The following is a 144,179-nucleotide window of genomic DNA, read 5'->3' on the forward strand; positions in this document are numbered from 1 at the left end:
AATCATTGATTGGCCATCAAAACTTTCTAAATAAAGTCCTTTTCTCTTTTCCAATTTTCCTGTAGTTTAAAAAAAAAAATCAATGTAATTCGCCCACGGAGCTTAAGGAGAAAAGAAACCAGATAATTACTTAAAGGGGAGAAATAAAATATTCCCTTCCCTCTTTAATAGAAAGCCCTCTCTGTTCCTTGGGTGACTGAAGTAGGACCCATGCCTTGTGGAAATAGGGGTGCTGGCCTCTACACTGCCATTCAGAGATCATTTGAGTTGTGGTGGGGACATTGGTTTGATTGTGGTGAAGCTGTAAGTGCTCAATAAAAATTTACTGAATGAATGAGCCAAATGAATGATTCTAATTTGAATAAATGAGGCCAGTTTTGAAAGCATTTTTTATTCTTAAGAATTCTGTGATTAAATTTTAGCAGACTCTTTTGAATGAATTGTAACTTCTCCCCTAAATATGGCCTAAGTTTAACAGCAAAAGGATTAGGAAATGGAATGAACTTTTACTGAGTGCCTGACATACGCCAGATATTTTGCTGATGTTTGTATATTTATTTAAGCTTTGTAACCATTTTGCAGTGGAGGAAATTAGAGTTCAGGGCTTAAGTAACTTGTCAGTGGCTTTAAGGGGAGCAAGTGGCAGAGCTGGGATTCAGGTCCAGGTTTATGTGTCCAGGGTCCATTCTCTGACTCTCTAACTTGGCATTTGACCTTTTCTTGCCAGCAAATGTGAAAGACACATGAAACAGACTTTAGCTAGAGGTAGGAAGGATTCTAAAGAAGGGGGTGTGGTATGGCACAGGCATACTGCTTGTCCCTCAGTAGTATGTGATTTGGGGTCTTGAATTACCCATCTCTAAGATTGGAGGGTTGGAGTCGATGACATCTGAGTGGGGTGACCACATAGCCCAGTTTGCCAGGGAAGCCCTGATATATACCTGTTGTACCAAGGCAACTATTACTAGTACCCCCTTCCACTTTTCTAAAGTGTTCCACTGTGGATCGTAAATTCTAAGACTGCCCTATATATGACATTCTTCCCAAGTCTTAATTTCTATGATTTCAAGTTGAATCTCATAATTTCTTTGATTACTGAAGCAACAGGGATTTTCATTTTCCAGGCCTGTGAGCTATAACGGACTAATAGCACACAAAGTGACCTCTGTCTAGAGTTTGTTTTGCATTTCTGATACAGATTTTTTTCTGCCATTGTCTCTTTCCTTTAAAGGTACACTAGTTAATCCCCTTCTGGTTAACTTGGTTCCAGTTAATTTGAGGTCATTATATAAACATTTGTTTCTACTAATAGTGGTTACCACTTAAATTGAGTGCTTAGAATAAGTCAGGCTAAGTGCTGAGTGCATTATCTCATTTAATGCACTTATTAATACTATAAGATAGTCTCTCACGTTCTAGATAAGGAAACTGAGGCACAGAGTAATTAAGTGACTTCCAAGGAAGAGATGAAAGCAGGTCTTCCTAATCTCTTAACCATTCTACTATATTAAGATATGTATACACACACATACAGAGCAGATAATTTTTTAAAAGTATCAGGCCTCCTAAATTCCCACTGACCTTTCCTATATTTATCAGTGTCAGTCATAATCTTTGTAAATTATGTCTTCCTTTGCTTCCACCATCCATCTTTTACCTCAGAGTAGAAGCATTTGCCTCAAGTAAACTGACAACAGATTTTGACTACGATGCAAGTTCTCAGGAAAAACAAGAAAGAATACTTACTTATTCCATGGACCTCCTTCTTCTTTTTTTTTTTTTTTAATTTGTCTTTCTTTACCAGAGTATAAAGCAGAAAACAGACACTTGCTTTTTCATTTATATTTACACAGATGATACTTAGAATAAAAACCACCAGTTGACACTCTTACCGTTCTGCTCTTATTTATTGTCTGGCTAACTTTCAAAAGACACAGATGTCTAGGGTAGACCCTATCCCACCATTTAAACCATCCTGATGACATAAGTACCAAAATGTGCATGTTTACATAGTGCAGTGGTATGAAAAACATTTTCTTCCTTTACAGTCCCTGACTATAAACAGGGAAAATCAATTTCATGCCAAAAATTTTTGGGCACTTTAACAGTCATCACATTTCTGCTAATAAAATAACAAAATTGGTATTACAAGTTAAAATGTAAAGGCCTAACAGTTTTTACAAATACGCAAATAATCTGCTACTTAGACATAAAAAGTCAAGTTCTTTCATATCACCAAGTAAGGCACCATTGGATTAAACATTTTTCTTGGTTTTTACTAAGTAAAATGCATATTGAAATAAATACTGAACACTGAATTTTAATACTGTAATACATTTCAATAAAAAGTGATATGTGAATATTAAAATACTGTATTGCATCTTGAATACATTTGTCTGAAGTTTTTATGGGGAAGAAAACATGTAAGCTCTGGTTTCAGGAAAGAAAATATTAATTTTTGTGATATGCCACAGTTGATTTTAGCATACAACTTACTCACAGTTTTGGATGTGATTAGGTTTCTAACTTTCAAAAAAAAGGATGTACATGTATTAATGGAATATTCACTTTAAAAATGCATTCTAAAACACCTCTATCCTGGATGAACAGCAACTTTGAGCTGTGACCCTGTTTCAAACTTAGGATGGCACCTGCAAAGTTGGAATATACAAAGAAATTGGCCATTCTTACTAAACCTTACAAAAATTCAGACCCATTTTCTTCAGGCTAGACTATACTCTGCCATATTTGCTGGGAAAGCCCAACTCTCTCTTTTCTGAAGTGGGTCACTAGGCTTTATTTTATCGTAGGGGTTTTTATCAATTATTGATACCCAATCAAAGAATTCAAAATAAAATGATGCTGCTATATTGCCAAAATATTAGAGATTAAAAAATTTTTAAATACTTTGCCAAGCTTGTTACACCTTTTTATTTCTTGATTCTCTTTGTGTAAAGGGCACCAAGTGAATGTATGAAACACAAAGGGTAGGGGAGAGAGGGGAAAAAAACCCACATTCTCTAATGTAGTAATAATAAGCCTAGGAGTGTGGCAAGGAAAGTTATAAAAATACAATATATTCAAATGGGCAACTTCATAATTTATTAGACATCCCATTTATTAGAACTCTAAGTTCTTCTGCTTTTATATAAATGAAACAATTATTCTATAAATAGGAATGCTTCTTGCAAAATTTTCTTTGGACTGATTCTTGTTAGCGCCTACCAGTAATACTTGAATACACAGAAACCATGATACAAAGTTTAGGTAGATATACATATACATATATAGCCATGTGCTTTTAAAAAATAAGTAATGGTAATTTTAAACATAATCAACCATATAAAACATCTAAATGGAAATCTTTTTTTCTAACTCTATAGCTAGATTTAAAAGTCCCAATAAGGTTTTGTAAACAAAATCATACAAAAAAGGCAAGGCTGGCTCACCACTATGGTCCTTTGGGGGAGCTTTATTTTTTGCATAGCTCCAAGGCAAATGATTCTCCCAGGCAGATTCAAAACAAATTCCCTCCCATTTCCAGCAGCAATCTCTTTCTCTCTACCTCATAAGCATCAGATTTAGATTTTTAGCGTTTTTGCCCATCAACTCAAATCTGCTCCCTTCTTCCACGTATCTGGTTTGCTACCTTCCCCTGACTTCCCCCCACAACTATGGAGCCTATGAGCTTCTCCGCCCTAAGGAACAATATGGGCTAGAGAGGAATGAAGTCACTTCAAATGCATATGGCAGGAGGCCAACCGAGAGGTGAGCTCAGAGCAGCTGGTTCTGAGCCCCAGAGCCCGAATGGCTTTCAGTCTCTTTCCAATGGCTTTTATTCCACTTGGCTGTAAAGCCTATTAAAACCTGACCTTGGTACTGTGAAGCAACACTTGTATACAGATTTCAAGGGAAGAGGGGAAAATAAGGCAGCAAAATCCTAGGTCAAGCTGCCAAACAAGGTGTTGGGTCCTAACTTTATTTTTAGTTACCTCTTGAATTGCTAAAGCTTAACTTGCCTTTTTTGGTTTTTAAACAAGAAGTTTTTGCACTAGCCTCTATCTTCTAGACCTGCGCTGTCCAATATGGTAACCACCAACCACATGTAGCTACTGAGCACTTGAAATGTGATAAGCCCGAATGGAAATGTGTTCTAAGTGTAAAATACACACTGGATTTTGAAGACTTAGTACCAAAAAAAAAAAAGAATGTAAAATATTTCGTTAAAAATGTTATATTGATTGCAGGTTGAAATGATATTTTGGATGTTAGGGTTAAATAAAATATATTAAAATTAATTTCACCTATTTCTTTTCCTTTTTCAATGTGGCTGCTAGAAATTTATAAATTGTGTATGTGGCTCACATTATATTTCTATTGGACAGCTCTGTCCTAGAGCTTACCTCAGACCGCCAAGGACTGGACATCCTGTAACCGCAAACATTTTACGTGAGCAATTTGCTTAGGTGGTCTGTGGTTCAGGGAAACAGACAGGAGGCCAAGCATGCAAAAAAGGCATGGAAGCAAACAGCTCTCAGGAACTTTAATATTGTAGTCTGTAGCAAATAAGCAGTGAATGTTTGAATTTGGTTTGTTCAAAGTTGGGACACAATTTATTTCTGCCTACTTGCTACAAAAGCCTATAGACCCCCAAGAAGCCAACACCAGCAGGCTATAGCTAAAGCAAGCGAGAGCTTTGAGAATGTACACAATATAAAAAGCGAGGTGCATTTCTTTACTGCATTCCTACCCTGCACACACGTATTCCCATGTCACTTCCCTTATTCCCCAATGCCAGTGTGCAGGGGACTAGGGAAGACAAGGGGAGGAGGCTGTGCGCCTCTTGGACAGCAACAACAGAATAAGCTCTTGGGCTTGGGTGGAGAAGAGCAGGTGAGGATCACCTCGGGATGGGAGGAAGGGGTGGGGCACCCCTTTCTCTTCGGTTGGATCCACCTTGATGAAAAAAATAGACAAAACATAGATTTTAGTTAGAAAGTTTATGTTCTCACTGTAAAAATTCAAGGATGATTGCAAAAGTACCCACTACACCTTCCTGCCCCCACCATGACCAAGGCTATAAATAACTAGCACATGTGCATGAGAAATGGAGGGAAGAATCAAGTAAGGATCTGAACAAACTTTACGAGAGAAGATGACCCACCACTGGCTACTGAGTACTTGTGCAAAGTTAAGAAAGTTTTTAAAAAATTACTGTTTTCTCATCACAAACATAGTATCTGGTTATTATAGATAGAGAAAATATGTAGATAAGCAAAGCAAAACTTCACCAATGCTTGTCCCACCAGAGATAACCAATAACATAATGTGTACATTTTCCATTTATTTTCTGTATATAAACAGTTCTTTTTTCTTCCAAAAATAGGATCATACATTGTCCATTTCAACACTTTTCAAAGTCACTACTCTTTACAAATGTATTAATGATACATTGTGTTCTATTATATAAGTCTACTATAGTTTACTTATCTAATCAATCCCCTTTTGTTGGGCATTTGGGTATCTTCTAATTTCTAAACAATGCTTTTTTCGATAACAGCTATCCTAATAGGTATAAAGTGGTATTTCACTGTAGTTTTGTTTGCATTTTCCTAATGATCAGTGATGTCAAACATATTTTCATGTCCTTATTGGCCATCTGTATATCTTCTTCTGAGAAATGTCTATTTGAGTATTCAACTCATTTAAAAATTGGGTTATTTGTTTAGTTGTTGAATCATAGGAATTCTTTATATATTCTAGATACTAATCTTTTATCAGATATATAATTTGCAAATATTTTATCTCATTTCATAGGTTTTTCTCTTCACTCTGTTGATAAACACATGTTCTTTTAAAAACTATGTGTATTGGTGAGCTATCAGCACACCATAGCCAGGTTTAAAATCCATTCATAATTTTAAAATTCATTTGTCTCATGCCCATCTTTTGAGGATCTAACAGGTCGAAATGAAGCCAGGTGCTCAGATGCCACAAGCAGGTCTACCAGGGGCTTGTGTCAAGTGTCAATCGAGTAGGTCTGCCATGGCCACTGCTCTGAGACTCAGGAGGGCTGGCACTGACAGATTCCTCAGCAGGCAGCCGCTTCCCTGACCAAAGTAGCCCACTAAGGGATTTCCAAGATAGAACACATCTCTGAGCAAGGGGAGGAGTTAAGAGGAAAATACTGGCAGTCTTGTTACTTTGCCTCTTCCTTTTTTCATCCCAACCAAATCTTTTCTTGGACATGCACCCGGTTTACATCTGGATGTAAACCAGCCATATGTCATGGAGTCTTGACTATCAACTGACACACCACAAATGGTTAGCAGCCTTGTGCAAAGCTGCAATTAAGTGGCACTGTTCAGGGTTGTCTGGGTACAGGAACAAAATAAGACCACTCCATTGTATTTTAACCATTATCATTATAAAATGTTAAAGATGCCTAATGCTAGAAATATTTTTAAAATCTACAAAACCATTTTGGGGGGCAGTGGAAATTAATTCACCGATTTAAGAAATATTTTTAAATGCCTAGTATATTTTAAGCTCTGTGCCACTTGAAGAAGACACAACAGTGAGCAGGACACAGTTCAGTCCTCAGGTTGCAGACAGTCTTACAGGCAGGAGGCTGGGGGAGGGAATGTGTTCTGCTATTAAATTCAAAATCTAGAGAGGTTGGGAAGGATGGTCCTGTTACTGACTTAACCATACAAATAGCACAGAGAGGGTCGAGGGGCAGAGAGAGAACGCAAGGATATCAGTCCCATGTGAAGACTTACTTTTCACCAAAAAATTTCAACCACCAACTCCTGTATGATAACTTTATCACAGTTATGCCTCTTTTATTAGGCACCGTCTAGAATGCTGTATTTCACATAAATAAGTTTTTCTAGGAATTAAACTTTTCCTTTCAAGCAGTGATTATTGTTTACTTCTGGCATTTTTTTTTCAGGGAAATATTTTCTAATTCTTCAACAGCAGCACAAAGCACAATTTTACTTGTTCTTAATACTCCTACAGAAACATCTGGTATTGTCCAGTGCTGTCATACCTAGCACAACTCTGTGTCCCTGGCTCCTCCTTTGACCCAAGACTGCCATCTATCTCTTCTCCCTGAAGTCAGTGATTTTGCTTCCAACCAACCTTAACTTCAGCCGGTATTAATCTGCTCTAAAGGTGGGAACTAACCAGCCAAAAATCAAGACTTGTGTGGTGAGAAAGAGTCCGTAGGCTCAGAGTATGTGAAGGAACTCTGCTAGGGAGTGAGGACGTGGCTAGGGACATCGTGACAGTGGTCTGACATGCTCAAACACTTCTTCTCCACACCTCTCTGGCTTGGGAGTTTGGTTCTGAACCTAAGGCTGTTACAAGACCGAGCCTCATCAGTGATACATATACATTTTGTGCTAATTCTTTCTTAGTTCTATACATTTACTGTTGTGAAATATCAGTTTTTCTATTTCCTCCTCTTCACATTTTGCCCCCTACTGGGGGAAAAGTGATTCACTTCTTTATGGTAGCATTACATCTACAAGCAGAAAACCCAGAAACAATCCAAACGTCCAATAATGGCAAACTAAATTATCATATGCTGACTTGATAGAATCCTATAAAATAAAAACTATGTGATAAAATAGGGAAGTGTTTACTCAGCAATGTTATATAAACCTCACCACCAAAAAAACCCATACTCTATAATTATAACGATATAAATTAATCAGAATTAGACAGATAAAAATTAGAAGATAACTTGGTAAAATGAAAATATCTGTTATGTGGAGAGATTATGGGTTACTTAAAATTTTCATGTGATGCTCTGTAAAGCTGTAATTAAAAAGATCAAAGCAGTTACAGTGAGTTTTGTTCTAATTAATTAACAAGACATTTGCTAGTCTCAAAACTAGTAGGAATAGAAGATTTCTCTAATTGTACCATCTTAGGAAGATCAAAATGGGGAAACATTGTCCAAACAAGCAAAATAATAAAATGTACAAGCAAACTAAAGGTATTTTGAGCTTAAAATGACACATTAAGATAATAATTTCTCATACGTATTCTGGATGTTTCCATTTCCTTCACTGAGTGTAGAAGGGGAGTGTACTAGAATTCAGATAGCTCCAAATTCAGGAGTGATTTCTCTGAAATCTCTTCACTCCAGGCAAGCGGCCTGGATTTCCTATAAAACCCCTCAGCTGTGTATAATTCAGGCTCTCAAGTATGAAGCCACCCAAAGCCCTTGTAGAAATACTCACTCCGGCTTTCATTTCTTGCCAGTTTACTGGGATAACTTTTGGTTGTTGGTACATATGGCTCTGGAGGTGGCAAATCCGAAATGGGATGGAAGTAGAATCTGCTTTCCCACTCATCTGGGAGAGAGAAACAAACAGTACCTTCAGTAACAGACAACCTGCTCTGAAGATTTATGTACTGAAGGGCGCAGAATGAAATACAGAGAGAACTGCAGAGATCACTTCTAGTTTTATGCCCAGAAGTTTAGAGAGAAGCTGACAGTGCGACAAATGTTACTGATGAGCACGCTGATAAAACAGAGTGCTCTGCAAATCAAACCAAAGACAGATCCAAGTGATCTTAATTGGAGTGACTAGGACTCAGCCAGTCCCTCTCAGGAGCTGGAAGCTAAGATTTGGGACACCTTTCTTAATTATTCCTCCACCAGTGGAAGGAATAACTAGGACATTCTGACAACAATGGCAGAGATAAGCCAGTTAAATCTGCAAGCCACTGAGCTCTTACCTACAGCAAACTCTTCAGAAAAGTAGGTAATAAGAAAGTAAACTATAAAAATGGTTCTTTTCAGAATTCTGGAATCTCTGGAAAATTAACCAAAATGAGACTCAAACAAGGAACAGGGAAAAATGATCTGCTTTTTGGGGGAGTGGAGGAAGGGAGACTACTATTTTTCATTTGAAATCATGGTGGGCCCTGGAATGGTTAGATAGATTAGTGGTGTGCAGTATGATTAACAGTGAGGGTCATACAAACAAGAAATGTTAATACAAACAACAAACGCAAACATCTGCGATTCAGTTGTTGTCCTGTCATATAGCTTGCATGTTTCCAAGGGGCTGGGACCATACCGCACCTTCACATGAAGAGTCTTGGAAGCCATTTCTAATTGTGGATGGTGGAGGTGGGGGAGGCGCCCCAGCACCAGGCCTGTCAGGAGGAAGAGGAGGCCGGGGCCCACCTCGGGGACTATCTATTCCACTCCTGGACGGCAACTGAGGGGTGGCAGGCAGGGCCCGAGACGTGCTGCCATTTCTGTTTATTGGAGGAGGTGGTGGGAGAGGACCTGGAGCAAAAGAAAAATGAGGTTTAGTGCTGTAGCTTATATCCTACATTACTGTTATCACAGTCATCATCAACATGCAGTTAATGAGCGCCTGCTGGAGACATGCCCTTTTACTAGAGAATACAGAGAAATGGTGGAGACTTCCTAGGAGAGTTAGCCAAGAAACGAGAAGGCACATATAAACACAGAAAGGTACAGATGTACACACGTTGGATCAAGTGCACACTGATAGCTAAATGGCTGCTTGGCTTTGCATTGCATTAGTATTGACATTGGAGATGATACAGTTGAGAACAGGTAATCATCTATTTATACTGACTGTATACTTTAAAAAAAATTTAAATTCCTTTTAAATAGGTATTGAACTAATCACTGTGACATACTTATTAAGTAAATGCTTTTTTAAAAAAGAATTTTTAAAAAGAATAAGATAGTTATGAAGTTATTTTAGGTCTTCAGAGGGACTAAGTTCTTTAAATGCATAGTATTATTGCTAATTATACAAGCATGTTTCTGTGGTGCAGATGATCTATTTCCAGGCAGAAGCAGGATCAAGAACCCAAATATCAGCCATCCTGAGACCAGCAGGAGTTCCTTCTTGGTTCCTCCTCATTGGGGAGGCAGATTAGCACAAACAAACAGCTAATTGATGTGCCTGCTTATAAATGCTGGTGCAGGATCCTGGGCCCGAGCAAACTGGTTATCCTATGGAACTTGATTTCCTGTCTACAAAAGAGCACCTTTCTCACAGCACTGTTGCCAGAAATAATTAGTAAAAAAGCAAAATAAAGAATCCTATATAAGTATTTGGAACCATTTCATAAAAAAATGCAGTAGTGTGATATAATCAGAAAAGCTTAAGTTCTTAGAAAATTGAAGTAAATTATTCTTTTTGATAGTACAAAGGAACATATCTTGCTTTCCCCATCCTCCAAATGCAGAGGCTATTTGGATTATGAATACATTAAAAAGAAAAAAAGAACCTGAGCATTTCTCATACAAATCAAAATGGCCTTAGTAATTACCCCTGATCTTCAGCAGTGCGCTCCACTAGCAAGATGCTGACATTTTATGTATTTTATGTATATCTTATGGTGTTATAAATACCTCTTAGTAACTACAGATTCAGAATCCAACTAGAGGATCTCAACAACCCATCCAAGATATCCCTTCCTAGAAGTCTTTGCTCAGATCCTTGATGCAGGTGGGAAGCATGTCCAGCCCGGGTTCGTCTCTCAAGGAGTCTTTTGTACCTCAGCTGGTTGGGTTTATTTATTGCCCCATCTGCTTCTGATTGCTGGAGTCCCGGTCAGTATGAGTAGATTTATCAGAGGAAGAAGTGGCTCACATGCTGTGGGCCTAACGTCAGTGGTTGTACCACCACGTAACTGTCACTAACTGCCAACTAGACCTCCAATACTATGTAACCTGATCACTTGCTCTCTTTCAAAGTAACTGTTCATGTTCTGAACTCTCTCACCCTCTAGCCCCCTGCTCCAAACCTACGCAAACATAATAGAAAACAGACTTCTGTTTCCTGTTGGTGGCATGGTAATAAAAATGATCATTTACTGAATGCTGCTCCGTGCAGCGAAATAAGCTAACCATTATACACACTTGTCTCATTTAATTCTTACAACAACCCTGAGGAGTACAGGGACAGCAGGCAAGGTCTCAGAAGTGTTGGAAGGTTAAAGAGCCCCAAGTCAGGATGCTAATAAGTGGAAGAGTAGGATTTGACTCCAAATCTGTCAACTTCTAGAGCACTCCCCTAGTAATGAAGCCAAGCCACCTCTCAAAATACAGATGGCCCTTGATGACCTCTCACATGTTCCTTGTGGAACTGTAAATTGGTAGGAATTTTCTAGTGGCCAATTTGGCAGTATCTATGAAATCCGTAGTTTACTATGTACATCCATTGACTTAGAAATTCCAATTCTAGGAATTCATTCAAAGGAAATGCATAGAGATGTGCGTAGATATCTAGCTGAAGGGCTGTATCCCTCCATTATCTGCAACAGCAAATCTCTAGAGATGGCCTGTATGACCAAGTGACTTATAAATAAGCCAAGGTACTTTTGTAGGATTTAATGTTAAGCAACCAGGAAAAGTCAGGTTGTAAAAGAATAATCATATCAGAAAATTTTAATGAGATATTGTTAAATAAAAACCAAATTGCCAACAGTATATGTAATGTGATACTGATTTTGTGAACATGTATATATATGAATTTTTAAAAGACTGAAAGGGTATATATAAACAATGTTATATCTGGATGGTGGTGGTGAAAAGATTGTAAGTGATTTTTTTTCTTTATACTTTTCTGTATTTTCTATAATAAACAAGTGTGACTTATGTACTGTCAGAAACAACGACCATTTTAACTATATGTCACTGCCTGTCCTGTTTGGGGGAATAGTTAATCTGTTGATTCATACATTTGGTAGAGCCATGCAGACAGCTCCTCAGCCACTTTGGGGGAAAATCCACAGCTGTTGGATAAGAAGAAAATGTTGCATTTCATTCATCTGACTACTTGTTTTTATTTAAGAATACTTGATGACATGCCACAATGTCTAGGGGATTGCATTGAACTGACTGGTAACTTTTTATATTTGTAGCTGACTCTCCCTGGCAAAGCCATTTGAAGGAGTGGTTCTCAAACTTTGCCACACATTACAGTCACTGGGGAGCTTCTAATTATCCTGATGCCCAGTCTGCAACCCAGACCAGTGAAACCAGAAGCCTTGGGATAGGGACCCAGGCACTGCGGCCTTTAAAGCTCCCCAGGTGATTCAGTATGTGATCAAGTTTGAGGACTACTGGTTTTAAAAATGGTGTTCATTAGGTTCCTGAAGTCACAGGGTCAAAGGTCAGTTAGCTTTTCATACATCAAAAAATACCCCATTTCCAGACATCTTGTATGTATGATAAGGTTAAACTTGAAAAGTAGAGAGTTCTTCAGAATCCATCAACAACCAAAAAAAAAAAAAAAAAAAAAACCCGAAAAAGCGCCTAATACAAGTAGGAGAGAGAGTACAAGCTCCTTACGTTTCATTTCACAGGAAGAACTCTGAAAGTTCTTCCTTAGACCCACATTGCTCAGCCCTGAGTTGGGGCACAGATGGGCTCCAACAGGTCCTTCAATCCATGAAACAGCAGGCAAAATTTGAGCTTATGGTTATGAGCTTTTTTATGGAAAGGCCTTATACCTTTATCTGATTCGCTGAGGGAATCTATGGGCCAGAGATGTGAACAAACAGCAAGATGGACTCTACTATGTGTCTTAAACCAGCAGGGAAGTCGCCTCAAAGCATGACTGATGAAAAGAGAAGTACCGGAGACATTCACTAGCCCTAAATAACTGCCTTTCTGGTTGGAATAATGGGCCCTCCTGCAGGAGATGGGAAATTTAGTTCCCAGTTGAGACAGCAAAAGTTCACTTCAGGGACACAGAGGAGTGGAGTGATGAGATGGATGGTGAAAGTTCTAGCCTCTTCTTTATTAACGTGGCTAGGGATCTTTTAACCTTATTGGTTACTCAGTCTCCTCACCTCTGAAACATGGACAGAAAAACTGGTCCCTCTCTCCTCTGAGGTTCACGTGAGGTCAAGAGGAAATCTTAGGACTTATGTGTCATTTAAAAGATCAAAGCAGCCTCAGAGTTCCCTTAAAGCTTCGGTGGACTCGATTCACGTCACTGGTGACTCCGGGGCCGGCGGGGATGTAGGGGGACGGCCCACCGCACGCCCTGCCATACCTGATCTTCCCGGCGGGTCCCTCACCGGAGGAGGGGGTCTCTCACTGGGCGGGGGAGGAAGAGGGCCCGACCGTCCTGGTGAGGGCAAGGGAGGCGCGGACGACGAAGACGAGAGGGACAAATTGCGCTGCGGAAGCCTCGGGATTTCGTCGCCACCAGCGGAGCCCGGGGGCAGCGGGGGAGGGCCCGGCCTGCTGGGCGGCGGCGGCGGCGGCGGGGCCTGCGAGGCGGCGGGCGGCCGCGGGGTGGAGGGCACCGGCGGCTTGCTGTTCTGAGGGGGCGGCGGCGGGGCGGCCTCCCTGTGGATGGAGGGCCGGCTGCCCACCGGAGGGGGCGGAGGAGGGGGTTTGTCCTCCAAGGCCCGGCTCGGCGTGGGGGGTAGGGGCGGCCTGTTGGAGAAAGGCGAGGAGGAGCCTGAGGGGGTCTGACGTACGGAGCCTCCTCCGAAAGCAGCACCTCGGTTTCCGGGGAAAGGCGGGGGAGTCGGCCCAGGGCTGGGCTGCCTGGGGGCCCCGGGCACTGGGGGGGACCCCCGGTTGTGCAGACTCGACTGAATGGGTCTTGGCGTGTTGGGTACCGGAGGGGGAATGTTATCAGGCTTTGCGCCCACGTCGGGCCTAGGGGGAGGCATTCGGTTCCTCTGAGGCTCCAGGTGTCCGCTTCTGAGGCCCGGAGAAGGCACAGGGAACCTCCCTGGGCCACTTGGGGGTGAGAAAGGTTTGGCAGCCGTGGCTCTTCCTCCTGGTGGCAAAATTGGGGGTCGGCTTCCTCCAGAATCTGAAGAACAAGGGGGAAAAATCAGAAAATTAGGAGCCTCAAAGGAAATCAGAGAACTAGAGTATATTGCCAGCTACTGGAAGTCCTCTCTTGGATGCTATAAAGTATAGGTAACTATTATTTCTAGGAATTAGGTTTCGTGTGGTCCTTTCTGGAGACGGAGGAGTAGATCACAGCTCTCTGTTTCTCTTCTAGTCCCAGATTCTACAACCCACGAGCTTCCAAAGTGATTCTGGAGAGATCTCTTGGCATTATGTATGGACAAGAACCAGGATGAAGTTGGTAAGTTCTGGAGAGATCCCTGTTCATTACCAGAGGGCAAGAACAGGATGGCACTGGCACATGAGAGTTCTGCTAATGATTTTCTCTTCTCCGGGTCACCCTCTCTGTCCCCTCGCCCTGCACCTCTCAGGTTTGAAAAATAACTTAGCCATCTTAGGTGAAGAAATTAGTTATCCCAATATAACTTTATATATGGGAGGGCTTACCTAGTCCCTTTGAAGAGAAATTTCCAAGAGAAGATGAAAAAATATAATGGAAGAGTTATAATTGAAATAAGAAACTGTCAAAGGAAAAAGAAACTGTCAAAGTTTAAGTGAAAGAGTTGACATCAGTGGATGCTCTTGATCTGCAAACAAGTAGGCAGCTATACAACTTTTCTCCCTACTAAGCTCAGCTTCCACATCAATACTGACAGGACGGAACAATCCTACTACACACTTAATATTCAGTTGCTTTGGTTCAACAAAGGGAAGAACTAAAGAGGAATCAAAGTTAGGGAAAAACTGAAACCACCACCCCAGAATCTCTTAGAACCCAAGCTAATTCTCAAAAAATGCTTAGCTTGAAAACTAGTTCAACCATGAGCTAATTAATGTACCAAGTATTTATTGAGTACCTGCTATACTATGTATCAGCCATTCTAGATGTTCTTCGAGATGGAGGAGTAAACAAAATAGAAAAGATCCAGCTCTCTTGTAGTTTACATTCTAGTGGGGAAGATAAACAATAAACCAGGAAACATACAAACACTTTCAGATCATTGTAAGTACTAAAAAGAAACCAAAATAGGGTCAATGAAGAGTGCCCAGAGAGGCCAGGATAGCTGGGGTGGGTGTGGATGGCTCTTCTGAGGGTATGACATTTAAGCTGAGGCCAACCATTGAAAGAGGAGGAAAAGACGTGCTTTAGTCTGAGGGCCAGCAAGTGCAAAGGCCCTAAGGTGGAAATGAGCTTCGGGTTACAAGATCAAGGTTTACGTGCCTGGGGCACAGTGAGCATGGAGGAGAACCCTATGAAATGTAGCCTGAGTAGCCAGCAGGGGCCAGGTCATAAAGAGCCTTGTAGGCCAGAAGGAATTTAGATTTTATCCAGGGCACAATGAGAGACATTTGGCTGGATTTATACAGTGGAGTAACGTGAACTCTAGAGAGAATTTTTTATTTTGACGTTAGTACTAGAAAAAGCTGTAAGTTACTTGACTGTGCAGTATATTTCTATGTCATCCACTTGTGATGTTATATCTTCCAAGTTCGGATTAAAGGTACAGCAACTATCCACATATACATTACACAGACAGGATCTAGTAGGTGGATGCTATACTATGAACGCGTATACTTCTGGTACACCATTTTGTGTGCTAACTTAAATTCCATATGCATTTTATCATTTCATTTCCTGTTGCCTTTTGCCTGAATTTCTCCACCTATTGTTAAAGTACTGAACATATGCATTTGTCAGCTGCCTCAGATCCTTTTGGTTTTAAATAAATAAATAAATTTAAATTTAAATGCAGATCTGGCAAGATAGGATCCCTCATATTATTAAGTCTCTTCCTAGATTTTTGACCATCCAAAGTTAAAACAGTCAGAGCTAAATAATCCCTGAGGATTCAGTAACTTTATCTTCATATGAATATGAGAATTTTATACTTTCCCAGTGGACATTTTAAAAGACCATAGAATTAGAAATAAAATTCTTCTAACACAATAAACATTAAAAAATAAAGTTTCATGATAAAGTTTCTTGAGCTACTGTCACAGTCAGGGGAGAGAGCCTCATGCACTTCGTGAGGTTTTTCATTTAGGCATGACCAGGTTCAACTTTTCTCTGCCATCATGTTCACAAACAGTCCTGTAGGACTCCTTTCCATGGCTTTCTGCAGAGAATACTTAGAATCACTGGCCCCCAATTGCCAAATGTCTGTCATACAAAACACCTTTTTTAGATTTAGTGAGATATGTAATTCTATTCCATGTGACATGCTCCACCATGTGTTTGACAAGAGACTCACAAGTATTTACTATACTAGACAGCTGGGTCAGACTATCTCACAAAGAAAGCTGAATCTGCCAAGGCACCAGGCAGTTTCCAGGGGTGGCAAGGTCCATTTGCTCCTTCCTTTTCTTCCTACTCTATCTCACCCTTTAGAAAAGTACAAGTTACCCCAAGGACATTGGGCAAACATTTAATAGCTGGATGGAGCTGTCTGATCCTGATTTTAAAAAAAAAAAAGATGCTAAATAGAGTCCCTCTTATAAAACAGTGTTAACATTTCAAGAAATCTAAAATGTTTTAAAGGGTGCAGTGCCTTGGAGGAGGTGCCAGGCCTCAAAACCACCAGACTCCGCCTTGTCTTCAGTTCCTAAGACAGAAGGAAACTCTTCTTACCATTCTCCCTATTGGCTGTGGATCTCAACTTTGGCATTCCAGCCTGGAACAGTCCTCCCAAACCGGGTGGTCCACCCCCTCCAAAACTGCCACTGCCGCCACCACCACCACCGCTGCCACCTCCTCCACCAAAGCCGCCGCCGCCACCACCACCAGGTCCTTTAGGTTCTGTGGAAGGAAGAAAACACAATCATTTTATGATGGTGTATGAAGACACCACCAGAGAACATCACCAGTCCTCGCCCAAGTAAACAACAGTGACACAACGGGGAGCTGGCTGAGCCCAGGTCCATGGTGGCCAACTGGGATTTCATTAAAGTGCAGGATTTTAAGGATTCACCCCCAGTCAGAAAAGCAGGGGCTTCTTTCCACTTCAGGGCAGTCACAAACCCAGTGGTGGAAGAATCAGTAATAGATAATGACTTTGCCCTATTTGGCTAGCTGCCATATGAGTTAATATCTATTTTTTCTATATCATAAGGTTTGGCAAATAGATGTATCTTCAAAGAAGTCTCAAGGGAAGAGGAGATGCAATAAAAGGTGAGAAGAAAGGGAAGAGTAAAAATAAGGAGAAAAAAAAATCCTGTAATTTTGTTCCATGGAAATATCTATTGTTTTGATGTATTTTTCTCTGCCGATTTTTTTTTCATTTTATATATATTTTTCTTCAAATTAAGACCAAATTCACTACATAGTTTTTAGCCTGCTTTTTTCACCTAACACTTTATGGTTAGCATTTCCCATGTCATTAAATGTTCTTTGAAAACATGAGTTTAAAGGATTGCATTGTATTTTAGAACATGAACTTACTGTAATTTATTTAACCATCTACTTATCTGATGGCCTTTCAGGTTGATTTCAACTTTTTAAGATCGTAAAGCCCAACAGTAGACTTTAACATTAAAAAAACTCTTGTTTTATTTTGCATTTGTTGCTAGAAAATTGTGAAAGATTTTGAAATGGGCAAACAAGCAACAAAAAAAGAAAAGGAAGATGAAAAAGATTACTAAGCATCCAGCCTAGCCTTCTGGGTTATTTCGCATTGCTTTTGAGCTAGTTTACAACTCTGTAAGTTGTAAAAAACTGATAATATCACAAATGATATTTGTCCTTAAAAATGCAAATTGGTGTGTTCGGTGTAAGGCAATTGATTATTGACCCATTTTGCACCTATTTCTAAGTTCATTTCAACACTTACCTGCCTATATATGTGTGGTACTTTGAATTCTCCTTTGAATTGATATTATATTGATTCCCTCTAATAGCTAAATAAAATCTTTGATATGTTTATTTTATGTCTCTATGAAAGCCATGGTTATACTCTCTTTAAAAAAATGTCTCTTAACAATTTATGTGTGTATGTATTATGAGGTTAAAAATTATTTAAAATTCTACTCCTGGAAAACCTTGTTGAGTCTTTGATGAGTATTACATGAGATCTACAAATTAATCTGGGAGAACTGACACTTTTATGATATTTAGACTTTATAGAAACATGGTATATTTTCCCATATCTTCTGATTTATTCAGTAAAGTTTTGTAACTTTTATGATATGGGTCCACCTATGCTTCTTTAGGGTCACTTCAAATACATTTGTGCTTGTTGAAATTATAAAAGGGGTATTTTTCCTACTATATTTTGAATTTGGTTATTAATTGGCATCAGGAAATTTCACTTGCTATCTAATAAGTCACTTTGCTGTATTTTCTAAATTTTATTTTAAAAATTTTACCTTGGAATTTCTAGTAGACATACGGTCTGCAAATAATAAAGGTTTTACCCCGTCTTTATAATGTTTTATTAATTTAAAAAATTATTTTAAGTAATCATAAAGAATATATATACATTTATATATTTATTTTTTAAATTGTTATTAGTATTAACTTTAAAAATAAAGAAAATCATATTTTGATTTTAATGAGAATACCTCTGATGTTTCAAGTTATATATCAACTATTGGTTTGAAATCTTTTATTTTCTTCTTTCTAAATATTTGTGGTTAGCAAGGATCCTTCCACTTTGGGATTTTAAGACTTTCTTATGGCATGGAATTTTATCAAATGCTATATCAGGAGCTGCTAAGATCATTATATAGTTTTCCTTATTTAATATGTTGGATATATAGACTTCCTAACATTAAAAAATGGGATATTTAAAAAAAAAGGGATAAACCCTGGTCTTGGTAAAGCATTTTTTTTTAAATATACTATTGAATTAGAGTTTTTGTTTTTTTAGTTAGTATCTTCTCATCTGTGATCATAAGTCGTCTACAGTAGGGTTCTTAGCCTTGGAACTACTGACATTTTGAGTGAGATATTTCGTTGTTGTGGGAGGCTGTCTTGTTCTCTGTAGCATGTTTACAGCATCCCTCACCTCTGTTGGTTGATGTCAGTAGGAACCCCTCCCTCATCAAGCTGTGATAACTAAAAATGCCTCAGGCATTTCCACATGTCCTCTGAGACACTGATACACAAGCTTTCTTTTTGGATATAAGCTGCCTTTGTCATGTTTTGATATTATGATCATGCCAGTTTCATTACACCTATCAGATAGCTTTTCATGTCTTCCTATATGTAGGAATGATTTATACAGTGTTTGAATTAGCTGTTTCTTAAAATCTGAAATAATTTACTGATAAAATCATCTGGCTCTAAAGCTTTTTAGAGAAGAAGTCATTTGATAAGGTTTTCAACTTTTTCCTTGTTCATTGAGGTTTCATGAGTGAATTTTGGAAAATTTGGTAAATTAGTGCTTTTCTTAATTTCTTTAAGAGTTCAAAATGTTTTAGCATATAATTTTATTGTAGAATCCTTCATTTTTAAAGATTTGCTTTGAAGTTTTTATTTAATCTGCTTTCCAAGTTCTATTTTATTCATTTGTGTTTTCTTTTTTTCTGGGTTGGATTTATCATAAATCTGTCAGCTCTGTATCTTTTCTAGGTATGGAACTTTCTGGGATATTTATGGGAGCTCTGCTGATAGAAAAAACAATCTGACAATGAGCTCACAAGAATTACTCAACCTAATAAGATATATCAAATTAGAAAAACAATTTCTGGAAGTATATGCAAAATTGCTTCCATATAAAATTTAAAATTTTTACTAATTTTAATTATTGCCAATAATATTAGTAATGCCCTTGTCATTCCAATATTATTCATTGTTGAATGATACATTTTGGAATACTGCATTTCATAGGACACCTTTAGATGGTACTGAACATTAAAAGAGATAGATGTATCTATCAGACATCCATTAATTAGTGTTCTTGGAACATCTGTGTATCTTTCAGATGGAGAAGCTAAAGTAGTTGAGGATAGCTAACTGGCTCCAGGTCATTTTATTAGCAATTAAATTGCAGGACAAGGCTGACCTCAAGAGTTATATCATGCATAACCATGGTCAACATTTTGACAGAGTCAAGGGAGATTTCACCTGCAAATACAAAACCATGGATGGACTTTGCCACTCGAAAAGAGCCTGTGATAACAGTACTGGTGTCCAATGAAGTGCACGGACAGTAAGGGCATGCATTGGATTGTATCTTGCATCCACCAACCAAAGTGCATTCTTAAACATCACTGAACAGCTGGAAGGAAGAACTAACACTTATCTCCATTTAATGAGAGAAGTGTATCTTGAAGAATATAATGAATTTCCACTAGTGGACTCAGGACTAGGCCCCAGACTGTCCTTTCTCCTTCAACATCTAGGGAATTCACATCCACCTCTCCAGAGCCTAGGCTCCCTGTCATAGTGGAGAGAACTGCTGGGCTCTGTCCTAGAGGCAGGCAGTTTGTGGAGCTCCTCTGGCCCCATACCAGGTACCACACCTCAATGGTTGTTAAACCAAGGCTCCCCAGATACAAGTGAAATTGCTGGGCTCCCCTAGGGAGAATCTTGTGACACAGATCAGAAGGACTAAGGGATTCATTATACAAAAACCACATCGGTTTTGTGGGCATTCTGACCCAGAGGGAAGACTTTGTCAAGAATCAAAGACCCCATAGTTCCACTGCGGTGTGTGCATTCTCGTCTGCACCACCCTGCCTGGTAACAGAGCAACATTCAAAGGCCTTTGTCTTGGTTTTCCTCTTTTTCCATCTTCCTCCCACACCAACGTTCTCACCTAACTCTGATCTTCCTCTTCTACTCATTAGGTACTTTTCCTAGAAATTCCTAAGCACTTCTAACCCTCCACTTGGCTATAATCCTGCATCGTTATTTATTTGTCTACAAAGCTCCCTCTGGTGATTTAGGACAGTCAGTCTATTTCCCATTGAGTCCAAATGGGATCTGTGGTCTAGGATGAATTCTGGGGACATCTGACTGGCAGTGGAAATGTCTAGGAGTGGGAGGAGATAGTCTTGAGACCTGATTATTAACTTCCAGTAGATTCTAGTCATGTATAATGTTTCATTCTGTTGTAAATATTAGTAAGTAGCCCTGTATGTGAGTACTTGTTTGTTTATACATACCATGACTTGTTCCAGAAAGTACCTCAGATTTAAGATGGGCAGATAAGCAAAATTGTGATCTCATTTCCTCTTTCTCCCAGCTCCCAATAATCATATCTAACACTTGAATTACACATTCCAGACAACATAGGAGCATTGTCTCATTTGATGCACACAACAAACTTGTGAGGGCAATAGAACAGGTTTTTCCCCATTTTAGAAACGAAGACAAAGGGTTGGAGATGGTCAGGGCTCGAACCCACATTCTCTGATTCCAAGACTAGGGCTTTTTCCATATTTCATGCTGCCTTTTGATCTGTGGTAAGATAAGCAAAGGGTTAATTTCCAGAATGTGTTGTAAAGTGTTGTGAATAATTCAGAGAATCGCTGCTGTGTGTGTCTTGGACAAAGAATTATTATACTGGCTTCCCGCAGCATTAGAGGGAACCCAAGCCAGAGCCATGGTCTACAATGAGTGATACAGTCCCTTATTCTGCTAGCTTTGCAGCTGTTGTTAACAAAAAAAAAGAAAAAAGAAAAAAATTGGGGGGGGGGGGGTGGAAAGGATAGGGTTGATTGTTAGGCCATAAGCCATTTATCTCCATGGAAAATAACCTTTTTTCACTTACTGTCCAGTATCGGTGCACTTCTGTCATTGGTGACTGTCTTCTTTAGTTTCTTCCCTTTGTTGATGTCGGAGAGAAGAGCATTTCTCCCAGCCTGCTCTGACTTGTTCAAGGTAGGCTTTTCTGTATTGGCCTGAAAGGAAGCCATGCAAACTTGTATTCATCTTTTGAATTAAAATCGTGTACTACGACATTCAGTCGGGACAGCTAGAGTACGGGAAGCTTGTTATTAAGGTTCTTGGCGATAGGCTGTAAATTCTCCACAAGTTTTAGACCCGATGTCATTCTTTTTAAGACCCAGACATTTGGGAGCAGATGCAGCAATAAATCACATTCATTTTTAATGCAGGAGGAGTCAGTCCCTGATAAAAGTCACCGAAAATTCAGACCACAATCTGGCTGTAACTGAAAAAGCCAGGGTTGGATGGCTAGAAACGAGAAGGGAATTGTAAGTCTGAGAGGAATCTGCAGAATACTACGAGACTTCACTCTCTAGAATGTTCTCTAGAGAACAGCTTCTCTTTCCTGTCTTTTGGAGCTAATCTGGTGCAAGACGAAAACTATCTTTAGCAAAAAGGGTTGGCTGTATTTTTTTAAATCCACCAAAATTTTAGAAAATAATTCCCTCTGCTTACGTTGCCAAAGATTTTTTTCTTTTTACTTTAAGGCCAATTCAAAGTATAATTTACATATAGTAAAATCACCCTTTTAGTGTATAGTCTGATGAGTTTTGACAAACGTATACAGTCGTGCAGCCACCACCACAATCAAGATATACAACATTTCCATTATCCTCCAAACTCCTTTCACTCCCTCTGGTCTGAGGTGTTTCTGATGTTTAATCCTTTTGAAAGTTTAGCCCACAGAGACTGCACAGTGGACAAAAGTAATGCTTTCAAATCTCTGAGTATTTTCTATAATTTCAGAATTCCTGAGAAAGAGCCTTACTGTGCAGTTGGAATCTTGTTTCTTCAGAGTTACTTCGGGGAGTGGGGACACTAGGAGCCTGGCAGCTGGACTTGGAAGTAGGCACATGCCTGCGTCTGTCGCACTGGAAACCGGCTTGTCTGGCCCAGTCCCAGGGAGAGTCGTCTTCCCCAAGCCCAGAGGTGCTTCTGGTAGACATGAGAGTCCTTCTAGGCTGGCCTGGCCCTTCTGAAAGCCCTTCTGATTTCAGAGGTGCTGGTGAGGGCCACAGCGAGCAAACCTGGGCAGGCTCAACTGGATACTTGGCCCAGCTATTCATTAGAGGCAGAGGGAAAGCTAAGAAAAACCCGGAAGGAGGCTGCACAGAATCCATGTGTATTAAGCTGAAAGGGTCTTAAAATAATTAAATTATAAGCTAGTACTTGCTCACCACCACAGCAGCTAACATTCAGACAGCTTTTGCTATGATCAGGCACCATTTTCAGCATTTTATGTACATTAATTCATTTAGTCCTCATCAACCCTGAGTTATTATTTCCATTTTAGAGCCAAGGAAACTAAGGCACAGAGAAGTTAAATCATCACCCCAGTCAGCCAGCTACGGAGATGAGGAGCTCAGATTCAAGGCCTGGCAGTCTGACTCCAGGGCCTCCCCTATAACCTGGCAGAAGGACAAATGTGAGGTCTCGAATGCCCCTTCCCCGAATTGGGCAGATGTGGTTAAAGAGTACAGATCTGCAACTAAAAGATGAGTAAGTTCTGGAGATCCAATGACCAGCATAGTGACTATAGTTAACAATGTTTTATTATACACTTCAAAGTTGTTGAGAGACCAGAACTTAACTAATCTCACAAAAAGAAATGATCGTTATGTGATGTGACAGAGGTGTTAGCTAAAACTATGGTGGTAATTATATTGTAATATATAAATGTATCAAATCAGGATGCTATACACCTTAAACTTACAAAATGTTATATGTCAATTACATCTCAGTTGAAAAACTTAATACATAAAATGCCCCTTCCCCACTGGCCTCAACCCCTCTCTGAAACAAGCCCCTTAAGAGCCCCCTGGTAGTCAGTTCCAGAAAGGCTCTTTGCATATACAGTTGGCTTTTGCTAATGGGGCCCTCCTCTACTGCTCTAAAACTTGTTTTTATAACTTAACATGCCATGGGCATCTTGGAAAGAGCTTTTCAAATTACCTATTGTCTTCATTTTAAGGACAAAAAACCCTGAAGCCCAGCAAGGTTAAGTGACCTGTCCATATTGGTTCTCTTAATGGTTTGAGGTCAGCAACTGTCCCTGGCCTCCTGTTCCGCCTCAAAATTTATTTTGACATCTGACCCCCGCTGGGTGCTGACTTCTCTCACGTGGCCAGTACCCTTAGCTGGGCTGTTCCACTGGATGGTGTCCCTTGGTGGCCACCAACCTCCTTCCCCTTTCCTCACCTCTGTCTCCTATGTCTCTAGGGTCTTGCTTTTAGTCAGATAATAATGGACAGAAATGAGTTGATAGGATAAGCCAGGGTTTCCCAAACTTCAATCATTCTGGTATAATTTTCATGGTTTTTATCATCTTCTCGTGCTACCTGTGTTATTATTTAATATTTTTCATTAGGTCAGTTCACTATATTATTTACTACACTATTTCTCAGTGAATATTTTCTTTAAAATTAACTCGCTATTAAACCCTGGGTGTGTTATCACTTTTAGAATATACATTAAACACATGAGCATTAAAATTAAAAAAAATCAAGGTATGTGCCACCCAGCAGTGGTACACAACCTATACTTTTGGGGAAATATAAACTAATTCTACATTAGCCAGATCTGAGCTTTTCAAACTTATCTAAGTGAAGGACCAATTTCTAAGAAAAAAAATTTCCTATCCATTATGGACCAATATTTTGTAAAATAACAATGATTAGAAAAATGAGTTAGTTTAAAAAAGACACACAAGATACAATCTTCGAAACAACAGATGTAACACCACTATCAGATTGCTGTGTTTCTAAGTGCTTACTCTAAATTTCCATACTTATCTCTAACCAGGACTTGGAAGATCACACTTTGAAGAGCAATGAGCTAATCAGTGGTCTGTTCTTCCACCCAGGTCCAACCTTAGATGGGCTGTATAAATGTGTCCCATAGAAGCCCAGGCCAGACTTTTCCTCTCTGAGCTTCAGGTTCCCCAAGCGAAAAGTGAAGGGCCCATCACTGGGAGGCTCCTTAGCAGCGAAGGCTTCACATGCTGAGGGGGTTGGGGTGGGCTTTGCATTGGGGTGTGCCTGGGAGCTTTTCTGTACCACCATATGGAGGGCTGCCAGTTTCCTGGAAGGGGGTGCACTAAACTTCTGAGGACAGGTCTATCAGGGAGCCAGGATGAGCCAAGAGAAGAAATTCCTTCAGAAAGTAGACATGGACAAATTAAAAGGGGGAAGTAAGTATGTGGGAGAGGTGGGGGTGGGAGGCGGGGGATAGCTGTCAACAACATAGAGTGGGAAGAAATGGGGGGAAAGGCAGAGGGGGAAAAAACAGGAAAGAGTCTGGAGGACACTTTAATGGCTGCATTTTCAGACAGAGAGACTTGGGTTTTTGGACTATCCTGCCCAGAAGTTAAAGGCTAGAAGCTGAGTCCCTTTGAATGACAACAGTGCAGGCTGGGCAGAAATGCTCCTGTGAGCCTGTGTTGGGCCAGCACGTTTGAATGAACACGACATGTCTCCCTGGATGGACTCGGCGGAGGAAACCTAGTTAATCCACATCCCATGTGTGTTCTCTGTGTCACACAAGACCTTAGACTACAAAATGTTTTTGTGTTGTATCTTACTCCAGCACCTGGAAACCTTGCCATATCTCGTTTAAGCCACAATGCAAACACACTGAACACAAACAGGTGTTCTGGGTTCGAGGTGGTTGGGCTTGCTTCATGCATGGATCATGGACAGCGAGAGCCACTCACCAGAGCAAACGTGGGCGGCGGCGGGGGCGCTGGAGGGGGCGGGACGGGCATCCTGGGCACTTAGTTAGGCTTTCAACAGTCTGGCTGATAAATCTGTAAAAACAAAACAAAGAAACAAAACACGGTCATGGACTAGACCCTTTAGTAATACTCTGTCCTGATCTTTCCTTCTCTTTTCCCATCAAAGTGACAGCTATTCACATGGACCCACTTTTATAAGAGTGGAATTCCTTCACAACATGGCTAAGATGTTACTGTTCTTGAAGGACCCAGGCAGGGGAGGCTTCTCAGCCACATTGCCTGGAGATACTGGAAGCAAAATCCAGCACTTCACACCGCTCAATTCTACCACCCGCCAAAGCGGGTCAGGGGAAGGACCCTGCCCCATGGCCTGAGAAAGCTGGAAGGTTATCAGGAAACTGCTAGAAATGGGTCCCGGCCAAGTCCCATGTTCAAGTGGCAGTTCTGCCTCACTCATCTCCGCAACTGGATCCTTTCTCGCTCTCCCAGTCCCGCCCACTCCACGTCTGCTGCTGTACTTGTTGGTCAGAGATCCCCAACAGACATCCATTTGAGTCCCATAGCACCAGAGGAATGCAAAGATGAATCCCCTGTTCTTGCCCTCACCTTACAGTCCTCCAGGGAAAGGAGACAGGGATAAGGTGAGGTAGGTAAGACGGCCAAGGAGGCTGGATTCCTACCTTTGTGCTACTTGGCATTTCCTTACAAGATCCAAATGGGGAAAAAAGATGAGGTGGAATCAAACTTCTGACTCTGGGCTCTTTGCCAGAAGCAGGCTTCCTCAGGAAGGCTTTCTGCAGAGGGTGACTGTCTGGGGACAAAGTGGGGGCTGGACTCTGCGGCTGTGGGAGAGCACAGGGAAGCCCTAGTGGGCAGCAGCGGAGAAGGGGGCAGCCTGGCAAACATCAGGGGCTGAAGAAACGATGGTGAAGACGTGCCCCAGGAGTTATGTCAGCCACAAACGCCATCTCTCTTCCCCTAATCCTTGGAGTCCCATCCCTGGGTCTCAGCAGAAGCCCCAGGGCCCAGCCCCCACCCTCTTTCTCACCCCTAAGTCTCCAAGCTTCTCCCACCCAGACCTCGCTACTCCTGGATCAGCAGTGGTCTTGGATCAGCAGTGGGCATCATCCATGGCTGTTAGAAATGTCAAATCTCAGCCCCTCTGCCCACACTGAATTCCTTTCAGCGTTTTAACAAGACCCCTGGGAGATTCACATGCACCAAGGTCTGAGAAGCCTGGTTGTAGTCTGAGCCTTAAACCAAGTGAGCAGCCTGGGACACTGACCACCTGAAAAACACTGTTTCTATGGAACTTGTGTCCTGAATTTCAAACAGTAGAATTATCTTTAATTTTCAATAGTCTCTTAATTATAAAAAATAATTTCTTAGAAATCAAAGTATTAATTTAGTTCAACCACTAAAAGTTAATGTGGAAAACTTACACCTTGAAACACATACAACTGACCCTTGAACAACGGGTTTGAATTGCACAAGTCCACTTAGATGTGATGTTTTTTCAACAGTAAATATTACAGTACTACACTGTCCATGGTTGGTTGAATCCGGGGATGCGGAGCGGGATAGAGGGGTCCCGCAGTACAGAGGGCTGACTGTGTGCGGAGGGTCAGCACCCCTAACCCCCATGTTGTTCAGGGGTCAGCTGTACTTTCTACTAAAGTTTTGCTGGATGGCTGGGCTTCTGTGAACAGAAATGGAATGGAGACGCTAAGAGGACATGGCCAGACTCATCAAAGCTTCTGGAAGACAGGAATTAGGACAGTCTGGAACAGTTCTGTTCCAAGTGCCGTTCTAGAAAATGAAATTTGGAAAACTCAAGAGTGGCAACAGCTGCTCTCATTTATTGACAGTAAGTTAGATAATAAACGGTGCTTTCTTTCCGTCGTCTCTAACGCTTACGATGACACTGCAAACTAGCAATGATTCCACTCATTTTACAGAGGACACTGGGACGCAGAGAAATTAATAACTCACCCAGAGACCTGTGAGGGTCATTTACATCAAGTCCTTTTGATTCCTGCTCTTTTTAGATAAGCATTTCTAAGCAGATTAAGGGCTAACTAGTACTGCAGTTCACCTGTAAACTAGGTCAGAATTGGTTTTCAGTAAGAGTCTGTCTCAGAGAGAGACTCTTTTAAGATGTGTTCCTGACATGGCTCTTTTCTGCGTGACACCAATCAGTTGCCCGTGGGCCGTGTGAACAGTGCAAGCAGGGCTGGGGGCCTGTGTCTGGAGGCCTATGAAGGGGGTGCACCAGCTGCAGGGGCACCTTCAGGGGGCTCGGAGTTGCGTCCTAGCACCAGGAGAAAGGACGGGGTCGGAAACCAGATTCAGGCCCAACTGTCAAAGATGCTGCAGCCAAAGCAATGGTGTGAAGAGAGCTGGAGGACGGGGCTTACCTAGGAAGAGGGTGGCCGGGTCCGCCCAGAGCCCGAGGGACACGCTCTACAGGACAGATCATCCGCGTGCTTGGTGGACAGAAGGTTCCTTTAACGCTCTGATTCACTGTGTCGGATTCTAGGCTCACCAACTAACCTGCCATCCTGCTGTCCTAATACTGAGGAAGGAGTGGATTCTAATCAACTGCCAGGAACCTGTTTTGGGTTTGGTTCTCATGAGTCAGTCTCTGGTTGCAAACATTAAACTGAACTGTCCTGTACACTTTTGGGGCCAAGCTACGGAACAGGGATGCTTTGGGAGGACTGTCACTCCGCAAGTCCTCTTTAACTACTTTACAGTGTTCAGCTGTTGCTATTTCGGTCCTCTCTGGGCATCCATGGACTTACAAACAAACCTCCGGACCACAAAGGCTGGGCCTTCCTCAGATAAACAACAGGGAGAGGATGAGCGCATGAGTGCCCTCGCCTTCCCGAGGCTAAGTTCTCCTTTCTCTCCTCTGCTGCTGCTCCCCTGCCCCCTTCTCACTCTCCTCCAGATAAACTACTCCCACCCCCACCTCCATGCTGAAAGGTGATCCAGAGGCTTCGACAGCCTCTTGGCTCCTTGCTAGCGGAACAGCTGCTGGTCTGGACTTGTCCAGGCTAGGGCTTCGAGAAAGTTTGTGAGAAACCCCAGACTCCAACCCTGCCCCACGGGTCAAAGAAGACCAATCTCATGTTCCCCAGGCCAGGCCCCCACCAGGCCCCCTTCTTGGCTGTCTTCCCACCAGACAGTGAACTCACCAGGTCTCCCCAAGACCTGGCACAAAGCAGGGTTCTCACTAAGTGTGTGGGAGGGAAAGAGTGAGGTATCCCACAAACAAGCCACGTGCCGGCCACTGGAAGGGCTCCCAGCATCAGCCCTGTGCCTTCCGAGGCCTGGGTAAATAATCAGTCCTACATCAGAGGGGCTCGCTAGCTTTAGGTCTGGGCGCCTGCCTTCCTGACTTCGCCAGGGAAGTACAGCCCAAGGCCCTGGGAGAGCTGGGGCTCCCCTGTCTCCTGGAGGTGATGGCCTGTGTCAGAAGCAGGACCGAGCCTTCCTGAAGGGCCTCCAGAGATGCTGACGGACCAGGCCTCCCTGACTCGGACCTGCACGTCCACAGGGCCTGTGGACAGAGCTCAGGGCTTCATTAACTTGGAGGAAAAAAAGGACTTTTTATTTCCCTTAAACTCTTAACTACAATCTAGCATTTCCTTCAATTATGAATGTAGGCACAAGTCACACCTGAAACCTTTTCACCAGCAGTTTCCCGCATGCTACTTTCCCATCGTGTTCTCACATATTCTAATTGCTGCAGAATCTCTTTTGAAACTGTGGCAATGTTCAGATCTGCTGCTCCATCCTGTACTGATGTCACTCTAAATAGCTTCCCTGGTAATCCTGCATTTTGCTTTATGCATTTAACCACAGTTAGAGGAGGAGTCCTTTGGGTCTCATTAGACACCAGTGTGGTGAACAAATGAGGTTAGAATCCCTGTGGGGACATGAGACCTGAGTCAGGAGAATGTGATTTTGAACCTCTGTTCTGCTACCCAATAACCTAAGATAAGACTAAGCTCTCTGAGCACCCTCTTTCCCATCTGTTAAGTGGGGGTGCAGGGAGGATGAAAAGAAACGGTGCAGCAGGGCCGGGTAGGGTAAGCCATCAACAGACGGGTCCAGAGCTGTGGTCCCTGAGGCGAGCGTGGGTCCTGCTGGTGGGAGTGCCACTGGAGCAGCCAACAGTGGGCCACCCGGCCCAGCGACTGAGCTGAGGCCCTGGCTTTGCCCAGAGTCCTGTGTGGGCGGAGCTGCCTCTGACCGAGTGAGGCAGCCCGAGGGTTTGGCCTCCTGCCCTCAGTGCTTCCCTTGGGAGAGGGAGCAGCAGAGGAGGCAGCTCTGTTCCTGGGCGGGAGGGGCCTAGAAGAAGGGAAAGGATGACTAGGGCAGGGGCTCCCAAAGTGTGGGCTGTCACCTCCTGCATGGGACTCAGGCTCCCTGAAGCTGGAGTATCACAGCCCTGCCCATTTTCTGATCCCTGCCCTCCCACCCTGCCCCACCCCAGGCACCGCACCTCTAACAATATACACTCTTGAGAATTAACTTATTTTAGAGAATCATTTCACTTTTTAAATAACTTTCATCACAGAGAGAAAAGCCAGACTATACTAAAATGTTCACCTTGTGTGCTGAGTTTTACATGCACAAAGAAAACCACACGGATGGGAATGGGTTTTTTGTCTTCACACAAAGTGTTATGGGTTGAATTTATATGTTGAAGCTCTAACTCATATGACCTCAGAATGCGGCCTTTAAAGATGTGATTAAGTTAAAGTGAGGCCATTAGGGTGGGGCCCTAATCCAGTAGACAGGGTCCTTGTGAGAGACAGCAGGATGCACAAGCATGAAGAAAAGGCTGCGTGAGGACCCGGGAGAAGGCGGCGGTCCGTAAGCCAAAAAGAGAGGCCTTGGGAGAAACCAAACCTGCCCACACCGTGGTCTTGGACGTCCAGCCTCCAGAGACACTCTGCTGCTCGAGCCTCCCAGCCCGAGGTACTTTGTTAAGGCAGCCCCAGCAAACAGGTAATACATGTTGTCTCTCATGTCTGTTATCCATTGTGGAAATTACAAGTTAATGGCTTTTGGATGAAATAGCCATCAATTGATTTCTCACCCAAGCTATCTCTGGATGGTCAGACACTGAAGAAATTAAAAATCAATTTGAACCCTAGGGTATGTGAGTGATTACCAAAGTTTTACTTAATAACTGAGTCACTAAAAACTCAACAAATTTTAGGTGAAAACTGTTGAAGTGAGGGGAGGGATCTACCAAGAAACCTTTTATAAAGGAATTGATTCTCTGGATTAAGAGAACAGAGTAGAATATTTTGCATAAATGACTTAAAAAAATCCACTAATTGGCTCTTCTTTGTCTCCGACACATACACATACGTACATATATACACACAATATACATCAATACTTAGAAATTGTAGAGTTTCCTAGTTCTGTGAGAGGGATGGGTGACTCTGATGGTTTTTCTATAGTTCTACTAGGTCAGCATGATGGTTTAAACTCACAGTGGACAGCATCGCACACTGACCAGAGACCAACCAGGGAAGCTCGTGGTCCTGAGCCACTGGCTAAATGTGTAATATTCGTTATGAGGGACACCTTGTGAGAAAGAGAGAGTTTCTCCCCACCCTACAATGGACAAATCTCCCTAACAGCACAGGCAACTAGACACTTAACCAAAGCCCACAGTTCAGTCCAGCACTGCCCTAGGAAACGTATGCTCTCTTCTTCAATGTGCTCATCTAAGAAAGCAGAATTATCTCTGAATGTAAAATGATCCACCTCTTTAGGATCAAGAGAACTGGTGAGTTATTTAAATAAACTGTTTCTTAGAGCCAATTCAAAATTCATTCTCGATTATGCTGTGTGAGGCCCACACTACAGAATGACACGAAGAGGGGAGAGATTTCCAGCACTGTCCAATGAAAACATCTGATAATCTTCAGAAGGCCTGCCTCTAATCGTGAGGAGGGAGGGGAGTGAATCAGTCAAGTTCTAGTAGGGACGACAAGAAGCAGGTTTATCTAGTTATGTTTTATCACCATTTTGGACTATTCAACGATATAAAGGATTTTGCTATAAAAATCTTGCCAAAAGTCACTCTTAAATACTACTTTACCTAAAATGAATGGGAGAAGAGTAAACTTTTTTTCAAAAAGGTTGAATTCATTTGCTCTGTGTGTGGCGGGGGTCTGTGGGGGACAAGGAGTGGGTATAACAGAAATAATACAACTGAAAAGATCCAAAGGTCTGGATGCTCTCTTGCCCTCATTACTTTCTGTTCTGCATCTTATTTTTATTTACATTGATTGATATTTTACTCTCTATATAATGTTCTTAACTCATGTTCATGTATGTATTTCTTGTGTGCTCTTGGCTTCTTCAGGTTGGATTTTTTTGAGATTTTTTTTTCTGCTTCCAAAAGTAGCAAACATTTGTTAAGAAAACAATAGACAATACAAAAATACAAAGATGAAAATAAAACATGATTGTATTTAACCACTGAAGGAAGCATTTGATAATAATTAAATTTAATTGAAAAGGGGTCGATTAATACCCAGAGATATTCTTGTTAACATTTTGATGTGTATCTTTCCAGCTTTTATACACATACGCACACCTGTCTCTCTGTGTATATATATGTACACACAGGCAGAATTGTTTGACCAATAAATATTAACAGAAGGAAATTTATCATACATATAACTCAACAGTGCTTTAATAAGAAAAGGCCCTTAAATTCATAGTGAGCAATCAAAAAAAAATTGCAAAGGCAAAGGCATTCATTACAAAGGTAATGAATCCAGTCCAGGTTACACTATAAAAATAAAATCATTCAGCAAAATCTCAAATTGCGGCTACGGTCTGTAGTTTGGGGATTCCTGTGCGTGATTATTTTTGGTGCTATTCTTTACAGGCTCCTCCATGAGGCAAACTTAGTTGAATGTGTTCAAGATCTGAAAACCATTACAACTAATTAAGATGAAATTGGCTTTGTTCTTCAACTTCCTGTAAAAATGCTCAACAGGAAAATTGATGCTCACAGCAAACCACAGCCATCCTGTTTCTTTAGCACAATCTTTTCACAGCTGCAGTTACCAGTAGTTTCTATTTTATGACACCAGTCATGGTGCAAAAGCTGCGGGCCCCACCCCCAAGCCCAAAACGTCGTTTGGCCATTTTAGAAACTTTTAATAGCTTTGCATAAAGTTTGCTTCTATTATTGTGGCTCTTCCTCTCCTCAGGTCTGAGCTCAGAGCGCTGCAGGCAATGAGGCCGTCCGTACAAAAGAAGAAACAGAAAACACTTCTCAATCCAAAGGTAGAGGAGAGAAACAAGCTTTCTTTTATATAAGCAAAGCAGCAGCCTCACCTCGTGCATTATCACTGTTATTCTCAGTCTGAGCTGCATGTGAAACACAAGGCTGGCTACACACAGGGCCCCTCACTTCTCAAAATGTGCTTGCTCTTCTCTCAGTCCATCATCATTTATGGCGCTAGCTTAAGTGAATTCTGCCTAACAGCTCTCTTCTCAGTGGTAAGGGTTAATGTCTCTGCTGTTCTTTTAGGTAAGGAGTTGGAAAACTGGGGATTGGGGGAAGGCATTTTTCAGAGAAGACATTTTGAAGCATCTACGATGTCATTACAATTAGCTGGGAGCTTGGACACAAACTCAATTTTACTGTAAGAGTAACGGCTGGGGAAATAAAGGTTGCTATGAAGTGAAGTTATTTTTTTAATACACTGTCATACATGTTTAATTGAAAAATTAGTGCAGATTCATAGACATCTAAACCCTCTTAAAAGTGAGAAAATAAAGTTTAGCTGAATGACCCAACTACCTGTCCATGTTTAACTGCAGGAAAGGGAAGGGAACTCTTTTCTACTTTACCCACTTAACTGAAAAGTACTGGTTTTCCTCCCATGACTTCCCATCTCTAATAGGTATTCTCTTTCAGGGGCTCAAATCTCAAGGCTAAAGTTTCCTGAAATCCTCAGCACCACATTTAGTTTTACTACAGGATTAAGATCTGCCCCTCCCCGTTCCCCACTAAATACACACACACACACACACACACACTCACAGCATGTATGTCAACATACTCAACATATTTTATTCATTTAATCATTGAAAGTGTAGCTTTTCAATGAAATAAAAGCAGGCGTGTCACCAAATTCACGTCTGAAAAGGTCAAAAGACTTAGGAACTGGTCTTACTTGAGATTATTCACTTAAAGATATTTGCTGTTGTTGTGACATTTAAAACAAAGCATTTGCACAATCTCAGAGTCTCAGGACTGGAAAAGGGCATCTCCTGGCCTCTAAACCACACATAGAAAAAAGCTCTTGAGATTACATTTTATTGTTAGTGGCCTTGGGCAAACTGCTTGACCTCTCTAGGTCCACTTCCCACAATAAATGGGGAGAAGGGTACCTATTCAATAGGGTTATTTAAGAGGTAAATGAGGCAAGTGCTAAATGAGTATTAGCCATTTAAAAAAAATAAAATAAGCAAAAGTAAAGAGCCTCACATATAGTGAATGCTCTATAAATGATACTGTCTTTTCCTCTATTCAACCATGAGAAAGACAAACCGCAAACTGAATTAAACCCTAGCCCACATGTGCACACCCTTGCAGACTTCTGCATTACAAATGAATGGTAAAGGGAGGTGTGTATAGAGTACATTTTAAATTTCCCGGAAAAGAATATTAATTAAGGCATTCATTATTCCAGTATTTTTTTTCCAGTTTTAATTTTCAGGACTGAGGGTTGCAAAGTATTGACAGAGGTTATTTATGCTAGTCCAGAGGAAACGCTCTTTTCAACAGGAAGTAAATGTACAACAATTTGGACAAACAAAAATGAGCTAAACCTTAACTATATTCAATTCCTTGTAATAACATATAATGGGAAACAATCTGAAAAGAAAAAAGTATTTATGTATGTGTAACTGAATCACTTTGCTGTACATCTGAAACTAACATTGTAAATCAACTACACTTCAATAATTTTTTTTTAAATGAGTCAGACCTTAAAGTAGGAATGCATCACAATTTAAAAAGCCAGAAACTCCCAAGGTAAATGACGTGTTTATGAAATGTTAAACAGATTTCAAAAGAACATAAAACTTGAAAGGTCCAGGAATTAGGTAGCTCACTTCCTCTTACATGTTAGCTTAGGTTGCGGGAACTTCCAGCCTCTAGGGCAGATCTAGAATGTAATGTCTTCAATGATCAGAGTGAAACTGCTGCTGGACCCCAGGGGAAATTCTTCACCATGGGGAGTTCTCTGAAAGTTGCAGTTCATCCAGAGTATGTGTAATCCTTAAAAGTTTCCCTATTAGAGTAACTGAAGAGCTGTGAACAATTAACCAGTGAATGAACTTTTCAAAGAGCATTAGAAAACCTGACTGTGGTTTTAGATAAATCATGTAGCCTCTTTAAACTATAGAAGGGAGAATTTTGACTAGATGATGTTTCAGTTCAGATGCAACATAACTTTGTGAAGTTAACGCATAATACTTAGACCCACAATCCTGGTGAATAGTAAGGGTATGGCTTCCACACTAATCAACCTCAAAATCCTTTTCAGGCTTCTCATCTTCCTCTCTCATTATCCCGTCTTACTCCTTCTCCTGCTTTTCCACCTATCTTTCTCTCTACCAAGCTGTCCTATTTTTCTTAGCTAGAATCTTCCTGCAGCCTTTTCCTCATTTTACCACTTGTCTACTGTAGATGCTAGCTATGCCACAGAATTATTTTAAAAGAACTTTCGCTTATTGACCAAAGTCATATGTGCCCTCTTAATCTTTCAAAGCTTTATTTTATATTTCTCCAGGGGGTAAAAGGAATATAAGTCAAGTTGCTTTTTTATACATGACCCCCCCCAAAAACAACATTTTTTTTTTTGGATACAAAACTGTTCCCTTAATCCTGCTCTGGAGATCTCTGTGTACATGGCTTGAAATACGAAAATTACAATATTTTATGTTGAAATATTAATTATACTAAATGTAAATAGTTATAATGAACGCTGCAGACTTTGATCAGCAATAGTAGTTGTGCTCTGCACTGTTTGGAATGTTGAATGGAATGATTTTAAAAGACACGTGGTCTTTTTCCTAAAAGACTATGCTTAGAAATGGTTTGGGATTTTAACTTAAATAACATGTCTGCAGCAACAGGCTGACAAGAGCTTAGTTCCACGGTACTTTCCTTTGATGTTTCCAGTGACTCCTTTTGCTTTCAAAGCACTTACTGTTGGTGGCCGAAGCGCCCATACAAAGGCAGTCATGTGGACAACTGCTCCATCCACTGAAAGGATACCATCACTGACATAAACCCCCAAAAACTGGGAGGGAAAAAACTCCTGTGGACCCAAACATGTCCAGTGGTCAAGAAAAACTCTTACCGAAAATCTTGCTACATTTTGGTTCAAAACACAAGTTACCCACAAATCACCCACAATCACCACAGTGGTGAAACTAGCACCGTGTGCTCCAGGACTCAACCTACGGTCCTCCCCTGAACAATTAAACAGCTTTATCTCAACAGACAAGGATCCATTAAAAGCCATTCTGTCCTTCCCTCTAGCTGATAAAGGAAATACATTCAGTTTGAATATAATTTTTCTTACCGTTAATAGCAGGAAGGCATGATCAGAGACACAGGCAGACAGGGAGCAAGCGAGATACAAGAGAGAAAACTGTCCCTGAAAAAGACATCATCTTCTAACGCAAATGTGGGGTCGTTTTTGGGCAGCCATTTTGGACAAGCTCTGGCCTCTTGTTAAATGTGACATACTGAGTCAGAGGCAATGTCAGAGGCAGACGTCCTTCTGCGGTTATTCGCTTCCTGTCTGATTAATTTGTTGCTTGTTCCTTCCGCCTTTTCTGCAGAAGAAGAAGCTGGATTAGTTTTACTTAAGAAGCAAGCAAGAAAAAAAACCCTAAATTTTAAAAATTAAACGTTTCTCCTTCCCACCAGGTGTCACATACCTGTTTGGCACAGTGACAAGGAGAGATCTGCACCTCCATCTAGTTAACAGCCCAACTTTATTCGAGACACCTTCACAAATGATTGTTCAAAGGACCTGAGATTCCTTCAGGAAAATTCTGTTTTAAAGTATGCCCCTCAATACTGATGATAACATTTAGGATTAAGGAAAAGAGTCACTCAAGCATGAAAAGCTCTAAACTACACTAATAATTAAGGTAAATGATTCTTCCTCAGCTGCAGAGTATTCAAGTGTGTACGGAGTGAGTTGTAAACGCAGGAGAAGGGAGCTGGTCGGGTGTATGAAGGCAAATGAGTCTTGAGATATGACTCTGGTGCCCAAGTCAAGATAAAGGATGTGGAGGCAGCCCTCTCGTTTTACTGTGCTTCGCTTGGGTGTGCTTCACAGATACTGCTTTCCTTTCTTTCTTTTTTTTTTTTTTTTTACAAATTGAAGATCTGTGGCAACCCTGAGTTGAGCAAGCCAATCAGCACCATTTTTTCAACAGCATTTGCTCACCTGTGTCTCTGTGTCACGTTTTGATAACTCTCACAATATTTCAAACTCTTTCTTTATTATTATATTTGTTACGGTAATCTGCAGTCACTGACTTCTGAGGATACTACTATGACTCGCTGAAGGCTCAGATGATGGTTACCACTTTTTAGCAATAAAACTTTTTTTTAATTCAGGTATAGTTCATTTACAATGGCAATAAAGTAGTTTTAAACTAAGGTACGTACATTGTTTCTTTAGACATGATGCAGCTGCACACTTAACAGACCACAGAATAGTGTAAGCATAACTTTCATATGCACTGGGAAACCAAAGTCACGTGACTCGTTTTATGGCGATGTTCAGTTTACTGTGGTAACCTAGAACTGAATCCACCATATCTCTGAGATATGCCTGCACAGCTCACATCAGCTGAAGATCAGAGCTTTCTATGCCAATGTTTTGTTTCTCTCCTCCATACTTAATGGGATAACAATAACTCTCCCAGAAGATGAGTGCAGAAGGAGGAAAGTCAGATTCCTCAGTATGGAAGGACTCCAAGAGGTGGCTGGGCGATGGAATGTATGTCAAAGATATTTACACCAAAACTTTGAGAAGTGTATACAAAATGTGAAAATGCTCAGAATTTTTTTTTTTGATCCATCTGAAAGGTTCAGACTTTTATTTGCGACACACACCATGCATGTCAGGGATGTAACTCTGAGAAAACAATAGCAGTTTAAAGAATAAAAAACAGAAGCATGTTTCAGAAACGAATTTCATTGGAAAATTTGAACTTTGGGTCCTGATTCTGCTGGGTTCAGAGGAAAAAGGCATGAAAAGATCACAAGTTGCCTAGTATTCCCTTTCCAAGGGTTTAGTAACCGTGAGCCTGCTACTTCACCTGGTGCAGCTTGAAGGCACGGCCTTTGTTCTTCTTACCTAACGTGGGTGGGACGCTCAGTACAAAAATAGATACATGCAGGCCTGGGGCTGGACAAAGGTGAAGGCCTGCATTTATTATCTCCTTCCCCCTCCACTAACCCCAGGGAAAACAGAAAACTTGATCAACTACCAAGTAAATGCCTGAGTGACTCTGGGGAATTCTAATTATAGTTGGGTCTAAAAAGAACATGGTCAGTATGATGATTTCTCTATGTATTTACAGAACTATTTTGAAATTCTCTAAGGCTCCCCAAACACACACACAGACACACACACACACTCAGCAGACTACAGTTAGTTCACAGCTATTCCCATCCATTAGGGAAAACTCCGCTAGAAGAGGGTATGTCACTTAGCAGTCTGGAGCCCGTGAGACATGCAAGGACACAGTTGTCTAGAGTTTGGGTCTATTTCATCTTTAATGAGATCTTGTGAGCACGATCAACCTTGGACACACTTATGAGGTGTCTACTGTGCACCACAGGACATAAATCGGATAATGTTCCTCCCTGCTTAAAACTCTCCAATGGTTTCTCACTTCACTTTCAAAAAACCAAGCTCTCTCTGCCTAGGCCCACAAGGACCCACCAGATCTGCACCCCGCCCCCCTCAGCTCTCTGACCTCATGTCAGGTAAACTTTCTCAGCCCTTTCTGTTCCTTCAAAGCACCAAAGCTCATTTGCATCCTGAGCCATGACACTTGTAAGCCTTCTCCCTTGGTACACTCATCTCCTGGTTCCTTCTCCTCCTCCAGCTGTCAGCAAAAATGCCCTCCCTCCTGTCCCATCCCCACTCCTGTTTTCTCGTACACCTAGCACACGTTACCCCCTGACATTTCTTCATTTATTTGTTTATTCACTTGTACATCTCTCCCCACTAGAATTCAAGCTCCATGGGACCCTGTTTCCTGCAGTCGCCTCAGCACCAAGAACAGCGTCTGACACCTGGTGTGTGCTCAATATATATTATTTGTTGAATGAAAAAGAAAATCAGTATCTCTTAAAAATTCTCCCATAACATAACATTCCTTTAAAATTCCCTAAAGCAGTGAATAAGGAATGCCAAGGCCAGACTTAAGCTGTCTTCTTGAGAAGGCTTAAGTTAAAGGGAAATCTCCCAGGGAAAGGACACCACAGATCAGCAGCTCTCTAGCGTGAAGGAGCCCACCGAGCCCAAGGCTTTTCTCCCCTCCACCTTTTCTCACTCTCTCCTCTATCACTCTATCTCTTCGGACTCGAGAAGATCCATCAAGATGACTACTCAGACATTCAAATTAAGACCACGTGGCAAGTAACTGGCAACCTGAATGGCCAGCTGAACTGCTGTTACAAAGGTGCTTCATCTTTAAGAAGATTCATCGGAAGTCAATGGAAACAGTGGATTGCAGCAGCCCCACATCAGATGACGGCTATGCGAGGATTCCAGCCCGCACCCTCAGCCCTCTGACGCAACAACAAAAGGCTGCCCTGCCCCTGGGACCCCTAGATTAGGCATTCAGAGATTTTTACTCCCTGATAGGCAGGGTCAATGCCCCTACTCAGCCCTGAAGTAGTTTCAGAAGACTGACTGTCGCCCCGTCCACACTCCCATAAAGTTATGGGAGTAAAATCTCTGAGAGGGGTATGAGATAGGAGAGAAGGGGGCAGGGCACAGCCATTCAACAAATGATGCAGCATTAACACCAAAATGGTGGAAGGTTCAACCCCTAACAGGCCTTGAGGCTCAAGACAGTGGGAGATTTGACTTCTGGTAGACTTTGAGCTTCATTATACCCTCATTGTAATATTAACATGGTAAATCACACCCCCACAGGTGTCATGACAGCTCTGAGGCTGACCATAAGAGGTCAAAGAGTGGGCAGTGGCCCAATTCTTGGGAATCGCAGCCTCCTTCCCAGGGTAGTTGAAATGGTCTTCCCACTTGCTGGCATGTGAAGCTACCAAGACCATAAGAACTGGCAACACCGTGGTTCACGGCCACCTCTCTCCTCGTGCTCTGTCTATGGAGTATGTTTCTACTTTTACTTGAACCTGAGCACCGAACCCCTACACCTTGTGGCCTTTCTCTCACCTTCTGAAACAGTCTACACTCTATGTAGTATGTATCTCTCTAAATACATCTATCTTCACTCAAAGAAAAAAAAAAAAAAAGAAGAAGAAAGGAAAGAAAAGGGAAGAAACAAAGAGAGGAAATAAGACAGAAAAAGACAGACGAAGGAGAGATCACAGGTGGGCAGGGAGGGTTCCAAAAGCATCACTGATGGAGTGGCCCTGGAAGCCACCTTCTGCCATGGAGGCCACACAGGCAGGTGTCTGATGTAAAAGTCCTTTCTGCCCTTCCTCTGTGCCTAGCTGTTCCCAGATGAGCATCAGTTTCTTAGAATAAGGGATTTTAAGAATGAATGAGACTGCAGAGATCAGAGACCACACCATCATTACAGATGAGGAGATGGGGGTCCAGAGAGGTTAAGTGATCTGCCTGTGTCACACAGCAGGCAACAGCAGACCTGGTGCCAGAAGCCCAGTCTCCCTCTCTGTGGTCCAATGTCATTACAACCTTAAGCCTCATTTTAAGTTCAGAGGAGGATTTCACTTAATTGCTTTCTATAAGCATTAAGAAGAGGCAGAAGGAAGATGGGTAGGGAGAAGTGGTGACATGGAGGGGAGGAGCTGAGGGTAGAATTTAGATGCTAATATAATTATCATATATATCATATATATAATAAGGGCAAAGAAAAATGGACTGAAAACATGAGGCAAACAAAGACAAGGTCAAAGAGAATTTTAAATGTGTGCCTCACCCCATTCATACATAGACCAGTCCCAGCTTAATGACAGACTAAAACAATAATCAATAGTCTCTGGACCAGTCAAGTAAAGAATACTCCATATTAACCTACAGAAACAGAAAACGAAGAGTGGACAGAGATTACAGTCCAACAGCGAGCGTTGTTCTCACCAGTCTTGGAAAAGCAGTGAAGCATCATAGCCAATGACCCTCCCATGTGACCCCAAGTCAACAGGAACTGTTAGCAGCCACAGGTGTAAAATGTGAGAACATGTGTTTCTTATAATTCTGATTTTTCAAGTTGTGTTTCCATGACTGCCTGATATAGTGTTGTGTTCCCCTGGTGGTGGAAAAACGTTTTCAGAATGCTGTATTCTCAGTTCCAAAACACCTTCTTCAATAGCAAAATGTCCCTCATATAGCTTTTTAGGGGGAAAAAGAAACACTATCAGATTAAATTTATCCATTTATTGGAAGAGGAATTCTACTTTCAAAGTGTTAAAATATGGGAATTACATGATTTAGAAGAGCAGAAACAAAGGAATCGCCCTCTCTCCCATAAATTATCCGTGCAGTAACACAGCAGGCTGATCATTTAAAAGTAATCTTGGAAAGAGAGAAATTAAAAATAATTTTTTTACTATTTTATGTCCTGTTAATATAAATGGGTATAATTTTACTAGGGGAAACATTTGCAATAAGTTTCCTTATGCTTTAGCAGCTTAGCATCTACTGACCCTACTTACTGCGATGTCCTTCAGTTTTTGTATAGAGACTCACCCCTCCCAGGCCCGGCGGGTCTGAGCATTCATTCTCACTCCAGACACACGAAGAGCATGTGATTCAGGGCTGACTCATGGGAGCCTTGCATTCATTCAGTCCCACAGACTTTTTTGGCGATGGCCCGTGACCTCATCAGAACCAAGGGAACTTGTGGCTGGAGGTGAGGACACTTCCCGACGGATGAGGCTGGAGTTGGACCTGTGAGGATGGAGGGACTAGAACTGCCACACTCATCCTCTGAGCACACAGGGTCTGAGAAAGAGACCAATGAAGTGGGGAAGTGGGGGTGAAGAAACCCTAGCTGTTGATGGTGCTGGCTGGATCCATCGGTACCTGAAGCTAGCCCTACTTCTGGACTTTTAACTTATACCAGCAAATAAATTGTCTATTTTGCTTAAGCTAGTGTGGTCAGGTTTTCTATCACTGGCACTACAAACATTCTTAAGGGGTGTGGAAATTGGTACTAGAAGTGAATGTTGAACATGACTAACCCCAAAGTGTGCACCTGGCTGATTTAAGATTGGGTGAAGGCTAGTGCAGGCTCTCCCCAGCTAGGAAGTTGGCCATCCTGGTTATGTGATGGCAACATTGCTGGTTATGCTGCCATCTATTGACTCCTGTGTCTAAGACCACAAGCTTACTGAAGGTATATCATTAAAGGATTTGGAGGAAAAATTTAGGATGTTGGAGTGTGTTGGCTACTTCTTGTAGCCTTCAGTGAGATCTACAGGAAAGAAATAAAGTTAGGATGAAACTAATTGGAAGCACAAAAGAGAAAAAAAAAAGCCTTTTCCCCCTGAGATCTACAACCAAGATGGCTGAGAGTTAAATAATCTGGAGCCTTGTGGGTTGAAAAATCCAAATCCTCTATGCTGTGCTAACATTAGATGGAGCAGGGTCAGAAGGTAAGAACAGTATCAGGAAAGAAGTTTGAAACATAGGAGAAGCCCGATTCCCCACTGTCCCTCCAAAGACATCGTTATGTTCTCCCATCTGAGCAGAAGTCCGGTCGCTTTCATGGTGATATGCTGGGATCCTCCTCAGGAGTAGGAAGTAAATGATCAGTGACTCAATCACTTCAGGCCCCTTTTTCAAATTGCACCAAATCACAGGCCACGATACTGGGAGTGAAGGATGGTTCACTTGCTGGGAGACAGAAGCACCCAGGCTTGGTTCCACGTTCAAAGACTATGACCCAACACAATCTTGAGTTCTGCTTACTAGCCCATGAGGCTCAGGGATTAGACAATCCTATAAGTACGATAAGATAAAGTTCCCGAATGGTGGGAAACGGTTTATGATTGCTTAGACCCTAAGGAAATCCCTAGAGCCCTGAAGCCAGGAGAAGAGGATGCAGGCTGCGGACAGGTGCAGCCCTGCTCTCAGAGATGCTCTGGAGGACCACAGACAAGGAAGGTCCTCCCAGAGAGCAGGGGCACATGAAGCTGCTGACTGACCAGAGCGCTCATTCCATCGCCAGCAGAGGTGGAATTTGTTTGGCGGGTTATAAAATATGCTCGAGTCAAGTGACCAAAGTCCCATTCTCTCCTTTCCCAAATGGAAGTTTAACCGGGAAATTCCTCTGCTGTTCTCCACCATTGTGTACTGGGTGTTAAACTTATCATTTAACACTGGACCATGAGACACTTATATTCAGCACTGCCTGATAACTGTAGAGAGTTTGGGCTTGGTGATGGACTTGGACTTGCATTAGCCACCTCTCTTTGGAAGGAGGGTGAGTGCAATTTATTATGTGGGGGCATTTTTGAAACTGAATGTGTGGAAAGATGTGGGGGGGATAGGTAAATAGAGTACACATGTGCTGCTTTGGGGTTGTCCAGCATCCATTCCCCTGAATTACGGTAGAGCCTCAGATGTGGGGAGAGAGGGACCCACTGATCTTCCACGCCTGCTCTTCTGGCTTCAGTTGGGCTAACTCTACCCCGGCTCTGGGAATGGAAAGTGACTAGCCCTGGCCAGTTAGAGCCTGCGGGTCCCTGGCTGCAGTGATTGGCTCAGAGATGAACACATGACTACTTCGTACCAAGGAGATGCAATAAGACTCTTTCTAAGATGTGTGGGGCTGGGACTAGTGGTATGACAGCCACACTGTGCACATTTGGAGACCAAGAATGAAGCCAGCGCAGTGAATGAGCTGTGAGAGGAGCCTGGGACCAAGAGACACAGCCATTAGATGCAATATGTGGATGTTACTGGGATCCTGATTCAAACAAACTAAAAAATATGAGGCAATTGGAAATCTGAACAATGATTGACATTTAATAATATTAAGATTATGGCTAATTTCTAGGTGTGATAATGTTATTAAGGTTATGTTGTTTTTTACAAAGAGTCCTTAAATTTTTAAAGATACGTACTAAAATATTTGTGGATGGAAAGAATGACATCTGGGTTTGCTCCAATGTAAAGTGAAAAAGCAGGGAAAACTAGGTAGAGGTCTAAAGAAAACAAAATTGGCCTGAGATAATCATTCCTGAAGCTGGCAGAGGCATAGGCGGCAGTTCGTTACAACGTTCTGACTACTTTTTATATATGCTTGAAAGATTTCCATAATAAAAATTTTAAACAATAAAACAAAAATGACTGTGACTCACTGCCTCCTGCATCCGCCAGAGGCTGTTAAAGGGGTTTAACCCCTCTGCTATCACTGTGCTCAGACCTGGTGGTTACAGAAGTTAACCTTTTTCTCCTCCAAGTGATTTCTCTGGTTGATGGATGAAATGCGACAGAGGCTGCGGGCTCCTCTATACTGGTTCCGTACCCACGGAGTCCTTCCTAGAAAAGCTCTCAAAAGCTGAGACCCTATGAATGGCAACAAAAAAGCAAAAATCTCAGTTCCAACCAACCAACCGACCAAAGAACAGAAGAAAACAACCCTCCTTCCAGATTATCACTGTCCAGTGGAAATACAACTTGAGCCGTATGTGCAGTTCTATATTTTAAAAAATATTAAAAAGAGGGGGAAAAGTGAAATGGTAAAATATATTTCATTTAATACACTATTTCAAGAATATTATCATTACATGTACTCCCAATAAGAAAAACTTATTAATTAGGTATTCTGCACTCTTTTTTCCCTATTAAATCTTCAAAAACAGGTGTGTATTTTCATACGGGCACCATTTCAAGTGCTCGAGAGCCATTACCACACTGGACAACCCAACTCTAGACCATGAGAGCCTCATGGGGAGGCTCCCCCTTCGACACCTCTCTTACTCATCCTTTCCCCGGGCAGGATGCCTGCGCCTCACTTAACAGATAGTCAGTGTTGGGCCCTCCAGAGCCACCTCGGGCTAGAATTTCAGGATTAAAAAGTTTATCCTGCTGGAAGCCATCTCCTAAAACAGGGCATTAACAAGGTATTCTTGGGTTTGTGGCTAGTAGAATGAAAGACCAAAATCGGCTTCTCCATCCTGGAGTGTTAGTGCTGACAATCCTTGCTCAGGACTTGACTCCTCAGTGAGATACTGTGTGTGATACCTTCAAACTGGGGGCTCAGGGGAGACTCACTCAAAATCCTGAGTGGCTTTCCACCGTACACCAGGTAAAATCTAAAGTCTCTGCCGTGCCTAGGAAACACCCCCTCATCCCCACCGCCCCTGTGCTCTGACACTCCCCTGACTTCCCTGCTTATCCTCTACTTCACAGACCGATGCTCCTAGCCCCTCCCCCATCCCTTTGTCCTAGGGCATTTGTACTGACACCTTTCTCCTGGGTGTGTGGTTCGCTCCCCTCACTCCATCCATATTCTGTATTATCTGTGCACAGCCTGCTCTTCTCACTTGAGAGGGAGCTCCATGAGGCCAGGGAGCTTGTCCTGTTCACTGCCGTCTCCTCAGCTGCTTAGATCAGTAGCTGATGAATCGCATGGGCTTGAAAAATATTTGTAAATGGATTTTAAATCTTCCAACTCCAAGGTCAGCTTCATCCTTCATTTAACCTGGGGTTGGGTCTAGGCTGCCACACACCTGGCTCTAGGTAAGGGCGGTGCCCGGGTGGAGCAGGGATGTGTTGGATTTGTTCCTCCAGAAAGACCTGAGGAGCCTCGTGCTTCTGATGTGCGGTGACACAGGGCAGCCATTTAAAAAGACAGCATGGGGACCTGCCAACACAGTAGCCACGTCCTTCTCAAGCTGGGCTATCTGCCAGTGTCAAGGATATGACAGACTCTTTTAAGGTAGAAAGTGGTGAGGTGACTGCTTGGAAAGAAAAAAGGAGAACCACACCCAGGGAGGAAAGAAAGACAGGACTATCTAAAAGAACACTCCCAGAATGAGGTCACACATTCACCTGTGGTCAATCTGTATTTTACGCTCAAGGACCAGACCCCGGGGCACAAGAGGTTCTGAGGACACAATGGAGAACTTGTGTCTCCACCCCGGCCGACAGTTCGGCAGTTTTATACTCAGCAAACAACGAATGCTGGCGCTGGAACTTTACTTTCTTTCTTAGGGGAAAAATGCTTTTCACCTGTAGAAAGACCATTCCTGTTTCTTTTAAAAGCACTGTCTAATTTTAGGTAATTTAATTACAATGCAAACATTTCCCAGGTGATCACCAACATCCAATACAAGTGGCCCTCAGGGGAAAACCCAGGTGAGATACAGAGAGAAGTTTCTTATAACTCAAGGGGCCAAAGGGTGGAAAGCCCCATTTTCACATCCTGCCATGTGTTTGCTTGTGCCCACACCCAGGGAGTAGCTAGGGGCGTATGGATAGATGTGGGTTCCTTTTGGCTGCTAATCCTTAGGTATGAAGCCCAGGATAGGAGTCTCTACAGTCATTGCAGGGGTGGGGACAACAGCCATGTTATTCCTCATTCAGTCTTCTCTCCAGCCATATGGTTACTCAGCTCCTGCTAGACGCTTGAACCATGTGAACAAGAAAGCCCTTCCCTGGGCTGCTCAGAGGAAGCAAGCTCTGCATTTCTGGGCCTGACGTCACCCATCTGAACACTGCAGGAAGGGCTCAGTGACCCGAGACTTCCCCTGGGGCCCCCAGCCACACAGACGCCAGGCCTGGCTGGTACAGCTGTTACCTGAAGAGGCAGACCCAACCCCTCTGCATGTGGACAGGAAATGGGTGTATCTGTGGTTGTTACAGTAATGGGGAGGGCCCTCCTGGGATTCAGATCAAGGATATAGACAACCTGCAATGTACCAGATGGTCCCACTCAGTAAAGAATTCACCCACAAGACCTTCAAAGGTCCTGTTGCACATGGATGGAGGTGAAAAACCTGTTTAGTTGTCTGAGCCTAGAACTTAACTCCATTTTACATATAATTAAAAGTAATTATTGCACTGTTGCATTAGTCCCTGAATTTTCCAGTAATGCAACTGTCATTGCTCGCCTCTGCTGGAAAGTGTCCCCAAAGGCATTGCCACTTGCAGTATGTAAGTCTCTCTTACCCCCGTTAGTCTGCAGTTGCAGCCCACCCACTCGTGGTGATTATCAGTGCAGATGCAAACCCCTTACCCTTCACTTTGTTTGCTTATGAGCTGCACCTCATGACTTATAAATTTTATAATAAATTATACTCCTTTTATTTCTCTTTTTAATTACAGATAAAGATTACATGGATTAGGGGGAAATAATGTGTGAGGTCAGATTATTTCACTGATGAAGGTTCAATGAAGCTTCTGAAAGGGACACTAGGAAATACTGTTATTCAAAGTGAGCAGGGAGTCAGGTGGCGCTGGGAGCCACCGCTTCTGCGCATGCCCGGACTGAGCTCCCTTTAGTCAGAACGGCAGTTTGCTGGCTCTGCTCTCTGCTCGTCCAGCCTGGGAAGTGGAGAGAGGAGCCCGCGGGGACCAGCGCACCTGCTCACCTACAATCCTAGGGGGGAATCTGGCACTTTGTTTGCCGACAGTCACAGCTGCCCGTGGTGCTTCTTCCCCCTGTTTCTGTCTCTCAGTGGCTTGGCTGGAACAATCTGTTCTACTCAAATGACCTCAGATTCCATCCAATTTTGCTACTTCAAGAACTTTCTGCCTCCCATTTGGCGGCTCTGGAATCTCCAAATGATTGACTGGGAAAACAGACTGTTGTTGGAAAAACACTTCCAGGTTGTCTCTCATGGGACAGCTGCCCCATCAGCCCACTGGAAAGACAACAGAACATACGTTGGTCCCTCAACTCCAAACATATGCGCAATAAATCAGAAGAGGTATGACCACAAGGTGATCAGCTCTACCATTTTGTGTGCGTGTTTTGTTTGTTTTTGGTTTATTTGTGGTTTTGTTGTTGTTTTTGCTCAGTGCTGACTAAATGACTCCTTCCCCTGCTGCATGGAACCTGCTTAATTCAGTCTTGGGTCATTTCATTTAGTTTCTGAATCATTCCAACAGAATGATCAGCTGGTGGCTTATGTAAAAAGCAACTCCATGACTACATTTAAATATTGACTAGTTTGAGAACAGCACACCACGAAGACTTGAGGTATAAAAACCACAAATGGTTTATATTTTGTAAGACACCCTCAGGAGGGTAAATGGACATAGTTAAACAAAATTAGAATGATTTCTCCCTGCCTCACCCCTGCCTACCACCATTGAAAAATAAAAAACAAAGACTAAACAACAAACAGAACCCAACCCAGGTGTTTCTCCTGGCTTTGGGGTGGCAGTTGTGCACATACGTAGCTGTCTGGGTTCCATGCTGAGGTCAAGCATAACTTGTTATAAAAGCATAACCGCCACCTGGGCCTACAGCCCCTCCCACCCCAGCCACAGCCCTTTGCCATCATCACCGCTGCCTCCTTCCAGATTTGCTTCTCCAACTCCAGCCCCTTTGGCCCCACGCTCAACCTCTCAGCCAGTTTTCTCCAGCCAAAAAGAAAAGGGCACCAAGAAGATTACTTTCTAGAAGTAAAAATATCTTTTATGATCTTGTATGTGTTCACCCTGTGCACGTGCCTCTGACTGCACGGCTCGCCAGGGGGCAGGGATGCTGCTTACTCCGCAAAGACTTAGTGTCTGTTGTGTGCCAAGTGCTGTTTTAGGTGGTGGGGCTACTACGGTGATCCAACAGAGGAGATTCTCCACCCTCACGGAGCTCGCATTCACATCTGAGTTGACACTGTGATGGGAGCAATTTATCCCTCCTTTTGTGCAGTGCAGGTGTTACACAGAGTAGCCTCACAAAGGTCACTGCCAGAGGAAGGGCTAATTCAGGTGGACTCCAGTGTAAACGTACTGTGCACCCAAGTCCTGGGGTATTACTCATTTCAGTTTGAGAACCATTTCCATACAAACACTTGAGGGGATGCTGCCAGGCCAGCCCACTAAAGTCTAATTATTTCACAATGACTGAGCTGAAACTTCAGTTCCAAGTCTTCGAGGGAGAGGACTTAGAGATGGTGGAGGGAAGAGGGCTTCACTACTTTCTGCTGCGCCAGCCTCAGCCTCTGACCCCGTCCCCAAGCCGGTCCTACACTTTCCGTTGACTCCACTCAGGACATAAGGGGCTCCTGTCCCTGAGTACTTCTTACCCACTGGTCATAATTCCCTCTACAGGGTAAGATGATCTCATCAAGATATCAGGAAGAAACCAACTTGCTGCTTTTTATTTTTAAAGATAGAGGAGTTCTTAACCCAAATGACGCTGAATTAGTGGACTTTTTGTTGAGATAAAGGAACCATACAGTAGAGTCACAATCTCGGGGGTTAACGTCCTTAAGTTTCTCCCACTTTTTATAGTTTTCTTCTTTCACTTAAAATAAATATAAATATATATATATATATTTCTTATTAAAAAGTCATACATGAAAAGTTTAGAAAGTATAATTTTTTAAATGACCTATTAGTACTCAGAGAAAACCAGCTACCATTTTGGAATTTCCTTCTAGTATTCTTTTCTCTGTGTGTGTGCATCTGAAATGGGATCATACTGTATATCTATAGTCTTATACTCTTTCACATTTCCCCATATTATTAAATATTATCCTTGCAGGGAGGGAAATAGCTCAGTGGTGGAGCACATGCTTAGCATGCACAAGGTCCTGGGTTCAATCCCCAGTACCTCCACTAAAAAAATACATTAAAAATGTTATCCTAACACGATTTTATCACCTATGTATATATTCTTCATTGTCAGACATTTAAATTGCATTCAATTTCATTATTACAATTCCTACTATGATTAATATACTTGTATCTAAATGTCTGTGGTATTTTCAGATTACTCCCTTAGGATAAATTTATTAGAGTACAATTCCTAGAACAGAAGACATGAAGTTTTCCTTTTAAAGATCTTGATACATACTGTTACACTGTTTTCTCAGTTTAGCATTCATATTCTCACTAACACACCTCATTTCTTTTCAACATGTGCTATTATCGCTTTTCAAAATCTGCTAATTTGATAGACAAATAATTGCACGTATGAGCCATTTTAATTTTCATTTCTTTGATTATTAGTGAAGTTGGCAATGTTTCATATATTTATTGTCCTCTCCACTGTTAGTATATCCTTCTCCATTAATTATCTATAAACTGGATTTTTTTTAAAGTCATAGGGTTTTAATCTTTTCCTTTATTTCTTCCGCATTTGAGTTTAAAGATCACCTAAAAGCTCCATGACTTTTCTTAGACAAGATAAAATGTTCTAACCACTGGGGGACTGAGTGGATAGCAGTGACCATTTCTGTGTGTTTATAAAGTGAATTTCATAAATCAAGAATTGCCTCTACTCCCAACATATACATGCTTACAAAAGAATTCCCTTAGATTGCAACTCTGGCTAATTTTGTGCAGCCTCTGAGAATTCTCACCACCTAAAAAACGTTTCCATCCCTGTTGGGAGGAAGGAGCAGGACAGCGAGGCCCGTCTGACCACGGTTCTTCCGGCCTCAAAGGCAGAAGCAGGAAAGCTCTGATTTGTGCTATGCACATGCAGACATGTGCAAACCTCTAACGTCTGAGTACAGAAAACAACCATTATGACCCTGAGTCACCTCATGCCATCTTTCACAAGACCAAAGTTCCCAGGAACTAAGGAGTAATTTAGGCTGACCTAATGAGCACCCAAGCTTCCTTTATCTTTGCCATCTTCATCAGCCATTCTGCAAACATTCTGGAAAAAGTAAAATCTAACTTAGAGGGTTTTTTGACTGAAAAATTGATGATAAAAACCTTTCTGAGCCCAGGTCATTCAAAGTAACTACAGTTATCCATGTGATGATTCACCGGAAGACCTGGGCTGGAGTGACAGCCTCTGGTCTCCTTTCCCTGCTGCATTCCCAAGTCAAGAGCTATTCCCTACTTCCTGCAGTTTTCTTTCCTAGATTTAGAAGATGTTCGACATGTCTAAATGAGAAAGGTAGATGCTTTGGGGGGAAGTGCCCAGCACACACTAAACATTCAATGACATCAGCTATCATTACTATTATTAAGTGAGTGAAACTTCTCCCCAGCTAGTGCTGCATGGCAAAGGGGGGACACAGCAGGTGAAGTGGCACTTTTTTTGTTTATATAGAGAGAATTCAATGCATGTAAGATGGAAGAATTTACTCTATGTGATAGCTGAGAAAACCTGGATGTTCGCAATTTCAGAGTCTCCATTTCATATTCGTTCTCCAGCTAGTTTTCAAACTTAAATAGGCCTAATTCAAAAACCTGGGATTGATCTACTCAATCTGTGCTGGTCCATTCTCATTGAAAGATGCCTCTGCATTTTTGTGCAATTTCAAATATCACTGGTCTTGAGGAACACAAACTCCAAAACAAAAAACAAAAAAAAGCCCCAGAAGCTTCCTAAAAATAAAGTTTATCCGACAAGCTAAGGAGAAATAGGGATTAGGAAATTGATCTTATGTTTACTGCCTTGTTTCATTTCACCTGGAGAGGCTCCTTGCCAATCAGTAGGTTAAAGTTCCAGGAGGAGGATGGGGAGCCCAAATCATTCCCTGCAGAGAGCAGGGCTTTTTTCAGTGCACTAAGAAAATGTTCAAAAGCCCTTTGGGACAGTCTCACCCAACTGGGGAATGGAAGACAGAGCTTTTTTGCACAACTGCCTTATTCTAGTAGTTGAGGATCACAGAAAGAACAGTAATGGCCTGTGAATGTTTTCAGAGGTGGCACATAATGAACAGGAAGAAAACAGACCTTGAGACAAGATCTGATTTCTCTGAGCAAGTGAAAAAACAAAGCCATGATTCCTTATCATTATGCCCAAGTTCAGCCGCCACAAGACAAGGGACTCTGACGTAAAAGACAGTAGTGCCAAGCGTCAACCGAAGCTTCAGCAAAACCACACAGAAAACGCTTTGAGGATCCAATTCTCATTGGCAGAGAATTCATGGAAAACCAATACGAAGATCACCGAGGTGAAATTTTATTTTCCAAAGTACAAAGGCTTCTCTACACAGAACTTTCTGTTCATCCCAGATTTACTCCGACCTTGTGCAAAAGACTCTATGGAGGCACATTTCTAATATTCTTCACTGGTGGTGTCTACTAAATTCTCTCCTACCTCTCACTGCACAAATGTGGAGATAAGGTCCTCTTCCCTTGCTTTCTTCCCCACTCCCCGCTCCCCCCGCGCATATCTTGCAAAATAGATGAGAGTTTCTCAAAAATGCTGAGAGATACACGAAGTTGAGGTAGTCAGAGTCTTTACATGCATAAACAAGATGTAGAGGGTGAAGCAGTGGAGAACAGCACCACCCTGTATTCTACTCTGGACTCATTAACGATTACTGTCTGTGACGGACGTGTACGTCACCAGTCTTTAAAAAAGTTTTTAAATTATAATATGAGTCTATTCTGAAATGCTCAAAACAATGCAAAAGACAGTGTACAACAGATATTACTCAGGGAAGTAACCGCTCCCTGTTACCACTTTGTTAGAATTTGGACTTTTACAAAAATAATCCATGGAAGGACTAGGTTAATTCAGTGGTTATTTTCCCTAAGTGTAACTCCTCCCACTCCCTCCCCCACACAAGAGAGCAATGACATAAAAGAATATAAAATCAGAATTGGGTGAAAGTCAAATCAGGTTTTTTAGTCCATAAATCTGGGAATATTAAATCACTATAAACTTACTAGGGTCACATACTTTAAATTTCTAGTTCTATTTTCCTTAGCATAAATATAAAAGAACTTAAAGGTTTATAGTTTACTTGTAAGATACTATAAAATATTATTATCTTCACGACAAAAAGTTATGAGTTTATGAAAAGGGAATAATGTTTATAAAACATGCCGGTAAAAGCACTGTATATGCTTGCACATCAACATTTAAAAGTATTTAAAGGTCACTTATTTAAAACTATTTAAAGTATAATATTTAAAGTATAACAAAAGGAAAGGATAGCTTTACTCAAATTTGCAGTTTCTCAAAATTTATCAGAACCAGAGAGCCTGGAAGTATCAAAGATTAAGTAGAAATCCACATTCAAAAGAGTTCCATGGAATTCTCAGAGAGAGGAGGCAAAGGGTCATCTGAGGACATCACTTTAGCCTAAACTTTGAGTATCATTCAAGCGGTGGAGCCAATGCCTGAAATTAACAAAATGCAGTTTTCCACTGGTAAGGTCAGATGACAGCCCATCCTCTCTGCCAAAATTAGTGAATGAGGAATCATTTCATGAAGTCATGGACAAACATGCAATCCACCATAAAGTTCTGCAGCCATCCCTCAACCATTGCTTTGTTTGGCTAGGCTGGTTGCCAGCAGGAATATCTCCCTCTGCAAAACTGTTTCAAAGTATGACTTGGAGGAAGTGGTGTGCTGATACCATGAAAACAAAAAAAATCCCTCAAACACAAAGATAGTTCAAAAAGCATCTGTACATGGCTCACAGGAAACAAAAAGCTCAGCTACTTTCAACTCAAAGTAAACCCAAGAGACCAGTTTACCTTGGCTGTAACCACACATACATGCAGGAAGACTGAAGGTCAGCAATTATCCAGTGATTTTGCTCTGTGCCAAAGGGGATGAAAGGGAAGGGTTATCCATCTGGGGGCCAGGATAGAATAAGAGAAGATACCCCACCTCACCTGGCTCCACACACAGATTCCCATGTAGGTAAGAGGACTTCGCACTCTTCCCTCCATGAGATCACTGGGCCCTAGGGTCTGATGTCCCTTCCTAAAGCCAGTAATAGATCTGAGCTTCTAACACACGGTCTCTCCATCACGGAAGCCCTTCTGTGGGTCTTCCTTCCACAATGGTGTCCTTACAGAGCTAAGAAAGGAGCAGGACACCTAAAACTTTTTTTTTTTTTTTGGTCTGGTTAAACTTAGGCTGAAACACATCTACAGTCTTCAAATTCCAATAGTGAATTTTCAACTTTTGAAAATTTAAAACTGTTCTTCAAATTAAGTAAATACATCAGCAACAAAGATCACATCATATTGGGTTTTGAAGACCACTTGGAATTTTCTGTAAAAGCAGCTACATTTCTGACACAATAGGTGGCGAGTGCTGCCAAAATCTTAAAAGGATCCTTATTTTTACTTTCAGACAACTTTCATTTGAGAAGATCATCAGACATGTCAGTAAAAGTCTTCAAATTGTTTTTTCAGTCCTGGTTCTGCATCACTATTTTGATGTCTTGGTTGTTAATAGGGCTAAGGAGGTTCCAAAAGCCCTCTGTTTTTGATCATTTGAGGAAATTCATCTTACAGCTGGAGACCTATTTATTTTATTTTCATTTCTGGGAGAGGAAGACAGGAAAGAGTGATTGACTTTTAATATCAGAAACGTCAGTCGTTGATCATCAATTGGGTAATGAGATTTTTAGTTTAAAACGTTTAGTACCCAGATCACATGTGGGGACAATTAAAATATTTTAAAGGATGCTTTCCCTTCCCTTTCATAATATTCAGGCTGGGCACAGGAAGCAGAGATTTCAACTCAGCGCAGGAGCCCACCCATAAGGGCAGCTCCAAGCTGCAGTTTTTGCCGTTTGTCTTTGTAGGTGGAACACCAGTCAACGGTCCTCTGAGCTCATAAAACCCAACATAAACTTTTGGGCTTCTCTGGAAAAAACACATGGTGTCATAAGGGATACAATGCTTCCTGTTCAATGTTTCCAGTGCTATTCATTGGCCAGAAGAAATACCAAATCATAGTCATCTGGAAAAGAGAGATGGCCAGAAAGAACAATGGTCTTTCACAGCCTGTGAGCACTGACCCCCTCAAGGTTCGTCTCCCCATTTCCTGCTGTCTGCTTCCTACAGTGCTGTAGGCATCGGAGCAAAGAGGCATTCTATCAGACTTAATTCAAGTGCTAGGGGGCACTTAGAGGGGCAGTGGTTGACTTCCAGGGAGTGAAGTGCTTTTGTTCTGATCACCTTGAGGACACAAGGAGTGGAGAAAAGATGTGGATCTGTGGCAGTGACAGTGAACGAAGGAAGTATGGTCCATGAGAGTGCATCCCAGGGTATGTGAACGTCCTCCCTGTGAACTTTCCCAAAGGTATCACTCAGCTATAGACAATAGTTAGATGGCCCATCGGCATCTCTGTGCATAGTTTATACACCACACGATGCTTCCTTGCCTGGTCCAAGGCATGGAAAGGATTGAATGCAATACCAGAAAGTAGACAAGCTACAAAGTGAGGGTGTAAAGGTGGAAAGGGCATGGCCTCAAGAGGGAGGGGTTCAGATAAGGTCTCTGAGGTTTCGTTTCATTTCCACAGCTCTTTGTCACATCATTTCCTTTCTGGGTCTAACAGTGACTAATGGACCTTAGAAAATGATTGGTGTACTGGGTGGAAAATGTCAAAAGTCACTGGGTCTCTTCAACAGCGTGAACTTCTACTTCTTCTCCTTCTCCTTCTTATTTTTTTTTTTTTTGACTCTTTCTTTATTCTATGAGTCCTCTTTTCAGAATAATTTAAAATTCTATCATTATAAGCATTTCCTTTGTGCCTACGTTCCCCGTCTGAGGTCAACTGCAGCTTGACCGACCCGAGCCATGGCCAACTGGACCTGAGCAGGCCCCTGGCCAGCAGCGGCCAATCTTCAGGCTGCAGAGCACACCAAGCTGGCTGGGCATGAAAAACGCTACTCAAACAGGGCAGTCAGGTTTCTCCCTGTCTCGGGAGGATGAACTGGGAATCACAGAGACGGAGGGGCAGTCAGTTGGTGGCAGCAGACAAGAGACAGAAAGGAACCACCAAGCCAGTTCATCAGTGACACAAAGGAAGAGGAGATGATCCATCTCGTTGGCACATCGTAGTTTTTCAGGTACCTAAACTGCATCCTAGTCTCTGATAGTTTTAACAGTATTAATACTAACAATGATAATAGCTAACATCCACTGCACCCTTACTATGCACTAAGTAAGGAGTGTTCTAGGCACTTTTACAAGCATTAATTCAATCACTTTTCACAATAATTCTATGAAGCAGATGATGATGATGATGATGATGATGGCACTGAAGCACAGAGAAATTAAGTAACTTGACCAAAGCTGCACAGCTCTTAAGTGGTAGAGACACTATGTGAACTCACATGGCTTGGCCCCAGAGTCCATGCTTCTGACCAATACGTGCCTCCCTGTGGGGCTAGTCCTGGGCTCCTTGTCTCTTTATTGCCCCTCCTACAATAAAGTCTCTCTATTAAGGAGGCCTCACAGAGGGTCTTGCTCCCCTGCTGTCTCACAATTAACATTTTTCTTGGCACCACTCATTATGAATCTTAGTAACTTACATATATATTTATTGATTAAGAACCATTTAATGCTTACTATGGGCCAGGAACTGCTATGAGCAGTGGAAGCTGTTCCAGCTCTCAGGAACCTTATACGTGGTAGACAGAGACTCGGTCTGCACACCACCACATTAGAAAGGGTTTCCAGTGTTTATACTGTAGGGTCACACTTCCATGACCTTACGTGTGATATATATACTATTATATCCTATCTTTGTACATATTGTGACTTCTTTTTGCATAATGTTTTTTATCCTCACTGATAAAATAATGTCTAAACAGCACATTTAAAAAATCACCAAAATGAAAATGTAATTTGGTGCAGCCACTATGGAAAACAGTATGGAGATTCTTTGAAAAACTAAAAATAGAGTTACCATATGATCTAGCAAGCCTACTCCTGGGCATATATCCAGATAAAACTCCAATTCATAAAGATACATGCACCTCAATGTTCACAGCAGCACTATTTACAATAGCCAAGACATGGAAGCAACCTAAATGTCCATCAACAGATGACTAGATAAAGAAGATATAGTGGTGTACACACACACACACACACAATGGAGTACTACTCAGCTATAAAAAGGAATGAAATAATGCCTTTTGCGGTAACCTAGAGATTATCATACTAAGTGAAGTTAATCAGACAAAGACGAATACCATATAACTTATATATGGACTCTAAAAAAATGACACAAATGAACTTATTTACAAAACAGAAACAGACTCACAGACATAGAAAATAAACTTAGGGCTACCAAAGGGGAAGTGCGAGGGAGGAATAAATTAGGAGTTGGGGATTAGCAGATACAAACACCTATATATAAAATAGATAAACAACAAGGTCCTACTGTATAGCACAGGGAACTATAGTCAGTAGCTTGTAATAGCCTATAATGAAAAAAGAATATGTATATGCATTACTCAGTCACTAAGCTGTACACCAGAAGCTAACACAACATTGTAAATCAACTATAATTTTTTAAAAAATAATCAAAACAAAACAGTGGTGATGCAGATGGCTTCTCTCCTAGGATTTCAAACTTCCTTCCTAAGTTTTGGAGGTCCTCCTTCCTAGGTAGGATTCCACGTTAGAGTGAGGCCACGGGGAAGGCAACAAGTTACGCTCACGCTGGCTGGGAATAGCTCAGAAAGAGTGTGTGCCCGCAGGTGGTGCTGCGATGTTCCCCCAGACACTGTGGAGCCGCGCTGAGTGCTGATGGGCCTCTCAGAAGTATGAAGCTTGGCCTCTTCTCTGTCCTGCCAGAGCCCACTGTCAGCCGCCTGTTCACGGTACAGAATCCCAACACTGTCAAACGGTGTTTGTGTATGTCTATAGCATGCCAGGTGCATGCTCCCAGGCACTGGGCGTCACATCACCTCCTCTTTGAAGCCCTACAGCACCAACAACCCTGCTCTGCACTGACAGGCCTTTAATACATTTTAAGTGATTGTTTTCCCCAAATTACGACAACAGCACAAGTCTACTGTGGAAAATGGTGAACACAGATAAATTTAAAGAAGATAAATTACCATTTTTAAAGAAGGTAAGTTATAATTCTACTGGGTAGAAATACACATTGTTAACTTTTTCAATTATTTCCTTCTGGTCTTTATATACGAATGTTTTAAAAGTAGAATTGTAATGTATGTTAGTTTTTTTTTTTTTTTGTAATGTATGTTAGTTTTAAATCCAGTTTTTGTTATCCTTTCAGGCCACTAAATTTTCTTTGAAAAACGTGATTTTTAATGACTGCATGATATTCTACACTAAAATTTATTTAACATTCTTCTATTGCTGGTCATTTAGTTGTATCTTCCTTTGCCTTTGTAAATGTGCCAATATCAGTATCCTTAAATACAAATTCTTGTGCTCAGCCAGGATTATGCAATAGAATAAATTACAGAAACAGAAATACTGGATCAAACAGTTTGAACAATTTGAACTCTCTTGATACATAGTGCAAAGGGCCCACCGGAAGACTTGTACTCCCTCCGGCATCATAAAAGAATGCCCCATTCACCATACTCTTGCCAACACCAAATATCACAGTTTTCCAAATGCCTTATCTTAATTTGACTTCTTTAATGGGTTAGAACAGAGTATATATTTAAACTCTACGCTCTAAGTACATTTCAGAAGGCCTGCTTATAAACAGGAGTAAAACAAGCCTATGATCAGCAGTCCCCAACTTCAAGCCCCTGAAGCCTTAAAATGCTTTAGAATTTTAGAAATGGAAACTGCTTCAGAGATCACTGAGTAAACTGTTTTGAATTACAAATAAGGTAACCAAAGCTCAGGGAAGTTAAGGGACCTGGGTAATGTATCGATTGAGTTAGAACTAGAATTTAGTTGTCTTGCCTCATGAGTCATTTCTTTAGAATAGGTTGACAACCTAATAGAAGCAACAAACTATTATTATCAGAGTGAAAGTATAAAGGAAAAAAGTAGCAGACAATATTTGAAAAGGAAACCATTATTGTTCTAAATTCTATTTTATCTTGTGACATCAAGTTAGAATAACTTGTTTTATAGACAAAAGCAAAAACTCACATCTAAGTTCTACTCTATTCTTGCTTAAACCTATAATAGATTTCCCCCCTGCAACCAGTAAAATATTCAGTATTGATGTATTATCTCCTCATCTAGCCAACAAGAAGACGCTGTGGCCAGGCACTGGTCTAAGTGCTGAGGTAGCAGGGAGCAGTGTACCAAGGTAAGAAAGGACAGATGCATTCATGGCGGGAGGTGGGCAAGCAGACATGTGAGCAAATAGTCATAATGCATGTGACTGGGCAGTAACAGGGGTCCACAGTGACGTGGGAGTGGCAGAGCAGTGGATACGGGAGATTCACAGAGGAGCAGACCATAAGCTATGCCTGTGCTTGAAAGCAGCCTGCGAGCAAAGGAGGGAGGGAGCATCCCAGGCAGCGAGACAGCAAGGCTGCTTGTCAGATGCGACTGAAACGTGGCAGCCTGGGGAGCCGAGTGCTGGTGGGAGCTGAGGCTGGAAAGGTATTCTGGGGTCGGGTAGTGTTCAGGAACTTGGACTCCCAAACTGGAGGTGTTGGCGTCCCGTGGAAGATATTTAAGCGGCGGTGCCAAGGTCAAATGTGTGCTTTGTCAGCTCACTCCAACGCAGTGAGGGGGGAGGGCTGGAGTCTTTGAAGGCAGGAGACTTATCTGCACTGGTCAAGCCCACATGCTTTGAAGGTATAAGTCAGGGAAGAGGCAGAGGAAATATAAAAGAGGAGATGGATTCGAGTAATATTTAATGCTGTTTGAGAAATAACAAGACCATAGAGCTTGATTAGGCACAGGTGCCATTAATGAGAGGGGCAAGGCAGGAGAAGGTCCAGGTTTTAGACGGAAGGGACTAGCTCTCGCTGAGCTTGAGATCTGGCAAGGTATCAGGTATTTCCAGGAAGCAAATGGAAATGCAATCTGGAGATCAAGAAGGAACAGCAGAGTCACAGTTCAGCACAGTCAGTATAGGGCTTACCACTCCCCCAGTCCAGTACTCCCTCCCACACACGTTGGCTACTTCTCCTCGTCTGCAGGTGGGCAGAGCAGCACTGTCTGTTAGAAATATGCCAGCCATAAATGCAATTTACTGTTTTCTAGTAGACACATTAAAAAAAGTAATTGGTGAACTTAACTTTAAGAATATGTTGTATTTAACCCAGAATACTTCAAAGATCATTTCAACAGGAATCAATATAAAGATTACTAATGAGATACTTTACATTCTTCTTTTCACACCAAGTCTTCAGATCCCGCATCTACGTCACACAGCCCAGCCCATCTCATTCAGATCAGCCACACTTCAAGTGGTCACCACATGGGACCATGTAGGACTACATGGTGAACTACAAGGGTGATTTAGGCACCAACATGACATTTTTCTAGACCTTGGAATTTGTGGAATTAAACGGAATTTAATTTGACAGATGAGAGAACAATGAGGAGCCTATTTGGGTCCCCCAGATCACTACCCACTGCCATGCTCTGGGAGGCAGTGGCAAAGGGGCAGTGTTCCACGCTCTTGGAAGTTTGGGAGGGGTGAAGGGTAGAGACAACTCCTCCAAACCTTACTTATTAAGTTATCACATACTCTGGAAGCTATCTGATTGAACTTAGATCCATATGAACTTGAATTGGTTCTCTCTCAATCTGAGTATGTGTCTGCTCTCCCAAAAAGTTTCCTCAGACTGCATGGTTCCCAAATTTCAAACATTTTTGAAATTGGTTTTGTGATAGTTGCATACCACCTGAACTATATCATTGACTTAATGTTTTTATTTTAAGCAACTAACCTCAAAAAAGTCCAAATACATAATTTAGTGTCATCCTAAGTGACTATATCCACGAAACCATGAATTTCATGTGTTGTTACACACCTTGCCTCGCACACATGATAACTAGGGGAGAATCTACTTCCAAGCTCACTCACATGTTGGCAGGACTCAGTTTCTTGCTGATTTCTGGTCAAAGGCCTCTCTTGGTTCCATGCCATGTGGGTCTCTCTATGGGGCAATGCAGAACACGGCAGCTGGCTTCTCGCAGAGCGAGCAGGAGAGTGACAGAAAATGTCTTTTCTAAGTAAATCTCAGAAGTGACATCCCATCCTCTCTCCTGCACCCTGTTCACTATAAATGAATCACTAAATCTAGCCCACATTTAAGAGGAGGGGTTTAAATAAGAGTGTGAATTCCAGGAGGTGGGGATCACTGGGGGCCACCTTAGAAGCTGCCTACCACATAATGATGTAAAATATCAATGATGTCTATTGGTGATGACGTCACAAGTGCTGCTCAAACTACCGCAGTTTGTTGGCTACATTCATACCAGAAAGAAATGCAAGTTTTCAGTTAGAAGTGAGTGAAAATAAAGATGTACTATGTCCACAGACTTCAGGTTAAAACCCCCTATGTTAAAGGACTCAGCATATCTTCTACCACCTAAAACTCAGCCTGATGATTTGTGGATGGACACAAGGGACTCCTCACATACCCCCCAGAACCACCATGTGTGGGCATTTACTGTGTTTGTGAAAGATTCCTCTTTTTTTTTTTTAAATCATATGATACTGCTAGTCTAACTCAGAAATAAATCGACTTTGAAAACTGTTCCCACAGCTGCAAAAAGCAAGTGTTTGGCACTAATAAATCAGGATTAGTGGAGCTTGGCTTATAATGAACCTTTTAGCTCCTCTGGGCAGGTGGTCACCAACTGATCTACAGGAGCAAACAAGCCATGTTTCAAAGTAATAACCATTTTTCTAATGACAGGTAGGACTGGAATAGAAAGCAAGTAGAGGGGAGATGTTGTATTCCTAAAAAACCCCAATCTTCTTAAACCTGGGGCCCTCTGAAAGCATGAATCAAAATTATGTTTCTAGGGGCCCTGCTTGACCCCTGCTTATTACTTTCCAGTCAGAGCCACTGCAGGATTTTCCTTCCAGATGGTGAGGAATAGCCTGGGACGTTATCAACAGGCCCGCCGCAGAGAACCAGTGAAACTTGGGACTCAATTATAGTTTAAATTTTGCCCTCCTGGACCCCAATCAAAATTCGTCTTCACCTGTTCACAGAAACGCCTTCAGTGTTCCATTTTGTTGGGAGTGAGACAGGAGCTACGTTGAAATATTTAACAACCAATAAGGCACAGGCACTAACCAATGAAAACAACGTCTGATGCCAGAGCAGGGGCCTGGGGTACCCCTTGCTGTGCCAGGCACTAATCTTTAGTTGTTGAATCACGAGAGAGGTCTTGGGGGTGCTGGGGGTGTACCTGGGTGACAGAAGTTGGTAACCGGTCACCAACAGGTTTTGAAGCATCTCAATATTTTAGTAACCAGCATGGCTGCACCAGTGCAAACAGTCTGATTATTAACTGCTAAGGTGGGGGCTGCTCCTTGGAAGGGTCCCCACGGAGGGTTCTGAAGTAGAAGCTGACCCTGCTGCCCTTCAGCACTCTGGCTTGCACATAGCCAGCTCTCCTCTCTGAGCCTTGAGCTGAGGTCAGTGCCTCCAGGTCCTGGACCACTTCCAAGGCTCTCAGAACCTCGGCCCTCACCCACTCAGGTCTCCTCATGGCCAGCTGGCCTAAGCCTCCCAGCTCCCAGGCGCCTTCTAGGAGCAGCCCGGGACAGCTGCTGCCAGCTGGCACCAATGGACTTCTATACAGGAGAGGTTGTGTGTTTCCTGTAGGTTTGATGGAGGGGCATGTTACTAATCCATAATTGCCACATCACCCAAGTAGCCCACGACCATATGGGGTAGAGGCCAAAAAAGAGACTTTTCTCATGTACTCTCTCATTTCAAGGACTGCTTTACCCAAAATTTCTGAATGGAGCCCCATGGTTTCAGTTTGTCATAAAAGAGGTCATTCTGCAGTGCCTCTTGGTCTACATTATTTTACTGAAATGCTGATTGGTTCACTTTGCTCACGCTTCTGGGAAGTAGAGTAGGGGAGGCTTTGGATACAGGGAGTCCTGGGTCTGAAATCTGGCTCTGTGGCCTGCAATCCAGTCACTCCCCACTGAGGCAATGTCTACCTCTGTAACTGGGGCTCATGTAGCACCTGCCTTCTAGGCTGGCCCAGGGTCTAATCAGACAAAGACAAAATTGATAGATGCTTTTACAAACTGAGCACAAGACTAAGAATAAAAATTTTTAGTCTCTGTTTAGGGACTGCCAATGTTATTCCAGTGTACCAATTTAGGGATTTTAAAAATAGATCCTTTTTGTTCACTCAAGCTGACGAAAAAGCAGACAAAGAGTGAATTTTGAGGTCAAAATGTAGGTTTTGCACAGACTTAGATCCAACCCATGAGAACTCAGAGTTCTCCCTACTGAATGAAGTTAACATACCTCCTTTTCCCCAGGAATATAGCCAGCATAGATTAATTCATTAATATTCATATAACTAGCTAACACCAGTTTCCATTACAATAAATGCAATTTCAATTATCAATGTAATATTTACATACATAAGCATTAAACGATAAAAAGAACCTCATAATATTTTCTTCAATTGCCTTGACATTTATGTAAAGAAAAGGCTGATCTGTGTAGGTACTGAGCATTTGAAGGAAAAAAAACCTTGATTTTGCCAACCTTGCTAAAAATTTTTTCTCTTAAAATAAGAATTATGGAATCCCTGAGGCTTAAGCATGAAAAGCAAGCCCTAAAACAAAAATTCTGACCCTTCCACTCTTGTTTATTTAAGTAAACATTCTCTCTGATTTCAGTCCCAGAAATCAATCAATGCATAAGTCCTTATGCCAAATCCCATTCCATGTTTTTTATAGGAGTTTTAGAAGCTACAGATGCACTCAGGAGTAATATTGAACCATTATGACCATTAAGAAAGATTAATTTCTTCTAGGATTCCAACTCCTACGTACTCAACTGCCAACTCAACATCTCTATGCGATGTCTGTCTAACAGACCTCTTGTGCTCAGCACATCCCTAGCTGAACTCTGTATATCTCTCCTCCACCACCTTGCTCTACACAGCCTTCTTCATCCCAGTTTGATGACATTTCCATTCCATTCTTCCTTTGCTTAGGCCAAAATCCTTGCAGTCTTCCTTGACTCTTCCCTTATGCTTATCATCCTTCAGTCCAATAGTTAATCTTTTTGGTTCTACCTTCAAAATAACCGGACTCTGATTACTGCTCACTACCTCTAGTGCTGCCACCCTGGTCCAAGGCACCCTCATCTCTCACTGTAGGACCGCAATAGCCTATCTCTTCACCTCATGCTCTCCTGTATTGGATTCTCAATACAGTAGCCAGGGGCATCCTTTAAAGAGTAAAGCCAGACCATCTTCTCTCCTTGGCTCAAAGTCTTCCCAAAGCTCCTTCTCACTCCTGAGTGAAAGCCAGTGTCCCACATAGGCCTGCAAGGCCCTCCAAGATCTTACCCTCTGTTTCCATCCTCCTCATATGCTCTGCCCTGTCACACTGGCTCCTTGTTATTCCTTGACTCTGCCAGGCTTGCTCCTGCCTCAAAGCTCCAAGTTATCTGCAAGGTGAATTCTCTCACCTCCCTCAAGTCTTTGCTCAAATGCCACTCTCTCCACGACAATCACCCTACTCACCCCACTTAAATCCACACACCCACCACTGCCCGCCTGCTCTTCCTACCCTGTTGCACTTCTTCTTCCATGGACGTTGTAACTTTCTGACCTTGTAATATACTACGTAACGTACTATTTTATTAGATTTATTGTCATTGTCCATATGGAAGGTGCTCAGTAAGTATTTCTGAGTTAAGGGGAAATGCGCCCCAAAAGGCAATAAAATAAAATTACCCATAAAACATCCAGCGTCCAAAAAGGGCCTTGTAATGTCCAAAAGTATGACCCATGTATTATATTTCATTTTCTTCTTTTTATAATGTTTGTGGCATTTTGAAGAGGACTGACAGAAAAAGAAGTAGGACTGACACTGAGGATAGGCTGCTATTTGCCCAGGAAAGACCCTTAAGAGTGGCATTACCGGGGAGGGGTAGATCACTATACTTCAAACACAGGGACTTTGTCACAGAGATCCTAAAACCTCCCTTTTATCTGAGAGTCAGAGAGATCAGACTCACAATGACTGACCCACCTTACAAATTCACACGTGGCTCCTAGGTACACCAGAATTCACAAATGATGTCATTTCTTTCCAGTGACCATGCCCATTGTCCAGAATATACTCTTCTGAGAGACAATGGTACCAAGGAAGCTGATTTAATGTTTAGAAGGTGGTTCAGGGATCTTGGAATCAGGGCTAAGGATGGGTAACCCTTCTGAAGGCTACTTAATGTGGGCCATGGTGAGCCCTGATCTTCACAATGGACAACACTTCAATCCATATTCCCAGCCACAAGATTGAGGGTCTCTCTTCCTGGCCAATCCTGGGAAACCACTAGGAATTCTTCCTTTCTGGGCTGTCCTCTTCTTTATTCCATGGGGACCATCACTGTTCACTGCACACAAACTTCCTCCAGGTAGGATGGGTCAGGTACCTGCTGATAAGACTACACCCATATTGCTGTGCTGCCTTCCAGGAATTAAGTATAGAGGTCACCTAGCTGGAGTTTTGTGAACTCATAAACTACTCAGTCTCTTGGCCTACTCCCCTTAGGCATGGGTCTCACCTCTGTAGATCCCAAAGGGGTACCTGTATCCAGATTCCCAGTCCTTGGGAGCACTCAACACTGCAGCCCAGGCTGAAGTCAGGGGCCTTAGTCTATGCCCACCACTTTCACTTTAGCTATTTTGACCAAGATAAATCACCTAACCTTTCTAAGCTTCAGTTTCCAAATCTAAAAATGAGGGGCTTGAGCCCCTAAAGGTCCCTTCTCTTTTTAAAGATCCGGGATTCTATTTTTTTTTTACCTACCACTTTAAATTTCAAATAATGACAACAGCATCTGAAACCATCTTTCCTAAACTTCTCCCAAAGCCAGATGTTCCTGGCACTGAAGCAGGAGAAAAAAATAGTTTTTGAATAACCTAACATTTTTGTCTTTTAGAGCAAATGATCCTCTGGCCTTTTCAATTCCCCTTCCTCTACTGCTACCTCCTCATGAATCCTTAAAAGAATTTTTTTTAAGTAAACTGTCCACCCTTCCAGATTGGTCAGGATCTATCTTATACCAACATTATTTCCCATCAGTTATTTTTCCTATATAAAACCTCTCACTTTCATTCTGGCCACTGCACTCAACAGCCTTGATTGGTCCTTGTTTTGCAGGGAAGGTTATTAAATGCTCCGAGGAGGAGGAACAAAATGCTGAGAGACAGGGCCAGGGGACAAAGCATGCTGTCCTTGAGGGTGAGTTCTGGCCTAAATTTTCACACGGCGATGGGTTTGAAATGGCAGGAGTGAGAATTAAGCACAGAAAGAAGGGAGAATGCAGAGGAAAAGAGGAAAAGAGAAAAAGAGTGAAGGCACACATTGTTTGCTTTGAAAGCAGTTTTAGGCGAAGCCCGGGTGGCAGCTCATCAAGAATGTTCAGTTGGTTAAATGACTTCTGGAACTGGGACTTTCCTAAGAAGTCACACTGCAGTGAGAAGGCGGAGCTGGAACACCAATTCCTGTCCTTCAACAGCTCCCTGTGCAGCCGTCTGCGTAGCAAGCTGGTGAGATATTGGGCAGCCTCTCTAATGGTCCTCCACCCAGTTTCCAGGAGTCAGGATCATTCTGTGGGTCTCAAAAGCCTTTAAGGAAGACTAAATCTTTCCATAGCCTGCCTGGAAATCAAAGAAGATGCTCTAAACTGTCATTTAATAAATCGGTGATTTACTGAAAAAATAGTAACTCACTACCCAAGCCTCCAAATGAATCTATACATATAGTACACGAATAACTTTCTAGCCTGAAGTTAGCAGCCTATCCTAAATAATTGTAGGTTCCAAGATATCATCTAATGACTTTTAATTGAGGAAGCATATACCCTAAAGAATTTCCCCCTATTAAAATATACATTTGTTTATGTGTGTTTGTGTGCGTGCATGTGTGTAAACATGTACCCTACTATTAAAAAAAAGACTCTGTTTTTAAGTGACACCAGGATTATAGACCAATACAATAAGTGAACCTAAAACATGACATGTTATTAAAATCCAGACATAAACAAAAGTAGAAAGCAAGCCTAGCCGGGAGACTGCCAAGATGGTGGAGTAGAAGGACACAAAGCTCACCCTCTTCCATGAATACACCAAAAATTACACCTATAGACTGAACAATTCACACAGAATACCTACTGAACTTTGGCAGAATAAAGAGAAGAAGATTCCTCACAAAAACAGGTAGTACGGAATAAAGGATAAAGGAAATTGGTGCAGGACCTGTCCTGTGGGGAGCAAGCAGCAAAAAAGGAAAAGCACACTCAGGGATGCCCCTCTCCAGCAGAGAGGTCAGCAAGGTCAGAAAGGGAGCTTCTGAGGCTCAGAGGAGAAAGCAGCAAGCCACTTGGCAGACAGAACTGAGAGAAGCCAACACAGAGAGTTCCTGTGGTCCCTAGCCTGAGACACAAGTTGGCAGGGGTGGGCCAAAACTGACTGCTGGAGCTCAGGATTCCGTGGACAAGCCTGGGGAGAGAGCTGGGGCCGACTGTGCAGAAACTATGAAGAGGAGCCAATTAAAATCAGAAAACTCAATTGATGAGATAAAAGCTGATCAAAAGCAGACTAGATAATGCAGGAAAACAAATAAGTGATTTAGAAGACAGAATAACAGAAATCACCCAATCAGAACAGCAGACAGAAAAGCAAATGAAAACCAATGAGAGCAATATAAGGGATGTATGGGATAATATAAAGGGTGCCAATCTACATATAATAGGTGTCCCAGAAAGAGAAGAAAGAGAAAAGAGGATTGAAAAGGTATTTGAATAAATCATGACTGAAAACTTCCCCAACCTAAAAAAGGAAACAGATATCCAAGTACAGGAAGCACAGAGGGTCCCAAACAAGAAGAACCCAAACAGACCTACACCAAGACATATTTTAATTAAGATGGCCCAGGTTAAAGATAAAGGAAAGATTCTAATGGCAGCAAGAAAAAAAGCAAAGAGTTAGTTACAAGGGAACCCCCATAAAGCTTTCAGGTGATTTCTCTACACAAACACTGCTGGCCAAAAGGGAGTGGCAAGATGTATTCAAAGTCCTCAATGAGAAAAATCTGCAGCTTAGGATACTCTACCCAGCAAGATTATCCTTTAGAATAGAAGGAGAGATAAAAATTTCACAGACAAGCAAAAACTAAAAGAATTCAGCAATACTAAACCTATTCTAAAAGAAATATTGAAAGGTCTACTCTAAATAGAAAAGAAGCAGGAAGCTATAGAAAAAAGAAAACCATAACTGGAAATGCAATAACTACAATGTGCTGCAAGAGAATAAACATGAAGATGAAAAGAGGACATCAAAATCATAAAAAGTGGGAAAGGAGAGCAAGAAAATGTATATTTTCTTTTTGTTCTTCTTAAGATGTGTTTGAGCCTATATGACTACCAGTCTAAAGGAAACAGATACAGTAATGGGTTAACATACTTGAAAACAGAGTAACCACAAATCAAAAGCATACAATAGAGTTACAAAAACCAAAAAGAACCCAAGCTAATACAAAAGAAAATCACCAAACCACAAAAAGAAAAACAAAAAGGAAAAGAAAGGAACAAAGAAGAAATACCAAACAACTGGAAACCAAAGTTTAAAATAATAAACACACATCTATCAATAATTACCGTAAATGTCAATGGACTAAGTGCTCCAATCAAAAGACATAGAGTAGCAGACTGGATAATAAGACAAGAGCCTACAATACACTGCCTACAAGAGATCCACTTTAGGGTGAAGGACACACATAGATTGAAAGCGAGAGCATGGAAAAAAATGTTTCATGCAAATGGAAATGATGAGAAAGTAGAGGTAAGCAATACTCATATCAGACAAAACAGACTTTAAAACAAAGGCCATAAAAAAGATAAAGAAGGACACTATATGATGATCAAAGGAGCAATACAAGAAGAGGATATTACACTCATTAACATATATGCACCCAATATAGGAGCACCCAAATATGTAAAACAAATACTAACAGACAAAAAGGGAGAAATTGATGGGAACACAATAATTGCAGGAAACTTTAACACCCCACTAACATCATTGGACAGATCTTCCAGACAGAAAATCAATAAGGCAACAGAGATACTCAGTGACAATAGAATAGTTGGACTTGGTTGATATTTTTAGGACATTATACCTCCCCCAAACAGAATAGACATTCTTTTCAAGTGCACATGGAACATTCTCTAGGATATACCACATACTTGGACACAAAAGAAGCCTCAACAAATTTAAGAGGATAGAAATTATTTCAAGCATCTTTTCTGACCACCATGTCATGAAACTAGAAATCAACCACAGGGGGAAAAAATGACTGTATGGAGACTAAATAACATGCTACTAAAAAACCAGTGGTTCAGCAATGAAATCAAAGAAGAAATTAAAAAATACTTTGAGACAAACAACAATGAAAACACAACCACACACAAAATCTAAGGGATACAGCAAAAGCAGTCACAAGAGGGAAGTTTATAGCAATACAGGCCTTCCTCAAAAAACAAGAACAATCTCAAATAAACAACCTAACCTACCACCTAAAATAATTAGAAAAAGAAGAATAAACAAAACCAAAGTCAAGAGAAGGAAAGAAATAATGAAGATCAGAGAGGAAATGAATAAAATAGAGACTAAAAACACAACAGAAAAAAAGCAATCAAACCAATACCTGGTTTTTTGAAAGAGTAAACAAAATCAACAAACCTCGGCTAGGCCCACCAAGAAGAAAAGAGAGACAACACAAATAAACAAAATCAAAAAGGAAAATGGAGAAATTACAACCAACACCACAGAAATACAAAAAACTATAAGAGAATACTATGAACAATTATATGGCAACAAATTGGACAACCTGGAAGAAATGGACAAGTTTCTAGAAACATATAGTCCACCAAAACTGAATAGAGAAGAAATAGATCACTTGAACAGAATGATCACTAGAAATGAAATAGAATCAACAATAAAAAAACCTCCTTGCAATCAAAAGTCCACGATCAGATGGCTTCACTATGGAATTCTACCAAACATACAAAGAAGAACTCATACTGATCCTTCTCAAACTCTTCCAAAAGGTTGAAGAGAAGGGAATACTCCCAAACTCATACTGGGAAGCCACCATCACCCTGATACCAAAACCAGACAAAGACACTACCAAAAAAGAAAATTACAAGCCAGTATCACTGATGAACATAGATGTAAAAATCCTCAACAAAATATTAGCAAACAGAATCCAACAACACATAAAAAAGATCATACACTATGATCAAGTTGGATTCATCCCAGGGGCACAAGGATGGTTCAACAAACGCAAATCAATCAATATGATACACCACATCAACAAAAGAAAGGACAAAAATTACATGATCATCTCAATAGATGCAAAAAAAAGTATTTGATAATATTCAACACTCATTTATGCTAAAAACTCTTACCAAAAGTGGGTATAGAGAGAACATATCTCAACATAATAAAAACCATTTATGAGCATAATACTCAATGGTGAAAAGTTGAAAGCCTTCTCATTAAAATCTGGAACAAGACAAGGATGCCCACTCTCACCACTTCTGTTCAACATAGTGTTAGAAGTCCTAGCCATAGTAATCAGGCAAGAAACAGAAATAAAAGGGATCCAAATTGGAAGAGAAGAGGTAAAATTGTCACTATATGCAGATGGCATGATACTATATATAGAAAACCCTAAAGGCACCACACAAAAACTACTAGAGCTGATAAAAGAATTCAGCAAGGTAGCAGGATACAAGGTTAACATATAGAAATCAGTTGCATTTTTTTACACTAACAAAATATCAGAAAAAGAAAATAAAGAAACAATCTCTTTTAAAATCACATCCAAAACAATAACATATTAGGAGCAATAACATACTTAGGAATAAACCTGACCAAATCTGACTTATTCACAGGAAACTATAAAACATTGATTAAAGAAATTAAAGATGACTTAAAGAGATGGAAAGACACCCCATGTTCTTGGATTAGAAGAATTAATATTGTTAAAATGGCTGTACTATCCAGAGCAATCTACAGATTTAGTGTGATCTCTATTAAATTACCCAGAACATTTTTCATAGAACTAGAACAAACAATCCTAAAATTTATATGGAATCATAAAAGACCCAGAATTGCCCAAGCAATACTGAAGAAAAAGGATGAAGCTGGAGGAATAACCCTCCCAGACTTCAGACAATCCTGCAAAGCTACAGTAATGAAAACAGTGTGGTATTGGCACAAAAACAGACATACGGATCAATGGAATAGAACAGAGAGCCCAGAAATAAACCCACAGACTTATAGTCAATTAATCTTCAACAAAGGAGGTAAGAATATACAATGGGGAAAAGATGGTCTCTTCAGCAAGTGGTGTTGGGAAAGCTGGACAGATGCATGTAAATCAATGAGTTAGAATACTCCCTCACACCATACACAAAAATAAACTCAAAATGGCTTAAAGAATTAATATAAGACAAAACACTATATACCTCCTAGAAGAAAAATAGGCAAAACATTTTCTGACATAAATCTTAGCAATGTTCTCCTAGGGCAGTCTATCCAAGCTTTAGAAATAAAAGCAAAAATAAACAAATAGGACCTAATGAAACTTACCAGCTTTTGCACAGTAAAGGAAACCATAAGCAAAATAAAATGACAACCTATGATATGGGAGAAAATATTTGCAAATGATGTAACTGACAAGGCTTAATTTCCAGAATATATAAACAGCTCATACAATTTAAGAACACCACCACCAAAAATCCCAAACAACCCAATCCAAAAATAGGCAGAAGACCTAAACAAGCAATTCTCCAATGAAGACATACAAACGGTCAATAGGCACATGAAAAAAATGCTCAATATTGCTAATTATCAAAAAATGCAAATCAAAGCTATAATGAGGTATCACCTCAAACCAGTCAGAATTGATATCATTCAAACATTCACAAATGATAGATGCTGGAGAGCGTGTGGAGAAAAGGGAACACTCCTACACTGTTGGTGGGAATGTTGTTTGGTGCAGCCATTACTTTCTAACTGACGAAGAAATGGAGGGAAATTGAAATGGTGGAGTGAAGAATCAGTCAGGCGCACAAGCAATCCCTTTCCTGATCATAGTGATAGTTCATTTAGAAGTCAGCACCTCCACACAGAAGCCCCTCACAGCATGTGCCCGCCTGCCAACCACAACTTCCCTACTAGTTCCTTCCTGAAAATCTGAATCTAAACAAACACTGTGGCAATGCCCCAGAAGAGTCCCACTGTTCTTGCTCCTTTTCCTGGGATAACAGCCCAAGTCCTCTTTGGGTCCTTATTCCCCAGAAGCAAAATAGAACATTCTATCTGAGGTATGCATGAAGGAAAATGATAATGATCTTGTAATCTGAGGTACCTTCAAGCCTGTGGGTTTGGGGCAGAGGGGAGAAGAAGACATAATTACTGGATGATGCTCAGAAAGTATGTTTATTCCTGCATGGAGTCTAGTTTTAGTCAATAGAATTGAGGATGAGGCTTTTTCCTGAAGTTTACCCCAAAAAAGTGTAAATTATGGAAGGCATAAAAAGCTTACCCCAAGCTCTTCTCTTTCTTTTCCTTCCCTTCAACTATGTCAGTTCTCAAACACCAAACCACTTATAAACTGAAAATAACTGAGATTTTGTGTAGCACTTCAGAGTCAAGATAAAAATATTGTTGGGAAGAAAAAAAAACCATATTATTGAAACACATGCTCTTTCCCAAGGGTATAGATCACAGGAGGCAGCTGGCTCCTAGTAGATGTTGTGAACATGAGAACCTACACATGCAATACTTAAGAAATCTATGGCTCTCTTAAAAACATAAAGAAAGAAAGAAAAAAAAAAAAACACCTACACTGTTGGTGGGAATGTAATTTGGTGCAGCCACTATGGAAAACAGTATGGAGGTTCCTTAAAAAACTAAAAATAAACTTATCATATGATCCAGCAATCCCAGTCCTAGGCACATTTCTGGGGAAAACTAATTTGAAAAGATACATGCATCCCAGTGTTCACAGCAGCACTATCTACAATTGTCAAGACATGGAAACAATCTAAATTTCCATTAACAGATGACTGGATAAAGAAGCTGTGGTATATATACACAATGGAATACTACTCGGCCATAAAAAAAGAATGAAATATTGCCATTTGCAGCAACATGAATAGACCTAGACTTATTATACCAAGTGAAGTCAGACAGAGAAAGGCAAATACCATGTGATATCACTTATATGTGGAATCTAAAATATGACACAAAGGAACTTACTTACAAAATAGAAACAGACTCACAGACATAGAAAATAAACTTATGATTACCAAAGGGAAAGTGCAGGGGAGGGATAAATTAGGAGTTTGGGATTAACAGAATCAAACTACCGTATATAAACTAGACAAACAAGGTCCTACTGTATAGCAGGGAATGATACTCAATATTCTGTAACAAACCATAAAGGAAAAAAATTTGAAAAAGAATATTCCATATATGTGTAACTGAATTACTTTGCTGTACATCAGAAACTCACAAAATATTATAAAATCAACTATACCTCAATAAAAAAATAAATGAATAAGAAAAAAAATCTATGGTTCCCTAAATATATAAAATAAGTAGAAAATTCCTATAACTTAGCAACTAAAAACCAAATAACCTCCTTTAAAAATGGGCAAGGGACTTGAACTGACATTTCTCCAAAGAAAATATATAAGAACCAACAGGCATTGTAAAAAGATGCTCAATATCACTAATTGTTAGAAAAATGCAAATCAAAACTATGGGATATCACCTTACACCTGTTAGGATGACTGCTATGAAAAATAAAAAACAAAAAATAGCAAGTATTAGCTAGGCTGTGGAGCAACTGGAACTCTTGGGCACTGTTGATGGGAATGTAAAATGATGCAGCTCCTATGGAAAACAGTATGGCAATTCCTCAAAAAATTAAAAATAGAATTACCATATGATCCACCAATGCCACTTTTGGGTATGTATACAAAAGAAGGGAAAGCAGGGTCTCAAAGAGATATTTGTACACCATGTTCATAGCAGCATTACTGACAACAGCCAAAGGTGGAAGAAACCCCAGTGCCATCATAGATGAATGGATCAAGAAAATGTGGTATATACATATAATGGACTATTATTCTGCCCTCAAAAGGAAGGAAATTTTTAACACATGCTACACCATGGGTGAACCTTGAGGACACTATGCTAAGTGGAATAAAGCAGTCACAAGAATTCAAATACTGAAGGATTCCACTTAGATGAGGTACTGAGAATAGTCAAACTCACAGAAACAGAAAGTAGAATGTGGTTGCCAGGGGCTGGGGGGAGGGGAAATGGGGAGCTGTTGTTTCACAGCTATAGAGTTTCCATTTTGCAAGATGAAAAAGTTCTGGAGATTAGTTGTACAACAGTGTGAATATATTTAATACTACTAAACTACACACTTAAGAGTTAAAGATGGTAAATTTTATATGTATTTCACCACAGGTTAAAAAAACAAACCTATGGCTCCCAGTATGGTGGCAATGGCAATAATATCTTACACACGCCCCAGAATTTCTCCCCAGGAAGCCCAGGGAGCTCACCTACAGACTTGCTGATGCCAACTTAAAAAGATGACCAAGGGTGAATTCGATTGTAAAGGCTGCACTCATCAGAGTTTTATTTTTTATTTTCTTTTTCTCTACTAGCATGTATATATTGTCTCTCTCACCATTCCATCCCTCTGAAACCCAGACCACCCAAACATCAGTGGATGCTGATTCTGAAGTGTTACTCCTTATTATCCGGGACTCTGAGGCTTGCCTGTATGTCAGGGTCCAAGAGGAGAGGGATTTGTGAAGTCAGCGCCCTTCCTCTTCTCATTCGGAGAATTCAGTAACATGCCCATGTAGTCCCTCCCCACAAAATTCAGCACTTTCTCTCCAGATAAAAGGTGACCACTCATCTCATTCTACTTTTGACCTTCACACTGAACTGGCCGGACTTCCTGTCTAAGAAGCACACAAGGGATTAATACTCCAGGTGCTCTCCACCATCTGACATGATCCACCACCTTATGCCATTCGCAGTCCTCCTTCTTTTCAGAACGACTTCCAGGTTTGGGGATCAGAGGCACTGCATAATAATAGCACTTTATAATCCTCTTCTTGTACCTCAAACACAAAGGAACACAGCGAAGCGGGGAAGCTGGAGAAATGGCTGGGGAGGGAACAGATGTCTCCAGAAGAAAGGGAAACAGCTTGGGGAAGGATGCAATTCTCAAAAAAACGTCAGATCCATCTGGAAAGCCCTTTTCTACTGTGAGCAGAACACAAAAATCCCTGAACAACAAACCTTTATGACCAATTAAAAAATCAAAACAAAACTGAAAGAAGAGATCCTTCTAGGGATGTCCAGCCACCGCTACGCTTGTAAGCCTCTGTCTGGAGCTCAGGGGCACTCCTGGGGCCACGTGCCAGAGACCTGCCCACCACAGTTCCCCTCTGCGTGTCTCCTCCAGGCACTTATTTGTACAAAGGGCTCCAAATACCAATAAAGTCGAATCTCCCCTTTACCCACCACCCCCGGTGGAAACATGGGCTGCCTCTGTCAGAGCTAGTGCTGGGTTTCTGAAACCACTTGGGTTGAGACAGCTTCGTTGCCATCTTCTTGCACAACGTGGTATTTAAAAATGAAAAAAATGTGGTGATCTGAGCACATCATCAACAATGACCCTTCTTTTGCCTCATAGTTTTGGTTACTTTGCATTCCTGGGATATAAACAACACGTGGGTCCACTAATCCCTCACCCCCTCCTGTCGTTCTGTTTTTCAGCACAGACACTTTATAGAACACTCTGGGCTGGAACCAAGAAGACAGGAAACAAGAAACTCCCAGACCCGGGCTCCTCTCTGCCTCTCTCTCCCTGCCTCTGTTCACATGAAAGCACAGCCACAGAAGGAGTCTAGTTTGTTTTCAAATCGTCCAGAAAAAAGACTCAGCAACCTCTCCGGCTAGCCTGTTCTAGTACTTAGTAACAGTCCAAGGAAGTAGTAACTTCCTTCCTCTAACTCAGATTTGAGACATTTTCCTTTTTCATTTAGGTCTGAAGGTGGCAGGTCTTTGTGTAAGAGCCTTTTAATGAAGTTCTTTCTCAAACTGTCCCTCGCGGGCCACAAGATGAATCATCCTGAGCCCTCTAGCTGTTTCAGGCTCTAATTTCCAAACGCTTTAATCATCTCTCGAGACTCTCTAGGCTCTTCTCTAGACTCTGCAAGTCTTCCTTTCTAGAGGAAGCACAGGCTACAGACACAAAGCTCTAGTGACAATCAGACCTCATGGCTTCTTTCTGCCCTGCACATGACAGCCCCAGGCTGTGCTGGCTTCTTCAACCCTGGGAGAGGGGCAGGCAGGGGACTTCCTCAGCTCACATTCAAAGTGCTCACACCCCTCTACTCCCATTCCCCATGTTCGTAAAAGAAGAGAAATTTTTTAAAAAGAAGAAGGAAGGAAGGAAGGAAGAGGGCAGAAAAAAAAAAAAAAAGAAAGAAAAGAAAAGGGAACTTGAGAATTTATAAAGATATGAGAACTTACTGTAACAGGAAATACAAGCCAAAAGATTGGTTTTGCCAGAGAAAAAGTGCATAAAAATAACAAACTTCTGTGCGTTTGTCCACACAATATTGCTGTGTTTCCTACCACCCTCTGAACACCCTGCATCTGGCAAACACAAGCTGCAAGGTCCCATTTAGGATTTATTCTAATAGGTAAACACAAAGAGAGGCTTAGCTGAATTCCATGAAATAGGTAATTTAATTACCATCTGAAGGTTTGTATTTTAAGGTACAGAAGTTCTGAACAGGGAAGCAAGAGCTTCTGAGAATTTCATTTTCATAATAATGGCTCGATGTTTGTTCCTCTAACAGCGTGTGGCTCCCAGCTACACCCTGGCTTTTACAGTCAAAGCCAGAGATATTTCTTCACATTACAAAAAGAGTTAAAGCCAGTTTAAGGAAAGGGCATCTATCAGGTATTTTAAAGTGGCTATGAAAGAATTTTAAGGGGGGGGGGGGGAAGCACTAACCTGTGTTGTTTTAATCCGCTGAAAACGACCAAGTTCTCAAGTTCCCCTGATGTCTTGTGGCCAGTTTCCTGTAAGTGTTGCATGTGACATTATACTTCCTCACTGCACCTTCTCTGACTCGCGCAAGGAGCGGTCAGAGGCATGTGATAAGATTGTCTCCCTGCCTGCTTCACGCTGAGCTAACCATGTGTCTGAAGAAATGGCTGTGTCCCTGCAGGGGTTTCCCAGCTGGTTTCAGGCATCCTTAGGGTGCAGGTAAAGAGGAGAGAAGCCTGGAGGTGGTGGGGGAGGAGGCAGGTGACAAGTATTGTCTGAGCTCCTGGCTCTTCTGATTCCACAAGGAGGGAGGGGGAGAAAGGAGAGACAGATTCTTGAGCCCCAGGGCCGCCCATCTTGGGGAAGGGGCAGCAGCTGAGAAGGGTGGACAGCTTGCTGCAGAGCCTGGAGCTTGGGTGCTGTCCTGTCACCAGGACAGACCTGGTGCTACGACCCTTGGGGACCACTGAGGAAGGGTGGCCGTGGTGCTGTGCCCAGGGTGTCCCCAGGATCCTCTCTGGAGAGTGCCACCAGGGAGGAGCACACGAGAGCCTGGCTCCTGCAGCAACAAGGGCCACTCACCCTGAGCTTCCTGGGACAGTCTCAAGTTCACATCCAGTCTAGCCAGCCCTGCTGTCAGACGGTGTGCCCCAATGCTGGGTTGAGCAAACAAAGCCAGTCCTCTGCCTCCCAGGGCTAAATAACTGGCAGGCATCCTCCCACCCCCAACCCCATGGCCAAGCTGGTCTCCAGCCTTCTGGTTTCCCTGAAAGGGCTGACATTGTCTTCCTGTGTGCAGGCTGGTTAGGGGTTCCTGGTGGCATGTGAGCCCTGGCCGTGGGGGACTCTGATGCTGGTCTGGCTCCAGGGAGAGTGGCTGACGTGGCCCCTCTGTGCCCTCAACACGGGGGAGGACTGGAGAAGATGTCATCTCGGGCTTTCTTGTTCCTGTGGTCAGTGCCCTCCTTTTTCCTTTTGTAATTCCTCTAGCTCTCTGGGGGTCCAGCACACTGGAATCTATGGATGTAGGAACTGGTGTGTGGGAGTAAAATGATGTCCTGGATAGAAGAGAATATTCTGCAATTTGTACAACTTGACTCAGTGCAGAAACCCCAAGGTTGTTTCTCTCTGGCTACCCTGGCTTAATTCTTTTTTAAAAAATGCTTTTAAAGGGATTTTTTTGTTGTTGTTGTTTTTTAGAAAGGTAACTGTAGACAAGCTCACTGTTCCAAGTCTTGAAAATATTACCCTATAATTCCCCAAAGAAGTTTTCCATGTGAGAACACCGAGTAAGGAAATGAATCCTGAGAGTCAGGACTTTGGACAACACTAAAACTCTGAAGTCTCACCACATGATTGCATTTCTGGCTTTGAAAACACGCATAACTGTTTTACCATTTTGACAGCTGATGGCTGGTTTTGTGATTGAACTGTTGAGTTAGGTTAGCCAGTTGAGTTACGATGGCTATAGGCACGGCATTCACTTTAAAATAGGCATAATGGTAAAACTTTGCCATCTTGGAAAAACAAAATACTCCCTTGGTGATAAATAATAATGAGTCCATTTGAATGTATTTAGAAGTGTCACATTCTGGGCTAAGCTGCCAGTTCCATTTTTTTTCAGCTAAACAGTTACATATGTTCTACTTAAGCCATGCTCTGTGTGGAATTTTTAAAGGTCTCAACAAAATGCTTTACAGCTTTCCTTTAAAGCCCCTAATCTGGCCTCTTGTCCATGATTTTTTTTTTCTGTCTGGGCATTAGAAGAATTTTAGTAGACTTTATTTTTTAGAACAGTTGTAGATTTATAGAAAAACTGAGAAGATAATAGAGTTTCTACCCATTCTGCACCGTTTCCCCACTATAAAATCTTACATTTAGTATGACAGGTAAGTAACAATTGATAAGTCAATATCGATACATTATTATTAACTAAAGGTCATAGAGCATTTAGATTTCCTTAGTTTTTCCCTAATGTCCGTTTTCTGTTCCAGGATCCCATCCAAGACACCACATTATGTTTAGTCATCAGGTCTCCTTAGGTTCCTCTTGGCTGTGACAGTGTCTCAGACTTTCCCTGGTTTTGATTATCTTGACAATTATCAGGAGGACTGTCAGGTATTTTGTAGTGTGTCCCACAGGGATTTGTGGGATATTTTTCTCATGATACGACTGAGGTAATGGGTTATTTGGAGGCAGACCACCAAGAATAAGTGCCATGTGAATCACATCACATCAAGCATATATGCTATCACCATAATGGGAATACTGTTGATGCTGGCCCCAATCCCCTGAAAGGGTATTTGTCAGGTTTCTCACAGGAAGGGTCTCCTCACCCTCGTCCATACTGCACACTTTGGAAGGTAAAGCCTGAAAATGAAGGATCTATAGAAATTACTTTGAAGTCTTCTGCACAAAAGATTGATCCCTTCGCTCCATTTAACAATTTTTTCATTTATTTACATCAGTATGGCCTCACAGATATTTTACACTTTCAGTTGTAATTCAGCACAATTTTAGTCATTTTGTTGCTCAGATTGTTCTCCCTTCGGCTGATGGGAGCCCTTTCAGTTGGTTCCTCTGCTCCTTTGACATTCTCCTATCAATATTTTGGTTTTTGGGGTTTTCATTTTTGAGCTCTTCATTATTTTCTGACCCTACGAGATGCTCGGCTCACCATGGATACTACCTCCCTGTTTGTCTGTGACTTTTTCTGTCTTGACAAGAGAATGAAAGAAAACCTACGGACCTGAGAAAACTTTTATTTGCCTTTAATTTTCACTAGTTCTGCCCCATGTATTAGTAAACATTTAAAAAATTGCTTTTATAAAATTAGTCCTATCTTCTACCAGCAAAAAACCACCAAATCACCAATTGAGTGAAATTCTGCATTTCCTTAATTCTGAGATGCATGTTTGTGTTGACACCGTTTTTTTCCTTCATATTCTAACATTTTTGGAACCAAAATATACATTTAATATCGTGTCCTTCCCTCTACCTCCTTACCTGTCATAAATTTGATGGTGTACCTTATAGTTGATGGCATCTTGGGGATGGAGCAAGTAGAGCTGTCAATCAGCTCTTGTTTGGACCACAAACATCATTTAACTACTCTCACCGATTCTTCCCCCTACTGAACAAATATTCTGACTAACGTGGTTCAATGTGTAGCACCTGCAGATTTTTAACTACTCCCGGACACATCCTAACTATCCCTCAAACCACAAGTCCTCAACAAGCTTTAAGTTCCTTTCCAATTTTTTTATGGGTTTACTATCTGACTCCTTTATTGTTTACCATGTCTCTTTTCCAAGGTCTCAGAATTCATCATCATGCCTGAGGAGCCTAGTGCTGACACTACAGAGGTCCAAGAATGATGTTTCACTCTTACTGATGAGAAGTAAAAGTGCTTACTGGTCAGGAGCAGACCCAGGGAAGCCATCCGATGACAGAAAGGCAAAACTGGCCATTCCTTTCCCCCTGGCCAGAATTCAGGAAATACTACTGCTTTGGGAGTGCCATGCTTTACAGATTTTTTTCTTTTAATGGAGACCTGTCACCCAATCTCCATGGGTATATTTCACGAACAGTCACAGATGAAATGCCCAATCTTTTCACCCAGGTAGGTAGAACTTGGGTACTCTAAACACTATTTTCTGTCCTACTCCTGTGAAAAATGCACTAAGATACTGATGGTACCTGATCATCTAACCAGCATCCAGAAGAGACTGGAAGAGATGCCACAATGACTCTTTTTGGCAGCCCTTACCACATGCACGAAGTCATCCCTTGGTATCTGCAGGGATTGGTTCCAGCACTAACCCCCTACACCAAAATCGGAGGACACTCAAGTCCCTTACAGTTGGCCCTGTGTATCTGTATATCTGTGGTTCCACATTGCTGGATACAGGGGGCCTGGTATACTTCGATTTAATTCTCACAGCAATACTATGAGGGAAGTACTGTGACTCCCAGATTAAGTAGCAAGTCAGAGAGGCTAAGTAACCTGACCAGAGGCCCTTGATAATTTGGAGCCAGAGACTCAGAGCCTAATGCTACTCTTTGCTGTAGATGGTTTACCATCTATAACTCACAAATGGGCACACTGAAAACAGTCCTATTGTCTAGTTATTTTTTGCACACGCTTTTCACCTCAATCAAACCTCAGTGACAATGAGGACAGGAAGATTGTCTTCTGTCCCATTAACTCAGCTTTCCAGCCTCATTCCAGCAGCCTTTCCCGTTAACTCTGCACTTTGGTCTTACTGCCAATCTAATTTTTTTCTTATTAGAAAAATTTCCCAATTTAACTTAATTCATAATTTAACTTCATAATTTCCTTCCCCCTACTTTGTTGTTTTATTTTTTCATTTATTAGCTTCTTAAATTATAAGCTTATTTTATTTCTTTTCAGTCCTTTAAATGAAAGGTTTAACTTTGCATCTAACTGTATTTTTAGTCCAATCCCACACTTCAATGCATTGTATTCTCATTGTGAATTTTAAAATGGTCTCTGGTTGCAGTAGTGATTTCCTGTTTGATCTAACAATTATTTGAAAGGATCATGTTTTAGTTTCCAAGTGCTTGGATGAAGGTGGGGGCAGGAGCCATCTTGCGTTAACTCTCAATGCTCCATTAACTGTTATATGTGTCCAGTGCATCTACTTTCTGGTTAGTTTAAAAGTTTCTTTGTGGTCTAGCATTTCATCAATTTTTGTAAACGAGCCATGGTCTTTTCAAAAAAACTATGTATGTTTCCTATTTACTGGGTTAGGTTAATAATGATAACTATGCTACTCAGATCTTCTGTTCCTACTTTTATCTCCTTGATCAAATTCTGAAAGCATTTTGTTAGTCTCCCACTATGATTATGTAAAATTTTGTGTTTTTAAATTTTAAATTTATTTATATTTTTATTTGTATTATTTTGCTTGTGTTTTTAACAGATTTTGCTTTATTTAATTCAGTGCTAAATGTCTGGTACACAAAATTTCTCATTAATTGAATCTTCTTGTTTGATATATATCTGTTCTTTTATGTCTCATTCAATATTTCTTTTTACATTTAATCCTGTACTTTTTAGAATTAATATTACCATCCCTATGTTTGTTTAGTTCGTTAGAACTCACCAACCTATTCCTGTATTTTCTTCCTTTCTGTGTAATTTTGATATACAAAGACTCCTAAAAACAGCACTTAGCTAGATTAACTTTTTAATCAATCCAAGAGTTACTGATTTTAATAGAGGAATTTAACCTAGTCACATTTAGTGTTATATGTTTATCTTATTCCTGCTATTTTATCGTATGTTTTCTGTTATATTGTTTTCTTCTTTTTTTTTCCCCCTTTCCTTGACCTTTGCTGATTGACCATGGTTTTTATTATTGTAGTACCCTTTACCCCTGGGTTCTCTGTGTGTTTCAATATCTAACAGTTTAGAAATCTTACCTATACTTTTTTCTAAAGATCAAATACATGTGACCTTTCTTGGTGGACATCAGAGAACTGCATAGTAGGACCCTGTTAATTGGTAAGGTCAGTCCATTACTTTGGGAAATTTAATGGTAGATTCATGTTAATAACAACAATAAATTTTGTGTGTGTATATGGAAATGACATTATAAACCTTCTAAAAGAGTATGTGGCCAAGTCTCCATTCACTTCCCTGCCCCATCTACAGTGACGACTGGCTATAGCTCTCACAAATCATGTGGGTAAGAGTAGGGTAGTAGGGAAGTCAAGACCCTAGTGGCTGGCACATAGCCACGAACATCCTGAGGAATGCTTCTGCGAATTTTGGACTCTGAGACATGCAGGCACTCTGGAGATCTGTAGAAGTACCTGTAGAAGGGAAGCTGTCAGGGTGAGTTTCTTGCTACCTGCCTTCCCATCACTAGACGTCATCATCAGTGGAGAAATCTATTCGAGAATTAGGTAAGAGTGCAACAGTAAGATCACAAGAATGTAAACATACCCTCTAAAGAGCTGGGGAATTCAAATGAGAAAATAATGTTGCCAGACCTGCTTAGAGGCTAGAATTCTGAGTTTCTTAGTGTCTAGTTAAGAAAGCACAGTAATCAACAAAAAACCAACCTTACTTTCCCTTAAAAAGAAAGCTTCCACCTTCTTAAAGTTTTGATATCAGAGCAGGGGCAATGGGGAAAATTCTGGCCACAAAATACCTAATTAGGTATTGTTTGCATGTGTTTCTATATGTATATGTGTTTGAATAAAGGTTAACACTAAAATTCCATTTTTAATTTTTCATGGAGAATCCCAAGGTAGTAGGAAGGACAGAGTAGGGATAAAGGTGTAGTTTGAAGACCTGTCATCAACTCTCAATTTACTGGACTGAGATTCTGGTTTGGACCACAAAAAGGAGGTAATTAAATACCTTAAAAGAGTGTTTCTGTTCTGACATATTTTAAAAATTAATTTAGCCGCATAAACATTTCTATGAAGTAAATCTTTTTAAAATCATTCTCATAATGCAAAAGGGCAGACTAAGGGATTCCAAGAGTTGGAGGGATTTGTTCAAACAAGTAAGTGATAGAACTGGGATTTAAATCCAAAGCTTTGGACAAAGGTCCAGCGTCATTTTCAATATACACCAAAACCATCTCAGAGAAAGCTAAACCACGCACACCACATGCATGTGTACAGAGAGGAATGGTAGTGAGGCACACACCCTTGGCAGTCAGCGCTTCACAATGTAGGTCAAACAGTCCAGTTGGACCCCAGAGCAATTGTTCCTACACTGACCCTGGGGGATTTTTGGAGCATTATGTCATGCCAAAGACCTTCCTCATTAGCAATCATGCAAAAAGACACCATGCACCAGGTTTCTGAGCCCTTGGAACAGCTAAAAAGAAGATGAAAGGTCAAGAAAGTTCTCTTGCTGATGCACTGCACTCTGGTACATTGGTTTATGCCATTGTAATGTAATCTAAGCCAGAATCATCAGGCCCTCCGGCCAGCTTTCTCTAAAGCCAGAGCCCTACCTAGCGCAGTCATTCTTCTTTGGCATCCTGCAGGGCCTGATGCCGACAACCAAACTGGCCCCCTCCAATCTCATGCAGTTTAATTCCAAATAACTAGGCCCCTCACTCATTTTTGCTGTTGATCAAAACATTGAAAGGACATGGCAAATTCTCTTGATCATAAAAAGACTGTCTATGGGCACACAGAAAGCCTTGCCAATCACCCATGATGAGTTTTAAGAAGCCTCATAAATACAGAATTCCAGAGGTAGTAGACAGTATTGAGAACCAAGGTGCCCTTGCATAACTATTGCTCCTTTCTTTTAGGCTAAATAGAGAAAAGAATACAAGGCAATGTAAACAATTCAAAAGTGAACCGAGGGCACTGGGAGAGATCATGAGCGAGCATTATGCAGACCTGTGGCTCTGACTCAGGATCTGTGTTTTCCTCACACATACATGTAACATGGGACCAAGAGAACAGCTAGCTAAACTACCTGTTTGCACAATCTTCCTACTCAGATGCATCCCTCCTTTCCACATTTAAAAGCACACAGAACAGGGCAGAATTGGTAAACAAGCTCATGTCACTCCTAAAAGGAAGGACTCTGAAATCAAACTACCTGGGTTCAAATCCCAGACCCAGCATTTACTAGTTGCAGTGAACTACTTTATTTTTGGGGGCCCAGTTTACTGGTCTGTAACACGGCGATAATTTTCTGAGTATTGACTGTGGTGCTGCATTCTAAGAGCTTAGCCAGTACAGTGCATAAATGGTGGCTACTGTTACTGTTAGTAGGTGGAAATTTTATTACTTGGAAATTCTATATTAGAATTTCTCACAAGAAATGCAATCAGAGTCAAGCAATGGGCTTTATTTCTGAGAGTGCTGGGCATGCAGGAAATAAAAGATATTCAGAAATTGGGGCAGAAGGGCTACAGGTCCTCCAGTCATCCTAGAGAGGCACGGTCCAGCTAGGAAGTAGAACAGGAAATCTGTATGGATACTTCGAGCCTGGAAGTCGTATAGCATTTATGCTTCTAGATTTGGAAGAGCTGGATGTACTTATGTCTGATGAAAAAACAAGGAGGAAAATGGTTTGTGAATTATATCTCCATTAATTTTTTTTAAATGAGGAACGTTACACAGCCAGTGAAAAACTATGTGGATGAGAAAGACAGAGAGGTCTAGCAGTGGCCATAGGTGCAGGTAGGGGAATGGATGGCTACATAGAATTTTGGAGAAAATGTGTACGTGGTGTCTAGCATAAAACCCTTAAGCCATGTCTTTTAGAAAAACTCAGATTAAAGAGATGTTACTCTTCAAGGCTTTCTAATGTTTTCGTTGAATGAGACTCCAAGCCGAATCTGGACCATGTGGGGGTCAGAGAATATTTAGGTTATAACTAGACTGTGGGTCATATCCAGCTGAGCAAAATCAAACCCAAACACATGTGTTTATCACATATTTTCTGGATTATGATTTGGATTTTGAAGTGACTGCAGACAGGCTTAATTACATGATCCTATAAATGAGGTAAACTTTCAAAGAATCAACATCTCTCAAGATTTTATTAATTACTCACAGTTATTTTGAATGAGTAACATGACATTTTATATATCATTACCTATTATTTTCTTTGCTTTCAAGTAACTTCTAGAAATAGAGTTGGTGCTCTGGGAGGTACCTAAAATAAAACAAGGAGTTACTTGCTAAATTACTGTTGCATATCTCTCAGTGATATACTATACTTACTGCACGGACAGTAACATAACATCCACCAATTAACTTCCAAGGACAAATTTATGTACAAGAATGATGAAACATCTCTGTATCTAGTAACAGAAGTGTGCTTATTGGAATATATTCCCTGAACATTTTATATAAACTGCATTTTAACCTCCAGGGCACTGTGGGTCATTAATAACACTGATGGAAGTGGAGCAGAATGGGAGTTAATGGAATATTACAATGAGCTGATTATAGGTTTTGTTTTAATAAATTATACTTCCTTTATTATTGGAAAACTACCACTGCGAACCATAAAATCCATCAAAATATGCTGGAATTTTTAGTAACTAGACTTTATAGGTGTGAAGACTTCCTAAGCAACAGGAATATGCAGGGGAGTTAAGTTGTGACAAGTTGTGTGCTACTAAATGCATAACTAAACGTATAAGTCCAGCTTCAAAATAATTCATTTAGCTTCATTAAAGACGAGGATTTAAGGTTACAAAAACAAAAACAAACAAAGCAAAGCACCATCACCACACCACCACCATTCTGGGTTGTCTTTAACGATAAACTGTCTTGCTATCCAATTTGCTATCCAAATTGTTAAAAAAAAAAAAAAAATCCAGAAACCCACAACCAAACTGTGCTAATATGGTGGACGGACACATCTTGGGATTATGTTTCTCATTTGCGCAGTTGCATACCAGGCATATTTTACTTATATAAATCCAACTCTTTAGGCTTGAGAGAGAAGCTAATAGGCACAGTGACAGCCACTTCACTCAACATTCTGTACAGTGAGTGTGCCCCAAAGTGTCCTGAGACGACAGACGTGAGTCTGCGGTTGTCACTGGCATGCCACACTGGGTTTAATGCCAGTCTTTACAGACACGTATTTTTCACATGCCAAGGCTCATAAATGGCAGCCAGCCACTTTATCTGGAGGTCAACTAAGGAAATAACGATCAAGAGTAATTCCGAATAGAGGCAGTTTCTACCGTAGTCACAGTTGTAAACCCTAACTTCACTGAACTGCACTGGACCAGATACGTCTTTATCTCAACATGGTTCCCCCATCCTGACGACGGCAGCTCAGAAACTGCTGTTGCGGTGACTGTAAGGCTCTGTTATAAACCACCTTCCCTTCTTGGCGGTCCCACCCTCATGTTCTCTTCATGCCAAGCTGATGAAGTAAAAATCCAAGACATTTAAAATCAATCAATCACTCAATCAATCAATCAAACCCTTTCATTGTTGTCCAGTACATATGACAGTTTCATGTCTCTCTAAAGGAGACAGGAAGTCTGGAATTATTGGCCCTTTTCAAGGAAAAGAGGAGTGGGGAGGCACACCCAGAGGTGAGTGACTATCTTAACACAAGGGAATGTGCTAACGACATGCTTCCCACCAGAGTCAGCTTTACCATCCCTTACAAAAATCTGGAATAATACGTAGCAAAACAAATTACTTTCCACCTATCAGCACATCTCTGAAGCAAAGACTGACACTTAACGGCAATAAGCAGGTCAGAGAGAGGTGTTCTGTCTCCTGTGATGCCATTCTTGGCCTTGGTTCAGAGTCAGCCTCTTCCTTCCAGACCTTCCTAGTAGAGCCACGCCCCCTCGCTCCGTTGGACCAGCCTCCACTACACTACTTCTTACCAGTTCATCTGGGGAGTAGGGGAGAGAAAGTCCTTGGCACTTTGCAGGCGTTTACTAAATGAATGAAAGATTACTGCCTCCCAACAACAAAGAACAGAGGAAATTCCTCATTCTCAAATCCATAGTCTAGTTCACAGTTTTATTTTTTTTTAAGTGGACCATACATGGCCCACCCCGTGTATGCACAAAGTATAAGAGCTTCAAAATAAAAAATGCTTATTCCAATCCTAAATTAAGCTGCCTAGTAATTTATAGGCCTTAAGACAAAACTGGATATAAAACTCCCTTTGTCCTTCCTTCTACAATCTCCTGTACCAGTGTTTCTTGGCCATTCTACTTACACTGAATCATAATGCCATCTTGATGGCTCTTCTCAAAAGGATGATATCTCCTTAGCTTTTCAGTTCTGTTTGTAGGATTAAACACAAACAGTACATCGCCCACCAATATTTTAACAGAGAGACAGATATCCAAACAAGACAGAAAGTCTTTGACAAATAGAAAGCAACCAACCTATCTTCAGTCATACCTGTGCTAGTGACCTTTGTTCTGGTTCAGTGGGCCCATGGGCTCTCTTCAGAAGGATGGGCAGTGAAAAATGGCCAAGCAAGTGTCCACCAGGAGAACTTGTGTGTGATGGCCACACAGTGCAGGTGAAACTACCACCATGGCGAACTTACAAGTTTAGGGACAGCCTGACTGACTGGCATCGCATGTGCTATGGCTTTGCCACCCCAATCTAGGAGAAAAAAGGAGCTGACCTTCTTTGCTGCTGGCTAGGCTGAAAAGGCAGCAATTGGAAAGAATAATGATTTCTTCACACAGCCTCTCAGAAGAGATCTGCCCTATGAACCACCATGTTCTGATTTTCAAAATTCAGACTGAACTATGTGTTCATAAAAAGACCACTAAACTGATTCCAAATGCAAATACTAAGACTGTTATTAAATTTAGCTGCTTCTCACTAGCTACCTCAGGCCCTAATAGCCTAATTTTCCTGTATATGCTCAGATTGCTTTGTAAATGCTCTTAATAGCACAAACTATTAGCACTACCCATTAACCTAAAATAATTATGACATCAAGTGCTTATGGGTATCAACAGTGTTATCTTTTAAAAAAAAAAACAACACTAAGCGCTTTTTAATGCATTGCCTAATTCCTCATCATTGAAGAAAGCTGTTATTTCTCTTTTTTTAACATTTTTTATTGATTTCTAATAATTTTACAATGTTGTGTCAAATTCCAGTGTAGAGCACAATTTTTCAGTTATACACGAACATATATATATTCATTGTCACATTTTTTCTCTGTGAGCTACCATAGATCTTGTATATATTTCCCTGTGCTATACAGTATAATCTTGTTTATCTATTCTACATTTTGAAATCCCAGTCTATCCCTTCCCATCCCCCACCCCCTTGGCAGCCACAAGTTTGTAGTCTATGTCTATGAGTCTGTTTCTGTTTTGTATTTATGTTTTGTTTGTTTGTTTGTTTTTTGTTTTTTATTTTAGATTCCACATATAAGCAATCTCATATGGTAATTTTCTTTCTCTTTCTGGCTTACTTCACTTAGAATGACATTCTCCAGGAGCATCCATGTTGCTGCAAATGGCGTTATGTTGTTGGTTTTTATGGCTGAATAGTATTCCATTGTATAAATATACCACAGCTTCTTTATCCAATCATCTGTTGATGGACATTTAGACTGTTTCCATGTTTTGGCTATTGTAAACAGTGCTGCTATGAACATTGGGGTGCAGGTGTCATTTTGGAGTAGGGTTCCTGCTGGATATATGCCCAGGAGTGGGATTCCTGGGTCATAGGGTAAGTCTATTCCTAGTCTTTTGAGGAATCTCCATACTGTTTTCCACAGTGGCTGCACCAAACTACATTCCCACCAGCAGTGTAGGAGGGTTCCCTTTTCTCCCCAGCCTCTCCAGCATTTCTCATTTGTGGATTTTTGAATGATGGCCATTCTGACTGGTGTGAGGTGATACCTCATTGTAGTTTTGATTTGCATTTCTCTGATGATTAGTGATATTGAGCATTTTTTCATGTGCCTATTGATCATTTGTATGTCTTCCTTGGAAAATTGCTTGTTTAGGTCTTCTGCCTATTTTTGGATTGGGTTGTTTGTTTTTTTCTTATTAAGTTGTATGAGCTGCTTATATATTCTGGAGATCAAGCCTTTGTCGGTTTCATTTGCAAAAATTTTCTCCCATTCCGTAGGTTGTCTTTTTGTTTTACTTATGGTTTCCTTTGCTGTGCAGAAGCTTGTAAGTTTTATTAGGTCCCATTTATTTATTTTTGCTTTTATTTCTATTGCTTGAGTAGACTGTTCTAGGAGAACATTTTTGAGATGTATGACAGATAATGTTTTGCCTATATTTTCTTCTAGGAGGTTTATTGTATCTTGTCTTATGTTTAAGTCTTTGATCCATTTTGAGTTTATTTTTGTGTATGGTGTAAGGGAGTGTTCTAGCTTTATTGCTTTATATGCTGCTGTCTGGTTTTCCCAACACCATTTGCAGAAAGCTGTTATTTCTACTGCAGAGGTGGTAACATGGATTCACTGCTAAATGAAACAAACAACAGTAACATACTCTTCCAAGCAAACTACAAAGTTGCAGAAGAGCTTGGTGTGTCACCTATTATTGGGTCTCAGTTCAATACATATCTGTTAACTGATTAGCTAAGTCTACCATTTTTATCTTGTACAGAAAAAACTTAGCAACAATATAGTACATTTTGATGGGATCAGGTGGTTCTTACAGTCAAGATATTATAAACACAATGATGTGACATGGTGACCATACAAGATATACAACCAGGCCATCTTGTTGGGTGAGTGCTCCAGTCATCTACTGCTGTGTAACAAAGGAGCCCAAAACTCAGCTTCATAAAACCAACATTTCATTATCCTCATGGATTCTGTGGGTCAGGTATTTGGAATGTCATGATGGAGACAATTCTTCTCTGTTCCGTAACATCTGTGGTCTTAGTTGGGGTCATTGATAAACTGGGTACTAGAAGATTGGGGCTGGAGAATCCACTTCCATAATGGTTTCTTCATTTATGTCTGATGCAAGACTGGGAAGGCTAAAGGATGAGCTCGCCCAAGACTGTGGACCACAGCACTAACATCTGGCCTTTCCAGCATCTAGTCGGACTTCTTACTTGGTGGCTTGAGTCTCCAAAAGCAAGTATTCCCAAAAAGTAAGGCAGAAGTATGGTCTTTTATGATCTAGTGTTGAATGTTTCATGGGGCTGCTTCTGTTTTACTCTTGGTCAAAGCAGTCACAATTCCCTTCCTCTACCAGAGTCAAAGGAAGAGGACATTGACCTGCCTCTCACTGGGAGAAGTGTCAACATATTTGTAGCCATGATTTCAAATACCTACAGTGAATTTTCAGTTTCCTGGTGTCTGGTGCATCAAGTTCAAGTTGAGCTTGAACTTTTGTTAGTAAGCATGTGTGTTTTCAGAATATCAACCATAATGGCTGCAATTATATTTCTGGATTATCAGCTTCTGAGTTGTGAGAAAGGCAATATAATGTCTACATGGTTGTTAGGTAAATATTAATTTGGAATAACAATAAAGTAAACAACTGACAGATTTGTTGGTATGTTTTGCCTTTAATTTTATCAAAATTACTCAGTTGGGCCAAAAAAATTTTCCCCTATCTCCATTAAGGCTGTATAGCAATAAGATGCCCCAAGTTAAATTAAAACACTTAAGGAAACTTAGGGAAAACCAATTTAACTTTATAGAATTAACTATTCAGCTTGAGGTGGCAAACTCAAACTTCCGTCAGAGCTAGGCAGGTAGAGAAGTAAAAGCCGATGGCAACAGTGAGGGCTGGGGTTAACTGGAGCACATGTGCCCTTTGCCTTAAGGTATCTGAATTCAAGTTTTTTAAAAATACTGCATTTTCAAGAATTGGCTCTTAGACCACATCGTTGATTTAGATTAGATGGTGGGTATTTCCTAGGTTTCCATTTTTTTTGTCCTGGTTCTACTGGCCTACTTTGCACTCCCCTGAGCCTGGAAAACATTCAATATATAATTATGTAGTTAATAATAACCATGTACTGAGCATTTACTGTTTTCCAGACACTGAGCTAAGAACCTGACATTTGTATCTTATTTAATGTTCAACAGGTCCTCTGGGGTATTACTGAACCCATTTTACAAACAAGAAAATTGAGCTTCAGGGAGGTTAAGTCACCTGACAAAGATGATAAAGCCCGTGAGTGGTAGAGAGCGGGTTCACACCTAAGTAGATTTGACCCCGATGCCTATGCTCTTGGCCACTGCATGTTATAATATGGTGCTTTGGAGGAAGGTGGCTCCTCTCAACCATAGGTTGAATGGCCCACAACCAGGGGTCATGCCTTGGTCAACACTTCTTTGGTTAAACTCATCCTGTTTCTCTAATTTCGGGATAGAAATGGAAGTTTGCTTGAGGCACTGACTATGCACAGAAAGTACCTCCTACCCAGAATCCTAGAAGACTGTGTAAGAAGCAGGTCACCTTACTCCTGCACCCAGACCAAGTTTCTCTGGATACCTGGAAAGAGATCTGGAGTCTCAGCCTTCTAGAAGATGGGCAGTGCCTCCACCACTGATTGCCTGATTGAATACCACCCATCAGCAAGGCACACACATAGTTATCAAATGAGCACAAGATATGGGATCATGGAAGTTGGCATTTCTGTGCCCTGCACCCTCACCTAGCAGACCATCATATGATATTCCCTTTAAAAAATCAGTTTTGAAAAATCCCTTTAAAAAAAGAATCCTCCTCTATTTCCTTGAAGAGAAAATTCAGATCAAGTTCTCATACATCAAACATATGACAGAGGAAGTCTTTTTAATCATTTAAATTATTTATCCTTCATGGTTTAATGCTTTATACCACTCCTCCATGCATAATTTATTACACCATTTATGTTTATTAAAAATTGATTAGGGGGACATGCTCTCTCCTCATTCTCTCAGGCTACAGATATTTCTCTGTCAGATCTCTTGAGAACAGACAACAATTTTTTTAAATGGACTTTAATGGTTTGTATACATGTCCCTCTCTTTTCTTAGGGTTCCTTTTCTTCCTCAAAAGGACTAGAGGCTACCTTAGGGTATTAATTGCTCATTTCCCTTTTTTATATAACAGGAAAGCTTATCTGAAGGCCCACTGAGGCTTCTAGAAAAAAAGGTTTATTTTGCTTTTCTAACTTCTAGAATGCAGATGTAAAAAGGAGGCATGAAAGAAGTCTTCTTCTAGAGTCTCCCATGACAGAGGTCACAGCCTGTGGAGTGTCTGTCTCTTTGCTTTTTCTATTCTGTTCTGTGTCTCCTCCTCAGATGATTCATTTTCCTTGCCTTTATTATGCCTTCAGTCATTTCTTAACTTTCTTCTAATTGGCTTGTTTTTTTCCTCTTCTTCTTTTTCCAATTTCTTCACAAATCCCCTTGCCTTTGCACTTCTCAGCCCTGTGCCCCAAGTTGCTCTCTGCCAGCTGCCAACCCCACGTCCGATAACCTTCCATTACCAGTGTTTCCAACCCATGGCCCTCAAAGTGAAAGGTTCAAGATGGTGACATCTTTGGACACTCCTGCCTCAGACCTGGTCATTCTTCTTCTCCCCATGGGAGGACAGGAGAGAAGCAGAAAGCAACAAAGTGGGTGAGAGAGGTGGGGAGCATAAGCGGACTAAAGGAATCAAAACTCGGCACATTCCAGGTGGCTTTTCTTGGTCCTTCCAGCCCACCTCGACAGGATCCAACCCTGCCGCTCTTCCAGGGTTCCCTACTGGAGCAGATGAGACCACCTAAGCCAAAAACCCGAAGGTAACCTCACCTCTTCCCTCTCATTCACTCCTATAACCAATCAATTACTAAGACTTATAGATTCCACCTTCTAGTATCTCTGGAATCTGCCCCCTGAGCCGTCCACCACTCTCCTTGCCTGGCTCCAGAACAGTTTCCTGGGGTCTCTGGGCCCAGGTCCCTCCCTTCTCAGCATGATGTAGCTGTGATCTCTCTGAAAGGCAGATCTGCTTAAAATTCTCTTCCCATCACAACTGAAAACAAGTCTCATCTTAACATGGCTTGCCAGGCTCTCATATGTAAAGAGGCTCCTGCTAAATTCTCAGGCCTTTGATTTCACAAACCCAAGGTGTGACCCCTTCTCTCCCCACTCCTCAAACACCCCCATGCAGCTCTACTCTCTCCACTCCACCCTCGAGCCACAAGAACTTCTCTCAGCTCCATGGAAGAGCCATGTTTTCTCTTGTCTCTTGGCCCGGGAGCATGCTGTTCTTTTGCCAGCAACCCCATTCAGCCGTCTCCACAGGACGCCTTCTCTGATTTTCCATGAAGTCCAGGCATGCTCCCAGGGCCCCGGCACTGCTCCCGTCCCAGCTCTGACCCCTGCATGGTAATTTCCTCATTCCTGATTTCCTGTGCTCCCCACAGACTACAAATTCCATAAGGGCAGGGACCATGGCTTGCTTGTTTACCACTGTATGTTCATTGCCTGGTGCGTGACATGCACTTGATAAGTACCACATGACTGAAGAATGACTGTAGGGTAGTCTTTTCCATTGGTGGCCTCCAATGAATCATGCCTCCTGGTAGTCACCCCTCCCCCTGAACTGGGCTGTACCTGTGACCTGCTTTAATCAAAAGAAAGCTGCAGAAGTGACACCCTGCTAATTCCAGGTCTGAGCTTTAAGAAGGCCTGGCAGCTTCTGCTCTTATGATCCTAACGACCATGCAAAAAGTACAGCAATCCTGCTGGAGAGACCATATGGAAAGGCCACACGGAGAGGCCACTTGGACGGTGAGACGTCCTGACATGACCTGGAGAAAAAGAGAAGCCCAGGTCAGTCCTGCCCCAGCTAACCTCCACCTGAGTGCAGCCTTGGTCTGACCACAGGCAAGAATAGCACAAGAGCTGCCCAGCTGAGTTCAGCACAGACTACAGACTTGCAAGCAAATAAATGATTGCGGTTATAAGCCACTAAGTTTTGGGGTGGTTTGCTACCTACCAACACGTAACTGTAATAAACTCAATACATAAATAAAAGGAAATACAAAATTATTTCACAGAATAAATTTCACGCAAAGACAAGTCAATGTTTCTAACAGGCAGATCCAAGAAAAGAGCAAGAGAACTAAAAGGATATAGAGGAAATAAAAAGAATATGAAAAGGAATATCTATATCTAGATATAGATACAGATATAGATATAGATACGCACAAATGAATCACTCTACTGTACACCAGAAATTAACACATTGTAAATCAACTATACTTCAATCTTTTAAAAAAAGATATAGAGGGATTCATAACACCAGCTTCCATTTACAATACATCACAATTTTCCTCTGTCATTTTCTTTGGTTTTAAGACATTTTCCAATGAAAAGATTTTCCTACTTTTTTTAAAGGATTCCTGGTCTGCATGAAAGTTAAGGAGCCCAACCAAGGAAGGGATGTGAACATTAACAGTCAAATGGAAACTAGCCTGTGGCCAACCCATGCTGCTGTTCCATTTTCTCTAACTCATCAGTACTGTAGATCCAAAGCTGTGGATGAGGACACAGGGGATGCCCTATGTTCAGGGTGGACTAGAACATTGTGGGGGCTCCTGGCTTAGCTGGACTGAGCATTAGATGTTCGGTTCAGTGTGAAAAATCACCCAAAGAACAAAATGGCCAATTCTGACTAGTAACTAAAATAGTAGAAATAAAACAAAGAGTTAATCATAACTTTCACCGAGGCATCCAATCCATTACACACACACACACACACACACACACACACACACACACAATTTTGATGCCTCATGGAGACAGCTGAGGCACTGTTACATAATCCAGGACATGGCTAGATTATTTTTAAAAACCCATGTGCAGAATGAAGAGAAAGACTGCTAAATTTAGAGTGGATTGATGGAACTTCAGATTGCTACTTCTAATTACTGCTCTTTCAGAAAGAAAAGGGATCGTTACATAAGAAATATGGCTGAAGCAAAATATGTCTTTGGCAAAAATTAAAAAACAGAATGCCAAAAATATTTTCCAACAGTTTACACTGGACTAATGCTTTGCCATTTCTGAATGATCTCTCTTGTAGGTAAAATTATTAATGTATTTTTGGAATAGATCATGTCTTTTAAAACTATTTCCAATTCATAAATCTTAAGTGGTGGAGATTAAAGAAGTATATTTAAGAAAAATCTGGTGGCATGAATGTTGCATTCTTAGAAAGAGAAGGACCAGTTCCCAGTGTTTGCAAAGCTCCAGACACTAAGCAAGAGAAACAGAACCTTAAGCATAAACATAAACTGTCAGCATTTATCAAATGTCCTGTCAGTTGGAAAGACTGAGCATGAACCCCTTTTAAATGCTGCTGAGAGAGGAAAAAAATCCAGACTTAAAAATTAGGAACTATTTCCCACTCTTTCTTTTTCTTCCTTGATAAGGGGGCTCTGTGAATAGATGCCACTTGGCTGATCCCTGGGATTCAGCAACCCCAGAGAATGGAAAGCTTGGTCTCTAACTTTTCCTCTTCTGTGGAGTAACTTCTGGTGGAGCCATAGACTGTGCTTTGACTACAAGGCAAGGACAGGGTGAGCAGGTGGTGAAAATGAGCCAAGCACCCCATTTTTACCTCCTAAGGAAGAGAAAAAGCTGGCATAGGAGCAACAGGGTTTTTCCAGAGAAGCAACCTGGGAGATTGTCATGGTGAAGCCAATCATCTCAGACACAAGGAAAGGAAGGAGTACCATGCTTTGTGACAGGGATGGGGACTCATTCTCCTTATGTGCTGGCTATTGGGCTAGGCCTTTCCACATGATTTTATTTACTAAGTATTTAACAAGTGTTTATTGTTGGGGAGGTGAATGAATGATGAAGGCAGGCAAAGGCAAGTCATATCAAGAAAGAACGTATGATTCTGTGAATGGTACAGGTGGGACTGAGATTCCGCAGGGCAAGGTGGGAAAACAGGGTGGAGAGGGTCATAACTGAGCCTCGGGGGTTAAGGGAGAGGGGGAAGGAGTGAGTCAATGCTCCTAGCGAAAACCGCGTCCACGCAGCTGACACAAGCCCAAGTGTTTTACCAAGTGACTTAGAATCACAGTGAAACTTATTAAAAGCAGCAAGTTCAGGGACAACGAAATTGTGCAGAATCCCATAAGTATTCTATAGCCTTGAAAGGGGCAAAACAGTGTGAGGCAACCTGGAAAAGTGCAGGGTTGTTCAAACCATGATCAGTAGGGGCTGGGGGTTCCACAGAGCCCTTCACTGAGCACCACATAAGGCAGATAAATACACCCCACTTTATCCTAAAAAGCTTTGCTTTTCTTTGAAAAAATGAGTTCTCTGTCAAGAAAACCACAAACTGAAAACTACTGGTGCAGGACAAAGTCTTCTGGAGAAGAGTCCTGCAGACGTGAATCTGAGTTGCAATCCCACCACCATCTGTGTCCTCAGACAAGCTGCTCTGTCTCCTTGAGCCTCTGTTTCAGTGTCTAGAAAACAAAGATGACATGTACCTTTACATGGACATTTTGAGGATGTAATATGATAAATTATGTGAAAACACATATTTCAAAGACATAGGTTTTAGGAAACATAAAAGGTACACTTTTTTTTTTAAATAAAGAGAAGTTCTCAGTAAGTCAATAGGTGCCTTCAATAGAGGCTGGTTTCTGTTTCCTGTGTTTGGATTGACAAAATCCACGGCTGTCTCGGAGAAAAAGCATTACCGAAAGTAGATCCTCAGTGCTCGGCACAATTTCACCAACACCCCTCAAGCAGGCTAAGGAGATAAGGAGATCTTGCTCTCAAAAATCTACGTCTGAGGTTTGGCAAATAATGCTGGTAGAAGAGCTGCAAAACTGACACCCAAAATGGGTTAAAACCTCCAAGTTCCATGTTCGTGGCTTCAAAGAGAGAATTTAGATCTTTGCTTCTGTCAGGAAGGCTGACATGAGATCAGAGTTTTAGAACTGGAAGAGACTTCTGGATTGCCAACCTTTACCGTACAGATGAGCAAAATGTGAACTTGGGATAGGAGGTGACTCATTCAAGATCACGGTAGCAACTGTGGGACGTGACCTTACATCTAGCACTTTTCCACTGCAAGAAGTCTAATGGCAGACTCCTAAAACCTGATTTCCCATCAATAATGCATCTGTGTAAAATTAGCTCAGCTTTCCCATAATCCACTTGAACAAAGTGTTCAGAAGGCATTCCAAGCAGTGGCATTTCTGCTGTGGCCTGGGGGATAGGATGAACCACATCCTGGTTTGCCCAGGACAGTCCCCATTTATGCCTGTTGTCCCAGCATAATTATTAATAGTGCTCCCCTGCCTCTGACAAGTGTCTGGATTTGGATGGAGAATTATAAAGCACTCTTTGTGCTTTTCTGGGAGGAAGAGGGGAACCCAGGGTAGAACTGCTCCCTGAGAGCATGGTGTGCTGGTTTGGAAGCAAGAGAGAGATGTGACAACTGTCTTCAAATATTGACAGGCCTGTCCTATGTTAATAAAACTAGACTATTCCGAGGCTACAAGCATTGGAGTATGGACCACCGCATGGGAACCAGAGGGGTGGAATGCTTCTGTATAAAGAAGTGTACTCAAAACGCTCTCTGCAGCCAGCCTGCCAGGGTTCAAGCCCTGATTCTACCATTTACTATCTCTGTGACCTTAAGCAGGTTGCCTAACCTCTTTGCTCTTTAGTTTCTTCGTCAGTAAAATAAGAATAATAAAAAGAGAGCCAAGTCCATGGGAGTGCCCCATACACACCTGTTTCTACCATTCATACTGACTGTTATTTGGCAGGTAGTGGGTGTGCTCAGAGAGGAGGCTTTCACATTTGGACTAGAAGAGGACTTTTGGGTTTATCCTGGAGGGGACAGTCAGCACTGGACTGGCTGATGTAGGAGATGCCACCCTAACTCGGTGATCTTAACAGGCCTGCTCACAGCCTGAGGCCGGGTATGTCAGCAGGGAGCATTTGGGCTGTGCACTCTGGAAAAGGACCTCGTTCAGGACTGTCGGGTGGGAAGGATCAGACATTCCCACTGCATGGGGCCATAGGGTGTAGGGACTTACAGCACGGGGCTATCAGACCACCTGCCTTGAATCCTGGCTCACCCACATGCTAGCTGGGGGCTCTGGAGAAGTTGCTTAACCCCTCTGTGCCTCTGCTTCCTCCACTGTAAAATGGGGATAACAGCAGTGCCAGTCTCAGGAAAGTGAGAGTGATACACGTGAAGCCTGGCACAGAGCAAGTGCCTGATAAATACTGTTACTGTGATGGTGGCACAGATCACTACAGCTCACAGCCAGAGAGCACCTGAAAGAGGTAGGGGCTGAGGTCAGGAGGAGGAAGAGCCTGTTCAAGGTCTCACAGCCTAGTGAGCACCTCACCCTCCTCTCTGCCCAGCACTCAGTCCAGCTCGGGGTAGACTGATTCACCCATCCTCTAAATCCCCAGGCACAGCTGATTAGCTGGTGCTGGGGCTGAATTAGTGCCCGACCTGAATTCCAGCAGCGGGCATGTGGGGCGGGGGAGGGGGGGACCGTGGGGAGGAGGGCAGGGAGAAACGGAGCACGGTAGGCGGAGCTGAGGGCACCCTGACCAACAAGCCTGTGTGAGTCAGCCCTTGAGGCTATGAGTTCCAGAGCTGGGTGGAGACGGGATGCAAGCAAGAGTGATTCTATAACATGGATGGACCTAGAGATCGTCATTCTAAGTGAAGTAAGCCAAAAAGAGAGAGAATAATACCATATGATATCACTCATATGTGGAATCTTAAAAAAAAAAAAAAGACACTATGAACTCATCTACAAAACAGAAACAGATTCACAGACATAGTAAACAATCTTATGGTTACCAAGGGCAAGGGAGTGGGAAGGGATAAATATGGGAGTTTGAGATTTGCAAATGTTAGCCACTACATATATAAAAATAGATTTTAAAAATGTTTCTTCTGTATAGCACAGGAAACTATATTCAATATCTTGTAATAACTTTTAATGAAAAAGAATATGAAAACGAATATATGTATGTATATGCATGGCTGGGACATTGTGCTGTACACCAGAAACTGACAAACTGTAACTAACTGTACTTAAAAAAATAATTTAAAAAAAAAGAGTGATTCTATTAAAACACTTATCAGACGATACACTCCACTGAAACCCTGGTAGAGTAAGGTGCTCACAAAGGGCCTGACCTGGTCTCTGACGTCGTCCTTCCCCTCCCCCACCAGCCTTCTTTCTTTTCCCAGGATCTGTCCGGCTTGGTCTCACCTCAGGGCCGTTCCCTCTACGTGATGCACGCTTCTCCCTGATGCCTGCTCCTCCCCAGATGTGGGTGTCTGGCTCCTGGTCATTCGTATCTCAACTCTCACAGACTTCTCTCAGCCATACTTCAGGGAGCATCCCCACCACTCCCAACCCATCATCCTGCCAGCCTCTCCACAGCCCGTATCACTACTAATTAATTCACCGAAGTAATTAACCTAAGAATTAATTATCTAAGCATTCATTTACTTATCGAAGTAGTTACTTGTTTGCTTGTTTAGTATCAGTTTCTCCCTTCTGGAACATACACTTCACAGAGACAAGGGCCCTGCCTTCAGCAAGCCTCAACAGTGAGCACTGAAGAAATGTTTGGTGAGTGAGATGAAGCAAAAACAGGCTGCAAGGGAGTGAGGCGGTCTGGGGTGACCGACTTGGATAGGAGACTTCATCTGTATTGGTCAGTGGGAGCCTGGGGAGTGGGGAGATGGGTGTGGCAGTGGCTGCACTGGAGACCAGGGGCAGGATGTGATGGCTGCCCTGAAGAGGAAGGAGTTCCTGGAGGGAAGGACAGGTGAAGTGAATGGTCTTCATCTTCTCACCAGAGCAGGGAGCAGCCTGACCCCACAGGGCACCTAACCTGGCCCCAAGTTAATGCTGCACATGTCCGTGGCAGGAATAGACTTGCACTCAGTAACCCTTCTCCTGGAGCGGGGTTTCAGACCCTTAGCACCTGGTGGCCAGGAGGCAGGTGGGTTGAACTTTTCTGAATAGCACTGAAGAGAATCTAGCACAGAATCCTACGGAGATGGGGATTATACATTCCTGATCGTGGTTCTATAGAGTGGCAATGTTTAGCAGCTTTAAAACAGGCAAGAAGCCACAGGGGGGAATCTGTGTATGTGTGGAATTACAACCACATTCATAGCCAAGCAGAGCTAATCTGAGCATCCTGAAATAGCATGGCCAGGCATGTGAGGTTCCCATGAGTGTTTGCATCTTCGTGTCATGTTTGATTTCTGGCCCTCCAGGGCAGCAACCCCAGCTGAAGCAAACCAGAGCCACAAACGCGCTCTCTCTAAAGGGTGTAAGAGGGCAGCCTCGACCAGAGGCTCTACGCTGGAGACTCGGCAAGAACAACAACAAAGAATGTGGTCCCTGCTAAGAAGCGTTCGGCATTCACCAGCCTAATGTCTTGATTTTGAGAGTTGTTTCCAGAAAGTATCTGAAAGGGATATCCCAGGTCATTACGTGAACACAGATGCAACAGCTTGGACAAGTGTTGGTAAACATTTATAGCTCTCTCATGACTCAGATTTCATTTCTAGAAAGAATAGCTCTGGTTCACAAATTAATTTTTAAATCTTAATGTTGGTGGGGGATTAGGCAGTAGAGAAGTTAGAGACAGACTAAAAGGGGAACAAAAAGCATTTCTCTGTAAACATGTCCTGTTCAGTAACCTTCTTTCCCAAGAATAGAGGTCAAGGGTGAAGGGAAGGAAGGAGGAAATAAGGGCCTTAGGACCACTTATGGGGACCAGGGCCACAGATGAAGCTTTTTGAATAAAGTCATGCTCTAGAAAAAGTCATTCTCCTGACCCAAATTTAGGAGTAAATGCCCCGTGCCTCCAGTTTACAACTTACAAGTTACCACTCCACTGCTACCAAAACCTCTGAGGATTTCAGAAGAGGCATGTCAGTAAAGGGTTGCTTGGCAGAGAAGGAACTAATAAAACATTTTCTCCTTCAAAGCACTTGGCTAATGTTTCCCAATTCAACTTCACAGAGCAGCCCTTAACAGTCCTCATTTTAACAGGCCAGAGAGAAAGATTACAATAAATGTGGGAACAAAACTCTGGAATTCGCACTCCTCCCCAGCTGCCAGCCATAAGCTTGCAGGGGAGAAGGGCAGAGGCCTTTGGCCCCAGGGGAGAAGCAGTAAGCTCAACCTGCATTCAGTTTTTATCAGAATTTTATCTGTGGAATGCCCCAAACCCACTGGCACACTCCAAGACAGCACGGAAAGGCAAACTGCACTGGTGATTCCAGATGTGAAAGTCAGTAAGAAAACGCGCATAGGTTTTTTTTTTCTTTTTCCACTTTCCACCACGGAGCTCCTCTATTTCGGTTGAGCTCAGCAGCACAAGTGCCTTGGATAATCTAGAAATTGCTTCCATATGTGGGCACAGGAAAGCATGTTCCCATTGGCTGCCTGAGAAGGAAGCTCTGGGCAGCCTCTCTTTCCTGCCAGAAAACGTTTCTCAGGCTGCAGAGAGCCACAGGGTGTAGATTAGCGAGCATCTCCCAACCCTTACCCACTGAATTTACCAATGAGGAACCTGAGGCCCAGGGTCACAAGGATGGGGACAGAGCTGGAGTTCAAACCGGGGCTGGCCTTTCTTATTTTGAATGCTCTTTTGCGTTGAGATTTCATCTTATCCAAGAATGTTTTTTTTTATCTTAAATAGATGTAGATAACTAGAAAAACTACTAAACACAGAGTCTGCTAGGTGGGCCTATGATCCTATGAAAGCCTCACACATCCCAGGTCCTGACGCCCACACTTAACCTCTGGAGCCAAAGAACTACCTATTCTTTGAGGCTGGATCCCAGTTCCCAGTTGTCCCCAGCTATTTTCCCTGCGGTTGGGCCATGCAGAGCTTGGACAAATGTCTGAAAAGGATAACTATCATCTTGAGGTTAAATCCACCCACTTTAGGGGCATCTCCTTATTCTAAGCCTTCAAGTGATGTGACCTCACTTAGATGGAAACCGTACTTTTCTGAAGTCACTCGTTGTCTTTCCCTCTCCTCTCCTCACACCACTGCTTCCCTGCCTGCTCCCCATTCCCTCTCCCTTCATCCCACAATCGCTTGAAGGAAGGACCTGTAGCTAGTTCAGTGTAGCAGCAGGATGACAGGCTGGGGTCTGGACCAACAGGCTTAGGTACTGAAGACCTGTACCTGGGGCTGGACCCTTCCAGGAAACTCAGCTCAGAGGGTGCCAAGGAGCTCCCATCACTCTGCAGTGGGATCCATGCCAGGGTCTCCACGGTCCCTGACCACTTCTCAGCCTCAATGCCCTGTCGATGCCAGCTGGTCCAGAACTTGAAACAAAGACTTCATTTAGGATCCAATAGAAAGTGGTCTATAAGCACCCCCCTCTCTACAGAAGGCTACCACCCAAAACTTTGGATGATTTAAGCCTGCATCACATCATCTTGAACTGCCTGACCCAAGTGGATGAACTCAGCGCAGTTTCAGACACGCAGGGGTGGAAATTCAGAATGTGCTCCCGCCTGTGTTCCCTAGTCGACCCGGGGCAACTCGCCCCTCACCACTTTGACTTCTGATCTCCAAGTGAAGAGCCAGAGCAACTTGTCCCAAGGCCACCTACACCTACAAGTCAAGGCAGATAAACCTCAAATTGGTAAAGGTTTTCTATGTAAAGGACCTGAAGCCCAGGTAAGATTTAGCAGTTCTGCTCTTTAACCTCAACTTTTTGGGGTCTTTCTTATCTGCCCTGTCCGTTCTTATGCTACATTATGAATCAAGTGTGTTAAAGTGCCCTTCAAAAAAAGTCTTATTAATATTACCATAATTACTAGTCTAAGTGAAAGTATTTATTAGATAACATGGTATTTCAGTGAATACTTAAGTATTGCATACTTAATCTATGTGAGACACAGAACTAGGGATGTAACACTGAACAGATCCCTCCCTATAACATGGTTCCTCCTTTTAGGGAACTCAGAACGGAGGGGCCTCAGGCTCCCTGTGTCATCCTGTTTATGTATCCATATACACACATGCAACTATAAACCACGCTGGATGGTGATCAGTTCACACTCATCGACCGTGAGCGCCCGTGCACCATGAGCAGACTCTGTCCCACTTGTGCCAGGACAGTGCATCGGGGACACTCAGTGTGAGCAGAACTGAACCCAGCCTCCTCTCCATCACCCACTACCTCTCCTCCCTTCCTTGGTCCTCCATCTCCATCACCACCTCACCAACTTCTAGCAACTGGAAGAGTGGAGAAATCTCTTCTAGGGCCACAAAGCCGTGTTACTCCTTCTGCAGAGATCTGCCAGAGCCACAATGAGAATGGGTTTCTACATGCCCAACACATTTCTGTTTAAAGCAGTATTTTTCAAACTGCAAGTTGCTGCCTATTCTCTGGCAGTCAAATCAATTTAGTGGGTTGCAACCAGCTGCTGCTGCTGCTGCTGCTTTTTTTTTTTTTTTAAATATAACAGAAAATGTACTGCATTTGGTCAGGATGGGAATTATTTTATAGAACTCTAATTTCTATGATCCATCTATCTGTACTGCATCTCAGAGAAAAATGCATTTCTTATTGTGGGTCATGGTCAAAAAAGGTTTCAAAACACTGATTGGGACAATGCTTCTTTATACAGAGCATTCACTGTTCACAGAGAGCCTCCTTTTCAAATATTCCCAGATGCCATCTCCCTTTCGCATCTAACATTCAATGAACAGGGCACTCTGAGCATGCTTCTTTTGTTGTTTTCTCAAATCTGAACCATGTGCAGTCTCTTAAATTCCCAGCCCCTAGCATCTACATAGTGCAAGCTTTCTGCCTGTGGCCTTTCTATTGGGACTGAGTTTGATTCGTGCAGCTCTCGTGCCTTGGGCCCTGCTGATGTGCTCTGTGGAGAGGGAAGGAGGAACTCACTGGGCTGACTTATGTAACAGGGCTAGTTACAGCACACCCTGCCCTCTAGTTCCTCCTGGCAAGCAGGCCACTGCTGGTTTCATGAGAGTCCATCAGCTTACACTGGGGCTGGGACAGTAAATTCAAGAGAAGGCGGGGCCCGCTTGTACCCGCCAGAGCCGGCCCCCAGGAGGCCCCTCCATACCCTCTGGCCAGAGGGAAAGCCGGAATCCACTTTCTGCCCCAACCAGGCTCATGGAGCAGGAGGTGCAGCAGTGAGGCAGCAGCCTGCACATGCCGAGGAGACAGGACCGGAGGCTGGCTGCTGCTGGCACAGCACACCCGAAGGCAGGACGTGTCACCAAAACTGTCACCTTAACCAAACACCAGAGCAGAGACCACAGACTTGGGCGCCGGAACCTTCTAAACCTGAATCTTAGCTCTGCCTCTGGTTTCATACTTAATTCTAGAATGGTCCCGGTCACATCAGAAAAACACAGAGATCCTTTGGCCCTCAGACCAGGAGCAGTGACCTGTGGACTGGAGGTTGGAAAGGCCCCACGGGGCTATGAGTAGCTCACCTCCCTGAGAACCATCCCAGATCAGATCAGACCAGGCCTGAGGATGGAGTGGGTTCTGTTTGAACTTCTGCTCTCTGGAGAGCTTTTCTAGTGTGTCTTTCCCTGGGCTTGAAAAAAAATGGCCAGATGATCCACCATCTGACAGTGCCAGAGAGCCCGGGGGGGGGGGGGGGCAAAGCACCCCACCCCTTGGCGGTCCACAGGGAGGGGTTTGGGGGACTACTGGTCCAGGTCTCTGCAAGGGCTGTGGAGAATGCCTCTCAACTCCCTGCAAATGCTCTGGCTGTGGGTGGGATCACAGATCATGCTGAGATCAGCCCCAGAAATTTCCTCTGGGCTTACTTCGAGGATAGCCCAGAGGTGGGGAGAGCAGCTCTGGGTGCCATTCCGGGCCTGGGTTTCTGTCTTTATCTGCCTTCCTCTCCATTCTTGCCAGAGGGGATCCCCAGGTCATTGCTCTGCAGGTACAAAGGTGACCTGTAGCTGTCCTTGTCCGCAGACATGTCTGTGAAGCCCCATGGATCTGACTGCAGACGGGGCAGTGCTTCCTGGCTTGCTGGGGATGCAGAGAGCTCCCAGGAGAAGGCCTCCGCAGGCTGCCCGAGCTCTTCCAGGCAGGGCTAGACGTTCTCCATCCCCACAGTGGGGCCAGAGCCCTGCAGCGTGCAAGCCTCTCTGTCCCCAAGGCCAATATGGCCAGAGCTCGACAGAGGCCTGGCTACCGCTACCCAACAGCAGCAAGGTTTTCAGAAATGTTTTTATTTGTGAATAGGAAGTGACCATTTCCTCTGCTCCCTCATGCCCCTCACTGAACTCTGCTCGAGACCAAGTCAGTCTGATTCCTTTACCTCCCAAACAACGGACTGGAGCAGAGGGTTCTCGGGACTGCCCGGAAGGCAAAGGCCCAGCTCTGCAAACCCCGTGGGAGTGGCGGCCGCGAGAGCGCAGCCTTGCCTTTCCCTCACCCGCGCTTCCTGCGTGCTGCACCTGAGGGAGCTCTCCAGCTGCCTCCCTCACATCAGGAAGGCAGTGTCCAGTAAAGAAACAGACCACTCTACATTTCACCTGTAATTGAATACGAAAATCATTGACAAAATATTTTCTGCAATCTCGGGCGGGGGCAAGACAGCCGGACTGGCACTCAGCAGGCCTGGCTTCTCATCTCAACTCTCCTAGCGACTGGCTGCTGGCCTTGGGAAAGTCACCAACTTCTCTGGGGTGCTGCTTCTAATAGGAGATTGGACAAAATGGTCTTCGTCTTCACTTTGTTTCCTAGGTCCGACATTCTGGGATTTTACGAAAGGTTCTACATTTTAGAGTTGAACATTATCCTCCTTCCCCCGTCTGAATGTCATTCGTTTATTCTTGAGAACATAATGCGTCACCAGTCAATGATACTTGGCAGCATTTGTCACATGCTAGGAAGATTTTCTTCCTCATTAGAGACTGCTGGAGTCTTAGGGTAGTCTGGAATGTGCCGTGGTGGGTGCTAGGTGTAAAAGTGCAAAGTTAACACAGGACTCCAAACATCATACAAAGAGCAGGCCCTTTTGCTGGTAACTCGGCAGTTGGTCTTCATTTTTTCTGGCTGTCCTTTTTTGCAATGTGTTGGTGACACTAACCCAGAAGTATGTAGGAAAACAGAGAAACAAGAAGTCCAGGTTACTTCCCCAGTATCAGTGGTCAACCATCTGCATGAAGAAAGCTGGGGCCACCTAGGTCCCTTACAACTGAATGTCCTTTACTGAAGAGGCCCTGGGGCAGAGTGGACTTGAGGCCACCCGGCCTGGACTGAATCTCTACTCTGCCCAGTTAACCATGTGAACCTCAGCAAGTTGACTAACCTCAAATTCCTCATCTGTAAAATGAAGATAATAGTGCCTACCTCACAGGGTTGTTATATGGATTCAGTGAGTTAATCCAGAACACTTAGAACACTATCTGGTACACACTATGCAATATCTATGTCAGATGCTGTTATTATTACTTGAGCAAACATCATTACTAGAAATCTGAACTCATTCCTGACGTCTGTGAGTAAGCATGAGAAGGCAGGCATCCTCTTATTGCTGTTTCTGGATGACTTCTTTCCAAGGGCAGACCACAGCTTAGTCCAGCTCACCACGTTTCCCTGCATTTCCAGGGCCTCCACCCAGCAACCTCCTTGGGACAGGGAGCTTCTCACCCCTGCAGGGGAGGCTCAGGATCCTAGTCCCTTCACGCGCACTGCTGGGGCTTCCCCCTGAAGCTCAGGACCACCAGATTCTTTCCCTGCTGTCACTGCTGACCTCTGCAGTCTCTCCACCACCAGGAATCTACTCCCTTTTCCTCTCTCCCTCTGTGTTGCCAGGGCCAGAGCTAAAGGCAACATAGGGGAAGTTTCCACTACAGCTCCATCCTCTCTTGGGTATCTGGGCTGGAACTCACAGCATCTTCTCCTGCTCACGACCTTATCTACAAACGGTGGCTGGACTCCCTTGAGCACCAGTCTTAAGGTTCAGCCTCCCAGGTAGACAAGTCTGTTCAACCTCCCTGTAAAGCAGAAAGTCCACAGGGGCACCATTTACCAGTGTGTTGGCCCGGGATCTTTCCACGCACAACTAGAGACCCTGTAATGTCAAAACCAATCTCGGGAAGCAATGGCAGTGTGTAGTTTCTTGGATGCCATCCTTGGCCTCTGAGCCAAAATAGTGTTGTTCCTCAGACCAGGAGTAAGAAATACAAACAAGAGACTCAACCAGCAATGGTCACAAGCACCAATCAACGGCCACTGCAGGACTCCCAAGGCAAAGCCCCACATGGGTATTTTTTTCCACCCCCAGGAATCCTCACCACCATTGTGAACATCCTCCAAAGCACGCACTTACAGTCACCTGCACGTGGTGTTTGCTTGGAGACTAGCCAAAGCACCCCTTACAAGCAATGACCTCTGCCTTCTAGGAAACGGCAAAGGCAGATGCATATAAAATTCAGCAATACATATGTTTTCCCAACAAAATTTAGGATTGGTACTTCCTGGATCTATCTGAAGTGCTCTTTAACTAGGGTAAGCCAATGACGTATGTGTGCATGTGTGTGTCCGTGTGTGTGTGCATACACTTGGACTTGTGTGTGGTAGACGGTGAGGACAGGTGGTTTCAGGGTTGTGACCAAGTGTGCACTAATACAGAATAAGGGTGAATATAATGGGTGTGTGTAGGCCCATAGTGGGCTAGTGTGATTCTCCCTGGATGTAAATAAAACAAGATCTGCTGGACAGACCTGGGCTCATCTGGCTCACATTCCATGCCCACAAATAACTTTACAAGCAAATCTCAGGGTAATAGCTATGGGTCTTTTTTCAAGTATACAATGAGATTTAAGTATAAATGAAGAACTTGATAAGCCTGCTGAAATATGATTTGATCTTTATCTATTACACATAACACAGATGCACTGTCTTAGCTAAATGAGAAATGGAATAGACATCTATTTCTCACCCTTATTTACCAAGTACTTAGTCAGAAACAGGCAAAGTAACATTTCAGACTTATCACATTTCTGACTGATAAGTTAAAATGTTAACAACTGCATTGTTTAGACAGTGCCTTATCTGGAGGTGTCAGGTCTGTCCCATCACGGGCATTGCTGCCGTCCTGGCCTCAGCCTTCTCCCCATCCCCACAGATTCCTCTGCTCTACTTCTGCATAGTGTTTTATTGTTGTCAAGGTCACATGACCACCAGACAACAAAGCTGGGGTTATAATATAAGTGGTAAACCCCTAGCCTACTGCTCTTACTGCTCTTTTCTCTGTACCACTCTACATTTAGCAGAGGATTCAGTGCAAAAGTAATTAATAAGCTAGTTGCTATCAGGTCTTAACCCAGAAGTGACTTGATTTTCAAGAGTCTATCTCTGAGGACGGATGGACATCCAAAACTAGGAGCAGAGTGAAAGCAAAGGTGGGATATAGGGGCCCCAAGAAGATGAGTGTTTGCAAATTCCAATGTCAAAACCATGGTATGTGCCCAGTCCCGCCTGGACACCTTTTTCCCTCACTAGGCTGCTCTCTGGCTAAAACCTAATGCAGCTCCTACCAACCAGGCACCCAGAACCCAGTCCAGTCTTAAGACTCTGGCCAGTTGGGAGCCAGTGGACTTCTGGCCTTGAGAAAGACCTTGGTTCTGAGTGGTGGAGAGTCCAGGGTCCCACAGGACTGGGCCACACTTGGAGACTCAGGGTCTAGAAATCTCCTCGTTCTCATCAGACCTCCCAGTTACTGCACCCAAGTCTCCTTAAGACTGACTGTGAGAACCCTATGGACATAGCTGCATCCTGAAAACCCACTCAGCTCCTGTGGACCTTTGGTTTCTACATAAGAACACACACTCTGAGGAATTCCTCTGGCCACAATGCACCAGGACTTCAGCCTCAGTATGGCCTGGGACCTGGTGTCTTCTCCCCGCGTTAGTTGGCTCCCTCCAGTCAGATACGTCTGTTTGCCCACCCAGTCTGTGGCCTTTTCCCACAATGAGGCCCTTGGCTTGTTTCAGCCCCGACAGTTTGGCAGAATGTCCAAACTTATCTTACAAGGGACACTGATCTAAACAATGCTACCTCATTCAGGCACCCCAGCCCTCAGAGGGTACAACTCTGATGCCTTTATTTCCCCCCTCCTTAATGCCTTCTTTTTTAAACAGGACGTCCCTGTAAGAAGCTTCCTAGCCTTTAAAACACTCACATTAAAAATAGAGCAACACTTTATTATTTATTATCAAGGACTCACAGTGTTTCCTAATTTTCAGCTCCAACGTCTGCTGCCCAGACACAATCTTTTTGCCATCTGTGTCAGGTTAGTTATAAAGCACTGTTATTATTCTGGGCTACACAAAGTTGGCCCGACCTACTCGAATACAAGAAATTTTGTGGATTGATTCAGTTATTCTGTTCATATAAACAGATCCAGTTGTACAGCTGTTTCTGATTAGCCAGTGTACTGCTGGAGCTACATATAAATAATTGTATAATGCACTCAGCAACTACAAGGACAGGAGCAATGGAATCTAGTCTCACCTCCCAGAAAAACAAGCAGGAGCACTAAGGGCAGGGGCTTTCAACCGCACTCCAGGTTTCAATTCCTATCTGCTGTGATTCACTTTTTCCTCTTGATGTAATTCAGCATCACTTATAACGAATGCTCTCAAAGAACATTTGTCTTCAGACTTCAGGATTCAAGAGGGAAACACAGTTAGCTGTTGCAAGCTTAAAACTCCTTTAAAATTCCCCAACTTCGTGTTTTGTAAGTTTCTGTTTTGCTCGTTAAAACATTTATATTTCCTAAGACAATTTCTTATATAATATAATTCAAAAAGAGAAATTGTAATCAAAAGGTCTGTATTTATTTTGTTATAAGCAGATATCAAGTGTTTTGTTTTATTTCAATACAAAACAACTAAGCTCCATGAGCTTAGGCTCATGTTTTCCTTCCCCAGTTTTAGAAGACAAACCATATGCATATCCACTTGAATAGTTCAAATGGGTAGAAATTAAAAAAAAAAAAAAAAAAAAAAAAAAAAAGAAGTAAAGAAAGAGACAAGTACTCCCTAAAGAAATCATTTGAAACAAAACAGGAAAAAGAGATTAGAAAGTTTATACTTCTAAAATGAATTATGCTGGCAAGGATATGGGGAAACAGATAGTCAAACAGTTTTAATAGGACTGTGAATTACTACAACTTTTGGAAAGTAACACCACTTTAGGGACTCTCATAGAAATCAAAGCTTCCGTATGTTAGTACATTCTGAACACACAGATGTTCAGGGAAGCACTGTTCTAATACCACAAAGCTTGAAACAATCTGAATGGTTAAATTATGGAATATTAATCCTCTATAATATAAATAACTTTTTATAATTTGGAAAGAATGTCTATGATGTTTTGTTATGTTAAAAAAATCTTGTGGGTATCAAAAAAGATATCTTCACCCCCATGTTTATTGTAGCATTATTTACAATAGCCAAGATAAGAAAACAATCTAAGAGTTAGAAAACAATCTAACAATCAGTGGACAAATGGATATAGAAAATATGACACACACACAATGGAATATTATTATTCAGCCAAGAGAAAGAAGGAAATCCTGCCATTTGTTACAACATGGCCACTCATCTTGAGAGCATTATGCTAAATGAAATAAGAGAAAAAAGACAAATACTGTATGATCTCACATATGTGGAATCTAAAAAAGCTGAACTTGTAGAAACAGAGAGTGAATGGTGGTTACCAGGGGCTGGAGAGAGGGGCAGTAGGAGAACCGGGAAGGTGATGGTCAAAGAGTACAAATTTGCAGTTAGAAGATGAGTAAGTTCCAGGGACCTAATGCACAGTACTGTGATTATAGTTAACAATGCTGTTTTATGTACTTGAAAGTTGCTAAGAGACCAGATCTTAAATGTTCTCATCACTAAAAAGAAGTATTTATATGACATAATAGACTGTTAGCTGACCTATGGTGGTAACACATTAACAAAACGTAAGTGTATCACATCAACATGTTGCAAACTTAATTTTTTTTTCTATTTATCTATTTTTTAATTTTTTTCCTTGGGGGCGTAGGTAATTAGGTTTACTTATTTATTTTATTTTTAGAGGAGGTACTGGGGATTGAACCCAGGACCCTGTGTATGCTAAGCATGTGCTCTACCACTTGAGCTATACCCTCCTCCAACATGTTGTATACTTTAAATTTACACAATGTTATATGTCAATTTTGTCTGTCTCAATAAAAAAAAAAAAATCACATAGGCTAATGTGTATGTTTGTATCTCTAACAAAAAAAAAATGTGTATGTGCATATATATTTGTAGAGCTTTATAAGCAAGCAAAGAGAAAGGTGAGTACAACCTGAACTGATAATACTGATTACCTTGAGTAGTTAGATATTTGGGGGGGGGGTGGAGTTAATTAGGTTTATTTCTTTATTTTATTATTATTTTTTTAATGGAGGCACTGGAATTGAACCAGGACCTCGTGCATGCTAGCACACACTCTACCGCTGAGCTGTACCCTCCCTCCTTGAGTGGTTAGAATTGAGAGAGGAGAAAAATTATTAACTTTTCCTTTGTATACTTCTGTCTTTTTTGTCTTATTTATATCAAGCACATAATATTTTTGTAATCTGAACAAAGTAAAAACTATAATTTACTGTTTTAAAAGTGACAAAGCCACATTTTCAGCAAAAAACATGGAAGCAAAGACTGAATTACAAAGCCTGAGCACCTGGCCTGGTGGTTAACAAAAACCTCTTCCTGGCTCGTCAAAGAGACATGTTTCATCACAACAGAGCAGAGACGATGTATACAAAAATCTTGTGCAGAAAGGAATGTTATAGTAAAATAATACCGTAATACCTCCTGCACAGCCTTTAACCAATTGAGAACTGTTTTCTCTTTTTCTTCTCCCATTTCTTCATCAAAGAGAGACGTTTAATGGGGGGGCTACAATGTTTAATTAATAAATTTCTAGTTCCAATATCTTTTAAAAGTATCACACAAAGTAATCCCCAGTTCTAACAATGATCTAATTTTTGAAATTGTCTCAAACAATATGTGAGACTTTTTTTTTTTAAACAGTGCTAAAACTCTAGGGAAAAGAACAGTGTGGAATTTTACTCACAACACCTGAGATTATTTAAACTGACGCTCTGGGTTATTAAACCACGCATGGCAATCAAATTCTGGCTCTGATAGATAAAAAGGCACTGCTAAAGTAAACTAGTTTACAACTTTTTAAAAAGATTTTTTAAAAGCCTTCAACTACTTTGCCTTTGTTCAGGCCCTCAAAACTTGAATTAGAAATTTCAGTTCCATCTGAAAACTTGTCTTAGTGTCCCTCAGTCTGCTTCCTGGGACCTGGGAAAGATAACTGGTTTGGTCTTCTTTTATTCTCCCTCCCTCACCCCACTTCTCTCTCAATCCATCCCCGTGGTTCTTTTTTGGAAGTCCCTCTCGCAGCCCGTACATGTGCTGCTTATGGGACAGGAGCTGTTCAAGAACAGCCCATTTTTCTCCTCTTTTATCTCAGGCCATCTGTCTCCACTATTTAAATATCCATCCCCATAACACAAGACTATTGTGGTTAAGACACTGATCTCACTGTTTACATTTCTGGGGGACAAAAAGCTAGGGTATGTGTTTTCTCAAGATCTTCTCCAAGGTCTGAAGGTTCTCTGCTTTCAAAATCAATTCTGCCTGGTAGGGGGGAAGAAGGTGGGGAGTCTCAGAGTTTCCTGAAATATTATTTGATAATATGTTCAACACTTCAAAACTGCATCACTCTAAGATGTGGCCAGATTTCATTCTTGGTCCCTCCCAGACCTAAATTCTTCAGTCAATAGACATAATCCTTGGCACACATCTATAGAAAAACGCTTGGGAAGTTACAGAAATGTGCTAGGTGACACACAAGTGGTTGAAAAGCAAGAAATTGAACCAACTTCCCATCTGGTCTGTGTATGCCAACTAAAGGATTACACTGATGCTGTCACTGAATTGGTTGGTGTTTGACTTGACTCAAGGGACTAGTTGTCTGGGCATCATTAGCAAGAGCTAACAGGTGGGATGATGGTCATGTATGAACATAAACCGGCATATATATCCACCCTGACCAGAATGCTACACAGCTATTAAGAACACAGTAGCAATAGGTCCAAGAAATACTAGAAAAATCAGGCAAGCAAAATGCAAACAATATCCATGTAACACAGTCTCAAATATATGGGGTGGAGGAGGGAGAATAGAGGACTGTGATCAAACTGTGTTTAGCTGTTACAATGAAGTAAGGTGTACACACTGCATGCACAGGATTTAAAGTAATCAAGTATTGCTTATGAGAGAAAAAATACTTAAATAATGAAAACAGATACAGATGTGTATTGCCTATGTGAGAAAAAGAGAAAAGATATAAAATTAACTTCTATTTTAAGCTGTAATCCAGCCCAGGAAACTATTTGGCCCTCAATTTCCCATTTTATTCACCATTTCCTCCCTCCTGCAGACACCTCTGACCTGAGAGAACAATTTATCCTCCAAATACAAAGGAGTCTGTGGCAGTCTGGGGAGAGGCTAGTGTCCTTCAATTTTGCTTAAACTCCTTTTTCAGGTTGTGCATCACCTCTTAGTTCAAAGAAAAAGAGGGAAAATCCCTGGGTAGGAGAGTCGCAACCTTCACCAATGTGCATGTGAACCAGGCACAGGTGTTGGATTAGGAAATGCCACTTCTTAGGTCCCACTATAGCGAGTCCCACCTTCCCCAGAAGAACACAAAATCCCATTCCTTTATTATTAAGATCATTGTTATTGTTTAATTTGGAAGATATAATAATAAGCAGTGTTTAAAGACTATTATGTATACGATAAAAAGTAATGTCCTGCACGTATCATGGTGAAGGCCCACTCTTAGGGTGAAACTTGTTTCCCTGCATCTTCAGAAACCAACATCAAGATCCACTTTGCCTTCGTGAAAAATTCCCTCACCTCAAACCTCACAACCAGAGTGGCAGAGATAAACCGCCACTCAACAAACATTAACTGAGGGCTACTCTACAAGAACCTATCCTTTTTGAGAGAACAGCAAAAAAAAAAAAAGTGTAAGTTATTGCCTTGAAAGGGTTTACAATCTAATGAGGGAGAAAAAGCAAAGGCAAGTGACTCCAACACAGGACAGAGTGGATTCCCAGCCACAGGGGGTCCCAAACAAATAGCCACGGAATTAACTAAGAAGAGGGAGGAACCAGCTTCTGGAGAAGAGAGCGCTTCAGCTTTTCCTAAGAAACATATTTTTACAACCTGAACCATGTTCATCAATGCCACTAAACTAATGAAATTTGTAGGTGATCGTGTCTTCTGTTTATTTTCACTGTGTTCTTCTATTGAGTATTAACGAAGTCAATTATTTTGACTTCTCGCCAAGTATTGCAGCCTGACCTGAAGCCCGCAGTGCTGAGCAGGCTCCCCAGGAATCAGTCAACGTTTCCTGACCACCACCCACCACGAGAGAACACCAGAGCAGTGTTACTCCCACCCTGAGGCTTGGGTGCTTTACCTGTGACCAAAGCAGGTTGGCCTGGGGCTGGCAGTCCCCCTGGTCACCCGCACAAGGACGAGGGCCACTGTGTGACCACCACCATCACGTTACCCTGGCACTGCCTGGCACCAAATGGCCAGGAAAGTAGCAGGGCTTTTCTTTCCCACCCTTCATCTGCCCCGATCATCTCAGCAGAGTAGCTGGACCAGCTAAGCAGATACCTCAGGCTGGTAGCCCCCAATACCGACTTTCTCCTTGGTGACATTCCTCCTCCTCAACGTTAAGAGAAGACATGAAGTAATTAGTCTGAAACATTCAATAAACTATAGACAGCTGAGGGCTCATTATGTGGTTATTTTATACAAAAAGCAGTTCCTATGTTTAGGCTCCTTTTGTATTTCCACATGATAAGAGTGCACAAACTGACACTGACAATAATAATAACCCACAAATGCCAAGCAGAAGCACGGTCCTGGATAACCTGCTGTGATCCACATCCATGACTTCATCCGACTCTCACAACAACCTCTCAGGCAGAGGCAGCTGCTCTGATTTTAAAGATAAAGAGACAGAAGTCACAGAATATGTAAAAGACAGAACTGGGACTGGAGCAAGATTTGCCTGACCCCTTGGCAGATGCTTTAACCTCTAGGGAGCTCTGTAGGTGGCAGCAGGCCAGCATCACCTGGGGGCTTTCAACAACAGATTCCTGGGCCTCACCCCGGCCTTACAGAAGCAAGCCTTTATACGCTTCCAGTCACACTCATGGCTAACGACCAGCATACTTCAATACTCGTTAAAGTTTGTTAGGCTGAATAGCATTACTCAACTAATTGAAGGTGTTCTGGGGAATTTGGTGAGCCTCAAGTTTTTATTGTTCCAAAGTATACAAGAAGCAGAGTTAATTATTTTGACCTAACCGTAATCTCTACAAGGTGAGGAACAATTGATAAATGTTGGGCTGGGCAATGGGGAAGTGTTCATTTTTCCCAGGGAGGCAGAACCTGGACTGTTCCTCAATCGGAGCCATGAAGCTGGAACACAGTGTACAAGGGCCTATTAATCTGCCCATGCCTGGCACATGGTAGACACTTAATATGTTAGTTGGACAAAAGAGTGAAGGACTGGTTCCCTCCAGCTGGAAGTAATTTCACTCTCCTCTAAATTCCCTGCATTTGATCTGTACCATTTTTATCTTATTTACCACATTCTGCCTTGCTTTCCTGCTGTTTGAAACCATGTCTCATCTCTACCAGAAGGTAAGCGTTCAGGGGGAAACTCCATCTCCTTCTGAGCTAGGTCTCCCCTCCTACCCCTAGCACAGGGCACAGCAGTGATCCCTAACAGGGACCCTCAATGCTGTATGAGTATCTGGCTTGACTGGAAACCGTATATTTGGGTCCTGGTTATTCACCAGCATGAGCCTATCAAACCTTCCAGTACTGTAGCATAAATGTGGACTGCCAGGCGGCAGTGGCAGAGAGACCTCTGTATGAAAATCATTAAGAATTTGGTAGACCTTAAGGGAGGGCAGGCTTCAGGAAGATGACAACTCTGGGCAACAGAATCCCAAATATCAAATGCTTAAAAGTGATGGGATTACAACAACAACAACAACAACAACAACAACAAAAAACACTTTTGTTTAGTTCTGTTCTCCTCATGTGCATTGTAGAAACCATACATGTTCCTAAAATTACAACTGTAGTTAGGAACACCCTGAAATATCTAAGACAGTGACACAGACCCAGTAACAAATACTTCCCACAAAAGCGGGCTCATTGCTGGCCAGAGCAACAGAGACAGTATGTTTAAAAGGCAAGGCATACTGCCTTCTCTTCACTGCCCCTGTCCCCCTCCTTTAGCTTTTTACTGCTCTTGTGTCTTGATGCCACGCACTTCATGCTGTCTGGGTGGCCCGCTAACGTGTCGTGCTGTACTGCTTTCTGCTGTTTCACACGCCAGTATCCCACTTGATCCTCACATGGTGAGATGGAGAAAGAACAAAGGTTATTTACCCCATTTCTTGGATGATATCAGTAAGGCTCAAGTTGCACAATATACAACAAATGCCTAAGGGCACCAGAAAGTGATTGAACACATAGACAACGAAACTGGGGAAATGAACACACACATGAAAGAAGGCATCAATCTCTACAGCTGGAAGTAATCTCACTGCCTCTAAACATACCAGAATCTGATCTTACCTTGCTTACAAATCTTTCTGCTCTACATCACGCACACCTAAGAGTTTGTGCTGCTTAGGGAGCCAAAGTTATGGCAGAGGTTGGGTTTGGGTAGGTCCCAAGGAAGAAGATGTTATTAAAATGTTTAATAACATCTACAGAGTCTAGTCTGCACAATTCCACTCAACAGGTAATGAGATCCTATAGGTGGCTGAGGTTTTGGTCCCTAAGAAACTCAGCCTTGTGGGGATGACAGGCAGGTAAAGATACACAGCAAGAGTAGAAGGCAGTGTTGTGAGCACGGTAAAGAGGGATTAAGATGCAAATGCTGGTGGCCTATGCCGGGATCTCTCACCTCAAGAAGTCAAAAGGTATTTTATACAAACTGAAAACGAAAATTCTTTGGAGTTGTACTACCATTACAGAAAAAAAAAAAAAGGCATTTTTGAGGAGGAAAAATAAGCCAACGACTCAAAATGAAGCTACCGTATTGTTTTGGAATTGCCTTGGGAAACGCAAAAGAAAATCCACCCAGGGCGGGACTCTGCCCAGGGGCTCCACGGCTGCACCGCCAGAAGTCTGGAAATACACGCGGCCAGCGATTGCGGGTGGGGTCCAGTAACTATCCCGGGGACAACAGTGACATGCAAGTTTCAGAAAAAGGGACCAAGTCCACCCAGTCACTGCTGACAGCTTGAGAGGCTTCCTGAAGAACTGAGATAAAGCGAGGAGCCCGTGGCCCAGGAAGGAATGTGTATTCCTCTAAGATTAAGCAGGACCAGAGGACCTAGCCAGGCTCGGTTCCTCAGACACACCCTTTGTTAATCTCAACGAGTTCAAGGTCTAACCACGAGTTGAAGATTTGGGTCACCCCGCCTGGGTCAGCTGGTTTCTCTTACCCTTGCAACTTTCTTTAACTTTTCTTCTTTAAAAAGAAAAATATGTTAACAGAAAAAAAATAAAGGGAGTGAGACTAAAGTGAAGCTGTCTGGAAAGTTCGGGAGAGGCCCCGGGAGAAAAGCGCTGACGGGGACTGGAAGTCCTCTAAGGTCATTGCACACATCTAATGCGCGCGTCTACACCGCCTGCAGCGCGAGCACCAGCCTGGGGCACCAGGCGGGAGGCGAATTTGGGAAGCCGAGTTGCAGGATGGGCACGATTCCCCAGCAAAGAAGGCGAGGCGGTTCCAGGGCAGGAACTGGACCCGGGAATGCCCAAAATTCCCAATCCGCCTGCGCTGGTGGGGAAAGACGCGGCCCCAGCATATCCAAGCGAAGCCCCTCTGCGGGTACCTACGGCAGGAGCGAGGCCAAGCCCCCCGGGCGGCCCCCGGCTCGGTGGATCCCAGCAGCGCGCCCAGCCCGGGAGGCGCCCGCATCCGGAGCCCCACGGTCCGCAGCCCTTTCCTCCCCCGTTCGCCGGCCGGCAGGACCCGCGAGCCGCCGGGCCCAGTCGCGCCCCACAGGAGACCGCGCATCCCGCCCCGGCCCGCAACGGACGCAGCCCCGACGTCCCCGCGGCCCCCGCCCGTGCCCACCCGGCGCCGAGCCGCGCTGCCGAGCCCCTCCGTCCAGCCCAGCCCCTCCCCGAGGTCCCCGGGGGCCGCGGGGCTCTCCACGGGCGCTGCCCTGAGTCCCCGGAACCCGGTCGCGCCCTCGGCGCCGGCAGCGGCGCGTCCCTTACCGCGCAGTGGCTCCGGGCAGCTCCAGGGCCCCGCGGCGCGCCGGGCATTTTTTTCTGGGAAACTTCTCCCCTGTCCGTAGGGCTGAGCCGGTCGGGCAGGAAAAGCATTCAGCGCCGGGAGGCTGCGACCATCCGGGAACTTCGCTGGGATGTAAACCCTCCCCCTCGGCTCCCCAGCCGCCCCCCCCACCCCCACCCCGCGGCCCCGCCACATGTGGACGCGCCGCGAGGCCGCCGCCGGCCCTTAGCCCTTCCCTCTGTGCGCCGTGCCCGCGCTGCCGGGTGCTGGGGCTCTGTGCCCCGCGGCCTCTGGGCCCCCGAAGAGCGTGGCAGGAGTGGGACGGTAAGGATGCTGGGGCTGTTGTCACTCCGTCCCCCTCCCGTATGTTTGCAGAGGAACGGTAGCTGGAAGGGGTGTCCAACCGAGGGCCCTTTCCCCCTAAGACTGCAAGGTCTCCAGCTTCCTGATGCTGGGGCCCCAACCCAGAGGGAAAGCCTTTTCCTATCACCTTCTCCTCTCTTCTCAGAAGAGAAGGTGCAGCTTTGAGACACCTTTAACTGATGTTCATCTTAAAAATGAATTTTAAAATGGAGTGGCACCCACAGAGGCCTAAGGTCCACACACATCTGTCTCCCTGCCCACTGGATCACTGGGTGGGCACAGCAGAGCTGCTTTTCTTGCGGAAAGATGCCCGTTCCCCCCACCAACCGGCTGGGATTCTTTAAGTAGTTTTGCTACTAGCAGGAATGGATTTATCATCAGCCACCCACGTCCTCAAACACGGCAGCATCAACAGCAAACATTTGGAGAAAGCTGAGGCTCTACTCCATTGCCAGGGCTGTTACTGACCAGCTCTGAAAGCTGCCACCTCCAGGCTCTGAAGAAAAGTTAACACTTGCTAAGACGACACGGATGTTAGAATGTGTGCCTTTGAAAAGAACAAGTTATGATCAATATAATAACTATTTAATTATATTGTTAAAATACCAAGGCTGTGTATCCCCTTGAATAAAAGCAGAAAAGGTGGAATATGTGGACTTCGGAATTGATGTCCTAGACAGAGGAAGTGGTTCCCCCTTGACTTCAGACTGTCTGCTCCTATGCCAGTTCCCACGAGCACACTTGTACCTTGATGTGGTCTTAACAGATAAAATAATTCTGGGAAAGAGATTTAGTAACATGGGTAAACTTCCCAATGAGAAACTTTTGTCCCTAAATGTACCTGTCTTTTAAAGATTCATTATAAATCATAATTTCATCATTGGAAGCCTTCTTTTTCAACCATTTCTATAGTGATATGCATACGTTATGTTTTATATAAAATGAAGGCAAGTGGTTTCATATATCAGTATATTATTCCAGACTTGGAAAAAATCAGTAGCACTTATCGCAGTGTGTCATGAAAGTTAAGTCCAAGAGCTGCCTTGTATCAGCTTTCTAAGCCTCAATTTTTGCTTTAGTCAAATAGCGATAACAGTAGCTCTTACCTCTTAAGAGTGTTGTAAGGATTAAATGTGATAACCCCTCTAACAGTGAGCAGAGTAGTGGCACACAAGTAGAACAGGAATTTTTGTTTATCTTTAATTCCCCAAAGCCCTCTAGAGGTCTTGACAACTTTTAAGGAATTGATTAAATATTGGTTGGGATAAGAACTCCCTTGAGTTTACATCTTTTAAGAATTGATGTAAATTTTATATTAGCACACAGAAAAGAAAATTAGGAAGATAAAATACATGTCCCCTCCCATCATCTCATCAGTGGAAGCCAAAAATAAATGGTGTTCTGATTTGTCCACTGTTTTAAATCACCCATAAAGCCAGTGATCTGTTGTCCAGAGTGCCCTGGCTCACCCTCCTCAGACAACACTTCTCTCAATGAGCTCAAACCCTGAATAGTATTTTATCAGTGGTAATTTTCTAGTTTCAGTAAGTGGACTATGGTTATGTGAGATGTTAACATTTGGGGAAGCCCAGTGAAGGGTATATGGAAATATTTTTTTACTATTTTCACCATTTAGTTGTAAGTTTGATGTGATTTCAAGTTGAAAAAGTTAAATTTTTTAACTTAAAAAAGATCAAAACCTAAAATTCTCCAACAGATACCCTCTTCCCTTGGGCGAGGTCAAATTATACCTTAAAATGAAGATCCTGAATGAAGTTAGTAGCAGGCAAAGGTATACTAAACTTTTGCAGTCATGGACACTTTGATATGAGTGAATTAAGAAAAAATGGCTTCTTGAATGCTGCTTGAAGTCGAAGCTAGCCTAGAAATATAATGATCTTGGGAAAGGAGAAGGAAGGGAGGTAGAAGGACACTGAGATTGGCAAAATTAAGACAAATTTCTCAGAGCACAACATTATTAATTACATATACGTGTTTTCCATTTCATAGTTACCATTTTGGGACTCACCCTAACCTCTAAACTAGCCCTAAGGTGCCTTAGAACTTCCCCTCTAATACCAATTACTTCCTTATTGCAATTACTTAAATGCATATCTCCTCACCGCTCCCCATGTGAAGGAAAATGATTCACCACAGTATTCCCAGCACCTAGTACATTCTTGATACTCATTACCACTGGACACTTGTGTGCCAAGCACTAGGCTAGGTCCTTTTACATATAGTATCTCATATGCAAATTGGTGAAATAGATATTTGTTCCCATTTTAGAGACGAGGAAACTGTGACTTGAAGAGACTAGATGACCTGCCCAAGATCACTCAGCTTGTAAACATCAGAATCCAGATTATTTTAACATTAATACCCGTAGTCTGACTACTATGCATACCATCTCTTGACCTTATTTCTTGTATTTGCTCCACCTCTGAGCGTCTACCGATGTGAATGGCCTGAATTGACTAGCATCCAGCTTCCTTGGTGCCAAATAACAAAAGAAGAAAATATATTTATCTTTGAAGAGAACTGTTGGGGTTCAGGTAGATCAGGTTAAAGGCTCTATAGTAACAAGCAATTTGGGTTCTCCCTTCTGAATTAATGCAGGGAGAACATGGAATGCTATGTGGGACAAGAGTAGCAGGCTAGGTCAGAGAAAGCCACCGAGAATCAGGGTGTATGTGCGGAGAAAAGAGTCTGGTTGGTTGCTTTGCACCCATATATAATGGGTTTACCCATCTCCAGAACTGAAAAGACTGAGTTCTTGAGAGCCGAATATTTTCTTTATTTGTACCACACCTGATTCAAAAAAACCCTTTAGACAGTAGTAAGTGTAAAATATGATGAATTTAAATCTTAGTCTGGGCTATCAAATTTATTAAATGTTGGCAATCTTTATCATCTTCTTTCCTTATTAAAATATATATTCTCATTCTAAACCATCCTGGTATTCCATAAGCATAGGTAGAGAAGGCTAAAGACTCCTGCAATCCCATTCTCCAGTGATGGCCACTGTAAAAGTAGGATATATATTCTTCTCCATGTTTTTCCCTAAATATCTTTGTTCTTTTTTTAAAATCAACAAATATTTATGAAAGCCAAATAAATGGGACCATACTATGCATTTTCTTCTTTAATTTGCCTTTTTTTCCCTACTAAATAATCTATTGCATTGGTTTTCTGTTGCTATGTAACAAACTACCATAAATTTAGCAGCTTAAAACAACATCCATTTATTAGTTCATGGTTCTGTAGGTCAGAGGTCTGGACATGGCATGTTTGGGTGCCCTGTTTAAGGCATCACAGGCTGAAATCAAGGTTTCAGCCAGGCTGAGTACTTCTCTGCAGGTTTTGTGGAAAATCCCTTCTAAGCTCATTCAGGTCATTATGAGCATAATTAAGTTCCTTTTGATAGTAGGACAGGGGTACCCATTTCCGTGCTGGCTGTCACCAAGGGGCTGCTCTCAGCTCCTAGAGGCCACCTGCATCCCTCGCTATGTAGCCTCCTCCATCTTCAAAGCCACCAATGGAGAAATCTTCTCACACTGAATCCCTCTCACACTTCCAGTGTCTCTTGTCAGGAAAGGCTCAGCCCTTTTTAAAAGCTCAGCTGATTACGTTAGGGCCATCAAGCATAATCTATCTTAAACTCAACTCATTTGGGGCTTTAATTACATCTACAAAATCCCTTTATAGCAGTGTCTACATCAATGCCTAACTGAACAACTTAGAAAAAAAGTATGTGTACACCCAGGGGTAGAAATCTTGGGTCCATCCTAGAATACCACTTACTAAAGTCGTCTAGGTTTATCTTCCCATTTCCCTAAAGATAAATCTGCTTCATTCTTTTTAATAGCTACATAGTCTTTCACTATATGATGTATCATAATTAAACCAAATCCCCTATTAGTGGACATTTATGTTACTTCCAGTTATTTCCCTTTAAAGAATACACAATACATATTTGTGTTCTTAAATACTCATGCACCTATGTACATCCTAGGAAGTTAGTATCCTAGAAGTGGAATTGCGGAGCGGAAGTGTTTGCATCTTTTGATAGTTACTGTCAAATTGCTCTCCAAAATGTGAGTATCAGTTTATACTTCCAATGACAGTACACAAGAAATGGAATAGCTAATCCTTATAAACAATTCAATTCCCTTCATAGACTTTCATCAGACTTTCATCAGTATGATGAAAGAGTAAAGAGTAAATATTACTCTTATTACCATAAGAGTAATATTTAAGGGCATGGCCTCTCCATCAATTTGTCTTGGCTCTTTTATTTCCTAACTGCAAGACCTGGGGCAAGTGGCTCAGCCTTAGTTTCTGTGTCTCTAAAGTGAAGGTAATAATGGCACCTCTTTGTATTAGTTATCAGTGGCTGTGTAACAAATTACTTCAAAACTTAATGACTTAAAACAACACACATTTATTATCTCATCATTTCTATGGGTTAGGAATCTGGGTGAAGCTTAGCTGGGTGTTTTGGGCTTTGGGTCTCTCACAAGGTTGCAGGCAAAGTGCCAGCCAGGGCTGCAGTCATGTTAACGCTTGATTGGAGGAGGATTCAATTTCGAGTTCACTCACTGGCTGTTGGCTAAATATAACAGTTCATTGCCACATGAGTGTCTCCACAGGACAGCCCACACCATAGCAATGGTTTTCCCTCAGGGAGTGAGCAACAGGCAGCACCCAAGATGGAAGCCTTTTCTTGACCTAATCTTGAAGGTGACATCCCATTGCTCTGCCATATTCTGGTCAGTAGAAGCAAGTCACTAAATCCAGCCAACACTTAGGGTGAAGGTGTAATACCAGGATGTGAATTATCAGTAGGCAGGGGTCATTGGAGTCATCTTAGAGGCTACTGACCACTCTCCTCATGAAAGTGTTGTGGGGTTCAAATGAGTTAATGCTTGTAAAAGAATACACATGGTGTCTGAATCTTAGTAAGCACTCAAGAGAAGTTAATTATTATTACTGTCGTCATCATCATCATGATTACTCACACTCATTTTCCTATTTGACTCAGCATCACATCAAGAACCAAAAAGTGGCATTTACACCAAAGCTGCTGTTTGGACAGTATAGCAGGCAGTTCCCATCAGGAATCAGAAATCTTCTCATATGAGATAATTTTGGAAAGCTTAATAAAGGAATTGTTTACAAAGGTGCTTAGGAAAAGGAACGGGGCCGGCGCCATGCTCCAGGGCAGGAAAGCAGGGAACCTAGAGGGGACAGAGTGGCAGAGGGTGGTTTCAGCTCCAGGATAAGGCTGCTGGTAAGAGCTGTGAACTTCAAAAGAAGAATGGCGCCAAGCCATGGTGACTCCAGGGTGAGACAGGAGGAAAAAATACCCTGACTTTACTCATCTCTTGCCAATGTCACTAGCATGTGAGCCCAGTCTGAGCCAGAGGACAAGGAAACCCACACAGGTCAGCCTCCCAGGGCCGGAGGGGCAAATGGAGAATAGCCAGCACAGGCAGGCACAGCTGTCCACTAACAGGATGTTTCCCAGGGACCTGACACCGTGGTCTCTTCACATAAAAGAGGAACTGAAAGGCAGCTAATCCTGAGTTCCCAGCCTAGGGGTCAGGGAGGGGTGGTGGCGGGAGCACAATTCCAGAGGAGTTTGATCCAACTGCTGGTTTCTGGTTCCCCTACAGAAACTTCCATCGGGACCAGTGAGGAGGGTACAAGGATTTAAACTCATAGCTGGCGGGTAGGTCCCCCCTGAGTAAGTGTCTCAGGAAGCTCACTTGGGCTGTAAGGTTTACTTATGTGGGGAATGGACTTAATAACATGAAAGGTATTTTTTTCCCCTCCAATTTGAAAAGATACATGCACCCCAATGTATACATCAGCACTATTTACAATAGCCAAGACATGGGAGCAACCTAAATGGCCACCAACAGATGACTGGATAAAGAAGATGTGGTATATATATCTATACAAAGGCATACTACTCAGCCATTAAAAAGCATGAAATAATGCCACTGGCAGCAACATAGATAGACCTAGAGATTATCATACTAAGTGAAATAAGTCAGACAGAGAAAGACAAATATCAAATATCATATGACATCACTTATATACAGAATCTAAAAAAATGAGACAAATGAACTTATTTACAAAACAGAAACAGACTCACAGACATAGAAAACAAACTTATGGTTACCAAGGGGAGGAGAGGAGGGATAAATTAGGAGTTTGGGATTAACAGATATGTAATACTGTATATAAAATAGATAAATAACAAAGTCCTGTGGTATAGCACAAGGAACTATACTCAATATCCTGTAATAACCTTTGATGAAAAGGAATATGTATATTCATATACATATGTGACTGAATCACTATACTGTACACTAGGAACTAACACAACATTGTAAATCAACTATACTTCAATAAGAAAAAAAGAAAGGCATTTGTTCTGACAGCTCTGATGAATCATTAAACCTTGCTTCGTTGGTCAGGTACCAGTGCAGGTGCCTGCTGAGACCTTAAGGGCCTCCAAAGGCAAAAGGTTTTCCAAACATTGTTCTCCCATAACAAGGATCTAGGCACCTAACTTCAGTGAAATAAGGTAGTGCAGTTGGAGGACCAGGGAGAAGTGGAACCGAACCCTAATACCGTAACTGGGAAATGGGGTGAGCTCCAGGACTCCAGGGTGGGGCTTTTTCTTCCCAGTCTCAGCACTCACTGGCCGTCCCCGGGGAAGCCAGGGTGGGCTGGAACAGTTGTTCTATGCTTTACACCTGTGGAAGTGGAGGATGCTCGAAGGGGGTAGGGAAGGCTGAATTTACTTGTTGAAGCAGATCGATATTTTTAAAAAATGCTTTATTGAAGATGCTGTTAAAATATGATTGATCTGGAAGGCAATGCTCTGAAAGGTGAGGAGGGCACTTGCTAAAATATCGCGAGAGTATTTTGAAGAATGAGAATATGTCAGGGACCCCATATGTCAGAGATCCAGGAGAGTGATGAACTCAACCTTCTGCAGTAGGGTATTTAAAATCACAAAAGTTAAATACATATAAAAATATAAAACATATCAAAAAAGCAGTACGAAAATTAGTAAACAGAATCTATGAGATGGGATTGACTCTGAAAAGCTGCAATTTCCAAAAATTTATTATCTGTGTTAAAGTATTTACAGATGTTACTAAACTTGAAACCTTTTAAAACTTCAAACGTATATACTCTCCTTTTTCAAAAAGGTAAGTGTTCTAAATTTGCTCCTCTTTTCTATGATGATAAATGGCTGTTAGCAGTGTGCTGCCTATTCAATTGTTTAGAAAAAAATAAGTTCTTTTAATCTAGCCCTTTAAAGTGAAGTGACATTTTAATGGTGTGAAAGAAACAGTCTTTGAAAGAAATTTGTACTCTAGAAAGAGTATTTTTGAAAATAGGTGTTTAGAAGTATTTTAGTCATCCTGTGTTTTTTTTTAACCAAGTTTATTATCTCTAAAAACCCTTCTATCTATTTACTTTAGAAACTTGGAGAAGAATTTTGGATCTGTTTAAAAATCTTCCAGTCAAAGTATTTTAGAAGGAGGAGGGCATCTACGCCCTTTGTGAAAATCATAAAATGCATCAGATTCTAATAAGCTTGCAAGAATAAATTATTGATCAAAGGGAACAGAAAAATTTACCAGCTGAATTTCAATAAAGCCCTTCACAGAACAGGTGAATGAGAGTGAAAAAATTACTAATTCCCTGTAAGAGTGCCCAGTGCCTGCCTTTCTCGTCCAGAGCCACTAGCTGTCCTGAGGCCTTTTCACCTGCTATACCAGACAGGTGGTTCAAAAGCAAGCGGTGAACCTAGAATTGGACCTTCGAATCCAATTTGACACAAAGAGTTAAACCAAAGTTGTAAAAAGAAAAAAAATAGAGCAGTAAAAAGATTTATGGCTTCCCGGGATGGGGGTATGGAGGAGGGATGACTAGGTGGAGCGCAGGGAGACTCTAGGGCCATAAAATTACTGTGTATGATACTGTAATGGTGGATTCATGTCCTTAAACATTTATCAAAGTCCATAGAATGTACAAAGAGTCCATGTGAACTATGGACTTTAGTTAATAATAAGGTATCAATATTGGCCCATCATTTTATAACAAAAGTACCACACTTATACGAGCTCTTACTAATCGGGGGCACTGGGGAAGGGAAGGTTTTGAGCGGGTATATTGGAACTCTTTGTACTTCCTGCTTAATTTTTCTGTAAACCTAAAACTGCCCCTCAAAATAGTCTATTAATTTTTTTTAAATGAAGCGTATTCAATTACAGTCCTCTTAGAAAATATGTTCATTGCATTTTTAAGTGAGAGCAGAAATTTTGGTACCATTAATATATAAAACATTTAAAAGGTACTATTTCTCTCTGATTTGCTTTCATTTATTTTGTGTATGATAATGGATTATTACAGGCATATGTAATTATAATCTGTAAGTAAATCATGATCCATTTATGAGGGGGTGTTGTATCCCCAAACATTTTTATTGATACTATGCATATGCAAAATACTTGTTGCTCTCTAATGCTTTCCCGCTGCGAAAGTTGGCTTTAAGTGGCTCAGTGGGTCTCTGGCGGGAGGCGGGGCTTGAGCACTCTTTGGTAGGCGGTGCTGGAGGGTGAATTACTGAGGCCGCCCTCCTGGGACGGGGGCGGTACCAGCCGGGTGGGCGGGCGGCCTGCAGTGAGGGGTTCTGCAGAACAGCAGCCATGTTTAGGGGCTGAGGGACTTGGCTTCTGGAGAGTAGAAAAGAACCGGAATATTCATGACCTGACCAAGTGACAGGCAGGCCGGGGAGGCAGGCGTGGTGCCCTGGAAGGGCCAGGTCCTCTGGCAGGAGGGGAAGATGAGTCTGACTTAAGCGGGCTGCTAATCCAGGAGGTAAGTCATTGTGAGCCTGGGGAGGCCCAGCAACGCTTTAAAATGGATAGATTTCATCAGCAAGGTCAGTGCTGGCAGCACCGAGGGGCCCGTCAAACCTGTAGAGCTTCGTATCAAGGGTCACTGGAGTGCTAAGTCCCTGTGGGCTGGACTTCCTCGGAGGGGCCGGTTTGGGGAGGGGTGAGGTGGCTCAGCTGCGTGGGAAGAAGGAAGCAGCTCGAATTAGGAAATGAAATGGCCACTTTCTGGCCTGGAGAGAGTACTTCTGGGCCATACGTCAACCGGAGAAAACCCCAAATGCAGCCTCTCCCTAATCCCTGAAGCCTCGAGTTCCTCTGAGATGGTGCCCCGTCAGGTACAGCAGTGGCGGCCCTTGTCTTTTGACCGTAGAACTCTTATGTCACACAAGATTCTGCAGAACACCAAATATGGAAAGCCAACCAAGCAGAGCTGCCTGGGTGGAAGAGCAGGGGTCTGCAGGGTGGGAGCTCAGACGGCTGTCCATGTTTGGCTTCCAAAATGGACCCCGAGGTGTGATTTGAGAACCACTATCTGGGGAAGCAAGTCCAAGCCCCTTGATGTGGCATTTGGGGACTTTCTTGACATTCCTCCTGTTTTATTCTCCAGTCTTGTCCTTGGCCACTCGTTGCTTTACGTATTATGCCCCCGAGTATAGAACTGCTCCCGCATGTCTGAGCTATTTCATGCCTCTGTGCTTTAGCTCATGCTCTTCCGGGTGCTTGGAATGCCTTCCCACTGGCTGCCCCATCTTCAGAATTCACCTGTGATAGCATCTCCTCTGGTAAGGTCTCTGGGCTCCCATAGTGCCTTTGAGGTGCCTACATCTGAGAAGTTACTTCTTTCTACTGAAATTCTTCCTGTATCTGTTACCCTACTAAGCTGTAACCTCCCCTAGGGCAGAAATCTTTTGACTCTCTAAATCCTCCATTCCCACTCCCAGCACCTGGCAAAATTGATAAATTGTTTAAACATTATCAGTCATCAGTTTAGAATGCAAAGGATCCTTTCATGGAAAGCAAGTTGGAAAAGAGGAGAGGGCGTAATAAAGATGGGAGGGGCACAAGACTGAAAGGAGAGGGGAGCGGGGCTGAGGAATGATGGGCCCAGAGGGAAAACAACCACGACCTGTGAGTTTTGCACAAAGTCACTGAAAGTTCACATCAGGTCTTGGGCCTGACACACCTGGCACCGCTGATTAAACCTAGAGATAAGTAACCCTGGAAAGATGCCCTCTGGTCTGCAACGGGAGGGCCTTTCCAGGAGTCCTGGAGGCTTCTGATTACTTCCCTGAGATGCTGCAGACCTCCAGGGATTCTAACCAGCATAATGGACTTTGAAATGGGAGACAGCTGAGCTAGGGAAGTTCTTTCGAGTCCCTGGGGGATGATGATGGATTGGTTAAGGACTCCCTCAGATCTGTCTGAAGGAAGAATCTCTTACTGGAATTGTTTGCTCATGGTTCGGTTGGGGGAGAGGGAAAATGCATTGGATTTTGTGTTATAAGAACCAGATGGATCCCAGGCCTTGCTTTAAAACATTGAACAATCTCTTCACCTTTGTATTCTCCACATATAGAAAGGGCCAGCAAAGCTCCCCTTCCCTGCTTCCCAGGCATGCTGCAAGAACAAATGGGACCAGCACTGCCACTTGCTGGCTTTGTGACCTTGAGCAAGTTCTTTAAATTCTGCGCACCTCAGTTTCCTCAAGTGTAAAATGGGACATTAATTGTATCCTACTTCATTTAAACAATTAGCTAATCCGCAGGAAGCTCTTAATACAGGGCCTGATACAGAGTAAGCACTCAACAGAAATTAGCTAAAGTTATTACTGACACACTGAGCCATTTGGAAAAGCCTCATTGAGAGTAAAAAGGCAGCTGAACTACCAAGAAGCAGGGTAGCATAAAGCCTTTCTACTCAAAATGTGCCCCATGGGTCAGCCGCTTTGGCATCACGTGGGAGCTGGTGAGCAATGGAAGGTTTGGGGCCAACCCCAGACCTACTGAGTGTAGACCTGCAGGCTAGCAAAATCCTCAGGTAATTCACATGCGTGTTCAAGTTGGGGAAGCACGGACATAGAAGCACTGCAGTATCTACCACTCAGCTCTCCATGTCACTGTGGACAGGGTCCTCAATCTCCCTGTGCTTCTGTTGTCATCTGTAAAACCCTGGCTCACAGGGCCCAGGTGGTGGTTAAATGACATCACATATGCCGAGTGCCTAGGGTGGTGCCTGCACATGGTAAGTGTTCATCAGGATTTGCTCTCTCTGCTCTCTCACCCCTCCCGGACCCTTGCACTTGGGGTCATGGTTCAGCAGGAACCAGGCTGCCAGTTTCCCGTTCTGGCACCCTGGCCTGGAGCAAGGTCTGCCTGTGCGACCTGGTTGGCCACCTGTCAGTTCCAAGTCCCAGTGTCCCCTCTATTCAAATTGGACCAAAGACTGTGCCTCACTCTTGGGGATGCTGGAGCATTGAGTTGTGCAGCCAAGGGACAGGCAGAGGCTAGCGCTTGGCTTTATCAATGGAGACATATTGATTAGCGTTCACCCTGGGGGCTCAGGTGTGTCCCTGACCCAGAGGAGCTCAAGGCCTCTTGCTGCTCAGCCATCGGGGGGCAGGAGCTCTCTGGGCTAGAACCTGGGTACCAGGGAGGACAGGACCCAAACCCTTCCAAGGAGAGAGAGCAGGCAGGGCCAGGGGGGTAAACCAGCCTGACCCCTCCCCAGGCAACTCACCTGGATTCCCCACTAGACCCTAAGCCCCGTGAGGGCAGGGCCTCCTCTCTCTAGCTCACTGGCAAGTTTGTGGAATGTCTAGCATTTTGCCTCCACATAGTGAGCACACATGCTTGGGGCACTATGTGAATAAAGGACGGAAATATACTGTAAGTATGAACATAATGACCAAAGGGGAAACCCAGCCTCATGTCTGTCTGTCCTGGGCCTGCTAACCTGAGCTGTGCCAAATGAAGGAAAGACAGCTGTGTTATCCTATCTCATTGTTGCCTCTAACACCCTATTCTCAGTTTCTCTCAGTGACTCTGGTGTCACCAAGAGAAGTGTGTCCTTTTAATGTATAAACAGTCTCCCCAAACCCCAGGTGGCTTCTCTCTGCAGAGTCAGTGGAGAACCTTTCATTTACTTCAGTTAAACTGGGGAGGAGGGAGCCCCTTGCTTGGAGAAAAATTACTTGCAATGAAGGTGGGCACAGTTTTGATTCCATGTCCCGGGGGGGCCGTGACTGGTCAAGGAAGTGAGCCCTGTGGAAGTTGGGAATTCTGTTCACCCTGGCTCCGCGTCCTTCCTCCTAAGAGCGGCAGCATCTGGCCCAAGAAGGGCCTTGAGTGGAGCAGACAGTGCCGGAACCCTGACACTGCTACCTCCTTGCTTCCTGTATAATGTGAAGCTAGTTATTTCATCTTCCTGAAAATCAATTGCCTTGTCTGCAAAATGAAGGTCATAGAAACTCCTTGTGTAGGGTTGTCATGGGAATTAAAAAGGAAACATGCTTTGTAAGTATCCAAAGTGCATGACAGTGCAGATACCTGAGTGCATGAACAGGGGCTGTGGGTAGTTCCACAGGACGGCCAGCCTGGTGGCACTGTCCCTGACAAAGTGGCACATGTCTCCCTTGTTAAAGGACACATACTAGGTGTTCAGTGAGTGGTATGTCACTGCTATTGTTACATCTGTTTAAGATGGGTTTGCCAGATTTAGCAAAGAAAGGCTGAGTCACAGTGCCCAGTGGAGGCCTGGTGAGAACCATGGGGTTGGAAATAAAGGAAACATAGCCAATATTCCATCATGAATCACTGGGTTCATTGCATACAATGAACACACAACACAGGTTAGTCAAAATAGGGAGAAAATGAGGGTGGGTAGTGATCCACTCCTAGGAGAAGTTTGGGGAGGAGGCATTTTAGTAGGGCAGTGGTCTCTGGTCCAGTAACAGGTCTTCTGACAAGTGTGAGTGGGAAGTCAACCTCTGCTCCAACAGGGCCTCAGGCATCACCCCCGGAGCAGCTCTCAGCAGCTCAGAGCCAGGGCCTCCAGCAAAGAACTTTCAAGTCACTGGACTCAGTGGTCTCATTTTCAGGATTCTGCCAGAAGGAAGTAAGGGCTGCATCTCAGGGGGTCTTGTTTCTATAGTTGCTCCTTCTGTTCCAGTGAAGTTTTTCTGTGGACATTACCAAATAATTTCTTTATGTAAAGTAACACAATTTATTTATAGCACTAAGACACCACAGTCCTATACCAGATGTTTCAAATCAACTAACATGGAAGGTCATGTTGGCCACTGTGACTTCATCTTGAATGACTTAATGTAGCTTAAATCCTATGAATTTCACACTAGATGAGTAGGAATCATGACACAAAAGAAATCACGTTGTAACACGGGGTCTGAAATATTGCATGGAATGTACTTATACTGAAAAGTCAGTTGTTTATCTGAAATTCAAATTTAACTGGATATACTGTACCTTGTCTGGTAACTTCAGAGCCTCGAATCACAGGAAGTTAGGTCATAAAGGTAAAACTCTGTCACAGCCAATGCCATGAAAGGGTCTTGCCTCTTAGAAATAAACTGTAGCATTGGTTCTTTCCCCCAGTAGTCACTGGGGTTCTTTTGGGGCTGGCCTTGGGAGAAGGGGGAAGAGAGACCAAGTGAGAGTGAGGGGAATGGCAGAAGGTAAGGGAAGTTCCCGGGAAACCGGAGGGAAAGATGACTAAGACATGCTGATCTTGGAGACAACCTTGGACCCTTTCAGGGCATGGAGGTTTAAGAGATTAAGGATGGAATGAGCCCTCTGGGAGGAAGATGAAGAGGAGCTTGAAAAGCTCAGGGTGAGGTGACGAGTTGCACTTTGAATGCCCTAAAGGCAGGGGGACAGTCACTGGTAACTGGCGTAAAGTTTTGAGTGTCTCCCTCAATCCTGATATTCTCAGCATGCTACTTACCCAGAATGTTCAGAGTTGAAGATTAGCAGGTCTTTTTCTTCATTTGCTCTCTTTTTAGCTCAAAGCTGATTTGAGAGCTTTCTCTCTCCCATTGGTGGGAGAAAAGATCGTAAGAGAAGGACGGAGATGAACCACAGCCACGCGCACACCAGGCTGAGGGAGGGAGGGAGGGGGGCTGGGGAGGGGCTGCCAGGGCCAGGGCCAGGGCTCCACCTTAGTTCCTGGATGACTCAGAGGACACCTGCTTGTTGGTGGCAGGGCTCTCCCCAGACTCTGCAGAGCTGAGACCAATGTGAGCACCAAGGCTGTCATTTTTGCAGAAGAGTCCTGGGAAGGCTGGCCTTTTGGCTGGGGCCTCGCCTCGGGGGGCTATTGACCCCTTTGGCCCCTCACTGAGGGGCTCCCTCTGCGAGGTATTTAAGACAATTGAAGGAGTGACATGAGGGATGCAAGCTATTTGAGGTCTCCAGTACTTCTCAATAGGTTTCCTTCCCACTGCTGCCCACAGACAGTGAATCTGGGTTAAGCCCCTGTACGTACGTACATATACACACACACACACACACACACACACACACACACACACACACACAGTCTGTTGTGAGAGGAGCAACAGAGAGTCTTTTCACAGACATTGAATCTGGGTTAAGCCCCTGTACACACACAGACACACACACACACACACACACACACACACACACACACACACACACACACACTCTCTCTCTCTCTCTCTCTCTCTCTCTCTCTCTCTCTCTCTCTCTCTCTCTGTTGTAAGAGGAGCAACAGAGAGTCTTTTCTCTCTCTAATCTGAGTCCTGGATTGGGAGTGAGAGGGTTCCACCCTCAGGCCCTTCCGGACATCATATGGCTTGGTTTTGTGATGATCAAGTAGAATAGACTATTTGAAAGCCTTTCAAGAAAGCAAAACACAAGACAGCTGCAAGCTCTTACTCTGTGCTGTTTACCTTGTGGTCAGGAGAGAAGAGAAATGCCGTCCCAGCAAGTGGGGTCAATTCTTTCTCCTCTCTTTCCCCTTCTTCCCCGTGATCCATACAAGGCCATCCCGTGCTCTCCAGAGCACCACTTGGACTAAGAAATTGGAGAGAGAAAGTGAAGGGTGGACACAAGGATACACACCTGACCCTCATCTTCTGCCCACCTTTCTCGTCTATTGAATTCAGAATTCCTTTTCATTTGACAATCCCCTCATTTGGGTTTTGGGGTCAGCTGGTTTCCACTTTAGTCCTTGTTCCCCAGGGATATTTCTTGCTCATTCTCACATATGGCAAGGCAAATCTGAGTGAGGAAATTATCAAATGAGAAGAAGCTCTGAAGCCAAGAGAGGAGAAAGGTGGGCAGAGGATGGGGGTGAGGTGTGTGGCCGCATTTCCATCCTCCACGTTCTTTCTCCAATTTTTTGATCCAAGTGTGTGGTCCAGAACTGGAATTAAATATATTCAATAGAAAAAACTTCTCTATTCTGAGATTATGACTGTCCTACTTTTGGTGTTAAAATTTTTTTTTCATAAAAGGAAGATCATAATAAATGATGATTTAAAAACTATTCATAGTTAGCAAAATAAGATATTGCCAAAAAATTTTTTTCATTAAAAAAAGATATTGGCAACCTCATGTCAGTCCCTGAAATTTTTTTCTTTAAGATATTTTACTCTTACATGAAATCCCAAAGTCTGAGAACCACTGAGTTAAAACATTGGCCACCCTAGGTGGCTAGGCCAAGGCAAGCACTCACATTCAGGTACCTGACATGGTGCCCACAGGAACCCCAGGATGCACTCCTGTATCCTTTCACGACAGGCAGGAAGGTGATGGAGCAAACTCTTTCTGACACCATGGATTCTAGGGTAGAATAAATCTTACCTTCCACTGGTGTCCTTTTTTTTTTTTTTAACCGTTTTTTATTTATGTATTTATTTTATAATGTCATATTTTTTAAATTGCAGTATAGTTGATATACAATATTATATGTTACAGGTATACAATACGGTGATTCACAAATTTTTAAAGGTTATTCTCCATTTATAGTGACTATAAATTATTGGCTATATTCCCCATGTTGTACAATACATCCTTGTAGCTTATTTTATACCTGCTAGTTTGTGCCTGTTAATCTTCCACCTCCATCTTGCCCCTCCCTCTTCCATCTCCCCTCTGGTAGCCACTAGTTCCTTCTCTAAGTCTGTGAGTCTGTCTCTTTCTGTTACATTCACTAGTTTGTTGTATTTTTTTAGATTCCACATGTAAGTGGTATCTTACAGTATTTGTCTTTCTCTGCCTGACTTATTACACTTAGCATAATGCCCTCCAAGTCCGTCCATGCTGTACACACTTGTGTTCTTATTATTAGTACAGAAATTGATGCGAAAATCTGAACGTGCATTTTGGCAGCAACAAAACCATGGCCAGCTGCTCCATTTCTGAAAGTTACGTGTACAAAGCAGCTGAAAGACATTTTCCATCAGAACCTGTTTTTAATTAGCTCTGTTGCTTTCTAATTTAGTTGGATTAAATTGAACAGGTGTGCCTTTGAATACAGACTGGGCAGACGCGGACTGAGGGGCTGTGGGAAAACTAAGAGTGGGTCAGATCTGGACTCTGCCTTCAGAGAGGTTACAATCCAGCAGGGCGAGAAGAAAATGACTGACTGTGATAAAGAGAGGACAGTAGGGGAGTGGCAGGAGATGATTCAGTCTCAGGTGGGGGCTGAGGAGAAAGGGAGAAGTTGAGAGCAGGCAGAGGTCACAGCCGCAGAAACATTATGAGAAAGGTGACATCTAGGTGGGCCGAACTCTGTGAGCACCTTGGGGGCAGCAACTGTGTGATCACCCTAGTGTCTAGGTCCCCGTACTCAGTAAGTGCTTAATAAATGTTTGAATGATTAATTAAACATTCATTGTGGTGGGTGTGCTAGTTAAAATAAAGAGTTACTAAGCATTATGTTTTTCTTGCACTTAAAACATTTGGGGAAACGTCTTTGTTGAAGCAAGCTTTATGATGCTCACACTCTAATTCAGTGGCTGCAGTACTTATTTTTCAGCACAAGAGGGAGCTGCTGCCTAGTTTATTTTAAATAGCATTTCTCTAGGTTTGCCCGTTTTTTCTCAAATTACAGTGTAGTATGTTGTGCGGTTTAATCACCCTTTCCCAAAATAGCTCACCAACCAAAAATTTCCTATCACAATACAGTAAAATTATTATTGATGGTGCATTATTTCCTGAAAGGAATTTCTCCTAAATTAAATGATTAGTAGGAAAAAATATATGGTATTTAAAATGTTTTATAAACAAATACACTAGACCAGACTGGAATGTTCTTCAGAGCCCTAAATAAACCCAGGGTTTCTCAGTAATGGGAGCTTTGCTTATAAAAATGCCTTACGACCTCATATGTGGGCAACGAATCTGAGGTAACAGTCACTTAAAGTTCTCCAGGGTTTCATTAGGATCAAAGTCTAGTGGAGATGTTAGTTGAGTCCAGGACTTCAAACTTAGGCTGTGCAACTTCTTTTGCAAAGAGCTACAAAGTGTAGATTACAAAGCAGCCAAAATTCAAGTGTCTCTTGAAATGAATGCCTGATATTTACGGTAATCAGAGCTCAGAGGGAAAATTAGCAAGTAATTGTGTGTACGATTTCAAAGGACTTCTTACCTTGCTAAAGGATTCTTTACAGATTTTTTCCCATAGCAAGTTTACTAGTATATACTGTATATTAAAAAAAAACAACGAATTCCTCAAATCATATCTACACACTATTTTTCAGAGACATCATTTCTATCAAATAAAGTGTGTGCTGTTGTTTAAAAACAGCCCTCAAAATGACAGTGTATAGCTAATTTAATTATGGGAAGTGGTATTATTAAGGTAAACAGAGATCAATGTGTTCTTAACTACCTAGAATGAAATAATAGAAAGCGCTTAAAGTAAAAGACCATTTACCCAGTTCACAACCAAATTCACCTATGTTAAGAAATCTGAATTTCATCCTAAGGAAAGGAAACAATCCCTCTGGACTTCCCAGAACTATTTCATTATTTATGATTCCTTTTGGAACAATGTCCCAGCTTTCTGCCACCACCAGCGGCCACACTCTTCCGTGTCTGAATGTCCGAGTTTCTATATCACCTTCTCCCTGTGTTGTTGTTTCATACTGTTCACTCCTGGAGGACAAGGACTAGGTCTTCTTGATTTTTGTGTCACTTACAGAGCCCAGCCCAGGGCCAGTGGTGGGTTCTTCATTCATGCTTAGGAAAAAAAAAAACCCACAGCCAAGGGTGACTGATAAATAAAGGAGGAAAAAAATGGGCTCTTAATGCTTCAGGGTTATGTGTTTGCTTCTTTCTGGTTGGTTGGCTGTTAAATCTTAATGCTCTGGTTTAGAGGTAGCAGGAGTTGTGAGGAGTGTGGACTCAGGTGTCTTGGGTTCAAATCTCAGCTCTGCCGTTTCTAGCTGTGTGTTCTTGGGCAAGATTCCTGTCCCCTCCATGTCTCAGTTTCTTGATCAGTAACATGGAATGATGCTGATGCCGATATGAGACCTCCCACATAGGGTTTATTCTTTATAAAGTGCCCAGAATAGTGCCTGACACGTAGTAAATACTATTAGTGATTATAAAATAGAACAATTCTGTTTATTGAGAGGTAGTCAAAGTGTACTCTGATTCATTAAAAGTCAAATGTAGTGGAGATGGGGGTGATGAAAATATTCTGGAATTATGGAATGGTGATGGCTGCATAGCTCTGTGAGTGCACTAAAGCCACTGAATTGTATACTTTCAAATGGTGAATTTTATGGTAGATGAATTATATCTCAATTAAAAATGTAATGGAGAAAAAAATTCAATTCAACAAATATTTGTGGACTTATAATAGCTACTCAGCCTCTCCCGGGCTTGATGGAGACATAAAGCAGTTAGGGACATAATCTTTGCTCTGGAGGGTATTAATTTAGGAGCACTTCAGAGTGTCATTGGCACTTCCCCCATGGAGGGATGGGGAGGACGTCACTGTCCACATTTCTTACTCTGAGACTCAGGAGCGTTATGTAGTTTGTCCAAGATCCCGCAGGACACAAAAGTAGCAGGACCCTGACTGCCTTCTTCAGGAGGGACAGTCTTGTTGACGACAGAAGATTAATATCCATAAAGTAACAAGAGAAGCAAACGTCCCGGGAGGTCTTCAGGCCCAGTATGTGGGATAAGGAAACTCAAAAAGGGTTTGATCAGCCAGTGGTGGGGAAGGTTTTCTGGAGGCAAAGGCCACTGGGAGGGTCTCTACAGCAAGGGAAGGTGTTAGCCGTGCATGCCAGTCACAGTGGAAGTAGGTGTCTCGGGTGTGTAAGAAGTGCTTACAGACCTGGCTGTCCTAGAACTATGCCTGTTCTCAGGCTGAAAGCCTATAGTGATCGTGTTAACAAACATGGTGTGTAAGAGATTCAGATGGTACAGCTGAAGCCGTAGGCATTTGTTTAGACCAATGACATCATGATAGATTGTCAGTGCAAGAACGAGAGGCTGTAAACACAATTTCATTTGCTTGACTGACCACGCATTTGCTTCTTCTATCATTTATTCAATACAGTTTCTTGAGCACCTACCTGGCTAATACCTGGGAATATAAACACAAATACAGTCTGTGTCTTTCGGGGAGATTCCAAGCTAGGACTTGATGTCAGACAGGTATAGAAGAAAACAAAGCAGTAAGTGCAAAGGGCTAGCGAACGGGAATGGAAACACAGGCTTATATACTGCATTGAATTGATGGTCAAAAAATAAAGATTGCTTAAGAGGTTTATTTTTCCAGCTAAAACATGTACTCTTACAAATTACCTTAACAGGGCCTTCACCCGTGGATAGAGGGCTAAGAAAGACTTGGGGAGGAGGTGCCCAAGGATTGGGAAGAGACAGGAGACCTCCCCCCCCCCCCGCAGCCTGCTCACTGCTGTTCCCTCACATATGCTCCCTGGGTGGCAGGTGGCCACTTGCCCAAAAGTGGGTTTAAATGTGAAGTGGGACAGTTTCACTGCTCTACCCTTCCTAGTGACTTCCTGAGGGGATATACGTTGGGGTTTTGTTGGAGGAGGCCCCCTTAAGGTTGAGTGTAGACAGGGGGTGATTAATCTCCCCCAAGAGGAAACTAGTTTCTCTATCCGGGTCCCATTTTCACTCAGTCCTCACTCAGAGTCTCTTTTCAAGGATGAAAAAGGAGAAGTCTGTGATTTTAAACACTTTTTATTGTGGTAAAATACACATAGCATAAAATTTATCATTTGAATTATCCCTAAGTGTACAATTCAGCTGTATTAAGTACATTCACAAGGTTTTGCAACCATCATTGCTCTCTGTTTCCACAAATTTTTCATCATCCAGAACTGAAACCCTGTACCCGTCAAGCAATGGCTTGGCCCTCCACTCAGCCCCTGGTAACCATTTCTACTTTCTGTCTCTATGAATTTGACTCTCCTAGGGATTGTGGGGGACACAGCGGGCCTGTGTTGTGGGTGGTAAAAGAATTTACCGAAGACAAGAAAAATGTTTAAGAAACAAAGGAAGAGTTTAATAGATAGGCTGCTCCAGGCAACAGTGGGCCACACAGATGAGAGGTGCCCGTGTGAGCACCGAGGGGCAGTTGCTGGGGTCTTTTGTGGGAAGTGTTGGTGAACAGGGGGGTTGTGTGCTCAGCTCGTGCACAGGTACCCAACTGATTACAGGTGAGGTGAGGCTTGTCAGGAACTATTAAGTAATAGGATTTATGACTCCAGTAAGGGCAGGATGTGTATTGAGGCCTATCTGCCTAGGGTATTGTAAGTTTAGCCATTTCTGGGGGGCAGTTAGTTCTGCTAGGGTAAACACACATCAAGGAAAGATGTTTTTATCCTGAAGAAATGCAGGCATACCTGGGTCCAGGAGTGGGGAGTCAGGATTAAGGGTGCCAGTCAGCTCCAGGCACATGGAAAGCCCAGGAGCAGGGGGTTTTTATGGACTTCAGAGCGGCTTCAGAGAGCACCACCCAGCTCCACAGATACCTCATTTAAGTGGCATCTGACAATGTTTGTCCTTTTGCATCTGTTTTATTTCACTTAGAATAATGTTTTCAAGGTTCATGTATGTTTTAGCATGTGTCAGAATTTCATTCCCTTTTAAGGCTTAATACTATTTCATTGTATGTATGTATCACATTTTCCTCTAACCATTCATCCTTTTTTTCTTTTCCTTTTCCTTTTCCTTTTTCTTTTTCTTTCTTTTTCTTTTTCTTTCTTTTGGTTAATGACAGTACTGGGGATTGAATCCAGGAACTCAGGCATGCTAAGCACACATTCTACCACTGAGCTATACCCACCCCTACCCATCCATCCACTGATGGACTCTTGGCTTGTTTCCACCTTTCGACTTTTGTGAATAACACTGCAGTCAACATGGGTGCACAAGTATCTGTTCAGGTACGTGCTTTGAATTCCTTTGGGTTTATACCTTGAAATGGAATTGCTGGATCATATGGTAATTCTGTTTAGCTTTTTGGGGAGCCATCAAACTGTTTTCCAGAGTGATTACACCATTTTGCTTTCTCAAAAGCAACACACAAGGGTTTCCATTTCTGCACATTCTTGTCAATAGCAATTGCAGAAAAACATGGAAAGGATCCTGAACTTGAGTTGAAATAAGTCAAGTACTGTTTCTGGCTTTTCCTTTTTATCCCCTCCCTTCCCAGCTCTGCTTTTTAATAAAATGTTTGTTTTTGAGTGATTTTAGATTTACAGAAAATTTGCAAAGATAGTAGTCTTAATCTGCTTGGGCTGCTATAACAAAATACCATAGACTGGGAGGCTTATAAACAACAGAAATTCATTGCTCACAGCTCTGGAGGCTGGAGGTCCGAGATCAGGGTGCCCGCCTGGTTGTGTGCGTTCTGGTGAGGATCCTCTTTAGAGCTGCAGACTGCAGACTGCCGACTTCTTGCTCTGTCTTCACCTGGTGGAAGGGGCAAGCTAGCTCTCTGGAGCCTCTTTGATTAGAGAATGAATCTCTTTCACGAGAGCTCTGCCCTCATGACGAAGTACCTCCTAAAGGCCTGACTCCCTAATACCATCATACTAGGCATTAGGATTTTAACCTATGAATTTGGGGAAGACACAAACAATTAGACCATCGTAATAGTACGAAGAGTTCCCACTTCCCCTTCAGCCAGCTTCCCTCACTGTTGGCATAGCCATGGTACCTTGTCCAAACGAAGCAATTAAGATTGGTACAGCACTGTTAAGTAAACGATAGACTTTATTCCAATTTCACCAGATTTTCACTAAGGTCCTTTACTGTTTCAGAGTATAATCCAGACACCACAAAGCAATGAGCAGCTCTACTTCAATTTTTTTTTTAATGAGGTATAGTTAACATATAACATTATGTTAGTTTCAGGTCCACAACATAATGATTCGATATTTGTATATGTTGTGAAACGATCACCACAAGTCTAGGTAACATCCATCACCTTACATAGTTATAGAAAAACTTTTTCTTGTGGTGAGAACTTGTAAGATGTACCCTCTTAGCAACATTCAAATATGCAATACAGCTTTATTAACTGTAGTCACCATGTGTACATTATATCCCCACGGCTTTTTTTTTTTAATAGCTGGGAGTTTGTACATTTTGACTCCTGCACCCATTTCACTGCCCTCCCCCAATCCTCGCCTCTGGTGACCACAATCTGTTCTCTGTATCTATGAGCCTGGTTTGGGTTTTTTAAATTATTATTGTAGTTTAGATTCCATATCTAAATGAGATCATTCAATATTTCTCTTTATCTGTCTGACTTACTTCGCCTAGCAGAACGTCCTCAGGGTCCATCCATGTTGTCTCAAATGGCAAGATTTCATTCTTTTTTACAGCTACATAATATGTGTGTGTGTGTGTGTGTGTGTGTATCATATTTTCTGTATCCATTCACCCACTGATGGACATGTAGGTTGTGTCCATATCCTGGCTATTATAAATAATGCTGCAATGAACATGGGGGTACAAATATCTTTTCCAGTTAGTGTTTTTTATTTCTTCAGATAAATTCCAAAAGTGGAACTGCTGGATCACAGGGTAGTTGTATTTTTAATTCTCTGAGGCTCCTGCACACTGTTTTCCATTGTGGCTGCACCAATTCACACTCCCACCAGTGGTGCGTGAGGGTCCCCTTTTCTTCACACCCCCGGCAATGCTTGCTAGTTCTTGTCCTTTGATGATAGCCATTCTGACAGATGTGAGGTGACACCTTGTAGTTCTGAGTTGCATTTCCCCAGAGATGAATGATTTTGAGCATCTTTTCCTATACCTGTTGACCATCTTTATGTCTCTCTTTGGAAAAATGTCCATTCAGGTCTTCTGCCCATTTTTAAATCAGGTTTTGTTTTGGGTTTTTTTTGCTATTGAGTTGTATGAATTTTTTATATTTTTTGGATAGCACCCCCTTTTCAGACATGTGATTTGCAATATTTCCTCCAGTTCAGTAGGCGGCCTTTTTATTTTGTTGATGGTTTCCATGTGCAGCTGCTCAGCTTTTTGTTTGCTGAGACACTTCTGACACTCTCCCCTCTGAGCCTCCGTGTCCCCCCTGTCCAATGGGAACACTGATAACAGCAACCTCCACCCTGCAGGGCACAGTGAGGACTGAGGGGAGAGAAGAGGTGAGAGCTTTCTGTGAGCTGTGGCGCTTCATGCCCACACGAAGGATGATCACTGAAGCCCAGCCGCCACCGGCCCTTCTGCCCTGCAGCAGGTCTTGTGCCTCTTGCTGACTCAGCTGCCAAAGGCCATTGGAAGGAGGCTCTCCCACCACCTGCCCTGGCCAGAGGAGTCCAGATGCTGCAGAACTTGTGGGTTGATTACTGGGGAGCACTGACCTGACTGACTGAGGGCCCTGGCCTCCTCCCAGTGCTTCCCATGGATTTGAGCAGCTCCTCCAGGTGCTGGCAGCCCCAAGCTTTGGGGTAGGGAGAGGCCGGAGCTTATGAGCTCAGCTCTCTCCCTGGGCCTTTGAAACAATCACTTGGGATGCCGCCTGGCCACAGAGGGAGGAGGAAACCATGAGTTGGCTCAGCTGCTATTCTGTTCTTTCCAGGTTGGGGTCGGGGAGGGGTGGTGGGCTGAGCGTGCAGGGGTGACCCTCTGAGTCTGTTTTGGGGGATGGCAGGAGCCAAGCCCAGCATTCTTCTCCACTCCTGGCTCCCTCTGGGGCTTCCTGGCAGCATGGGGAGTGACTGGGGGAGTGAAGTTGAAGAACTCAAGTGGAGGAGATAGACCTCTGTGGCTGTGGCTGTTGGAGGACTGGAGTAGGGCTAGACCTCAAGTAGTAGCAGGGGCGGGTATGGCCCGGAGAACAGTGGACTGAGAACTAGGAGCAGGAGGACTTAGGCTTCAGGGCAAGTCCCAGTTGTTAGGATGTGTGGGGAGAGCTCGGGCGGTGGGCAAGGAGGCAGCCTCCTGAGCTCCTCTGCCTGGTCCCCTCTACCCCAGGATTGGCATCGTGGTCCACAGTGACTGGAGCCCAAACCAGCTACCTCCCACCTCAGCCTCAAAACTTCTTCCCATCTGATTTAATTGTTAATTACTTCCAATTTAGTAAAATCCCAGTTCTGAAAACCAGAGAAGAAAAAAAAAAAACATAGGGATTAGCTCTGAATAATTTTTGCTTCCATTTTCAGTCCATAATCCCCACCCCACCCCCCAAGAAAACTTACTTGTCTCTGTTCCAGTTCAAGGATGCTCCTTATTTTCCAAGAAGTCATCCTGCTACCCTGACATACACATCAACAAAGCCACATGGGGCAGGACAGGGCTGGGCGCTCACCTCCAGGTGGGGATCCCAGCACGCTCTGCCTCCCCTCCCGCTTCATCAGGAGATCAGCCCTTAACTAGGGAAAGAGATTCCCAAGATGAAAGTCATTGATTTGGTGACAGATTGTGGAACAGATATGTAGGGGCTGGTGGAGCTACACACTATAACACTGTTGTACCC

General features: G+C 42.6%; 1 protein-coding gene and 1 long non-coding RNA gene across 4 annotated transcripts in view; one reads left to right on the plus strand and one right to left on the minus strand.

The window, feature by feature from the left end:
* Positions 1 to 1,888: 1,888 nt before the first annotated feature.
* On the minus strand, positions 1,889 to 119,083 carry WIPF1 (WAS/WASL interacting protein family member 1). Of its 3 annotated transcripts, XM_074363906.1 has the most exons (9): positions 76,958 to 76,978; positions 36,171 to 36,426; positions 25,498 to 25,590; positions 21,610 to 21,739; positions 16,524 to 16,691; positions 13,077 to 13,853; positions 9,107 to 9,316; positions 8,256 to 8,369; positions 1,889 to 4,956 (listed from the first exon to the last, which is right to left on the minus strand). In XM_074363906.1, exons 3-9 carry the CDS (start codon positions 25,546 to 25,548, stop codon positions 4,901 to 4,903), a joined length of 1,506 nt encoding a protein of 501 aa, XP_074220007.1. In that variant the 5' UTR covers positions 25,549 to 25,590; positions 36,171 to 36,426; positions 76,958 to 76,978; the 3' UTR covers positions 1,889 to 4,900. The 3 variants fall into 3 exon arrangements, with proteins under 3 accessions (XP_074220007.1, XP_074220006.1, XP_074220008.1); XM_074363905.1 differs by lacking the exons at positions 36,171 to 36,426; positions 76,958 to 76,978 and adding an exon at positions 118,887 to 119,083; XM_074363907.1 differs by lacking the exon at positions 36,171 to 36,426 and having other exon boundaries at positions 76,958 to 77,103.
* Positions 119,084 to 127,968: 8,885 nt separating this feature from the next.
* The window catches only part of LOC141577716 (uncharacterized), a 106,562-nt gene continuing 90,351 nt past the window's right edge, over positions 127,969 to 144,179 (plus strand). The window contains exon 1 of the long non-coding RNA XR_012507048.1: positions 127,969 to 128,178. This is a non-coding gene — a long non-coding RNA (uncharacterized LOC141577716). The remainder of the gene's footprint in view (positions 128,179 to 144,179) is intronic.

Source organism: Camelus bactrianus, chromosome 5, assembly GCF_048773025.1.
Source record: "Camelus bactrianus isolate YW-2024 breed Bactrian camel chromosome 5, ASM4877302v1, whole genome shotgun sequence".
Taxonomy (NCBI): Eukaryota; Metazoa; Chordata; class Mammalia; order Artiodactyla; family Camelidae; genus Camelus; species Camelus bactrianus.

Bases quoted from the DNA above. Each gene is read 5' to 3' on its own strand.
- WIPF1 (XM_074363905.1), bottom strand. From the start codon at position 25,548: ATGCCCGTCCCGCCCCCTCCAGCGCCCCCGCCGCCGCCCACGTTTGCT. The intron at 21,740-25,497 runs GTGAGTGGCTCT...GCTTCCTTTCAG, and splicing joins CGCCGCCCACGTTTGCTCTG to GCCAATACAGAAAAGCCTAC. The intron at 13,854-16,523 runs GTAAGAAGAGTT...CTTGTTCTTCAG, and splicing joins CACAGCCAATAGGGAGAATG to ATTCTGGAGGAAGCCGACCC.